Source organism: Zosterops lateralis, assembly GCF_965231275.1.
Source record: "Zosterops lateralis genome assembly, chromosome: 2".
Classification (NCBI taxonomy): domain Eukaryota; kingdom Metazoa; phylum Chordata; class Aves; order Passeriformes; family Zosteropidae; genus Zosterops; species Zosterops lateralis.
Window position 1 is genome coordinate 58,690,530 of NC_139763.1, and position 144,179 is coordinate 58,834,708.

Sequence of the window (144,179 nt, forward strand, 5' to 3'; positions counted from 1 at the left end):
CATCTTTGTCTTAATATCAAAACCAGTTGTCCTCAGGATACCCAGGTCCTAGAGTTGGAAGTTAGTGGTCCCATAATCCAGGAGCAAATGGCTAGTGCTAATCTGCTCTGCAAATTAGACAGCCATCCAACTATGGGTCTGAATGGGATGAAAAAAAGAGTAATGAAGGAACTGTCATTTATCAGCAGTCCTGGTTATCTGGAGAAGTTGTCCAGAGCTGGTTGAGTCTCTGGAAGTTTTCAAAGAGTGTGTTAATGCCATGCTTAGGGATATGGTGTAGGGGTGGTTATGGTGGTGTGAAAAGAAAAGGAAAGCAGGGGATGGAATTGCAGCATAACAGGGATATATTTTTCTAATGCAATCAAGAAATGGTCCTTCTATACTCCAGAATATACTGTTTTACATTTCTGATCAATTTATTTTTGAATCCACAAGCTACAAAGGAAACATTGCTGTTCTCACTCTCAGTGTGAATGACTAAATAATAGACCAGTTTAAGACCAAGTTACTACACAGCAGCTGGAGATTTAGCCATGAACCTAAAAACTATGATGATCTTAACATTTACTATAACCCCTTTCTAATGGTGCTAGGGAAAATTTTAATCCAAGTGGAAGAATTTATGGTTCTTCAATGCTGAAAAAAAGAATGTAAACGGTCTGTACATCTAGGTATTACAGTCCACTCAAAATACATTTTAAATTTTTCTACAGCAAGCTTGACGAATGTTACAATCATTACAAACACTCACAACTAATGTCAGATAAAGGCCAGAAATAAAATGTGTGGGTTTACATTTGCAAATAAGAAATAAGAGCCAGAATTAGAGTTACAATGGAACATTTTAAGTATGTCATGTCAGAAAGAGGAAGAATTTTATAACTTGAGGTTAACTGGTAAGTCAAGTCAAGGAAGTGATGCCTTTCATAAAAAATAAATATTCACCTTTCTAAGAGAGTTTGAAAGTGAGACATATTTCAGTTAAGGCAAATGGGTGGGCTGTCTCAGAGAAATGTAAGAAGAAAACTTGCTTTGGATAAAAATGTTAAATAAATGCAGGAAATGGAAGGATTCTGAATGGGAGACTTTCTCCCTCAGATTGCTGATTTCTCTGAGATGTAAGGCATATTAAAAAATATTTATGGATTAGTTTTTTCAGAAATTTTGCAAGCAAGAACTTCTTTATTAATCTAACTCTAGTAAAGTAACAGTGGTTTTCCTTCCTTTTCTCACGTATGTCTCTATTTTGCTACCATGATGTACTCCAAAACATTACCGTGTTTTTGTGAATAAATATGTTTGTTTATCTATTTTCTTATTTTCTTCAGCCTGGTCTGTATGAGGAATTACTAGATTCTTTACAAAATGTGTTGTCTAAGTACAAATTTCCCTATTACAAGATGGTGTATATTTCTATGCATTTTGAGAGAGATCGAACAAGTTCATACAGAAGAAATACACTGAGGATTACTGAAAACGTGAAAACAACTTTTTGGTCAAGGAGTTCTTGTGTTGCAAAGACTTGAACACTGGGAATATATCTCAAAGTATCATCCCAGGTTGCCTGGTACACTTTATTCATCTGCTTTTGATTGCAATGATGGACATGACAGTGGGTTTTTCATTCCCAGCGAAGAAGTCCTTTTTCTTAAGTGGTCCTTACCCAAGGGTTTGACAAATAATCAAACAAAGACGGATGAGCTTTTACAAATTTCCAGCTCCCTAGGACATATCTCAGGGTCTTGAAGTATACTGTCTACCTAGACTGTGAAGATCCCTCAGAATCTTCACAGTCCAGGGAGACAGTTGATAACCAAGGCATTAAAGAACTTTTTTCTAGTAGTCCATGTGATAAGTAAGTCATTACAGGCACACTGCCCAGACCATAGAAACCTCAAGAATTTGTTACTTATGAAAGTGGCTAGCTTGGATATTCATTCCCTGAATCACTCAGGAGCAATATGTTTTGGTGAAGATCTAGTGGTAATGTTGTGCTTATTCACTAGTTTCAAAATACCCTCTCTCCCTCAGTGCTTCAGAACGTGTTGCCAGTGGATTCATGGTGCTATGAGCTCTTAGCCCTGCTATGTCCTGGGAGTCTTGTGTTAAAAGGATATTTGAGGGTTATTCCAGCTGTATAGCGAAGTTTAAACACACATAAGTTTTTCTCAGTCTTTGCAACAAAGTAATATCTTTTTCAGGATAATTTCTACAGTAATCCTGTGAAACAGATGAGTTTTTTACCAGATGCTGTCTGAGCTGTATGCTCAATAGTGAAGTCTCACAGCTAGAAGGTATTTTCTGCTTGTGAAAAATGCTCATATCTGTAGAAATAATAATGTTGTTGAGTAAAAGGTATGAAAGTTTCAGTCATATATAGTGTTTATATGACCTTAAAAACCCCTAAAACCTTGATAGTTCTGATAGCTAACCCTGACAAGACCAAGTTGCTTGAGGAAGGACTCTCATAACCAAATTCTTTAGTATGAGTAGTTCAATTTCCTTCTCCTAGCTCCAAGGCTGTTTCCTTAACCAAGACTTTCATCAGACCTTTGGTTTTTTGTGGGCACAGGAGTCCAACTCAGTGAAATTTCTTGCAGAATGGAAACATGAAACTTAATTTATCTCAGGAGAATGGCACTTACATCATACAAGAATGAAGTGTCAGGCAGTCATGTAGCAGATTTTACTCAAAAGCTAACAGCTGTATGTCCCACAGAAGCATATACTTTTTTAAAAACTTGTTCAACTGGCATACTTTAGATAATGTTCTACAGTTTTGTATTCAAATCTTTAAGACAGCAAGAAAAAACTTGAGTGACAGAGAAAATAATGTTCAAATGCTCATTTGCAACATCATCCATTCCCAACAGCCTTCAAACTGAGTCAGTAGCTCAAATTTTAATACTTTTATAATAATTAGTAATATATAATATAAAAATACAATATAATAAAATTAACTTTTACTAGTGTCTAAATAGATAAGAATAGCATAAAAATTACAACTGGGATTAAGTATTATTTTGTAACTATGCCAGCAAATACTAGTCTTGTAAAGTTAATACAAATCATATGAAATGGAGCACATTAAAGTTTTTTTTTACTTCTTCTGAGGTCAACACTAGTAATATAAATGAGAATTTCAGGCTAGATGTTTATCATCCCATATTTGTTCCTTAGATTTTTTTGTCCTGTTCTCTCCTATGGTTTTGCTACTGTGCCTGCCTACAGGGCAACCATTCAGTTCTTTCTTCACATCTCTTGTTTCCATTTATACCCCAATTCCTGCTGTCTCTGAAGCCGCCTTCTGATGCATAATTTTTGCACACTTTTTTAGTAGTAAGGGACAGAGAATTTTGCAATTTTTTTTCCCTAAGACCACACACAAATGAACTCTCCTGATATTTATTCTGTCACTTTCCCACTGCTCATACATTGCTCATTAAGATACCAACATGCTTGTCTATCCCCACAAAAATGAAAAGAATTTATATATATATAAATATATAATATATATATAATATATATAAATATATATAAATATATATAATATATAATATATATAATAATATATAATATATAATAATATATAATATATTTATTATATATAATATATAATATATAATATATAATATATAATAATATATTATATATATTATAATATATATTATATATATAATATATATAAATATATTTATATATTAGTTATACCTTATCTAGTAAAAATTAAAAAAACTCCCACAATTAGTCAAAGACACCACAGACTTATACATTGTTAAATCACTGATGAATGGAAAAGAAAGCTCCTGAAAATTAATTTGCAGTTTACACATGTGGTATTGAATTGCATGTATGAAGAAACCTTTATATTAATCATACTATTGATAGATGCTTTTGACTATACCTTCTGTGCAACCAGTTCCTGAGAATTAGAAATTAAATGGATTTGGTACTTGAAAAATTAGCTAAAATTTCAACATCTCTCTGTTTCTTAGTTTCTCTGCAGCAAACTCAGGCTCTCAAAAAATACTTTAAAATGAGACTTACCAAGTACAACATAAGGAAGCATAGGCCATCTTATGTAAGATACATGGAACGCTGATAAAAATGCATTTTAACTTATAAAGCTCTGTGGGGTTCTATGAGTTTCACAGCCATGAATATTACTCTGGGATTGGATACTTAAAATAGTTTCTCTTCTAGACTGTGAGAGAAGAGAGCTACTGTTTCTTCTGTCTTTTCTGTTACCTCCTCTGCTCTCATAGTCTAGTAAACAAAGGTTTCAGAAATTATATTGTATACTCATATTGCAGTTCTTATTTTGTTTGAAAATTCTTAAACTCCATCTGCAAAAGCAAATCTTAATAGATATAATATTTAGAGAAGAATGTGAACGTAATCTTTTTGTGGTAAAAGCATGAGAAAAAAAAAAAACAAACAACAAAACTCGTCTACTTGGAATGAACAAAAGATATGGAAGAAAAAAATGTGAACTCTTCTAGAGTCCAATATGAAGAGTATTTTGTTTCAGGACTTTACATTTTTCAAACAATATATATGTCTTTCTTTACCTAAATAAATTCTGGGCACTGCAAAAGGAAAGTGATGCTACTTGTTTCCACTACGTTTTAAGTAAGACCAAGCAGTGATTATTACAAAACCAAATAATTTGTGAATCTCTTTGTGCAATGAACATGAGATAGCTACCTAGAATTGAATTTATAGAATTTTGAAAGAACAAAATCTTAATGAAATTCAGACTTTAGCACGCAAATAATTTTGAAGACATGGGCACTGGAGGACAGCATAATCAGGCCACCTTCGTAGATTGAAGAAGTTTGTACACCAGGGAGGTTTTACTTCAGAAATTAGAAAGAAATTAGGCACGTTGAGAGGTAAAACTCTTGCCCAAAACCCTATCTACAAAAAAAAAAAAAAAAAAAAAAAAAAAAAGTGTTTTTTTTTTCTCACATAATTTCTGAAGAGCTTCTCACTTCCTTTATGTTTATACTTTCCTCCTGAAATTAATTTTTGAAGTCCAGAGCAAAGAGCTGTGGACTTTCCCTCAGCTACGTGTTAGTAACCTGTGGAAGATACAGAGTGACCGAATGGTTAATTTGGTAGTTTGATACCTCACCAAGTGTAATCTAAGCCACAGTACACTCTGAGTCAGTTCCAATATTTCATGAAAGGCCAGTGTGAAGCCACTTTTTTTGTGCAGGCAGCCTCCTAGAACTGCAGTGACTTATTACTTTTGCTTCACCTTTCTCTCAGTCTCTTTGCATCATGTTCATTATCTTATCTTTCTTTTCTACATAGTCCTTATTTTCCATTTTCTTCCAAAGGGTTTTCATTTTGCCTTTTCTTTTTTCAATCCATATATTCATCTCATACTAGGAAAAGAAAAAAACTCAGTGTTTTTGCTGTTGTCACATTATATTATTTCTCCTAAGTTATATTTCCTCCTCCATCTATGTGCTCAGATTGGAAGCTCTTCAGAACCCATGACAACAAAAAAAATGTGTGTTTATATTTATTGTCTACTGAATAATTTCTGTATTTAATGGAATGGCTGCTACTTCTACTACTGAAATACTCAGACCCTTTCTACAAAATGCATTTTCTTATATTTTAAAGAATGTGCCAAGTTAAGAGTGTGCCATATAATGTCAATTAATAAGATATGTGATGTTTAATACCTGAAAATACATGAGTTTTAGCTGAAACAGATGGAAGAACAGCTTTAAGCAAAAGGAGAAAGCAACTGTAGCAAAAGGAAGTCTGAGAAATGCCAGGAATCTGAGCCCACTATATTCCAAGTACCAAGATGATACCTCTTATAATTGTATTAAAAAGTTAAGTAAGTTTAATGACCAAGAAAGCATTTATGTGGGCAATATGGATCACAAATGTGCCCATAACTGTGATAGTAGGAAACAATACACAATAACAATCAGCAAGATTTGACAAGAGTTAAAGAATTCACTTTGAACTGGCATAGCACAATTGCTAGTTAGCAGTTCATAATTATGAGAAAGCAAATTTGCAATACATCTGTAGAATCAGGGTGTAAGTGTTGCATCTGAAAATTTAAGCAGAAGATCTGGAAAAAATAATAGATTGTTCCTCGTAATTTATATTCTGATATTGTGCTGTTCAGTCTTTTGATTCTCTTCACAAATTAGCTTGTGAAATTTGCTGAGGAAATTTCCATAGAAGCTCGAAAAGTTGTCAGGCAAAGTCATAAGTGAAAGAGAAAGAAAAATTAGAATCTCATGTTTTGTGCAATTACATGAACATTTTGTAAGTATAACCTTCTGTGACTGTTAAAAAAGGAGAAGATTGTTTTCGGTCTTTTTCCCTGGAGACATTTTATTCATAGAGCAGATTGGTAGAAGCCGCTGCCTTACTAATGTTCTGGTCCACATTAAAAAGCAATGGATTAAAGACAGAAATGGCTCTTTGCCTAAACTGCTTAATAAAAGTGAGTCAAAGACCAACCTCTCTCCTTGAGGGCAAGTAGTTATCAACTAGTTTATATCCAGACTTGTCTAGCTGACGGCTTGGCCTTTAGAGGGAGGGAAACAATGTTACGGAAATTCACAACATTGCCATGAAATGAGATAACAGAAAGCAGTGTGTATGGTGAAGTGTCAAGGACTTCAGTTTCCTCTCCAGTTTTCTCCTGTCAGTTCTGAAGAGGTATGTCCTTAAGCAATATAACTTCTTAAGTCACTTTGTGACACCCGGCATGAGGAGCAGAGATAGATAGGTCCCTGGTTTTTTTATTTAGCAGTCTCAGACATCATCAATTCTGCCTCTGGTCGACTGAGCGAGACATAGCCAATTATTCCTTGCTTTGTGCTTGTCTTCCAGGTTCTATGTATAACAGAGATTTTAGCAGTCAAAGCTTCGAGGCACAGTCAGCTACCTCTCAGTAATTTCAAACTCGGCCTCTAATTTCAGTTAAAACATAATTACTGTTGAATTGAGCATTCAGACCCACAATTGACATAGGCACCTACTCTCTTGAGCATGAAAATACTGCGACTGAGGCATATATATATATATATATATATATATATATATATATGTCACTGAAGAGTAAAATTTTTTTGTAGCTGGGATCCATATGACATCTCTTATATGTCTACTGATCGGTTGGCCATCCTATCCTTGCAGTCAGATGATAAAAGCTAGAACTTCTAAGACACAGGCCTTAGTTCAGACACTTCTATTGATAAGATGAATTGTACCTTAAATTACTTACTGACAGTATTATGACTAGCTCACATGCAGATGTCTGCAATTTTATTATCTGAAGTAGTGCAATGAATCCCATCACACAGGATAACTAGTCCGAGATAAGTCATATGGTGTTAGCACTTGACAAAGCTGGCGTGGCTGATAGAGATCAGTACAATTTCTTTGAGGATATTGTGCTGAAAATCTAATAATGTGGTGAATCCTACCAAGCTGTAAGGGGTGAGATTCTGTTCCAGGCTGTAGAACCCCTATTTAGGTACCAAAATGTTATTTCTTCAAGGGATATCCAACTATATCATTCCTCAGGAGTGACAGTCAAGAGGCAATACTCCATTGCATTTTAAACAGCTTTAGATACTTTTCTGTGGCAACTGAATCAAACTTTATTTATCAGGTATTGGTTAATCATAATAGCACTCAGACACTAAACTCTATGTAGGTATTTTATTGCTCCCATGGTCTTTAGCTGAACCTACCATAACATATCATGCCTTGGAAAAGAAGCTGAGTCCTAAATACTTTTTAAGATCATGGTGATAAATAGCTTTAAAAATATGTTTCTGAATAATCATGTCAGATTCTCAGTTCATATCTCTGCTGAAGGATTAAAATAATGGATGAGGGAAGGGGAAAAACGTAATTTAGCATAGTGATTTCAGGTGTAGAAGTGTTAAATTGCAAACACCTCACTTGAGAACATTTGTTTTTGAGTATTTTATAGGATTTTATCTAGAATAATGATAATTCACTAAAAATATTGAATGTTGCTTTGTGTATCTGTCTCTCAGGCCAGTCCAGCGTTCGGTTGGACCACCCTGCTAGCTCTGATACGCCCAACAGTACCTTTGCGTGGGTCTTTGGCTCTACAGTACCTTCGCCTTGGCTGTCACGGCCGTGGTTCGAAAGAGGGGACACTCGAGGCTCAGGAAGAAGGTTTTATTCGGGAACACAGGGGCAGTCCCTGGTCCCAGGCCTGTGCCTCTGGAGAGTGACCCAGGGCCTGGTTTGCAGGGGGTTTTTGTTCACCACAAATCTCAGGGGTGGGCACAAGTTACAAGACCAATGAAACAAAGCCAGGTGGGTAAGGCCAAATGCAATACACAACGTCAACGAATCAGGTAAATTAGGATGGGGTCCTGGGAGATCCACCAATCACTGTCCGACACCTCTCCGAAGGTTTTGGGCCTGGGGGATGATGGGCAGGGGGGGGAGAATATACATTGTGATGGGGGAAAATACAATAGGATGACCGAAACTCTGGGCAGAGGATTAGGTTGCCTTGACAACTCTTATCAACTTCTGATAAGAACAATCCAAGACAAGAACTTTACCTGGCTAGGGTTAAAGTCCAAATCACATCAAACTTACAACTAAAAAACCTATGAAACGATTTCAGCACCCCCACAATTGAACACTTTTTCAGTTACTGGCATCTCAAGAGCTTTTAAATTTGTGTGTGTATACATATATCTTCATGTCCTTGTACCTATATGTATAGGGTTAGGATTAGGACTTCCAAAATTTTATAAATACCCCTTCTGGATTTTTCCTTTACTGCTGAAAAGGAGATTTTATGTTTTCCCTGGCTTGATTTGAAATGAAACGTCTACTACTCAGTTAATTTTTTCCAGAATAGTTTCAGTGTTGAAAAGGAATCATATTAAATTCCCTTGTAATATCACATATATTTTATTATGTTGAACTGCCATTCAAGGACAAGTGAAGAGTCTATTGAATGAGTTATAAATGACTAATTTGTTTAATTCAAAAATTTATATTTTTTCTTAAACTGACATAAGACTATTGCATTGGATATTAAGTTTCAAAAGGTTTCATATTTGGATTGTGTGCTTACAAACATCATACAATCAGATCACGACCTTGTGTCAGAAGAAATAAGTAAAAGGAGAAAAAAGCCAAGAAAAAGGAGAAGGAAATTGTGCAGATCAGTATTTGGTAAAGTTGCTCTTTTTTCTGGAATATTTTTTTTCTATGAATAAATATTATGATAGGAAAAAATAGAAATCATAAAGCCACCACACTGATATGTGACACTAAAGTAATAGAGAAATCCTTTAATCCAATCTTGGAAATCATAAAAAAATTCAGCTTCAAGTTTTTTATTTAGATGTGCAATGCATGCAGCTACATGTCTGTATGAATTATTCTCATATATGAACACTTTTACTTCACATAAATTTCTTTGGTTGGAAAACTGAGAATGAAGCATTCAAAAGACTATAGTCACAAGAGTATTTTAAATGTAGTATTAATCATATAACAATGTTCACAAAAGCTATAAAAAACTGCTTTGTGGACATGGTACTAATGAAGTGTTTGTTTTTGCTTTTTCTCTGATTTGTGACCTGTAAGCAGTGAGTGTTGCTCTATTTAGTGACTGAGTCATTTATAAATACATGCTCTCTGTGGTTTAATAGAAAGCTGTAGAACTCGTGATTTTCCTTTCTTTATCCATTGCGTACTTTAACAAAACTTGATTATATCTATGTGTTTTTTTCCTTATTGATTCAAATCTGCCAGTGAGCTCAAAAACATTTTTCAGAAATGACATACAGTGAGACAGACAGGCACATGTAAACACAAAAAGACAGATCACTGCATGAACTTGTACTCTAGGAAAATGCAGGTAAAAACAGTTCATCAGATGCATATCTCTGTTTGCAGTATCTTTGTTGAAAAAATGTGAACATATGTCATTTAGAATGTTTTCAATATCCTGTAATTTGTAAGTGACATAACACTGACATCGAGTGTTTTCAAATTATCTTTCATATTTAGGCTCTCTATATCCACTTGATAGACAGTGCTGTATTAAACAGTTTCTCAAAACAAAATTAGACTAAAAAATAGCAGTTTTCTGTCAATATGCATTCCTAGAAATGACAGTTCTAATCTTTTGGTGTCTGTGAATAGTGGATGTTCAAAGACTCTTTCATCATAAGTGACCTCTACAACTCTGTATTCTAAACAGAGAAAGACTTCAAAATAAAGAACAGTCCTCCAAGATGAAAAAAATAATGCAAATAGTGACCATTACATCAATCATCTTAAAGGAGAAAAAAAAAAAGGAAAAAGAAGGTATATACATATATATATATATACACACAAATATTTTTTCCCATTTGTTTTATTTAAGTATAATCTGTATGTGTCAGACTTAGCTCTGTCTTTCAAAGAAACTCATTTTATCATCAGGTAGACTTTTATTAGAGTCTTTATTTTTTTTTCTAAAGCAATATCCATTTTGTTAGCAATACACTTTTACAAAGCTTACAGATAAATGCAATGAGCCATAGATTAATGGGATCATTTTATCAATATTTATAATCAACCAAATATCCTGATGTAGTTTATGGTGAATTTCTAACTTCTTTTTTTTCAACAAAATTGATTTTATTCTTATTTTTGAGTAATTTTTTTTCCAAATATGTAGCTTAAAAATGGCAGGTTTTGTAAAATCTGAAATTATCAGTAATTTTTTATTAGTGGCTTTTACATGAAAATTCATCTGTTTAGATGTTGTCATTCTCTGGTTTCTGGTCTAAAAAATTGAATTTGTATATTAGGACAGGCAAATAGTACCTTCCGATTTATAAACTGTGCACAATTATAGTTTAAACAAATAATTATCAAACAATAATTTATGTAGGATATATGTGAACACTGAAGTAGCATGTCTTATATGATATTTGTTCATAACAGATAAAAAAAGATTTAAGATTTCTTTGCAAAAATTTAGTTTATGAACAGTTCTTGCCTTTACAGTGTTTTATTTGTAATTGGACTGACATTTCAGTGAAATTGTTTGTGATTCACACTAGAGTATTGAAAGCACAATTTGGACTCATGAATTTATGTGGGCCTTCTGGACAAAGAAAAGTGAGAGCAGTGCTACAGAATGTCTTTGTAACATGATTTATATAGGATAGAATAGATAGAAATTCTACTTGGTCAAATCATATAGGCATGGCACCTTATATCTCTAGGGTTTGAGAAAATCCAAACCCAAAAGATCGCTTGAGATGTTACTCCTTACATTTCCTTTGTAAGAATCATGATTGAAAAAGATTATCCCTCTGTCCTGGAACAAACATTGTTAGAATCTTCTCTTTTATGGATGATCCTTGGTCCTTTACTGTGATTGGCTCCAGTCATGAGATGTCATAGAAGGGAAAACAGAGTAGAAGTTTTCTGCATCAGCCGTGTGTGTCTGGAAAAAAACAAAACAACAACAACCCTACAAAAGGTGTTCCTTACCTCAGATTTTCCTCCTAGAATCTGGATGGCCACAAATTCAGGCTGAAAGGTGTTGACCTGCTAGAAAATGTGGGTATGTGCAACTCTTACAGTACAATATAGAGGTAGTGAAATGAGGCTTATAAAGTGAGAACACACCTGAAGGGAGCTGCACACATCCACGTGATCTGCTTGCTCAATAGGGTGCCTATGACTTTGCAGTCATATGCTATAGCAAAAGAAAATAATAAATAAATAAAATGCAGAGGATTAATATGCCACTTTAAAAAGTCAAACACCAGATAAACAGACACATTCTTTTTGAAATACCTGCACCCTCCAGAGTAAAGCTGTAATCTTGAAGTTGCTCTGGCAACAACGGGAACATTTCCATACCTGACAACTGAACTGGATGAGCAAGTCAGAATTTTTATTAACATAGCACATGTCTTCAACAAAGTCTCCAAGCTATAAAAATCAGGTCTAATATAAATAACATGCATCAACAACATTCATTATTAGTTTTATTGAAACCAAACAGTAGATGTTAAATAAAAATCAATAGTTATCATAAAATCAGATGAAAGGCATCATGTTAAAATAAATTTAGCTTGCAATCAATGCGCATCTTTAATTGAAAAACCTGAAGTGAAATTTCAAATAGCAGGAGGGCAATAGAACCAAAGAAATATCTATATAATGCACTTCAGAAGAGAATTACCCCATTTGTTGTCATTCTTATTTTAAAAAAGAATATTTGTAATCTAGACAAACAGATGCAATTTATTATATAATGGTAATAACATTAGTTGCTTAAAATGCAGATTTGAAAACTTGAATAACACTAGTTTTTCTTCCTCCACCCATTTTTCCATATCACTTGCAGCTCTGATTTTATTTTGATTCATACAAGCAGGCAAACACCACTAATGACTTTGACTCTTAGTGTTCTCTAAATATAGGTCATTGCAGTCTCTGTCATTCTGCAAAAGTCAACAGAGGGAAAATTAGCATTTTACTCCAATTCTGTTAGCCATATGCTACATTAAATGATAGCTATAGCTTTAGGGATGGAATTGTTTCTGGTATGCTACATTCTTTTTTATTGGTTTTAATGCCATTTACATTGTCATGATGCTAGGAGCCTCTGTGAGGCTCTGCTACCACTGGACAGATACGTGTGATGGGATATGACAAGGTGGATTTGTGAAGAGAAAAAAGAGAAAACATTTTTTTAGAAAACTATTTAAGCCAAATAATGAGTTTCTTATCCTATGAATTGCACTAGAAATTCTCATATTTGTAATTTCTTGATGACTGGGAGTAATGGGATTTCAACCTCGTAGAAGGATAGTTCTATATCAAGGAATATCATAGAACCATTGAATAGTTTAGGTTGCAAATGACCCTAAAGATCATCTAGTTCCAACACCTCTGTCATAGCAGGGACATGTTTCACTGGACGAGGTTACTCAAAGCCCTGTCCAATGCTTCCAGGGATGGAACTTCACTATATGCTCTTGTAAAAAGTCCCTCTCCACCTTTCTTCTAGCCCCCTTTAGGAATTAAAAGGTTGCTGCAATGTCTACGCAGAGCCTTTTCTTCTCCAGGCTGAACAATAGCAGCTATCTCAGTGCATCTTCATAGGAGAGGATCTTCAGGCCTCAGAGCACCTTCTTGACCTTCCTCTGGACTTGCTTTAGAAGGTTTATGTCCTTCTTATGTTTGGGACCTCAGAGCTGGATGGAATACCCAGGAGGAGTCCCAAAAAACAGGAGAAAGAGAGAATCACCTCCCTTTTCCTCCTGGCCATGCTGCTTTCGATGCAGCTGAGGATAAGTTTGTTGGTTTTTTTTTCTGGGCTGTGAGTCCATATTCACAGGTCACGTCAAAATCCTCTCTAAACAACACTCCCAAATCCTTCTCCTCAGGACTTTTCTCTCACTCCATTCTCTGCCCAACCTTTATATATAGTTGGAATTTCCCTGACCCAGGGGTAGGACCTTGCAATTGGCCTTGGAATTTCCCTGACCCAGGGGTAGGACCTTGCAATTGGCTTTGTTGAACTCCATGAGGTTCTCACAGCTCTCCTGTGCTCCTATTCCTTTCATAATTTTATCACACAGTACTCTGCCAAGCGGATCCCTGAAGACATCCAAAGTCTGGTTTGCTGAAATCCAGGGTAGGGAGGTTACAGTGTGCCCTCCTCTCCATCTCAAACGCCACCAGTTCATGGTCATTGCAGCCAGGACTGCCCTTGAGCTTCACATTCCCCCTAGTCTCTTCTTGTTGAGGAAAAAAAGGTCCAATATAGCGCCTGTCCTTGTTGGCCCCTTGGCCACTTGGAGAAGGAAATAAAATATACCTCTATCAGTATGTTCTGTGTATCTTGTGTCAGATACACAGAAGTGAAGTATATATGTATAAACATGTTTGCATGTAGGCAGATGTTCTGGTTGAAAAAGATCAGAATGAGCTCTGAGAATTAAGTCTTTGGATAAAGACTTCCAGAAGATTTTTAGGATTGATAGCATCTTGACGTCTTATGAGATTATTGCTATAATCTATTATCACTATTTCTACAACAAGAATCAGCCGTATCGAGAATAATATGCATGTGTGTGCATGTGTGTATGTATGAATTTTCACTTACACAAACATACTCACACACCTACTGTTATTCATATGAGAGAGGAATGTATGTGACAGATGGGAATATCTTGAATTTTGCCAAGTACTTCTTATTTTGCAAGGGACTCTGTTGAATCTGTTCTTGTGGTAGAGGGTATTTCTTGGCACCAGAATGGTGCTATATTTAATGACACATTCACAACCCCCCTTGTTCTATAGACCTTAAATTTTAAAATTATATAAAAATCAAAAAATGAACAAGAATAATCAGAGATTTTAACACAGACACACTGTGTAAAATTCATAGATGTTGTGGTTTAACCCTAGCCAGCTGCTCAACCCCACTTGAGCACCACTTGCTCACTCCCCTCTAGGGACATGAAGGGGAGAATCAGAAGAGCAAACACAAGAAATTTCTTGAGTTGAGATAAAGACAGTTTAATAGATAAAACAAAAACCACACACAACAAAAGACAGCCAGCACAGCTTCACCCAGGTCAAGTCCTGCCTGACCAGCTCACTGGCCTTCTACAGCCACTATCACAATGTGGAGATTTTTAATGCATTACTATAGAGGTGACTTTTAAGGAGGAATTTGAAGGTCCCAAGAGGAAGACATCTGTCCTGAGAAGTGACTACCCTTCAGTACCAGATCTACAGTCTGTAGTATAAGAAGGAACATGTACGCTGGAGACCACACTAGTGTGGACTGCAGCGCTAGGTCCTTAAAGAAGGAGTGCGAATGTCAGAAACTTTAGATAAGCATAGCGAGAGCTTTTCATTCCTGAGTAAGAATTGTCATAATTCATATCTGAAAGAAGGAGAGAGTTGCTTTCTGCATTTGTTAGGATAGAAATGAAATCAAAACTAAAGAAACAACTGCTCTGCTGCTAGATAACCTCAGAGGCATGATCCGAAAAAAAAGTTTTGTTTTCATGCAGTTCAGATATCCTTCCAGATAGAAATTTTTAATCGCCATGTTCCTGAGTTCCACTGTCCCATGAATAGAACTCTTGGACTTATTCCAAATCATAGATCACCTGCTGGTTTCTGTACAGTTATATCAGCCATTCCATGGAGCCTATTAGACTTCTGAAACACCCTCTGGGGTTTGCTCCCAGAGTCTGCTCACTGGAATGAGGAGATATGCTTAGGGAAGGTCTACTGGCTGTAAAACTGATCAGTTAAGCAGTCTATGGATGTTTGTTCATCTGTCTGTATCTTCACCATTCTAACAAGAAATAGGGACATTAATCTACTACTTGTGGCTTTCATTACTCTTACAGTAGCCTGTAGCAAAAATCTGTAAGTATAGCTGTAAATGCAATATATTTTCTGTTACTATATTTTTATTTTTAGTCAAGTTTCTGAAGTACTTAGTCTTATTAGGTCATTACTTCAGATATCAAACCAACTGAATAAAGAATTTAGGACTTGGCATCATCACAGCTTTATAATTATGGTAGTTTTAATGAAAGCCATTTTGTATGTCACAGTGGTTGAAAACCTGACATCACTTATGTCAATGAGGTTATTGCCATTGATTTCACTACAATCAGTATTTCACAAGTGTCTTTCATTTTGATGCTTAAGCTTTAACTATTGACAGGCTTAATAGAAGCCATAAGCTATATTCACTTAATTTGCTGCTGAAAATAGGCCATCTCAGTGGCAATAACTTCTTAACAGTATGTTGTTGTGCTTCACATGAATTACAGAATCACAAAAAAACAAAATCACAGAATCGCAGACTGATTAGAAGGCCCCTCTGGAACAGACCATCTCATCCAATCCTCCTGCTAAAGAAGGTTTACCTTACAGCAAGTTTTTCTGGGTCACATCCAAGCAGGTTTTGAATACCTCTGGACAAGGAGATTCCATGGTTTCTCTGGGCATCATGTTTGAGTGCTCTGTCACCCTCACAGTAATTTTTTTTTTCCCAGATTCAAATGGAATTTCCTGTGTTTTCATTTGATCCTGTTTCCCCTTGTACTGTCACTCATTGGACACCATTGAAAAGAATCTGGCCCCATCCTCTTGATCCTCCCTTAATATATTTGTTTGCATCGATAATTTTCCCTCTCAGATTTCTTCAGGATAACCCTGCTCTGCTCCTTTGACCTTCTCTCATTAGAGATATGCTCCCATCCATTAATCATCTTTGTGGCCCCCTTTGGAACATCTCCAGTAGTTCCTTGTTTTTTCTTTAACTGGGGATCCCAGAACAAGACACAGAACTCCAGATGAGGCCTCACAAGGAATGAGTAGAGGGACAGGATCACCTCCCTTGATCTGCTGGCAACGCTCTTCCTAATGCAGCCCAGAACACCATTGGGCTTCTTGGCTACAAGGACACATTGCTGGTTTATGGTTGACTTGTATTCCACCAGGAATCCCTGGTCCTTCTCTGGAGAAAGAGAAGCACTGTTCTTTATAAAGGAGTAAGGAATATGCTGTCCATTAATATTTCAGGAAAATAAAAAATAATAACAAAATAATAATATTAATTAAAAAAATACAACTTACTTCAAACCCTGTCTACCATTTGTGTGACAAGACAAGGTGATTATGCAGATCTGGTATTAAAAAGATAAGGCTGGTTACTGTTTTTACTGTATTGATTTTCATGGTTAGGGGTTAGCAGTCCTGTGTGTTACGGTAAAATAGCAGATGTGTAGTAGAGCGAAGAAATTATTTAACTAGGTATCGCATCATTATTTTGTAAAAATGTTAGTATACACCTTAGATAATGTTTTCAGAATGAAATACTAAAGATCAGACATTTTATGGCCACATTACACTACCGTATATTTGAGAAAATAGCTGAGTACCAAAGTGGTCCATCATTCTAGAGGATTTGAAGGTTAAAAATGATGGCCATGCTGTTTCGAGACTTGATGGTCCACATCAGATGGAATGCTGTGGCAATGGGAATCATTTTTATCACAATTATCAAGTTTATAAAATTTTCTTATTAGCTTCTGGAAGGAAATAGAGCAAAAGTCATTGTCATAAACAATGTGTGTGTTCGCATGGTGCAGATGTAAAGGAGACGTGTAGAATGTTATATTGTTTATGGAATTGAATTGAATGTTTTTCGACCATTTGTTGATAGTGAAACATAAGGAATTGGTAATTTGAGACTGAACATATATAATGATGGAGCTGAAATTGCACTTTGAAATGTGAACAGTCTGTAAGCCCACAATTTGCAGTATTATGGGCAGACTAAATAAGCAGACAGAAAACTAAGAAGTGTTTATATGAAATGTGCAAAAAGGTACATTGTGATTATTTGAAAGTCAACAGAGGTAAAAAATTGCAAATGATGGGCAGTATGAAAATTACAGGCAGGGAATTACAGAACCTGGAAGAGAACTGGAGTTGATACAAGTATTTTTGCAATACATTTAAGCAGTATTTAAAATTTAGGAACAAATAACAACAAGAAATACTTTTTATCTTAAATAGAACCAAAATAATACATGTATTTGATATATGTCAAATTTTGTAATCATGTTGCTCAATGATGTAGTTTTAATTACAGTGTGGCATAGTGCAATAAAAAAGTCCCGCCATTAATATTCCAGTACCACAGAAATTCCCCATGTGCTAACACTGCTCCCTTCTTCAGAACATATGAATTCCCCTCCAAAAAGGTTATTTGCTTACACTACTGATCAGAAAAATTCAGTACAAATTTCCTAGTCTAAGTGTACATATCTTTAGACATTTTGTATAAATACACTGTTTGCTGTATAATGATAAACTCTATGCTATAAAATGCTTTGCTGCAGCTCTGCATGACATGGTCCACTTGATATCTAGATTTATAAAATTTGTGCACACAATTTCACAGCTGTGCTATTTTCAGGGACAGAAAGAAGAAATTAGGAAGTCTCAATATTGCTGTCTATCTATTTCATTTCCCTGCATTTAATTAATAGACATGAAGTTATAGACCCAAACTTTTATCCACTCTTTTGGAAGTCAGATAAGTAAGATAGATCATGTCCATATATATCCAAGGCCACGATGTAGGGAACTCACTCATGCAGATGATAGATTTTTCCATAGCAAGGTTGGAATCTAAATGTGAAGTAGCTGTATATCAGTATAATTTCAGACATCATACCATAAATATGCATTAAATGTGTCTTTGCGGTCCTCCTAACATCAGTAACTGATTGTGCATATTTGTGTGTGCAAAAAACAAATTTACACACTCTTTTATAGTACTGAGGCTGTGAAACATTAAAGCATTCAGGAAACATGGTATTTAAAAACATCTCTTAAATATTTTATTTTATTGTAACTTAAATTTCTTCAGAAGAATCATAGTCAGACTTGGCAGCAGGCACCAAGCTGTGTGTGCATTACAGGATGCTTGCAGCATTTAGTTATATAAAGCAAGCCCCACCTATGTAAATAAACACTGCAGAAGGAACAATATCATCTGTTTATCATTTGTTTTGGAAATAAAACAATACACAGGCAGATGGTAGCTAGAAGGACATACAAAGACATCAAATAAATAGCTTTTTTTTACAATCATAGAAGAATTTTTAGATTACAGAAATCCTTTCCAATTGCTAAGAACAGAGTGTTCATATAAAGAAGAAAATTGTGTTAAAAATATAATTAAATTCTTCTAGCAGCCTTCTAGACAAGTGGAACGCAAAGGTGGTAATGGAACACAGCTCTAATAGCCTTCAACATCTGGGGTCTGTGTTGAAAAGCTCAGAGATTTCACCTAACTTAGTCTGAAACAGTTTTGATGGCAACTCACTTATGTAAAATAAAAGTTAAGGATTGGCATTTAAAAGGGAGGGAATTGAACTCAAGGACCTGAGGCTGCTACAGTCTCCAAGTATGACTTCTTTGTGTAATGGAAGAAGTATCTGACAGCCATATTAATCATCAAATTTCAGCTGTACATGGAGTTTTTTTCTGAATAATCATAGAATATTTTGAGTTGGAAGGGACATTAAAAGGCCACTTATTCCAACCTCCTGCAATAAAAAGGTATATCTTCAACTAGATCAGGTTACTCAGAATCCTGCCCCAACTGACCTTGAATATTTCCAGGGATGAGGCATCCACTACCTCTCTGTACAACTTATTTCAGCATTTCATCACCTTTAGTGTAAAAAATTTCTTCTTTATATCCAGGCTTAATTTACTCTCTTTTAGTTTAAAACAATTACTCCTTGTCCTTCTGAAACAGGCCCTACCAAAATGCCTGTTCCTCATCTTTAGTATCAGCCCTCTGGAAGTACTGAAAGGCCTCAAAGAGGTTTCCCCAGAGCCTTCTCTTCTCCAGGCTGAACAAATGCAATTGTCTGAACCTGTCTTCATAGGAGACGTGTTCCAGCCTTCTGATCATCTTGGTGGCTCTCCTCTGGACTTGCTCTAATAGGTTGATTTCCTTCCTGTTCTAAGGGTCCTAAAGCTAGATGCAACACTGCAGGTGGGGTCTCACCAGAGAGCAGCAGAGGGGCAGAATCCCCTCCCTGCCCCTTCTGGCCACATTTCTTTGGATGCAGCCCAGGACACACCTATCTTTCTGGGCTGCAAGCTCACAGTGCCAGGGCACATCCAGCCCCTCATCCAGCAGCACCCTTCTCAGCAGGGCTGCTCTCCATCTGTCCATCCCCCAGCCTGTGTGGGAACCAGGAATTGCTCCAACCCAGGTACAGCATCTTGCACTTGGTCTTGTTGAACCTCATGAGTTTCATGTAGGCCCACTTCCTGAGTTTGTTCAGGCCCCCTGGATGGCAGCCTGTCCTTTAGGTGTGTCATCTGCACAACCACAGGTTGGTGTCATCAGGAAACTTGCTGGGAGTGCAATTGATCCCACTGTCAATGTCCTTGATGAAGAAATCAAACTGTACTAGTCCCAGTACAGACCCCATAGAACATAACTGATCGTTGATGTCTATTGGGACATTGAGCCATTAACCACTACATTCTGGATGCAACCTTTCAACTAATCCCTTATCCACCAACCTGTCTATCCATTAAATTCCCGTCTCTCCAGTTTAGGTGTTGCAGAAAACCCTGCCAAAGGCCTTACAGACAGATGACACGTGTAGCTCTTCCCTCGTAAGCTAATACATTCACTCCACTCTAGAAGGTCACTAGGTTGGTCAGGCATATTTGACCTTAGGAAACCATGCGACTTGTCTTGAATCAATGAAATAAATTACTATAAAATATAATTAGCATAATTCCTAAATCACCTTATCCTAAACAAGGTCTGGAACCTCATACACAAGAAACTGCATATAACAATAGACATTTTTCTGCCATGAGAGTATGCAAACAAAGGAGGGAAAAGATGTAGTAATTTATCTGCTTTATAGATAGGTATTAAAAAAAATCGTGGAGATGATTGAGAAAAAAATACTTCTATATAACCTATATTTTTATAAATGCGATCTGGTTTCTTAACAATTGATGTTCAAGCATAAGTGTTTTGTCCTCTCTATCTATGTTTTCTAAGAGATCCATGTGTCATGACACAGTCTTCAGACAGTGTTGATGATCACAGCTTCCAATTGACTGTGACATTAAACTATGATTTAAATCAGGAATATATACAGAGCCTCAAATTCTGTAACAATGGATGTGCCAACAGCAGCACAGGTAGTTGCTCAGCTCTACCAGCACTACTCAGGGCACCCTGATCCACAGGTTGTCTTCTCACAGGCTGAGAATCACCTGTCAGGATCTGTAATACAAGTCAGCTGAATGAAGGCGTCTCTACCTTTGCCAGCAGGAGCATTGGGAATGTCACTTGCAAAAGTCCGTGATACTGGGTGTACACCTGCAGAAAGCTGCTTCTAAGCTAAGCCCCAATGGAAAGAAACTTGTTTTATCTTTTCTGCTTGTCTGTGGTGAACATTATAGCATTCTAAAGAAAACATTCAAAGCTGATAAAATTAAATTTGTACTGAAATGTTTAAGTTTGTTTGTTTGTTTTCTCGCAGCCCACAAAGGCAGTAATGAATACATCAGACTAAGATGGCATGAGTTTCCCACTGGGCCCCCACTGTCTTTCATTTTTCTCCAGGGATAAACTTAGCAGGTAAACCTAACTACATCAAATATGCACATTTTTTGACTCATAACTTACATGACATGGTATTTTTCTTACTGACTTGCCCTGGAATGCATGGAAAGACATTCTAGCACTACAGCAGCTGTGCTCCCAGTTCATCAAAATCCCTACCAGTGCAATGAGGACATGGCCAGTGTTTTTTCTCTATTGACATCAAAGGAAATTGCATTAACACCATATTATGTACAGTTTAATGAACTTGGTATAGTTCTGGGAAGGCAGGAGTGACATGTCTTTGAACATAATTCATAGTTCATAAACATATTCATGTTTGGAGGCTCAGTCAGAGTAATTTGTAGCTAACCAGTTCTAACACTGCTGCCAAGAAAATGATCAAAACAATAAAACTGGCATTGTTACAGAGATTTGGATTATATAGAATTAATGATGCAGAGGGAAATTTACTGCTTCGTAGGGAGGTCAGAAGCATTGAATGCCTAGATATTACCTATATCCTGCTTAAGCTACTGCCTTTAATCAGGCCTTTTCTTTACTGGCAGCAGGGCTTAAGTTTGAATTTTATCCTGAAACCTGATTGCAGGTTCAACAATTCCCACAGATTTCTGTAAGAAGTTTTAAAGCATTTTTATTAACAAGTAGAACAAGAATCACATTACTATTACATTACGGTTGACTACATACTCCGCAACCTAGGATCAAAGTCTCCTTTAGCCTTTTAGCCTTTCATATAGGTCTTGTGGGTTGTGGTGGTTGTTTTTTTTTTGTTGTTTTTTTTTTGTTGTTTTTTTTTTCCCAGGGGAGGGGGGAGTGGTATTTTTTGTGGGTTTGGTTTTTTTGTTTGTTGTTGGGTTTTTTTTTCTTATGCTTTTTTTCCTAAATAAAACTTCAATAACAGTATCCTGTGATCTGCGCTATATGAATTCTTTAAATATTTTTCCTAGTCATATGTATTGGGCTTGCATAGCAAGATTTTGGAAATATGGGGGGCTACAGAGGTGGCTTCTGTGAGAACTTGCCAGAAGCTCCTTCTTCCACAGGACCTATGCCAGCCAGTGCAAGACAGATCCACTGCTGGCTGAGGCTGAATCCATCAGAGACAGTTGCAGTGCCTCTGGATTGGAACATTTTTAAGGGGGGAAATGACTGCACAGCTGCAGCTAAAAAGAGGAATGAGAAATCACTCTGCAGACACCAGTATCGGGAGGTGCTGCAGGCACTGGAGCGCTTTCCTCTGCAGCTCCTGCAGGTCTGTGGTGGAGCAGAGATACATCTGCAGCTCATATATGACCTCACACTGGAACAGGGGGATGTGCCTCATGGAGGCTGTGCCTCACTGTAACCCTGTGTGAAGCCTATGCTGAAGCAGGCTCCTTGCAGGACCTGTGGACACATGAAGAGAGGAGCCCACACTGGGGCAGGTTTGTTGGCAGGATTTGTGACCCTGTGGATGATCTGCATGAAGAACTACAGCCTTTGTGAAGGAGAAGTTGTTGAGGACTGTCTCATGTAGGAGAGACCCCACACTGCAGCAGGAGAAGGGTGTGAGTCCTCTCCCTGAGGAAGAAGGAGCAGCAAAGACAACACATGATGGGTTAACCACAACCCCCATTCTCTGTGCCCCAGCACCACTGGGGAAGTGGAGAAAATTTGAAGTGAAGTTGATCCTGGGAGAAAGGGAGAATTGGAGGGAAGTTTGGGATTTTTCAAAATTTGTTTTTGTTTCTCATTATCTTACTCTGATTTGATTTGTAATAAATTAAACTGATATCCTCAAGCTTAGTCTGTCTTGCCCATGATGGTAATTCATCAGTGATCTCTCCCTATTCTTACCCTATGAGCCTCTTGGATTTTTTCTCACCTTTCAGGCTGAGGAGGGGACTGATGGAATGGCTCTGGTGGGCACCTGGCTTACAGCCAGGGTTAATCCACCATATCATGCCACTTCTTTATAAATGATCCATAAAGGCTGTAAATTTCTACACTGGTTAAACCCTGTTCCCTTTTGGAAAGTTTATAAAGAACAATATTTTAACGAGGTGAAAGTTTGCTTAATAAAAAGAATCACAGAATAATTACTTTAGTAATTATTTTACAGTGGCAAAAAAAAAATCAAAACAAAAACATAAATACAACAGAAACATTACTGGCTGCATATCTGAGAGCTAGGTCACACTAAACCAAATTACAGGCTCCCCTGTTACTGATTTGCTTATCAAGTAGAAATGTGAATACTCCAGTGAGAGTATTTGCTAAAAGTCTTGCTTTCAGCAAGGAAAAGACTAACTTCATGAGTGTTTCTGTGTATGTGGGTGGGAATTTTTAAACTAGGTTGCATGCCTGCATTACAAACCAGGGTGTGCCCACAGGGAAAGACTGCTATCTAGGGCAGCACCTGGCTGATCTGAGCTGGATCATCATGAAGTGCAGTACTCCAGGGGTGTAAACACTGATAGCACACTGATGTGAGGGACATCTTCCACACAGAAAGTAATTTCTAGAAAACTTGTAAAAACTTAAAGGAGAATGACACAAAGAATAACAATAAACAAAATTTTAAAAATGTTACCTTTTTGGTGTCATATGTCTGTATTTCCTACAAGAGAAGTTGCTAAGGAAAGATTGCTAGATTTAGGAATTCACTTGAAAACTCTCCACGTGAGATGTCTTGTTCAAGAAAATCTTAATGGCAGCCTCTGGGAGTAGTTATCATGCCTTTTTTCTCTCTAAACACCCAATTCATTATTAATAGTGTTCTGGTAGTACATTTGCTAAACATACCGCTAGAATTTACTTTTATGTCTAGGTACAAATATGGGAAAAAACTCACTTATAATACTTCTCTCTGGGGAGCAGAATTATTAAAAGAAATCCTATCATAAAAAGAGAAGTCTATAATATTGCTGTAAGTCATGAGTAGATGTAAGGAAAACAGAACATTCCATTGTTATGTTATATATATCATCCTCTCTTCCTCTCATTTCCCAGTCCTCCTTTATGAAGTAAAAGGAATAGAAAACAGCGAAGGAAGGAGATATTGGCAAAGGAGACATTGCTCTCACCACCATCAATTGCCAACACAGGAGAAGGAACTATTCACAAGTCTCTAGCCAGTAGAGAGAAAGGATTCTAAGGAGACAGTATTTGGGAAAGACCTAGAAAATTATTTGCTCTATGTGGGTAATAATTGACTAGCTTTAAACTTGAAATATGAATGTCAAGGTCACACAGTCTGAAATAACATTGGAGAGCTGCATCTATCCTGTACCCCAGACTCTAAATTCAGTGTTAAGAACATAGTAGTTACTGCACTGGGGGACTTTCCCCTTAGCATTATCATATTCCATGCTCATTTTTTTTAATTTTTGTCAGGAAAACACTTCAAAAAGGAATTACTATTTTTTGCCAAGATTATATTTCTATTATACAAGCAATGTGACTGTCTTTCTAATAGAGATTTTACAGATGATTGCAGGCTATCAGGTGCTGGGGATCACCTTCCTGTAAAGATTCTTGAATATACTGTTGTGATTTGAAAACAAAACGAGTGAGAGGCTCCAAGTCAGAGATATAATTTAATGAGAAGAAAGGTAAAAAGGTAAAGATAAAATAAAATAAATGCAATAACACAAAGAATCACTGACAAGGTCAGAATACAACCTGAGCAGGATGGTGGAAGCAGTCCAGGTGAAATGCTCTTCCTGAAGCAGTGATCTTGTAGAGAGGTCTGGGAGCTCTGGTCCTGTGGGAATCCAGTGGGTAAAGTGCCCCCTGCACTGTCCCAAATCCCAGCTTATATCCAGGTGAGAATGCTTGGCTCCTCCCCCTGGGCAGAGCACCTCACAATAGCATGAGAAGTGTGAAATGTGTCCTTGATGGCCCATTAACAGAGATAACCCCTGGAGGGAGTTACCTGTGACTCATGGGCCATTAGCAGGAGACACCCCAGAAGTCATTAGCAGAAAACACCCCAAAGGCGTTAATGGGCCATTAGCAGAAAAGGCAGGGGGCTTGGGAAAACACTAGCCCACCTGGTTTCAACAGTTCATGAAGATGGTGATAGAATAAATACTTTGTGTACATCCTACACTGCAACCCAGGACATATACCTATCTTGGGAACAAAAATTAAAATTGTACCTCTTCTGTATTTTACAAGTAGATCTCTGCAGAGCAAAAAAATAAACCTGTTGTTGTCAAAGATTTTATCTTGATAGTCTGTTTCTAAATGTTCCAAACACCATTCTCCTCCCCACCCCACTTGCTGTTTATTGTTGGTACCATCCTGCAAAACTATGATTTAATAAGATACCTGCAAAACTAAGATTCGATAAGATCATTTCTCAACATTCACTCCAAAGTATATACTTATCTTTCCTCTACATTCTCTGAATACTGCTTGATCATTGATATAGTTACAGAGTAGAAAAGGAGGACACTTTAGCTTTTAATAAAGCTACCTGAGGAACCAAAGCAAGAGATTACCACTTTGACAATGAACAGTTCCTCTGTACTCAACAGACTTTTTAACTGCTAGATATTATTTCCATACACTTAGAGATGCTATCTCTGAGAAGAAATATCAAGCACTATATATATCTTATATTAATAAAACATCCAAACTTAAAGGGAGAAACTGGATAACTGGTAGTTGATTATTCTTTCTCTTCTTACTCTAAGTATTTTTCTCTATACCAGGTTAAATTTCAAGGGAAAAAAATCATTTCTTTTCTAGACTTATTGCAAAAAGACATGATTTTTTTTAACTCTCAAGGATTTTTCTAAGCACCTGTTAATTTATTCAATATATCTGGCTATGGGAAAAAAATTAATTAAAAAACTCCAGGGAGCATAACCCTGGAATCAACAAAATCAAAATTTGAATGGACAGGTATTTTGGGATCAAATATTCTCTTTTTGTAGAGTGCTTAAAAAGTACTCTGTGTGCTATAACGTCTTTGTTTTATGAAAATCAAATATTAGACTGCTAAAAGTAAAAAATATTTTATACCTAGGTAATAAATAGCTAATTTAAACCTAGCTAGTGCAGCTGAGAAAGTGTGAAGAAAACAATATATAACACAATAAACTGCTCTTTTATTTCACTAGTTACAAGATGCAGCTGAAGGAAAGGGACTTGAATTACTTAGGCTTTCTTTTACTATAGTTTTCAGACATGCTGTACATTGGTTTTGGCCTGTACCTCAAAATCACAATCTGACCCTCAGTGAGTGAATTTATTAACTGAAGTTAATAAATTCAAACAGTACTGCAGGCATTGAGGATCAGGCTTTTTGGATGCAGTTGAAACTGATTTTCATAGTTCATGAACAAGCTCAACCAACAATTCCTCATCTCAGCTTCTGCCTCTGGGCCCTAACACTCTCTCATGCAGAAGGCTTCTCTGGAAAAAGACCCTAGAGTTTTATTCAGACTGTGATAACTACAGTGGAGATTTTGCCACTAAGTCAAACTGAAACTTTCAGAACATGGTGCTGAACCCTATTAAACCATTTTTCTTCTCCCTTTAACCACATTGTTGTCAACCCAGGCCTAGGAATTCCATGAGAACACAAATACTGTTCATCCACCCATTTGCATTTTACCTGGCAATCATTCTCCCCCAAAGCTAATTTATCCTCTGTATGGATACCAAATTCTTTCCTTTAGTTACATGGCTGCTTTGTGGCAGCTGACTTTGCAAAAGTCTCACTTTTGCTTACATAAAACTCTCATGATTTCATGAAAGAACATGGTATTGTGAGTCTTAGCCCCCAGTGAAGATGAGCTGCTATCTCTACTGCAGCTTTCAGAAGAGTTCTTCCCAGGGCCATTCTATTTTAAACTTAATTAGATGCTTCAGCTTAGTTTTTAAAAAAGAAGCAAGAAAACTGACTATTGGGAGACTGGCAGGTGTACTGTGCCTCAGTGTCAGGAGGCAATGAAGATTTCTGTGTTAAAGCAGGCATTTCAGTCCCTAATGACATTACTGCAGAGGATGAGTCAAGCAGTATTTTACCTTGTAATCCCTCTGACTTTGTCTTATTTAAATAGAAGTAATAGGTAACAACATAATAAAAAAAACAATAAAAAGGTATAAAATATAATAAACAGTGAAATCTTATAACTCTCCCCAAATTGTTGCCAGTCACAAGTGTTCCCTGACAGAAATATCTGTCTTGGGTGTACTAGTCTTTTGTATAAAGACAGTTCTGCAGAGAGGTGTAAATCTCAAGTGCTGCATTTGTAAAAACTAGGTCATACCAATTTTAATTTGTGACCACAAAGCTAGAAGGAATGATAACTTGGGCTTAGCAAGTATCTACTGAGAGTAGGGCCACAGTTTACAAAAGGACCCAGCAATTCTGAGTATCCAACAAGAGAAACTTTGAAGGATTTGATGTTCAGAACTAAAAGAATATTCAGAAAATTAAAGATAAGCCTAATGCCTTATCCCCAGCTAAACATGCAGATAACTAAAACATAGAGGTCACTTTTGAAAATCACGTCAAAGAGGTTTTGTTTTTAGAATTAGAATCAACAGCAAGACAAGGCAGTTTCTGCCATAGTCTCAGGTTAATTGTATTTAGTGTGGGTCTACTGGGATTATCTCATCCTAAGTAGTCAATTAAATTAACACAGTTTATAGAAAAATAACAAAAACATCAAAATGTGACCTCATAACTACCTAGAAATATTGTCGCCTCCCAGACACTCACAGAAAAAAAGCACAAGCTGAGTAACATGCTTAATTTGCCCACTGCCATTTGGCGCAGTAATAAGCTGTCATTTAGGCTGTTTCTGGCCAAAGAGTAAAAGTGGCAAGTTGCAATGGAAGGAATGGAGAATTCTCCTTCTGCAGGAATATCAAAGGAATCCTACAGTCATGACATTTCTTAGCTCAGCTGCATACATGAAGCATCAGAGGAGAGAATCCATAACAGACATATGGACCACAAAAGAGTGGCCTAAGTTATTAACTCCAGAAATACTGATGTGTATAATTCACATTCTGCTTTATTTTACTTCCACGTTAGTATTTTTTTTGTTTCACTTTGATTTATTCCTTCCTGTTTTCTTGTTGTTCCTCTTATTTCTAGAGGAGAGAAAGTGATCTTTCATTTTCCCTTCATTTTTTTAATCTTTTCTTTTGCCATAAGTTTTATACATCTTGGGCACTGAGATTAGATTTATAAGAATTGGTCAGCCTTTTTTCTCCTACATGCAGAAAAAACAGACAGGTTTTGGAAACAATGCACATATCTGCCAGGAGAAGAAGGCTGTTGTAGTATGTGTCTGCTTTGGTTTGGGTTTATGGCACAAAAGGTAAACTATCGTGGTAAGACATCTATTTGCAGTCTATGTTTATGTCAGGAAGCAAAGCAATACTTGAAGAGCTTATTAATCATTCATCTAGAAAACCCTAATCTGCTTTCACAACAACATCTGCACTTAGGGTTTGGGGTGGGTTTTTTTTTGGTTTTTTTTTTTTTTTTTTTTTTTTTTTTTTGGGAACAAGGCTCTTTCTTAGTCACTTTTAAAAACCTGTAGCATCTTTCTTCAGATTCAACTATTCTCATTTTTCTGTAAACACTTATTCTTCTTTCTAGCCTCTACTGTTCCTTCTCAGTCTGTCAATATCTGTCCCTGAACCTTAATTTTCTAACTACACCTGTGAATTGATGGCCTACTTTTTACAGTAAACTACCCCATCAATATACCTCAGTTGCAACTAGCACAGAAAAGCTTATGGCATTTCTGTTTTCTGTCAACTCAGAGTCTCAATTTATTTCTGGCTTTATGTAGTTCTAAACAAACTGTGTGAAAAATTAGTGCTCACCCAAAGTTCAGCTTCAAAATTTAATTTTCAAATATTCAGATTAAACAGGATAATTGTAGAAGTTAACAGGAATTACTAAGAAGGATTCAGGAGCTTTGTTACGACAATTTAGCTACAAAGACTTTCTTTGGCATCTTATTTACAGCAGACCATACATTCACATACAAGAACTGTTATTTCGCCAATATGTTCTAATAGCCATTTATATGCTTATTTACCTGAGACACTCATTGACTCATTGTGTGCTTTGGACCTCAAAACATATTAGTACAGCCACTGAAGTATAGTTACTTTCTTATTTTTTTTTTCTATAGAGAGAACAATACAAATTTCAGTCTACTGAAAAGTAATTTCCCCCTCCAAGTCAAGAGGCAAGTGAAAGTGTAAAATGAAGACTGAATAACAGTTAGAAAGATCACATTAGAAAGATTATCCATAGAAAGAGGAGAATTTGACTCTCTTAAAGCAAGACAAATTTAAGAACAAGTTCTACTTATTTGTAATGTGAAGTTTATAGCTTAGATTTCTTACTGAGAAGATGAAGAAAGTTCTGGAATACTCAGAAACTCACAGTGTAAGAAATGTATAAAGAAAATTATTCAATGAAAGACATGCAAAAGAGTTTTGTAAAATTTAAGTTTGATCTAAGCAGAACTTAATCATTAAATTGTCTGGCTGTACACCCAGGATATTGTCTATACAAAATTAGAGCTTGACTATCAAGCTATACTTTAATTGTCTCTCAATGAGTAACGTATAATGCAGTATTTTATTTTGAAAGGTATATTTATCTCCCCTTTGGGGATACTCCTTTTTCTTCACCTTAGTTCTCCTTTTTTTTTTTTTTCCCAATTTTCCCTCCCAATTCTGCTCTTTGTTTATGTCAGAGAAAACAAGTCCAAAAAATGTGCCCTTTATTGAAACCCATGAGGATTCTCAGCTCATACCAGTTTTTACCACACTGTGAAGAACTTTGCTTCCTGCACAGATGATTTTGTTCCAGTCATGAATGTTATTGCCATGTCAGAAAAAGGACAACCATCAACTGTTGCAGCAGCCTTCTTGTTAGAGAGTAGAATTGAGCCATGACACAGACTTCTTGTTTATCACAGCAGGAAAAGGGTACTGGTTTATTCCTCTTTGCAGCTCAGCCATCCTGACTCCAACTATTCACTAGTACTGGCTGCAGCAAGCTCCTACTGTATGTTTCCCTTTCAGCCTCTGACTGCTGGTTATATCCTGCTAAACTGTGACTGCATATATTAGTTTGCAGACTGTGACTGCAGATTCCAACAACGGGCTTTAACTGCAGACCCAGACTGACCTCACAGCAATGCTTCTTGTTCCCCAGGATCCTTCTTCTTCTTCTTCATGAGCCTCTTATTCCCACCTCCTCAAGGCTCCTCCTCCTTCATTATTCCCCGGCACCAGCTAACCCACTCCCTTTTATCACATCTATCTTTATTGGATATAGCTGTGACTCATCAGGGGTGAGCCCGAGTCAGGTAATTAATACAGCTGTTACTTATCAGGGGCAAGGTCACTTGTATTCCCTTCTCCTAAAACCAACAAGTTGTTTCATTCTGGTTCCTCATTGCATGTCATATGTTTTATTTATTTAAGTATTCTTTATTCTGCCATCAATGTTTGGTAGATAAGAAATCCATTTTAACTTTATTAAAATTTGCTTGAACAGCAGAGAGAGCTAGAGGCCGGCCTTATATTATAGTGGCATATGATGACACTGACATGTATTGCTGTGGGAATAGGGCTGCAGCCTGTGGCTTGGGGACTGGAGTTTGGGGAGTAATTTTTTCCTTTTCTATTCAGGAAGTTTTGCCTTTTCCCTTCCAGCAAAACAGAAGGTATCTTCTTTCTTCCTTGTTTTCCTCATTGCAGATGTATAGTCCTCTCTACAGATGCCACTATACTTCCCATGCCTGCAGCTTTTAAAGTGATTATTGAAACAACTGGGCAAAGATGTTTCTTTCCAAGATCTCTCATTAGTGGCACGCTGGGGGAAGGCAAGGAGAATGCTTGAGGAGACTTTCATGCTTCTGTATAAAATCTCCTGGGCTGAAGGAAGCTGGGCCAGTCTCACCTACCATTTCTTATGTCCTTAGGATCACTTCAAAGCATCAGATGAAACTGAGCAGGACTCTAAATAAAGAGTGGCAGTAAAGATGTGTTATTTCAGAGTGTAATGCTTTTCAGATGAAGAGGTGCCAGAATACCTACTTTTCACACAAAATCAATAGAGTTTATTATTTATAGGCTGTCTTTGAGGTGTGCGTAAACCTTTGAAGAACTTCAGAAAATGTACTTTCGCTTCCCTCATTCAAGTTGCTCTGGATATTCTTACACAATTGTTATCAACAACTGCTGCTAACTTCTTGTCTCAATAGTTGTCAACAGCAACTTAATTTTTAACCAGGTTTACATTGAACTGAAGGCTATTATCCAACCAACAGGTGCAGAAAACTGGAGAAAAGGGAGAAAAAAATTCCATGTAGGTCATTGATACAGAAATTATATTATTAACCATTCAACTTATAAGGCCTTTGGTGAATAAGGCAAACTTAATTGATGATTTTCATTTACTTCATAAGAGACAAGCTACACATCCCATAACAATCATCTAGGTAGGAAACGAATAGAACTGGATTAATATAGGCTTTGCAATGCAATTGTCTTAAAAGTAAAACCAAGGCACTATTTAAGCAACATGAAAAACCTTATTCTATTTCCAGGGTTGTGGATAATTTATGTCTTTTTTTTACATGCAATAGTGTCAGTGTGTGCTCAGTTATAAATACTTACATGGCTTGAAGAAAAAAATGGAACAAAAAGAGGTTTAGGGATTCATAACAAGATACAGTGAAAGTAAGTATATTGTGGAGGTTGGAAACGGGTTTATAAAATAACATCAAGTAAGAAAGCGAATCTTTTGTATTCAGTTGGGATATTCCATTTTAGGTCAGGCGCGCTGAATTACTCTCTTCTTTCCTGCTGAAATTGATAACCTTCTCCAGAAACACCCATGGAATTGAAAAAAAGAGGTCAAAAGTAGCACAGCATACATCAAAGGGATTTGGAATGATAAGAAGACTGTTAATCAGCCCCTGGTTGTTTACTGACAGCAGGAGATCTGAACTAGCCATTTAGCAGGTTAGGAGGTAATCATGCACAGATAATTGCTGCTCCTAGAATACCACCTTTTAAAGATGTGGATTTCTGCTGAGTGACTGTGCCCTGTTTCAGACACTTCAAATCTGAGTTGCAGGAGTCTGGCTGCTGTAACTATAGTTTTCATGAGTTAACAGCAAATCACCAAAACAAAAGGAAAAATGCAGTCCTTAAAAGCTAAATACATCAATAGCAAATAAAGAGATAATCCAATCTTGAGATATAGAAAAAGTCCTAAAGATCAAAATGTGTGTTCCAATTACATGCTGCCTGCAGGTGCTCAACAAGAGATGAGAACAATAAAGACGTCAAAGCGTTGGATCATCTAGCAAATCCAATGTCACTTCAACAAATACTACTATTAAAAAAATCACATCTCAAAACCAAGCTCCTGAATGGACAGAAAGCAAAGAATTTAAACTCATAGGTTTCACTTCCACTCTAATCATGTCAGAAAGCTCAAAAATTACCTAATTTCTTCCTGCTCATAATGTTAAGTTACTTCATGCACATGGTATCAATAAGTTGTATGATCTTCGAAATTTTCACTGGTATAAAATAGGATATGTTATCTGACAACAAAAACGTGGCTAAATAAGTATGTTTCTTGCTCAAAAATTAGAAGTAGCAACAATAAAGACAAAGTCTGAATTACAGACACTTTTTTATGCAGCTGTTTAGTTAGCTAGCCAGCTCACCCTTATATATCAAACAGTCACCTGGTCAGTTCAGGAGACTGTTTTCAACTAGTCTTAAGGAGGGGAATTAGTTACTTTCAGAGATCAGGCATAATCAATTACACTTTGTAATTTTCATGGGTATGAATTCTGTATATATGGTTCTGTGAGAGCTTTTCTGTGGAGGTCCTGAGCTGACAGAAATGAAATGAAATAAAACCGTGTAAGAATTATTTGGAGAATTTAAAGTATACGAGACCTTGAAAAGAGTTGTATAAAAATGTTTTACAGGAAACATAAAACTATCAAAATGTACTAGTTTCCTTTTACTGATACTGTTATTATTCCTTTCTTGCTAAGATGAAATGTTTAGATATTGTCTAGATAACTTCATAGAAAATAATTTACTCTGAAAAAAAAATTATAAAAAAATACATCACAGAATCGGATTGTACTAAATGACAAAGTTTAATTTCTCAGCACCACAAACCTATATTTGTGAACTGAATCAATACTCATCAGCTCTCCTACTCAAGGGAAAAACTTGACAGAGAGAAGCTTGGTCTGCTTATAAAAATACTGAGAAAGAAAGCAAGACAGCAGTTTCAAAGGACATTCTTCTCATTACAGCTACTTCTGACTATTTGGTTTGCTTTTTTTTTTTTTTTTTTTTTTTTTTTTTTTTTTTTTCATTTTACTTGGGTTTTTTTTTGTTCTTCCCCTGACAAAAATACCAAAATTACTGAGGAATATTGACTATTGAAATTTTCATTCCAAAATCAAAATATACTCTCCTTGTCTGGAATATATCAGTTGGCAAAAGAAAACTTAAAACTGAGAACTCAGCTTAGTGCTTTCACAACTTGTGGTGAAATGAGTGGAAATAAAACACTTTAAGGTGTACAGAAAAAAACAGTTTAAAACATGGTTTTCCTTTTAAATTTAAGTTAAACAGATTTTTTTAAACTAATTTTTATTAGCTTCTATGAAGTCCATGCAATATCATGAATGTTAGCTCTGTTTTTTATGCTTTCTATCAGATCATTCATGTCTTTGAATGTGCATCCTTTTAAATGTATTTACTCTTTCAAACTTGTCATTTCAAATCAGTCCTTTGTTTTTGCCTTATTTTGTAGAGCTCTCTTGCATGATTTACTGTGATCTCTCACAAAGTGAGAAAGCATTTCCATATTGATAATTTTTGTCTGAATTAAATGTTTGGCCTCTGCAAATACTCATGACTTTTAACTTAATTTTCTGTGAACATTTGTTCCAATAAAATCTGTTTGTTCAAATGATCATGGAGAGCAAATAACAAAGAACAGAGATCATGGCCAAAGCAAGTACATTAAATAATGCAAATAAATATTTGTCTATGTTTTTCTTTATTCTCTGTGCTTTTCTATCAATACTACATTACGTGGATGATTTATGTTGCTTTTATGGTCAGTGAAATGAGGCATTCATCCTGTTCAGTTGAGTTCACCTGTCTGAGAGGTCATACCAGAAAAAAACCTAGAGAATCAGTCTCTCAATGGTGAAAATAATCTTCAAAAACCAATTATTATGATTATGCTTATAATAACAACAAAAAACTTAAACCAAAGAAAGTATAATTAGATGTAAATTCATCTCCTTCACTGATAGGCACCAAACCTATAGAATAAGTTTGGTGCATACCAGTGAAGGAGATACATAGACTCCTGATTTTGCATCACTAAGGGATATTTCAGGAACAGGGATGAAGATGCAACCTCAACAGGTTTTCAGTGGAGGCAGTTATTCAGCCATGCACAGCTCTTGGCATATGTCCAGGGTTTGTCTCACGCAGGCACATGCTCTGTGTAGATCTAATGGGGCTCACTCCAGCTCCACCTGTGCCACTGCACGCAGATTTTTCCTTGGTGTGTGCTGAATGTCTGTTGTTCATACAAGTCTCATTCCACCATGCTAGCAAAATGAAGCCAGGGTGTGTCCAGACCAGAGATATGGAAAATGCTCAAGCGCCACAACAGGAAAGTAGCAATGGAGGCTCGCATATTTCTTCAGTACTTCACGTTAATGTTAGAATGTTCAGGTTTTGTTTCTTGTATTGTAAGACTGTGTAAAAAAGGGCTCTGTACAATAAATAATAATAATAATAATAATAGTAATAGTAACAAGCAACAGCAACAAAACAAATAAAATTTAATGGTGAATTACTGCTACACTGAAGTCAAAGGCAAATCTCCTATTCCTCTCTTCCTTGTGTTTCTAATTTAGATCAAAATCAATGCCTTAATTATGCTTGTAGTAGAACGTGCCTGGCACTGAGAACATAATTTTCATTTATTCATTTAGAAGAAAAGTAAATTGTTGCGCCTGCATCACTCTGCATTCTCGTTACCAGACTGACTTGCCTTTTCTTGGAATTGCTCCACAATTGAGATTGCAATTTAGTTTTTGATTGAATGTTTTGCACATTGAATTTCACTTTAGATTTTCTCTAGCTGTTTTAAACTGAAGCATGAGTTCAGTTTACTAACTACTTGAATAACATTGTATGCAGAGCATCTTCTTGGACAACAGAAGCTTAAGGAGGGTAGAGTTACTGAGAACTCTTGTAGCTGGCCTCACTTACATTTGCATGACTACAGCCAGTGGTCCTGTTATAGAGAGGTATACAGCCTAGGGGATGGTAATTGAAACTGCTGCCTTCCCAGGCCTTAGGGGAGGCTAACTGCAGGACAGAAGATGATCCCTCTTGGCAGTCCATCTCAGGATGAAAAGCACAGGTGAAAATTTAAGGAGAGCTCTGTGCAGTTGCTCTGTGCAACACTTATAGTCAGATCACAGATATACAGCCATTTTTAAATGCAATAAATTCACTTCTAGTGTCCAAAATGATGGTCACACTTCTTGTCCCCAGCTACACATTCCTATATGTTAACACTAGTATTCATGAAGCAATGCAAATTGATCTATATGACATATAAATCAAGAAAACAAACAAGCAGTTTTTTACCAGATCAGCGACATAATCTGTTTCTTTGGCCATCTGGTTGGAAAAAGGCTTTTACTCTGTGCAGATATGGGAATCAAATTGCTTATTTTGGCTGCAGGGCAGATTTATGGTGAATTAGGGTGATAGAGTAGTCATAGAGTCAGCATCCTATTAGCTTATCAGTCACTCAGCCATTGGAGGGAACCACTTCTACGGGTCTTATATTAGCCAGACTGAGAGGATCTCACTTAACAAAGACTCCCTCTTTAGTTTCTCACAGAAGATACAAGAATCCTTGGACTCCTGGACCTAGACCCTGAGGAAAAATTAAACACAAAAAGTCAAAATTTCAAGTTTCAACATACTTATTTGGATTAATAACATATTAATTAAAAAATGTTTCTAAATAACAAATGAATCCTGTTACTCCTTGTAGGAGTTCCACCAAGGTCATATAAGTTCATGGCAGGAATTTCATCACTTCTTTTTTTGTTAAAGCACTAGAGACTTGCAGACCTTTGAAAGTAATGAAAGTGCTACATTGTCTCAAATTTTTTTTCATCTTTTTCTGATGTGAAAGCCTTCTCTGAAGACTGAGGTGTTGTCTGTTTAGGTGTAATCTGTCTCCAGCATGAAAGGTCATAAGTAAGAACTTGGGAATACAAGGCACTACACAGCAAAAAGAGGAGTGTTTTGAGGAAATTGCTTCCTCTAAACCTCTTTATGAAATTGAAAAAGACATCCATGTGTTTTTAACTATGCAAAAATGTCAAGGAAAATAAAAGCCCTTGAAACTAAGGCATTGCCTATTCTAACCCTGAAGGGGAATGTAAAGGAGCTGGATCAATTAGGAAGATGAATCTGGTCATATATTCATGAGCACAGTCATATACAGGCTTGAACAAAACAGTGGCAATTTTGCAAAACTGACTTCCCTTAATTCTCTGTTAACAGGTTCTGAGAAGAAATTATTTCAATACACCTCAAGAATTCAGGGTAACCATAGACCCTGAAAAGCTATGAACTTAGAACCTTAATTCAAAGGCATTTTTGGACTGTTTCTTTTGCAATTCCTATATCCAGGACAAAGAGAAAAGAACTTTCTGTAGAATGCTTTGCCATTCATGTTAGTGAAATTCAGTCATCCAGAAAAGATTATGCTATGCTCTCTCTTAAAAATGTGCTGTGTGGCTCAGCCCTTTTCTGACTTCTTCTTCTAAGTTTTGTTCTTCCCCTTATCTCTGGCCACTTCACTTTAGTCCGCTGTAATATTGAGAGGTTTCTTTGAGAGAAAGCAACTTAAAAAAAAAAATACCTCATTTCCTTTTTCTTGATTAATCTTGCATCCCACAGTACCTATTTGCCTTGATGGATCAGAAAATCATTTCCCAGGAAATGAATGAATTTAAACAGCACTTATCCTAAGGAGACAGTAGTGGAATTGTTGCAGCATTTTTCAGGGGTACAGGGTTTGTAGGCAGATTGTGTGTCCATTTTAGTGATTCAACACTGTGTTTTAAATCTTTAGAAAATGTGTGCCCTCATAAGTTTAAAACAAGAAAAATAGCCTGGTTTTTTGTTTGTTTGTTTTGTGTTGTTGTTGTTGTTTTTGTGTTTTGGTTATTTTTTTTTTTTTTCCTGACTCATGAAGCTTAAGGCAGTTAAATATCCACCCTACATTTTTTTCCAGACTGACAAGCACAGGATGTCCTAGTATACTCCCAATTTTGTTTAGGAAAAGAAAGATAGAATTCAAATAACCACTAGAGAAATTACAAATCAAAAGGACAGAAGGATTTTCTTGTTTTATCAAAAAGCAGAGTCTTATGCAGCAACCAGCAAAAATTAAGAAGGAGTCAAGAGAATTACTTCAAGCTTAGGCAGAGATAATAGGTGATAATAATTAATTGTTAGGAAAGGAAGAAAGAATTAGGTTTGTAACATCCCGAAGAACTGAGACAGGTACTCAGGAGAGATTACAGTCTGAGAGGCAGAAATTAAATGAAAGCACATAGAATGAGGAAAAAAGAAAGTGAGAGAAAAATATTGACCAATAGGAAAATTTAGTTATTGGATAACATCAACTCTTGCTTACAGATTTTTACTGTGTAACTCAATACTCTGCATGCATAGTATTTGTAAATGGGTCGTATGTAGAGTAGTGAGTACAAAAAGTAGTTGTCTTTTGCATAGTCCTGTAAGAGCGTAATCCAAATGGTTTTTCAAGAAGCTAGATAAATGTGTGAAAAACATTTTAAGACAAATACCTCTAGAAAAATCTTTCATCTCTAGGAGTCAAATTGCATAATTTCATTTCATTTTGTGTTCATACAGAAAATCTCCAATAGCATTCAACATTAGAAGAAGAGCATAAGCATGCAGGAAGAAATGGCATAAGTAGAGTAGGTTCTTCTTCGACAATGGTTGAACAGTGTCAAGTTATACAGTGTTGAACAGTGGCTTCAAAGAAATGAATGGCAAAGGGAGTTTTGGAGCTGAAAGAACTGGGAGCAGAAAGAATAATTTTGACAAGCAAGTGGTCATGCTGATATTGAAAACTGTTGCAATCTCCTATTTTTAGGAAATATAATTAGGCAACAAGTAAATCAATTCACATCACACAATAGTGAATGTCTGTTTCTTTATTAAATGGTTCTGTTTTCCTCAGGTAGTATGCGTGCCAAATGATGTAATTGTTACCATGGGAACTATCCTTTTATAATAAGAAATTTAGAATAAACTCTGAGAGCTTCTAAAACCACACCTGGCATGCATGTATTATTTTTTTCTCCTTTAGAAAGTATAAATAAACAGTAAAAAATAAATAATACTCTTCCTCTTGTATCCTTAATGAGCACTTAATTCTTAAAATAAACCTGAGGATAGTGGTTTCACTGTTTCTGGAATAGGTGTTACCTAGTGTGAGCTCCAGACATCTGATAATTTATTTAAAACTGAATAAAAAGGAAAATGATGAGGTAACAATACAAATTGGACAACTACTTTAGAAAAATGAATTTTATAATGGGCTGGTTTAGAGACAAAGAGAATTTCTAAAATATTAGAGTTTAAATAAACTGCTTTTCTAGTCACAATAATAAAAAAACTGTTGTATTTATATATTAGAATCAGAAAAGTGTATCCAATACTCCTCCTTCTAGTCTATTAATCTGACAATCTTTCCTCTGAATGCTGGAAGAGGAGAGGAAAACATTTGCTGCAAAAGCGCTTGAAATACTCTTCTGGGAATCTTAATGTTTCACCAAGATTAATATTTTGCAAATGTTGTAATTTTGTGGCAAAATAACACATTTTATTTTTTATCCGGGGGGAATGCTTGACCGTGGTCTTTTTACTTTTCATTTTACACCAGCATACACATAAATCACATTTCCATAACTGGTTCTGAGAACCAGAAGTAAAACAGTAGTGTCTGACATTTCCTTTTTCTTTGTGTTTTATAGCTAAGTGGAATCAGATGTGATTGAGTCCTTAGAATATTCCTTAGATATATTCCTTAGATGTGATATCCTTAGAATATCTCTTACCCCAAAAAATAATTTTTTTAAATCATACATTAAATGGAAGTATTTAAAATATTTTTGAGAACTCTTATAGCACTGCTCATTATTTGAAATCTTCTGTGAGTCAAAAATCGGTGTCTTTCCACATGGTGCACAGTAGATTCCAATCTAAAAAGATTGACTGCAAGGTCACCTCCAGGCAGCCCTAAGCCATCAGTTAACATTTTTTAGCACTTGTTTTATTTTGCTTAATATATGGAATACTAATTTTCGGTATAAACACAATTCATGCGATAAAGAAACCTTTCTCAAGTTTCTTAAGTTCTGGAAACACTGATCTTTTACAAACTCCATGACTAACTTGTGGAAATGAATCTGACGTTTTAATTAGAATGTGCCTTACTCCCACAACATCTTTCATTGTGAGCACTTTACCGACATTTATTAATTAGTGGTCCGATCTGGCAACCCTTACTCACCCGCATAATTTTTACTTGTAATTGCAATCATTCAGACTTTTTACATGACTAAGATTTACGGAGTCTGTAGTAAATGTTCAGTAGTAAATGAAGCTCAAAAACATATAACTGAGTAGGGCTTCAGGAAACCAATTGAAAATTGGGTTGATGAGGGCAGCCATGGGTAAATAAGGCAGTTATGTGTCCTAGGATGTACCTGGTTGTGGCAAAAGAGGCTCAGATATCCTTCTTTTTAGTGTCAGAGCTCTGATGAACCAGGGTGCCTCCTAATGATGTGTTCAGAACAGCATTTTAACCGAGGATGAGGTCTCCCTGAGAAGGGAAAGGGACAAAGGAAAAAAGAAAACAAGGACTAATTATGTGACTATGAGACAAAATAGTAGAAAATGAGGAACTGTATGTGTGTCACAGAAGCTAATGTATAAAAATTCCCGTGGATGTTCTGTGCTGGGATTTGACACCAACCAGGAAGGGAAAAATGCCCCATGGTCTCTCTGACCCCCCACCTTACACAGAATCCTCTAATCAAGAATCCCCTCCTTGGTGGGATGAACCAGCTTGGAAGGCATCAGGGAAAGGGGTGAGGAGATCCTGCAACTCAAAGAGCACTTAGAATAATATGAGAGTGTAAATAAAAAGGTGAGGAAAACTGTACCTACCACCTGGAACAGGATCCTGGGACACTTGGAAGACCCTTGTTCCTGACTTGCCCTCTTGTTGCAAGGGGAAGTAGTTGGAGAGCTTAACAGAAAACAAAAACATGGTATGAAGGCACTCATACTCACCTCTTTGTTACGTCATTTCCAGCTGATGTGTGTCCAGTGGATCAGGGAATCAAATTTCAACATTACCTCACTCGCTGGTTTCTTACCTTTTTTTCAGGGCATAAAAGGTATTTGTACACTGGATGAGGACAGGACATGACCCTGATGACATGGAGCTGGTTAAGTATGAGCTTGCAAAAGCCTTTTCATGGAGATTTCCTGGCCTGGCTGGAACTGGCAACTTATGACTGGAACTTATGCAGCTGGCTCAGGCATGTGGAAGGACTGCACAGAGAGGCTGGACACAAAGAGGCCTGGAAAGAAATAGTGGAGGGTAAGCGTGATATGTCCTCCTTCAGGACATGCACAAAATAGGAGAGGATTCCTGCATTTGAAGTGTTCTTTACTTCCTTTAGCAAATTTTATGGAAATGCAGCAATCAGACCATCCTGTGGACTCTTCTTGTTGCACAAAACCAACCTCCTTCTGCCTCTCATGACTTTTCTTGGTACACTGAGGAGGACTCAACCCCATTTGCCTGGAAGGATTCTCCTTTCCTCAGTGTAGAGGACTTGATCTCTTCCAAGCACTTCTCAACCCCAAGGAGCTCCTAGCAGGAAACAAGCAGTTCAGCAATATTCAGAGAAGATATCTCAGGCTGATGGCCAAAAGCTGCTAAAGCCTTTACTGCCATAAATGATGCTATGTTTTGTGGTTTGTGATTACTTATCAAGACCATGTTATGGCTTCCCTCAGCACAGCTGACAGCAACCTTCCCATCTCCACAGCAGTAATAAGACTGCAAATTCAATTTTCCAATGTCCTTAATTCTGCTCTGGGACAGGAGTTTTTGTTCTTAGATTTGTGTCACAGGTTGTCTCCAGCCCTTTACCCTTCTGATTCCCATGTCTATATATCTGAGAGACCTTGAGGCAGCTATGTACTTCACAAAATGTTAGCAACAGCATTGGATCCCGAGTCCAGAGCAAGCGGAGTGAGTTATAGCCTTTTAAAAAGCGGTTTGAATACATTCCTGTAACACTTTTTACTTATGTAAATGGTCTGCATGATTTTAGCAGAACTACTTAGGAGTAAAAATTGTGAGTAAGAGTTTGAGTGTTAATCATTTATCAGTAAATGCTGGGTAAATACTTGTTTTTTCAATAAGAAATTATTGTCAGTAAGAACCTGAGTTCATCCTAGGAAGTACAGAATTTTTCTTACTAAATTACCTAGTTGGGCTTGTTAGACAAAGCTTCCTCTAGGGAGAGAGGGTTAGGAAAGGAGAGGATGGCATCTACAGATATTTATTTAGGCCATTAAGGTCTAATTCTCTGCCTGGAGAAGCTTCTCTGTCTCTCCTGACAGGAGGGAAGCTTCCAGTAATTAGGCACCTAACTTACACACTGCTGCAAAGTGGGCTGAAGCCAAATCACTGTGCAATCAATTCTACTCCATGTGTCCAGGCCAGCCATGGAAATTGAGCTATGGTAAAATCTTTTCTTACTGTAACCTCTGCTGTAACCTCCTCTGATTCTTCTGGGCCTGGTTGTCTGTATTACCCTGTCCCAGCTCTGATGTTGCTCAGCAGCAGAACTTTGGTCCAGACTTTTGAAGAAATCTTTAAGTGATGAGAAGGTCCAGAGAGTGGGGCTAAGTAGGATAAGAGGAAAAATTATAGGCAGAGGCACAATTACAGATACTGAGTCTGTGAGTATCATAAAGATTCAGGAAGAAAACTGCCAACTTAGTTATCATTAAAGAAAGAAAGAAGAAAAATAATAATAAAAAAAACAGTCCAAGGAGTTACTTGGTGTCATTAATGTCAGCCTATTGTATACCAGTGGTCCCCATAGGGTGGCAGTTTAAAGAGGAATAATACCTTGAGGCTAGGAACCAAGGGTTCAGCACCTCAGCAAAACTTAGCAACATTTTAGGGACATGCTGAGGCTGATGCTTCTCTTTACTAATGCCTATCTGGGCAGTAAACACTTTTCCACACCTTCATGAGGATGTTGAACACAATAATGTCTATCTCAGGACATTATATCTAGCTGCATATTTCACGTATTAGCCAATAAATTTTTGCTTTATGCCTGTATGTGTCCTGCTTGCAGGCCCCTCTTTGAGAATAGTTAAATATTCCCAAATAAAGTGATCCAAAGAAGGGCAGCAACAACTGATGTAAAAAGCTGGTAACTTTGCAACAGCTAATCATGGAGAGTCACATTAGACTGTTAAGAATCTTGCACAGTAAGAGTCAGACTGACCGTGAAACTGTCTTGATTCTTTAAGTGTCATGGTTTCCTGTGTTCTTCTGTAACTTTCAAAAAGTTTTTCTCCTTCTCAGTATTAATCTTTTGCAAATGTTGTGAAAGGTCATAAGTAGCATTGTATTTAGAAGTCAGAAGAGAGATTGGTCATAAGAGACATTTTCTTAAAAATATATACTGCAAGATATGAGGGAAAAACTGTTTTATAGCATCTTGTTTTCTTGCATGATAACACTTGCATTTATTTTCATGATTTCCTTCAGTCTCATCAGAGATTCTATAAAATTTACCATTGCCTTTTCCTCATTTCTTTTTTTTAATATTTTTTAGTATCCTATCAGGTTCTGAAATCTTTTGTTATATTTTCCAGCCCTAATTTCTAGCTGTTGTCCTAATTTACAGTATTCATGCACATTGCTTTTTTTCTTCTTTTTCTGAGACTAAAATGAAAAGGTGGATTCAAAATGGTCAATGACTATTTTGTTTTTTATTATGAAATAAAATCATACTTCACTGCTCACAGAGAAAAATAGATTGTTTAACTCAATACTTTGTTAACTGAAAATATTTCAAGAAGCTCCGTCAAAGAATTGTCACGTTAAAAAATTATTTAAGAATATCTGTCATTCTCTTTCACTTGCCTTCATATATTTTTTAAGACTGTCCTCAGTGAGTTATAATTAATAACTGAAATATGTCAAAACTCATTAGCTTTTCTACCCTAGGTGCTTTAATTTTTCCATATTACACTGACCCATTGCATTTTCTTAGTATAGTATTGAAAAATACAGAATTCTCCTGATTTGTTTTTTACTGTAAACTGAAACCTCCCAATTTTTGTGGCAGACAGAAAATGCACCTAAACAATAAGGCTTGTTAATAGTCTTGACTTCTGTAAATGTCATTATCTTTATGACTATAAACTAATAATTTTTCCTGTATTAAAATCTCAGTTGGAAACATGACTTGCCTAACCAGTTTAAACTGGTTAAACAAACAGCAAAAATATGTTTTTTGTTTTATGTTAATGTAAAGACAATCAGATTATTTAGAATTTCCAACTTTGCCAGAGGAGTGGGGAGAAGAAAGTGATCTTTCTTCCTTTCTTCCTTTCACTTGCTTTAAAGTAACTATACAAATTTCCAGAGCCTTCTACTCTCTAAAAAATATTTTTAACAACCTTTGAAGTGAAACTACCTATCTTCTTCAAATAGTAAATATCCAGAAAAATCTTGTCACTCTCATTAATTTTCCATCATAAGAACAAGTAGACTCTGAATGGAGAAAATTCTAGCCTCTCAGGTGAAACTAAGCAAAAAAGCCTTGAAAATTACTGTCTACTATGTTATTGTAAGAAATACTTTCTTTTGCATGGTTTATTAGTCCAGTGATTTCTAGAGAGAAAAAAAAAAAAATCTTTTCTCCGTCATCGGTCAGGCTTGGCTGTGGGTTTGATCCAAGCTTCATGAGATGCCTCCTGCTGCTAATATCTTATGTTTTCAGGGGACTTTCAAAGCCAGTGTCACTTTAGTGCTGCCAAAAGTTTTTCCTCTTCCTCCATCTTGTCCTCTTATGCTCTGGCATCACAAACTAGTCTAATATTAACTGCTTTTTTGCACTCAGAATAGTTTCCAGTCCCCTCCAGCCAACACCTCTGTCTCAGGTAGCATCAAGCCACACTCAGCACACCCAGCCTCAGCTGAGTTCAGATTAACACAGCTGAGGAGTTAGTGAGTCTGAAGGCATGGTGCAGGATCTTGTGCTGAGTGGATTTTTCTCTATTTTCTCTGAACTGCATCCCCAAACCATCCCTCTGGTGAACAGAGGTGTTCCAGAGGAAACAGCTGAGTAGTCTTTCTTCCTTGACATAAGATCCTGCCTTGCCCAGTACAAAGCATGTAGTACCCACAGATCAAAAGGTAAACAAGCACCATATACCACTGGCAAATTTTATTAATATTTAAACAAGTATAATACATGATATTTAAAAATATTTTTATAGGAACCTTTTTAAATAAAATGGAAAATCCCATTCACGACATCTTCTTTCTTATTTTAATTTTCTTCTCCTTTTACAGAAAGCAGACAGAGGAATTTAGGCTCTTTTCATCAGCAAGTGCCTACAGATTGGTTATATTTTCAAGAAAATGGTTTTTACGGGTAAAGTATTGTTTTCATTGTGTATATTTTTAATAAAGAATTTGAATAAATTCTGTTAATTTCCTTGCAATTAACTTTCGTACATCAGACAAAGAACATATACTTAGCTCTATATATTTGAACCAATGTTCTACTGAAACTTTAAGAGTAATCAGAGATGTTGTTGCATTCTTTCTCAAGAAAATACAAGTAACATAAATTGAGAATGATTCAATGCGATTTCTTCATCTATAGTCTTACCACTCCCCTTTAATTTCTTTTCCAGAAAGATGAAAGGGCTTTGAGATTAAAATTTGTAATGTTTAGGAGAAAACTATAGTTTTCTGTATGGGATCTTACAAAATACTATTAAATACTTGTCCTGTCCAAAACATGTATTGGTAACTGTGGCAGTGAATGGGACAGTTGGAGCTGACAGAGAAAATTATTTCATTTTCGTAAATCAGAATCCTCACTGTTTGCTGTTCTGTAAAGAAATTGCAAGCCATGACTTATTTTTTCTTTCATTTTGGATTCACTTCCTGTCAGAATCATTGCAGATGTTTATGAGCATTTTTTTTTTTATTTAGAAGGAGAAATAGACAGAAGAGTAAGATTAAAGAAATTAAACTGAGATATAAAATAAAGTAAGCTAAATTACTTTTCAGGGAAAGAGATAAAGAAAGAAGACACAATTATCACCCTAAAAAATCCAATGGTCATTGACTGATAAAGGAGAAGAATTTCCTAAGTGTCAGTACCCTGAACCCAGAGGGACCAGGCCCAACACTTCTGACAGCACAGTTTTAAAATATATATGTGATACAGTGTGCATATTTGGTGAGTTCTTCTCCCAGAGGAGAAAGCTGCATCTGTACCTTTGGCATAGAAGTTTGCTGTCCTGAACATATACTGAAGTTGTTTGTTCTATACAGTCACCTCCTATAACCCTGGAAGCTACTCTAAGCTGAAGTAGACTAATACATTGCCAATGAAATCAACAGATCTCTGCCAATTTACATTGACTGAGGTTCCAAAGTTGCTGGAGGGGAAAGAAATGACCCAGGTGTCCCAGAAAACAGAAAGAAAAATAAGAAAATGCAAATCACTTGCGGGTACATCCAAAACACACAACTAACTCAACTTGCTTCACACCAGATTGAAGTGCTTTACATCAACTGCAGTACATCCATGAAAGATTGAGTTCTTAGAGTTGGCCAATTAATATAAAACAACTGAATGAGTTCCTATAAATGTACATTCATTTACTTGTGCCTTGCTGCCAGACACAATTCAAAGCATCTGTAAACAAAATAATAGAAAATGAGATGACCATACTTTAGGATGAATTCTTACCATACTCTCTGTGTAACCTCATTGTTCTCAGCAACAACCAGTTGTTTCCACAACAAACACAGTTCTCCTAGATAAGCAATTAACTCTTTGCTTTTATATCTTATTGTAAATCATTCCTTCACCTCCTTTCCAAACACTGTTCCTATATCTATGTGGAGAGAATTGTTCACAAAAAAAGCTAATATAAGCTTTAATATATAATACCTATAATATATAATGAAGCTTGAGCATATAATTGGCTTTACAGCTTGGACTGAATTGTGCTGCCTTATAATTATGTCAACTTTTTAGGGAATTATTGTATGATGTTGTGATACAACTAGTCAACTGAACATCTTACTATGGAAAAATTCAGCTGGTGTCCTGGTCATAATTTCTAAAGTTTTTTTTTCAGATTGCACTGTAAGTGTATCACTCAGCCTCAAGCTAGATCAATAGGCTGCAGATCATTTGTTGCTTCTGTGCTGTATCTGCTAACTCTGCCCTGAAGTTTCCTTTACCCCATGGAATGCAGAATGGCAGTGGATGCCTGCAGATTGGCAACTCCATTATGTCCCATATCTCCATCAATTATAATCAGAACATATGCATTCAGCTCACATGCAGACAGGTGCATTGAAAACAAATTAGTTTATGCTTTTGCATCTTGAGTTGATGCCCAAACACAAGTTAAACACAACATTGAATGGAATTTAAACAATAGCATAAAAGTGCCTTCCCACAGAGCAGTTTGGGCCAAACCCATATGCCTGCTAGTTTAAAGCAAGTTAAGTGACTTGTGATTAATTTAACCCATGGCTGAGAGTGACTAATGAATCTACTAATATAATTAAGAACAGAAAGATGCAGCCAGAAGAGTCATAAAATGAGACTCAGTTAATGGCCAGGGCAACGATAACTGAGATCTTCATAAGCCTATAAAAAAGTGGATTCAGCTCATCCAATTTCAGGCATTGAGTAGACCTCTGTGTCTGAGTTACACACTAAGGTTTTTTATATACAACACAGAGAAATATGAACGTGTAGGCCAAAGTTCATCTTTCCTAGTTTATTAGTCTACATTAGGTAGAAATAAATGTCTTCCTAACAGTATCTATTTCTCTTCACTGGCAATAAAAAGAACCTAGGGTAACTAGTTTAAATTCAGGCATCTACATTGGATCAGAGGACTCCCACCTGGGTGTCTGTAGATAATAATGTGTCTTATATCAGAGAGAAGCTCTGCACCATCTGCTCCAGACAGCCTTGTCTAAAGCTCCAACCCCACCAGAGGTAGCCTTTATCGACATGCCAATTAGAGGAACAGCTGCATTAGTCCTTAAATTTGCCCTGCAGCTAGAGATGTCTAATCCCACCCAGTTATCTCATTATGACAAATATTTTAAAATTGTGGCATGCATAAGAAGAGAAAGTGCAAAGAGATTGAAGAAAAAAACCATAAAAATTAGTAATTTGTTCTCTTCAGCCATCCCACCAATACTTATCATTGTAAAAAAGACCATGTGTGGAAACAAGTACTATCATGAGGGAATTTGAGAAAATATTATATATCCAAAATCAGAGACTTAAAGGAGGACTTAGAATTCAGATTAATTACAGCTAATGTTATCAACAAGCATAACAAAAAGCAAATGGGAAAGAGCATCAAAAGTAGTGAAAATATATGCAAAATATTATCTTGTTTTGCTATCAGGAAAGCATTTAGCAAAAGGTATTTGTTCTGCTGTCATTGCAGTCAGTCTCTAAGCAGCCTGAAAGTTTAAATGTGCTAGAAGGTACCCAGCCTGTTGTTTGGCAACACAAGTTGCCAAGGCAACAGAAGCTAGTGACACTTTCTTTCTTCCTGGTGGATTCTGCCACTAAAATACGGAAATCGAGGTCCTGAACTGAAATTATGTCTCTTTGGAAGACATTTTATGATGCCGTGAAATCCCTATCTCATAATAAAGGACAGAGGTATTCTGAAACATTAAATGTGTTCTTTATTTTGCCAGCACTTATTGATGTGTCACAGGGCATTTCATTTATTGTGATGCTACATGGATGGATGTTTGGAATTTCGACATACTGGTCAAAAGAACACTGAACAGGGTACTGCTATTCTTGCATTAGAGCCCTTTACATGGATAAAACCAGGTAAGAGATATAGACAACAGAGATTAAAATATCTCTATAGTTAACAATTTAAAATCTATTTATAAGATTTTGCACAACTAGTCGTGCATATGGAAAACCAGCAACATTCTCTGTTGTGCAAAAAAATTTTTTTGGCAATGTTTAAATAACAGCTTCAAGAGACAATGCTTTTAATTATGGTTTGATACAAACAAAAAAACCTTCACTGAACCATGGAAAATATTTTAAGGGAATAATCTTAACTATCTCAATGTGAAAGAGAAAAATGTAAACTAGGATCCTTCCTCCCAGTGTAATGAAACTCTTGACTGGTTTCCCAACTCTCACTCCGTGCTCTTCTCTCCTAGCTGTAACTTTGCACACATACTGCCTTGTTTAAACCCCACAAGATTTTCCTTTGTGAGTCATTACTCAGTTCGATGTAGAAATTCTTTTGAATGTTGCTTAAAGCTATTCTTCCATTGATCTGCACAATGACATGGTTCCCACAGCAGGTGGACTTGCTTTCCTCTTAATAAATATCCCAAATATTTCCATATTCTTTTCAGCATTGATTTACAGGGAACAAAACTGTTTAATTCATTTGATTTTGTACTTTAAAAAGATCTATTATTTCTATTAAGGTATTAACTTTGAAAATATTCTGATATCTTTGTATACTGAGGGAAATAAGACTTTTATATCTTTCTATTAATACACAAATAATGCTTAGTTTGAACAATTTTGTCTTTAGGTTTTAAAATTTTCTCTTGTCTCACTTAAGATAATAATTGCTTTTTCTGCATTGTCAGCTCATAATGTTACACATTTCTGAGAAAAAATACATTACCAAATGCATGAATACAGCCCACATTCCTGACATAAGGTGAGTCACTCTATGTGTGAGCCTAGCATACGGATGAAAATTAGTTTACAATTATGTGATAAAAGTAAACCTGTATGAAACACTATACCAAATTAGTTATTCCAAATGGAACTACAGGCAGTATGTAACCCCTTGGCAGGTCACAAAAGCTGAACATGCTGTTTCCTTTAAAGCTGAGACTTCATCAATAGCAGTTACTTGACTCTAGTTCCCTAAACAAACACAGGGTCTTCATGGAATAAGGTGACAGTAAACCTTCAAGTGAAGTGTTGTCAGTAAAAAGGAATGATGCACAGTTAATGTCACAAGTGTCTTTCACATTTTCTTTCTAATGTCTTTCAAATTAGAAAGTAAAATATAATACAATGATCCCTGAGTTCAGAGCAGAATTGCAGAACGGAATGCTTAGAAAATTAATTTAAGTTATTGACAGCAACAAAGAACAGTAATTCAGAAGTCTAAATGACAAAGTAGAACTTGGAAGTCTCTTATAATGATTAAAATAGTTTAAACTTGTAGATATGTTTAAATATATCTGATATTTTTCTATGTCAGATCTCCATAAAAATAACCACATATTTATTAAGTATCAGTAATACTATCATTTGTACTTGCCTAAAATTCACATATAATTTTATAAGTGTAGCTGCTAAAGTCTTAAGTAGTTGAACATCATTTTTGACCCAAGTAGAGTACTGTAAAAAATCAAAGAGTGCGTTTTTGTTTGTTATAGAGTTTTTGTGTTTCAAAACTGCTTTTCACTCACTGTTTGCCGTAGAAAAGATGTCCAGAAAGCATCATGTGTTCTGTGCCCTCCAACAGAATGAATCAATAATTCAAGTTCAAACAATATCAATCTCTGAAGTATACATTTATCTGCTTACCCCTGATGGAACACTGAGGTTTTCTTTTCAACTTACTGATCCTTCTAAACTATTTTTTTCTTGGGAAAAAGATGTACCTCCCTATATATCATATTTGTATCTCCCCAAAATAATAACAATGGAAATGGCAGTTTCAGGCTTCCAAACTATATGGCTGAAAACCTTTCAGGAAAAAAACTGAAAGTAGAAGCTAACTTTAATAAGGAATATTTGACTAGTAGTCAGTCTAAGCTACCATTAACCAACAATAATGACGAATTTTTGAAAAACATACAATAATAATAAAAATAATAAAGCATGGGTGATGTGACAAGAAGAGAGAAATAAATGTTAGCAGTGTGGAGAACTGAAACAGCTGCTTGTATATGAAAAATTGCTGCCCTATCAAGAGTAGATGTTCTGTACAGAACAATGAGTGTAGAAAACTGAAAATGAAATCAGAATGTGGGTTCTGACAGTATCATTAAATGAGGGATGGACACAGATTCTCCTGAAATAGTTTTTAAAATCTGATCAATATAATTTGACTATAACCTGTGCATTTCCCATGTGATACATTTATTCCATCCTGTAGTGCAGTGAAAATGTTCTACCCTTGTTGACACATGACTTGTGTTCACTTTAGGTCCTCACACTAAACCAGAATGCCTATTCACTCTTACTCTGAGGGTGTATTTTCTTACCTCCTCTACACACCAGTGTATAAACAGACTGCAACTGCCCCTTCAGTCTCTTATTGTTTACATCTCTTTTAAATCTAGCTTATTCTAGATCTTGACTATCATTCCATTTATGACTGTGGATACTGCATTTATATCTTTAGCCACTACAACCCAGGACTTTGCTCAGACACAGTTTATCATTTATTTTTTTAGCTTAATACAGCTATTTAGTTTAGATTCTAATCTCTGTCTTCATGCACTAGATTTGCTTGAAGAACAGGATAACTGGAGACCTAGAAATTAGAAGAAAACTATAAACTAATAAGGAGAAATTTTTACGAGAAAATTTAATATTTTTTTCCTCTGGTTATATGAAATAAATAGTGATTTAATCATCTAAAAAAAGAGTTTTTAATTATCCAGAGTAATTTTATTTCTTTCTTACACATTGGTTTTCTCCAAGTAGTTTTAGTAGCCTTACTAAAATGGAAAAAAATTATTTATATACATTTTTCTCTTTATATTTGTTTATGTAAACACCTATTTAAAATCACTTGCCTTATCAGACTATTTCTTCCAATATTATTTAAAATTTAAAATAAATTAAAGAAAAATTCTTATAATATATTTGCTGGTAGTAGAATTATATTAATCTTTCTACTATTCGACACAGACATATTTGAAAACTCAAAGAACCTTTTGAAGTTTTAAGCAAGAAAACTATTACAGGTAGATAAACTAGAAAATTATGCTCAAGTATATGAATATTTAAATATAGACTAATTTTTATTTAGAAATAGAAATAGACATTTTGTTACTAGTCTAAGTAGTTTTCACCATTATTTATTTATTATTATTATTTACAGGATAACAGAAATAGCACATGATATTCAAGTACAGAAAGAGATTGATTTCATTAACATAAGGTTGAACTCTAAACATGAAAGTACTTATTTGGAATTATTCCAGATCCTTTAGATATGAAAAGTTAAGATTTTAGTAGAACAAAGGACTAACACTTTAAATTGATCTCACCTAGCTAATAATTCTGCATCTGTATTGACTTATAGGCATAACTAAGATCAACTAGTAAATAGTTTGTTTCTAGAGAATGACTATGAACCTTGGTTGTTGGCTGAGTTTTATTTGTATTGTTGGTTAAGAAAAATTCATAACTTTAAAATGCTGATTTTTATTGTAAACCACTATTTTAAATCTTTAAATTTAATGACATTAGAACACGCTTTCTAAAAGCCTTTTACAATTGCTTAAGTATAATTGTGGTTATTAAATACGAACTGATACATATGTCCGTATTTTCACAAGTTAGCCATAATTTAAGCATGTCCTAAATTTAATACTGACTTCAAGTTTTTTGATCAGTGGTTATACTAAACTCAGTGTGCTTTAGCACTGTAGGGACCAGTTCTTACATGGAACTTCTACAGCAGCTAAAATTTTCACTCCTTGCAAAGATCTAGACATCCATAAAGAAAATAAAATACAATTAGCAGACACTGATGGCTTAATGCAAAAAATTCTAATAGTATGCTGTCTGGAAAAAGTTGAAATTGGACTCACCCAGCAGTCATTTAGACCGGAAGGCAACTTTTTTCAGTTTAATTGCAAATATGTTTCTGAGTGTAGATTTTTCTGTTCATGAAGACATGGTAAAGTTTCACACTATTAAGACACAAAGAAAAGTTTAATTTTGTAAAGGAGCTTGATTGGTTTATCTCTTCAATAGCATATAGTTTATATGCCTATAAATGTCTGTTACAAACTTAAAGAAAATGTAGTCTTTGGATTGCCTGTGCTCTGTGATACAGTTCATATATCAGAGAAAGATGAAGAGGATATCATACCATCTAAATCTATACTTACAAGTGAAGCATTTGTAATCCAGTCTCTGACTGTCTCTCCCCTGGGCTATTCCAATGGAACATCTGTTGAGGGGCTTACTCTGATAATGCAATGCTCTTAGGGCTCTGCATATATTAACTCTACTACTACTAAAACATTGTGTAATGTTCAATTATAACTCTGAAATATCCCTCTTCAAAATTAGTTTAAAAACTTTTACAGCAGAACATAATATAATTCCTTCAGCACCACCAGAAATATTTACAGAAAGTAAACAGGTTTGGGATGAACACTTAGAAAAGTCAGGATCGTGTTACTTATTAACATAAGAAATTAAGTGTCTGTGCCAGAGAGTTGAGGTTAATGGCTCTATGCCCAGGTGGAGGTCAGTGACAAGTAATAGCTCTCAGGGTTCCGTCTTGGCACTGGAATATTGGTGCCCTTCGAGATCTTTGTCAATAACAGAGACAGCTTTGATCAAGTGCACCCTCAGCAGGTTTGCATTTGACATGAAGCTCAGCAGTGTGGTTAACTCAACAGAAGGTTGGGATGCCATCCACAGGGACCTGGACAAACTTGAGAAGTGAGCCCATAAGAAGTTCTTGGGGTTCAGCAACTGCAAGTACAGGTGCTGCACCTCTGTTGGGGCAATCTCAGACATGAGTACAGACTGGGGGATGAACAGATCAACAGAGGCCTGGACAGAAGGACTGGGGGGTTCTAGTGGATGAAAAGCTCTGCATGGGTCAACAGTGTGCACTACAGCTCAGAAGGCAAACCACATGGTAGACTGCATCCAAAGGGAAGCGGCCAGCCCCTCTACTCTGCCTCTGTGAAACCCTGCCTGGAGTACAGCATCCAGATCTGAAGTACTCAGGCAAAGAAAGAGATGTATCTGTTTGAGCAGGTCCAGATGAGGACTATGAAAATGATCTAATGGCCAGAGAACCTCTCCTATCAAGACAGGCCAAGTTAGACTTGTTCGTCCTGGAGAAGAAGCGGGTCCAGGGAGAGTCCTTTGCAGTCTTTTAATACATAGAGGGAGTTAATAAGAAACCGCGAGTGGGAATTTTACATGCAGGTAGTGATAGAGTAAGGAGGAAGAGTTTTAAACTAACAGTGAAGATACAAGGAAGACATTCTTTACAGTGAGGATGGCAAGGCACTGAAACAGATCGCCCAGAGAAGCTCTGGATGTCCCATCCCTGGAAAGGCTCAAGGCCAGGTTGGACAGAGTCCTCAACAACCTGATCTAATGGAAAGTGTCTCTGCCCATGGCAGGGAGCCTGGAACCAGATAATCTTAAGGTCCCTTCGAACACAAGCTGTGATTATATTATTCTTTGTGCTCATGGAAAAAGAAAAAAAAAAAAAGGTGGAGGGAATAAAGGCAAAAGAGTGCTAATTTAGAAGCAGTACAAAATCTGTGTTATATTATCCTAGGTTGAAAGCACACTTGGAATTATTAGGGCTGTGGTAATCACATTTAGCTGGAGTTTTCTTTCAACATTATTTACGACAATAAACATTCTAATTCACTTGAGTACAGCTGATCTATGTATTATCTGAGCTACACTAAAACAGTTATTGGAATTTAATTTTAGAAAGCAACCTACAAATAAGGAAATGATTATTACTCCATTTTATTTTCCTGTTTGGTGTATAATAGTATTTTGTGTGAGTGGATTGCCCATTAATAGTCTCAACATGCTAGTTTTGTAAACAAGATAGACTCTTAATTATATTTTATCTAACTGTACTGAATGTAGCACAAATTAATGTGCTACATTTAACAAATGGTGTTTAAAAAAAGTGAAAAAAGGATTTGATGCTGTCAAGAATGAAATGTTACTCTTTCTAAATATTTTGAAAACTGCAATTTTTTGCAAGTGTGTTTTGAGTGAGACCTTGACCAAAAACAAGTCTGAAATAAATTTATTAGGTGTTTCTAAATATATACATAGAATTTTCTTAGGTTTTTTTTTTTGAAGGTTTAATTTTTTTCTCTTTATTTTTCTTTTTTTTTAATATATGTATATATTTTATATTTTTCTCCTTGCTCCCCTGAACGATATAAAATTTATATAAGAGTTATATGTGTTAGTAAATTTTTTTGTGAATTATTCAATTTTTTGAGAAATGTTTAGTATAAATAATCCTGTTGTGTGATCCTTCCTTTTACAGAGAAAATTTTTGCTTCACACTTGATCTCATCTACTTCCTCATCAATGAGAAATATTTCTCTTTGTGACTGTTTGTGACCTTTTTCAAGAGGCAAATACTCTTTATCTCCCCAGAGAGCAGGATGCTGTCATTATTACTTATATATGGGGCAGATAATTGGTGCAAAAATTTTGGATGTGCTTAGGTGTAGAATTTCCTAATTAGAATTTCCAAAAACTGTAAAACTATCTCCAAAACATAGAAGGACAGAGGTAAGAACAGAATTCTGTGAAATAATTAACATTATAAGGAAATTTCTGTTGCTTGTCGATATAAGTTTCTGGCACCAAATACTTACTTTATTATTCCATTTTACATCTAATTTGAGATACTGTGGTTCTTCTGAAGATGATGCTAAGGCTGTGAAATTAACTCAGACATCCTTAAGTACCTTAAATTGCACTAGTTGTTTTAAAATTCTTTAAGCCAAGCTCAGAAAAGGTGCTGGAGAACAGGGTTTATTTTCTGAAGGATAAGTGGCTTGAGCCATTTGGAATGCTCTTAGGGATTTGAGATAGGGACTCAGATCAGATATATACAATATTTGTCTTGAAAGCATACGTACCAATGACATTGTTACACACATAAGTTACATTCATTTTATAGAATAATCATTAATTCATTTAGAAATCACTTCATGGTCTCTCATTACTGTTTGGTCATGGCTCTACCATAACCCTGTAAGAAAAAAATGAGAAACAAGTTGTGATTCAATCCTGTTTAATCTCTGATTTTCTCCCTCTTTTGTGAAGGACTTATGCTGTTGAAATTAGCACTGCAGTTTGTGCAGTATGGTGCTTGCTTGCTCATATCCCAGTGAAATGCTACAAGCAAAGCCCTGCTCACTACTTTATCTCTCCTCATTTCTTCATCCCTCCTCATTTCTTCCTGCATCAACCAAGCAATTGAAAATAGCCATGCTTTAAATGTTACAACCTTCCCCCGGGTGCTCCCCCCCAACACTTGAATCCTCTTAACATCTACAGTTATAGTTGAATTCCTGCTTTGATTAAGCTGCTCAGAGTCCTAAGACTGTATTAAAATTTCCCATACATAACTAGCTAGTTTATGTGAAAATATATCAATCTGAACTCTTTGGAAATCATAAAAGGAAAAAAACAGAAATATTTTCTGCAAAGTGGAAGGAATTTTCCAAAGGGTTGCAAAACTACAGAAACACAAATCCTTCAATCCACTTTTGGAATTTAATTTTAGTCCTAGCAAATTTTATAAGTGATTTAGTTCAGAAATTAAAAATAATACTTGTTTCTAGTATTTTCACAGTTACTTCAATGACAGGGATCAGACTGAATAAGAATCTGCAAAAAATTACTATTTTTGATCCATTTCCTCTTTGTTTCATAAGGCTGCTTTGCCTGCTCTAAGTAAATTGTTTGCTTTTCTCTCAGTAAATCAGTTCTCACTTGTGATAAATTAATGTCTGGCTAACTACTAGATTGTGTGGTAGGTGACCCATCTATCACCTTTTAAAGCCTAAATTTTACATAATTTAAAAATAGAAGATGGAGCACAATGCATAAAATATGTTGTACTGGGATTTCCTGTCTGTCATTCTGCTTTTCCAACAAGAATCTCTATTTTGGGGAAACCAAGCTAAATCTCTATATATCTCATTTGTAAACAGATAGTATTTGCTCTCAAACAATGAAATGCAGATTGCCAGAAGCAGGCATCAGGATGTTATTGAAAAATTCCCAGCAGAGTTAAGTTTTACTCAGAGGCTTGCTACTCCAAGCAGTCTCAACAATTCCAGAAATAGATCTGCTTGTGGCAAGATAAATAAAATTAAATTATTTCTGAAGTCCCATTTAAAATATAAGCAAAACATGAAAAGGGAAAAGAAAAAAAAATCAGACAAGCAAAACAACTACAAAATTAAAAATTGTCAAGAAATGTCCCTACTAGCTCTTTAAGTACAATTTTAAAATTATATAAAATTATATAAAGTAGAACAAACTGAAAGAAATCACTGTTTTCTAACTCTGATTTAATTCCTGTCAAATAATTTAAAATAGTTACAAACTGTATTCTTTCAGCATAGAAACTTGGACACCTTAATATCGTCAATTAGCTTAAAAAATATCAAGTCAGATCTTGTAGTCTTTTTAATTTTTTCAGCAGGTAAATGAAAAGATGAAAGAAAGACCTCAAAAGTGTAAAACTCTGGCTGAAGCAATTACTACTGTAATTCTTTATGATGAAAGTAATTCTTAAAATGAAATAAAGTTCTGCTCAGGATCAGTTGCTGACTTATCTTGAGAAAGTTTGGCTTGTTTTGGATGTATTTGATTTTAAGTTTTAACTCACATGCAGATCAGAGCCTTAGGAAAGAGATTAGTAACCCTGTCAGTAAGAGTGGATGAAGAACTCTTGTCAAGAAATACCTAGAAGCCAACTGAATTTTAGAAAAGCAGAACTTCAAGTCCCTTGAACATCAGCCAAATCTAAGACCTTTAACTTGTGTAGGGTTATCCATTCTCTTATAAAATATACACTTTCCTTATTTACGGTTTGAAATCCTGAATCTCAAAAGAAAGGTTCATAGATAAATGCCGTATATAGATAAAGCCTTATAAAATAAGGGCCTTGTTACCCTTGTAAAATCATGGCTCAGGTCTCTACTTTGACTAAGCAGAGGAGAACTACGGGAAAGTGACTCACCTGAATTAGAGGTAGAAAACCAAGTTATATAACCATTATATATTCACCTTGTGATGTATCGTGGTTGGTTGCATTATGTTTGTTATGATTTAAAACTATGTAGCTGATAACAGGCTAACTGCTTAAAAAGGCCTGCTTTTTGCAATAACGTGGCTTTCCTTTGCACCTGCCTGGGGACTCTGTGTCACTTTGCTTTGACAAAAGAAAAGACAATCGTTTGACTTGGAAGCGACTTTTAAAGGTCATCTAATCCAACCTCCCAGCAATGAGCAGGGACAGCTTCAACTAGATCAATTTGCACTTTCTCCCACATTTTCTCTTCCCTTAGCATTTGTAAAATCATAGAACTGTACAATGACAGAGCTGCTGAGGGTAGAAGTGATATCTGGAGAGCACCGGCAGAAGTTTGGTATAAGATTGCATTTCCAGTTAAGGGAGAGATATTCCCATTTTTCCATATCTATGTATTCCCATTAGGGGATCTCTAACCTATAGGAAAAACTGATTAGAGGGTTTAATATTGATTAGTTCTTCCTAAGTACATACATTTCCCAGGCTATGGAGATACATTTCTGTGCATATAGAATTTATGACTGCCTTTTGCAGATACAAAAAACTTTGTAGCAGATGAGAAAGGAAAGTCTTTTGGTGGGCCCAGGAAGAATCCAGGCCCCACTATCTCATCACTTTCAGGCATCCTACTGTAATAACATACACTACAAGCTATAGGGCTTTCTGCTTGGGTCTTGCTTATTGACTCTCTGAAGATGGTTCCATTTTGATAAAATAATTATTCAATCAGCAAGAGGAAATGAACAAACATGATTCTGCAGCATGGCAGGCATTACAGGACTAGCAAAATCTAGTTCCATTAAATTCACAAACATTTTAGACTAAGAAATAATGGACAGCATGAATGAAATCTAATCTCTTCCTTCAGACAGTATAATATAAATTAATGCCACAAATTTCAATTAGTTATGACAGATGTGATGTCTCTGAAACAAGGGAGCCTCTGCTTTTAAACTTGATAATATCAGTAAGAATATAGTACACCAGTATTTTGTTCATGCACTTGAGTGTATGATTCTTCCTATACAAATGTCTTCATAAATTTTTGGATTGAACCCACACACATACCCCTCCATGAAAAAGTTATACTTTTACATTATTTTTCTCCTAACTACCTATCACTGTATTTAATTTTAAAATATCACCTGCCACTTCAGACAAAGCAAGTTTTTTGGGACAATAAATTTCAGGATAACCCCACATAACAGCTAGCACTATTGTACTGTGATTTGCAGCCTATAAATACAACATTTCAAGAGCTAGGAGAAACTAGGCATATAACACTTTTAAAATTCTTATTTTCATGGGTCCCTTGAACACCTCAGATCTAGATTTTAAGGCAATTCAAACAAATGTGAGTCATTGTAGTACTCTGGTTAAATTATTTCCTTACCTCAAAATAGAAACTTGTTACTGAAATTCTATTATGGAATAAATTTTAGACTCAGTCTGTTCTCCTTAATGATATCCCTTATTGCTTTACTTGTTTTATTATCATCCAAATTAATAAAAAACACAAAAGAATCTTACTTGATCCCATTTTTGAGTGCTACATAACTAACAAGAACAGTTTATTATCTTACTTTCTTGAGGGATTCATGGAAACAGCATCAAAAAATCATAAATATGGATTCCTCTTCAAAGTAGTCCCTGTGATTTTGACCCTATAAGACTTTCCATGGCGTTAAAAACCTGTCATTACATACCATTTATATTTTTTTTGCAGCTTGTGATTCTGTAGTAAGCTCAAAGGGCAATATACTGCTACAGCCTTAACCAGTATAACTGAGTCTGGTGTTCTGGATTCTGTATTATTTGAAGCTGCACACTTCAGCTGCAGTAAACAGATTTTCCATGCATTTTTTTAACATATGGAAATGCCTCAGTGGTTTTCTTTTCTTCTTGAATTTCAGGCACACATACATGGCACAATTTTTTATATTCCTTCAATACATATTGTCTCTCACATAGCACTAACAGGAAGGAACTTCACAAGTTATCTATAGTCTTTGAAAGTTTATTTGTTGTTGGTTGTTTTTTGTTTTTTTTTTTTTTTCTTTTGTTCAGTTCCACAAAGGACAAAAAATAATATTGAAGGGTTTTTTTGCATTGTTTTGCGAAACAAGAAATGCCTATTATTCTGAATTCTTCCCAAAATACAAAATCAGAATTACTTTTTTTCCAAAAAACCAAAATATACATATATATACATTTAAGGTGACTGTGGTCCTCTGGTAGATCAATGATGAACCAAGAGTCACAATTAATTTTGTACGGTTTTACCCTTAATGTGGTTTTCAGTTCACCAAGTTCTTGTTGCATAAAGGCTCATTGTTCCCATATGTTCCTCTTCCAGGTCCTCTTTAAGCTCAAAATTTAATATACTTAAAAAAAAAAAAAAAAAAAAAAAAAAAAAAAAAAAAAAATTAATCTTAGCTACAGAAGGACATTGACCCTTCAACCCTTCTTAAAAATACTATCTGTTTTACTTGTTTGGGGCAGAGTCAGCAGTCAGATCATGAACTAAGCTGGCTGTTTTCACAGTAAACGTGCTATGCAGAAACTGTTGTTAGAGGTGGAAAGCCGCTTGGGCATTCAGAGAAACACAGACCAGCTCACCTGGAATCAGTCAGTCACAGTCTGCAGTTGCTAAAAAGTCTGAAATAAGCATGGAGTGTGGCTAGGTATATGGAATTGAAGTTAGAATACTGCTATATGTATCAAATGGAGGGTTCTCTTTGCAACTATAGTTGTGATGCTCTGGGTTATGAGGAGTAAATAAATGTATGTGTGTTCTCAGTGCTCAGTCACAAGTTTCCTGGTGGGCCAGCAATCATCTCAGTGCCCTCTGAGAAGCAATGAGGGAGAATCAGATCCAGAGACACATACTGTGCAGGTTCTGTGTCTGAGTCTAGGTAATGGAGGGATCCACATTGTATCTAAATATCTATTTATTCATTTGCTTCTATAGATAGATACAGTTAGATGATTCATACATACAGACATACATACATATGCCTACAATGATATTCTTATCAGTGTCAACTGATAAGGAAACAGCAAGAAGCTGCTTTGTAAGTTCAGGCTGGACATTAAGAAAAAGTTCTTCACACAGAAGATTGTCACAGCCAGGCTTCCCAGGGAAGTGGTCATGGCATCAAGACTGTCAGAGCTTAAGGAACATCTGAACAACTCATTTAGTCATGTGGCTTAATTTTACATAGTCCTATGAAGAGCAGGGAGTTCAACTCAGTCTTTATTGGTCTCTTCCAGCTTAAAATATTCCATGATTTTATGATTCTATGATATGTATAATCTTTATATATATATGAAAATGTTTCCCACTAGCAGATCATCAATCCTGATCAGCCATGAAAAGAAGCAAAATGAGACCATTGATGCTTTTTGTTCTTGTCTGACTATGGAGTGCAGCACTCTGTCTCTCTTAATTTCTGTGGCCATTAGCACGTACATATGTATATTGTTCTATGTACATTGTATGGATTTTTTTTCCTGTGCCTGCTGGGAGCATGTGCTCAGTCTTGTTCCTCGTTGGACTTGGGGGCATGGAGATACAGGATCCTTACCAGCAATGGACTGCTAGACAAGACCCAACAACAGAGGGCCATGGGCTAGGTGGGCCATGAGAAAAGAGAAGGAGAGCACTTCAACAAGTCTCACCAGTTGCAGCTGAGGTTGCATCAGAAACTGTCATTATCATCCAGAGAAAAACCGGACACCATCTTTGAATGGTTTCCTTCTAAACAGGACAAATGCAAAAACATGCCAGTAAATACTGCTCCTCCTGACTGTCCAGTGAAGGCAATGCTGCACTGTGGCATCTGCATACTTAGAAGAAATAATTCTTCTCTAATTTTTTATAATTTTTTTACTAAGCTGAAGTTGGCGGAGAGGATAAAGATGAATAATTTTAAGAGAGAAAGAAAATACATGTTTTTTTCTTTTGAATTCTAAGTCCAAAAAAAGTCCCTTCTCTTCATTTGGACTAATACTTGAAATTTATATATGAATATATAAGTCACAAAGTCCAAAAAGAAACTTGCTATGAAGTTTCTCTGAAAGAGTAACTAATGTTTGGCATTTTTCTAGGTAACTTTTTTCATGCTGTGTCAAACTGCTTAGGGTGAATGTCATTACCAAGGTATGTCACTACTCATGCATTTCAAAACAAAATTGTCTCTGCTGCTTAAAAGAAAATGGTGTTTTTAACCTTTGTACATATAAGACATTGAATTTTTTGAGAATCAAGTATTTCTTTATTTTTTCATGCTAAAAACTCATTTATGAAGCTGAAGGATCCAGATTGTGTTGTCACCTCTTTATTTTTCTACCAATTTCATACCCTCTTCCTTTGCAAAGCCTATAATAAATGCATTATTATAGCAGAATTGGTGCAGAAATTTTCACTGGATCTTGTAGCTGAATTCTCTGCATATTTGTTTTATGGACTTGGCTTTTTGTCTAGCTCTTTCTCTCTAGGGAACTTAGAATTTTATTTTTTCCTGAAACTCTTTTCAGAGAGATCTCTTTATGAAGTAGAAATACAAACCTCTCCCCTGTAAGAAACCAAAAAATCCACAGAAATATGCAGCTGGCAGAACACAAAGAAATAGTTACATAAAACAAACAAGCCAAAAGAAAGATATGATGTAATTTGAAATGCAGTTTCCTTTTGTATAAATCCTCACAGAAGAACATAATGAAGTTTTTGATGCCTTTTCTGTTTCAAAAGAAGCTGAAGATTGAATTTTATTATCATCACACACTTAGTTTTTAAAATTAAGTTCTTACCAACATAATTGTAAATTTTTTGACAGTACTTCAGTCCCTAAGTTTCATGGTTTGCACACGTGAAGGACAGGATGCCATCCAGAGGGACTTGGACCAGCTCAAGCTGTGGGTGCATGGGAATCTCGTGAGGTTTAACAAGACCAAGTGCAAGATGCTGAACCTGGGTCGAGGCAATCCCTGGCATCAACACAGGCTGGGGAATGATGGAGAGCAGCCCTGCTGAGAAGGACTTGGGAGTGCTGGTGGATGAGGGGCTGAACATGACTCAGCCATGTGTCTTCAGCTCAGAAAGCCAAACGTGTCCTGGGGCTGCATCCACAGCAGTGTGGGCAGCAGGGCCAGGGAGGGGATTCTGCTCCTCTGCTCCCCTCTGGTGAGACCCCACCTGCAGGGCTGCACCAAACTCTGGGGTCCTCAGTGCAGAAGGACATGGACCTGTGGGAGTGAGTCCAAAGGAGGGACCACAAGATGATTTGAAGGCTGGAGCATCTCTCCTACGAGGAAACTGTGAGAATTTTGTTTGTTCAGCCTGGAACTTCTGTGTGATTTGTTTATGCCCTTCCAGTACCTGAAGGGAGCATATAAGAAAGATGGTGAGAGAATATTTATGATGGGATGAAGTGATAGAACAAGGGGGAAAGGTTTTACTGAGAGAGAAAGTAGTTTTGATTAGACATTAGAAAGAAATTCTTTACTGTGAGGGTGGTGAGGCATTGGAACAGGTTGCCCACAGGTGTTGTGATTGCCCCATCCCTGGCAATGTTCAAAGCCAGCATAGATGGAGCCCTGAGCAACCCGATCTAGTAAAAGGTGTCCCTGTCCATGGCAGGGGGAGTTGGAACTAAATGATGTGTAGGGTCCCTTCCAACTCAAAGCATTCTATGATTCTGTGATTCTAAGTTTTGTTGTTAGTTACACATTCTGTTGTGAAAACTTTTACACAACCTTATGAGAGTCATACTCTAAATAATTAATATCCTGTATTAAAGCTCTTCTTGCATTGTAAAGCAGAACATAAGTTTAAAAAAAAAACCCAAAACAACAAAATTACAGGTAAACCCACAAAAATAGATAAAAAGTATAAACACTTCTACCTTGCTTGACTAAGAGAGTTACTTTGAACTAGAAAGTTTAAACCATATATCGAAATAGCCTATCTATGCATTTTTTTGGTTTTTCTTAATATAAGAAGATCTACTTTTTATCCAAACATAAACCTACTGAAGTTTTGAAGTTTTTTTCTTCACTGTAGTTGAACAGATGTGCAGACACACAAATCTCTCTTTTGGCAAAAACATAAGGGATGGCTAGAGATGGAAGAGTGAAGGAGAGAGAATTTTTCCTATTACTTTGAATATCACATTATAAATGTACTGTATTTTGAAAAGACTGCAGGGTAAATACAAATTCTCTAGTCTTGCATTATAAGAAGCTTGCTTGATTTTTATTGATCTCTTTTCTTGCTATGAAAATTACTAAAATTGAAGATTCAATTTAATTTATATAGTCAATTAAATTCTGACATTTTGTATGAATCTTCAAAATACCTGTAAGCTATCAGATGAGAGTTATACATTTGGAAAGGCGACTGTATCTCCTCCGCCACAGCCAATTGTGTTCAAATAACTAGAAACATTTGTTTAACTTCCTTCCCATTAAAGCTGATCTCTTCCCATGTTTAATCTGTATCATGAATACTGCGGTGCTACCTTTTGTTTAGTATAATATAAATGTTAAATGCAGTTTGAATCAATAATCTTGCTATAGAGATTGATATAAGTACTAAAAGTATTTTATTTTATGAGTTCTCATTGGGGTCTATTGAATTCCACACAACACAGTAAGGAAAATAACTGACCAGTGTAAACTTTTATAAGGTTGCCACCTATTTTTTTTTTTTTCCCCAAGAATATCTGTAGTAAATTTTGCCTATTTTTTCCAACGTAGCTTCCAGGCCTGTATATTAAAGTGTGGTAGTTGGCACATACAGCCATGACTTAGAAAATGATCAGACATCAGTGGAAAACACAACAGAGACTGATGATGAAATCTTTATCAAAGTATGCAATAATCCCTGGCAAACAAAAAAGATTTAAGTTTGGGGCAGTACAAGACAGCTGCAAGTGCAGATAGCTGTAAGAAAAGTCCCTCAATTCTTTACTTGTCTTGGTCATTTATTTGTTGTGTGACTTTAAGCAATTGTGTTTTCCTCAGTATATTTTGGTGTGTTTTTCACATCTTTGGGGCAGGGATCATTTCAGAAAGCAAGTCACTCTCTTCAGCTCTAATCATATCACAGAAGCTTTGGAGACCCTAAAAGGGGGTTAAAAAGGTGGATTTTTGTTTATTTGTTTGGGATTTTTTTTTTGTTTGTTTGAAGAAGTTTTTTTGTTTTAAGAAGTTATAATAGAAAAAATGATACTTAGCTCTTTATTTGCTACAAGGTGTTACTAACAGAATTAACATTACAATAGCTATTTAATTGAAAACAAAAAATGCAGAGCATGGGGAAGGCTTTTTGAAGCTTCCATAGCTAGTTGAAATTGAGCATGTGACTACCGTGATCTAGTTTTCATTCCATGGTAAATTTCAAGCAATGGTTATTGCTTTACATAAGGATATACAATAAAATCTGAAATATCCTAAGACCGCAATTCAGAAAATCAATTCATTTGTTTAAGTCACGAAAAGATTCGGACATTCAAATATAAATGTACAATTCAGCACTGAAGTGAATTGGTGTCTGATTAGTACAGATGGTTTTTAACCAAAAACTGTGAATATGGTAGGAAAATAAAGATATTGCTTGTGAAGAAACAGTTTTTCTGAGAAGTGTTTCCTTAAAATCAGCTATGTAGAAGTCCTACAGAACAGAAAAGGCAAACCAAACCAAAACACTGTTTTCACTTGCATTTCTTCATTTCGCTTTCTGAAAGAGAAAATTAATATTACATATGAGTAAGAACTAATTAAATTAAGCAACTGTGACATTTGTGATAATGATACCAATTAACCAAAAGCAAAAAGGATATGTTCAGTGAAATTCAGAGCTAACATCTGAAATGTCATTAATATCAGACTTCTTAGTGGTGTCCTTTATTTAGAGCTGTGCTGTTTATGCAGAAGTGAGTGTTTCAAGGGTAAATTTAGCGCAGGACAGGAGGAAGTTTATTGAAAGCTGTTCCTATTAATAGGAGAATTCTGATCTGAGTATGCCTAACATTCATTTGTCATCACTGCTGAGGTCTACTTTCATGTACCTTTATCTATTCTTTCAACAGTAGGAAGTCCTGGCTGAGTACAAATTTGTTCACACACAATAGAATCTCAGACACTGCCTATTGCCAAGTAAACACAAATAAACAAATATAGCAAATCACTATCAAATCATACATTCCCATCACTAAATTTAATGGGAATCTATACTGAAATCACAACATACAGTGGATTATGAATGAACTGCAAACCACTTCCCATAACAGTGTGAACCATCAGTAATTTGCAGACCAATTAGACTGTAATAACCCAGTGAAAACTGTCTTGTTTTGTGTTATATGGAGACAAACCAAAAATAAACTCTGAAGACCTATTTTCCCAAGTGGCAAAGGGCAAAAAACAAGGTAGAATAAAAAATCTAGACTCATAAACTGTTTCTAAAGAGTGAAGGCTTAGAATATATTTTTCAGTTTTTAAATTCCTCTATTATAAACTTTTTCATCATTTAAATTTCAAGTCAGGTAGAAGTTGCAGAACATGAATATTTATTCAAAGATTCATATGAGTATTTAGGCAGTCCTGAATGTGTAGGCACTTGTTTGAGTAACTGGTAAAAATTTTTAATCATAGAGTGATTTCACATATATTTGCTGTGATAAATAAAAAATTGTTTGCCAGAAGTCTTTGAGATGTCAGAGAAAATAAAACAGGATATTTGGGGTATTTTTGTGAAATTTAATTTCTCAGGTTCTACTTTTCAATTGTTTTAGAACCAAAAATGTAGTATATTGATAAACTTTAGGTGGTCTTTGGATCATTGAAGTCTATGATTAAAACCATATCTTTTATTTCTCTTTTGTTTCTGGTTTGGTTTTAGTATGCATATCTAAGAGACCATAATGTGCCATTTGAAGCCATAGTAATACACTACATTGTACAAATAGCAAGCATGCTAAAGAAAGCACTATAAAAATATCCACTTATATGCAGTTTTTTTAAAGAGACATCTGAAGACTTCTAAAGAAAAAGCAAATATTTACATAGATGTGAATTTAAAATGTGATTACATCAAAATAGTTATTTGCAATACCTACTATGGTCATGTCAATGAAGATTGATATGTGATAGCCAAAATCAGAATTAGGACCCTACTGGGATTTCACAGATGAATTCTGGTAACTTGGAAAACTGTAAAGCACAGCTCCTTTAGGTGTTAGCTAAGATCAACATTGTCAGTTGCTGCAGTCTGTTGCTCTTTGAATTGTAGCAATCTGATCACATTTCTGAGACTGAAATAACTTTTAATAGTATTGTTTGGAGCACTTATTTTATTAAGGTATTGTGTTTTTTTCTCAATAAAGAAAAGGTGGGTATCTTGTTTATTAGACTTACTGAAGCACTATCCAAATGAAAGCTGCTATCAAATTTGCATACAAAAAATGCTACATCTCTTTTAAATATGTATTCCCTTAATATATATCTATTTACATTTTTATATATAAATTTGACACAAGACTCCAAGATAGTTCTCAAATTGGATTTTTTTTAATATATTTTCCATTATACTTTTACTTCTACTAAAGGTAGATAATACAATTAATAGTTTTAATAACATGATCCCTGGAGTGAACATAAGAATACATATAATTGAGCAGGAGAAAATAAATAGAGCTGTAGCTTGTGACATTAAATTGGATGCTAACAAACATCTAGGCTGTAATCTTTCACACAAAAACAACATTTACTTTTGATATCATCATGATAATATGAATAAGTAACCATTAATGAAAATATAATTATATCTTTCATGAAAAAAGAAAGAAACAGACATGACTGAATGTGTATGCTAATTTCAGTTTGTGGCTCAGACCTTGTAGAACTGTCTATCAAAATTCTTTGGTTTTTGTGGAAATTCGCATACCTTTATTTGGACTCACGTTGAATTTGGTATTTTTATGCAAAATCCAGCAACTACTATGACACACATCCTAGGGTGAAAAAAAGAGGAAAGAAAAGAGGAAATAATGATGACTGTAAAAATAACAGAAACATGTTCATAAAAAAAATGAACCAAAGATGGACTTATTTTTCTGTTTCTGTTTTAAAATTGTGTTTAAACATAAACCTTCTTAAAAATGTTTGTTACCTGACCAGGAAATGAGAGATGATATTGATTGACCACGAATCGTTAGAATGAAGAGTCAGAAAAAGTGCTTGGTTTCATATTAGACTGTGACCTTGATGTCATCAGTGAATGCTGAGGGACAGCTATAACTCCCACGAGGAATCATTTTTCTGCTAAACAGATTTCTTCTGAGCAAATCATGCTGATGTATGCACTGTGCGATTTGTGAGAAGCTGCATGGCAGCAGGGGAGGTGAAAGCCTCTCCATGTGCCCTCTGGAGAGAGTGTCCACAGAAGATGGTGACATCTCAAAAGATCAGTATAATTTATCTCATTTTTGTCCTTTCATCCAATCTTTTTAGGCTTATGAGACATATTCTATTATTAGAAGAGATTATAGAGATCAATGATTCCTACTACAGTATAAGAATTCAGGATATGCTTTTAATGAATAGCCATAACCTTATTGTTTGGAGGAATAATTGTAACACTATTAATGCATTGTTTTTAGGTATGTTAATTGTGGTAAACATTTTAGATCAGTTCCATTGCATTTTTAAAAATAATTAATAGTAATTATTACTCCTGGAACAGTGGCTTTTATTATTCTAGTTATATCTTGCCTCGGATGTTGCTAGACTGTTGCTTGAATAAAAAGCAATAAACTTTGTTGGAGTCCAGGGCATCCCTCTGGGCACCCTGGAAAGTCACAGACCTTGGCAGAGAGGCCTGGGAGCTGAGGAAGAGGGTCTGGGGTCTTTGCAGGGGGATTTGCCTGGCACAGAGTGCAGGAAGACACAATCTTTGATTCTAGTCCATGAGAAAAACTTCATACACAGAGATGGTAGAATTAGGATGGAACCCTGAGTTTTTCTTCTTCTCCCTTGGCATCCATCTTCTGCAGTGATGTGGGCACAAAGTAGTTTCAGTGGATTGGGTCAAAATAGAAATGACCCTTCTTTTATCGGTGTTAAGCATTGGCACAGAATTGTAAATAATAAGTACGTAGTTATCTGTATAAAGGCAGAGTGACCTCCCATCACGGGGGGAATCACATCATGTCCGAGCTGCTGTGAATACCTTGGCCAGACACTGAGAATTGTAAGATAAGAATTAATAAACAATGCGAGAAACCAAGACAGGAAAACCAAGAACTTGAGACTCCACAACATTCTCGCACCGAGCACAGACTCAGACCTAAAACCTTCAGAGGTCGGAGAGGGAAAAACACTCCCTCGAGCCCACCAGAACCACCAGCCTTGGAATCTCGGAAAAGAAACATAAACCTGAGAAAACTTCTTGGTTGGATACTCCACTTTCTTTAGATTGCCCATAGAGTCTTATGAATAGACCTAAAGAAGTGTAGTCTGGCTGGCATCAGCCTTAACAAACTCAAACTGGTATCTCATGGATTCTTGTGGTTCTCCTTATTTGATAGGCTGTATTTTGTGACCCCGGGATGCATAACAACAAGACTTTCACATATAATTATTTCCGCAACAGGTCTTAATTGCCTTGGTACTGAGTACTAGAATGTTTTATTTTTAGGTGACTGTAATCAGCAGAACCATAGACAAAGACCATCATTCCCAGCAGAATGTGGCAGAAACACTACAATACCTGTTAATTCTATACAAGCAAATAGCTACATATTGTTTTTCAAACAGTAAATAAAAAATACTCCATGTGTATTATCACTCCACTTTTTTTTGCCAGCTAAACTTACATGTTTATGTTAATGTGATGCAAATACAGATAGCCTGTAAAAAAAATGACCACATAATTTTGTTAGCAAACAGCAAACCTTGCTTACTATTGGTAAAACAATGATGACAGAGACAGGGATTGCTTATACTGCAGTTCAGACATTTAGTACCGTAAATATTTTAGTAGTGGAACAGGCTGCCCAGGGAGGTCACGGAATCTCCCCGTCTGGAGGCATTCAGAATCCACATGGACGGGTTCCTGTGTAACCTGCTCTAGGTGACCCTACCTTGGCAGGGGAGTTGGATGAAATGATCTTCAGAGATCCCTTTCAAATTGAATGGTTCGGTGATTATGTGAAATAAACTTGTATTTCTACTGAAAAAGGAAGCCAAAGAAACCTTTATTATGGTAGCATTGTAAGTAACGCCTCAGTCAGGTGTGGAATGGAGCTCTTTTCATTGCCATCACTGAGTGGCTATTTCTCATCTCTAGCTCTCATAGTTCATTCCCAGGTGTCCTTTAAATACTGGTGAATCTAGTAGGAATGCTCATAGGAAGATGTGGTTGCTTAGGGATTCTCCAAATATGAAGTTACATATTCTTAAAGATAAAAAATCAGATTGGTAAATTTTGTGAATCATGGTTCTCCACCAACCACTGAACATCACTACCTGATGGTGCATTTAGACACACACCTTAATCTTTTTCTGCTAGCATTTCTGGTGCCTGTGTGATTGTACAAAGAAAAAGAGCTCTATCTTTACAAACCTAGCAGTCAGGATCTGCTTCCTGTTGGGATACCTTTCAAATCTTATAGCCTTTTCATGTCATTTTGACTGATGAAAAATATTACTTTACTTGGAAAGCATTTTTATTAAAAGCAGAAAGACTACTTGTTTGTTTAAAAATGCATTTGATTCTTAGCTTACAAATTGTTATGAACTGCTCAGCAAGAAACATCATAGGAACTTTCATTACCCAACCACTCTTATAAAGGCCATTTTTGCATATTATACCAAATGGAATCTATGTCAGCTGTAAAATCAAAGAAACATTTGGATTGGAATGTGTCTCTAATAACAATAATTATATTTAGCACTTACTTTGCAATTTTCAGCTGCAAAGCACTTACTAACAGCATTAGATACTTAATTCTCACAGAACCTCAGCAAGGTAGGCAGCTATTAAACCTCCCTGTAAAGGGATGCATTATTGGTTGGCAAATGATCATTCACTGAATAGAATGGAAAATAAAAGAATAAGCCATTTCAGCTAATCCAGAAGTTTTAAGAAAAAACCTTTGAATTCTAATAGTTTTAGGAACAAGATAAGGTGCAGGCAAATAGTTCTGTTCCTTAAAACACACAAAAAGCTTAGCTTAATCAACAGTGACTTACCATACAGTCCTGTGAAATATTGTCACAATGCAAAAAGGTTTATTTGTCAACCTACAATTTGGATTAAATTGTGTACACACAATCTTGTGTCATGTGCTCTGGGTTGACCCTGCTTGAGCAGGGAGGTTTCACCAGATTGTAGTTTTTTCCAACTGTATCCATTCTGTGATTCTGTGAATATGGAAATTGAATGGAAAACTCTATCTTCAGAAGGAGTTTTGCCAAATCACTATTTTTCTAAGTACAAGGACCATGAGAAAATTTCCTTTAATCTTATAGTCTTTTAGTTTCTGCAAGTTCTCCAGTATATCATTGTTACCTCAGTGTGGCTTGTCTCTGAAGAGTACTATCCAAAATACACTCCTCTGCTTCTTACACTCTTGGCAGTTAAGAGGCTGTCATCTGCTCTCCAGAGTAAACAAAAGGAGATAAAATCTGCCCAGATATTAATTAAAGTATTCAATTTTTTTCAGTGTATCTATTTTATACAACTGCACTGGCCCTGCCTGTCATTTATGTAATAGCAAGAGAACAACTTGTTGTGAAAAATATTGTATGATTTGAATAATGTTTTATTAACAAGTGTTATTTCCAATAGCAGTCCATAGAGATTGGGGGGGTCAATCAAATAAGTGAAATAAAAAACTATGAACTTATATCTAAGATAATAATATTATTATTATTATTAATAATAATAATAATAATAGTCAGCTTTAACAACTAGCTAGGATAGTTTAAAAATAACCTCTCTTGAAAGAAGTAAAATACAGAAAAAGGTTCTTAGTTGGTAGGCCTATTTTTCTTCAGGATATTTTTTGTATTGAAAAATATTGGTCCATTAGTGCTAGAACTTTACACCAATGAATTTTTATAACATGTTTTTTCTAGGGCTTTATGGTAGTAACACCTTGAAAGCATTAAAATTCTATATTGCAATTATATTTTTAATATAATCAGCCCTATGAAGACAATGTAATGTAAATATCTTATAATTCCTTCTGTCTCTGCCTTTTCCTGCCAGAGCTATTTGTGTACCATTTAATATTTGTTACATTCCATGATCTCCCATATACTGCTCTGATCTATGCGTGCCTGCATTTCCTCACAGTTTTCTGTGCATTGCTCTTCATCTTGCTCTTTATTTTCAGCTTACATGTTCTTTTCTTATTTTTTTGCCCACTTTACCCCATTTTGTCTCCCTTAAAGTTTCTGTTTCAGTCCCAGCTGCATGTCATTTATTTGCTTGCTTGTTGGGAAAGACGATTCCTCAAGTCTGCCACCAATAGATATTCTTCAACACTTTAAAGTTTTCATTCTGCTTCCACTAGTTTTCTTTTCCTTTCATTTCATATATCAGTATGTTTGACTCCTGGTCCCTTGATGTGACTTTATAACCCACACTATAAAAATTAAAATCTAATTTTGTTCACTCTATATATTCACCTTTCTGCTGATGCACTGAAACTTCCATTGTAGTACCCAAGCAAGGCTAAGAAGAATTTTCTGAAGAAAATTTATCAAATAGTTAGATTACATCTCTATATCTACTATGACTATTGTTTATTATTACTTTTTCACACAATTGATCATGATTAGTTATAAGCACACAATAATGCACAAATAATCTTTATTTCAAATAGTGAGGGGAAGTATACATCAATGCTCTTTCCATACAAATTTGGAATGTTCTTCTTAGAAAGACAAGAATTCTTTAAGATATAAGGATTAAGTCAGCATATACAGCATGTTTTTCTGTAACCATTGTGACACAACTGATTTTGAGAAAGTATATTCTATTCTCAACAGACATAAGAGAATCAAATAATGCAAGAGAAAAACAATATATTAAATAAATTGTGCCTATATTTGTGCAAAAAAGCAGATGATGAATACAATTTAAATTAGAGTGTTCAGGCACAAAGTCATTAATGGAGATGGTTGAAGGATGAAGGAATTAAGAGAGGCAAATGAAGACAAGATTTTCTTTTTAATTTGATTTCATGTGAGACAAAGTATAGATAGGGTGGAATTACACCCTTCCACCAAATGTTCATAATATTAAGGATTCTATAAATGAACGCCAAGTGGCAAAAAATTTAGAACATATAGGTAAATAGAGTGTATAAGCAAGCATATAAACATACAAGTAAATATAAGAGTGGTTACAAAGGCCACATCTGTTAAATAACAAAGCTGGACAAACTATTGAAAGTCAACAATTTATTCAACAAATATTTTTTATTTCTTTTCTACTTGGGAATTTTAGGAGATTGGAATTTCATTTCAGTCACTGCTCTAAAACACTGTCTGATAATATTAAACTTTCAAAGTCACAAAGACAGCTAAATTTGGGTTTGCAATTTCTTAAGTCTATGATAATTTACCCTTAAATAAAGCAAGATTTCATTTACTCTGTAATTTAAAAATATCATCACCACCCATTTTTTCCTTTCTTTTGAATGTTTTGAATGAGTAATCTTTTGAATATTCTGAATGAGTAATCTAAAATCACTAAAATTAGTCCCTGTCCATAAATAGCATGTTGTATTTGTCTCTGATCCCATTAATCATTTCTTCTTCTGCCAGATTTTTAAGAATTACTTTTCTCTGATTTTAAGGCCATATAATTTCCTTTATAAATGTTTTTACTAAGGAAAATAATAGCCTCAACTCTTGTTGCCTTCTGGAGTTTAGAAACAGACTCTTGTTTCACGTTTAATTTACAATAATTTTTACCTCTCTCTCCTAAACTATTAACTCTACAGTGAAGAAAAATGCACAAAACAGACATTTCTCTCCCTCCTCAAATAAGCTCAAAGAGTTTGCTTGTTACATGAAAACATCATCTCTGAAACTGAAAGGCTTTTAAATATTCAGAAGTTTTCTTGTTCTATCAAAATGTACTTTTCAAGGGATGCCATACTCAAAGAAATTTTTAAAGTAATTTAAATCAAATATTTGATAGATTTTAAACATCAGAAAAAATTAAAATATAATCTGTGATTGATGTAGATGTTAATTGTTATGGATTGGTGTCAGTGATTCAATACATATATAAACACATAATTTGTTATATAAAAATATTATCAGTGTTTCCATTATCAGAAATGAAAGAATATGTTTCTAAAGTCGTATAAATTGGAAGAGACCAAGCACAATTTTCTGATAAATTTTTTTCTTTTGACTTGTTTCAATCTGTTTTCCCTTTCTATCTCAACTCATTTTATTATAGGTCAGAAATATTCCTAGAATTTTTTTATTGCATTTATTATTTGGGAATTTTTTTCTTAGTTTCTGTTATTGTTGCTGTTTTGTATGTTTGTTGCTGTTGTATGTTTGTTTGATTTTTTGTTGTCATTGTTATTGCTTGAGCATTGCTTGAGAGATGTAGATCATCTTTTTGCAAAAGCTGCCTTTACCAACTCTGTTCATAGGATGTCAGCAAACATTTTTAATCAAATGTTCCATGATGTGACTTGGTATTAACTTTAAAATAACATTCCTCTGTGACTTACATAAATGTAAATTTTAACTCTTTCAGTGTCAGACAGTTGAAGTGATCATGGTGACTATCTTTATCATATTTTCAATGTTTCTGAATGTATTTGTAGAAATTGAGAATAAAGGTCAGTCTTCTTTTCTAGATTCTTGCTTCTTGTTTCTATGCTTCACTTGTCAATGCTGAAAATTTCAGCACCTGGTCTTCTGATCTCAGGAGTCTCTTAGACACTATTAGTCAAACATTCTTTTTGACACCAGATTTTAGGTCAAAAAAAAGGATTATTTTCTTATGAGGAGATCTTTTTGCTTGTTTGTTTTGAGTCTTTGCTTCTTCCTTTGAGAACTACAACCTTCTCCTCAGGATTATCTGGACATCTTTACTCAAGCTCTCTGCTATGGGAATTAATGTCTCAGAACACTGTCAATGCCCAATAGAATGTGTGAGCTCATTTCTAACTGCAAAACTTCTTCAGTTGTTGTTCTAAAGGTCTTAAGTTCATACATTCTTGCATGAGACTTGTGCTCTATGCTAAATAAGAAAATTTTTGAAAGAAATTGAGTTAATGCTGTATAGAGCTTTCAATGGTAAATTTTAGAGGTTCATTTCACCTAACATTTATGTGTTAGACATCTGAGTCTGAGCAGTTCACCTCAGGCTTCATTTATGGTTGTTGAAGATAAATATGCACTTCCAGAGGGTGACTGCTTTGATCTAATTTGCTTCCCTTTCATAGGGTGAGCTTAATCTCTCTCTGGAGATGCCTGCTTCTTTTCATTGATGATAACACAGGACCAAGATGACTAGTACAGCACTAACTGTTGAATTTTAAAGCACTGATGTTCAGGCAAACCAGTTCTCCCTGACATTTCTTTTATGACTGTCTTCACTTTGATATAATAACTAGTCCTTACAATTCAGTAAGAGTAGGGGATGTTAAATGTCTTTGAAGTCTAACTCTTTTGATTGCTGTAGATTTGTCATTTTAGAAATAAATAAAAATTTTAAACGTGCAGAAATATAGTTGCAATCATGGTATCATGACTTGCACAACTGGAGTGCCACAATGAATGCCTAGAAAATTTTCAGAAGTGGTAGACAAGGAAAGAGAGGTGGTGGGGTAATCATGTATGTTGTGGAGTGTTTTGATAGACAGTGGTGATGGTAGGATTGAGCCTTTGTGCGTGAGAATCAGGGGAAAGGCTAACAAAGGAAGATATCCTGGTAGGAGTCTGCTATAGACCACCCAACCCAGATGAAAAGGCAGATGAAATATTTTGTAATTATAATATATAAAATAAAAGGAAGTCTCACAAAGGCTAGCCCTCATTCACATGGGGGGCTTCAATTTATCAGATTTCTGCTGGAAAAACAACACAGTGGAGAGGAAAGAGTCTAGGAGGTTCTTGCAGTGTGTGGAAGGTTACTTCCAGAGACAGCTGGTGAGGAAGACAGCTATGGAAGATGTCCAGCTGGACTGGTTGTCTGTGAATGAAAGTTTTGCCAGGGGAGATATAGATTGGGTATTGGGAAAATTTTCTTCCCTGGAATAGTTATCAACCATTGACATAGGCTGTCCAGTAAAGTGTCTGAATCACCAGGCCTGGAGACATTTAAAATATGTGCAGGTGTGATGCTTAGGGACATGGCTTAATGGTGCGCTTGACAGTTTTATGGTTGGACTCAATGACCTTAAAGCTAAATTATTCTGTGATTGTATACAGGGTTCTTTATCAACTTTCCTATTCTTGCTGTGCTTTACAAACAGTGTTTTTAAAAAACAAAACTAAAAATCTCACACACCCCCACATACTCATAAAAGAGATACTTTTCCTACTCCAAATATTGGCTTGGGAACTTTTCAGAGGACTGACAGCACTTCTAAACTTTTATTGAATTCCTTCCTTTAATATTCAAATTATTTTAAAAAAATGTTTATTTTTTCTTTTATTTATTTTAGATGATAAGATTTCTTGAGCATGACATTCCTTAAATATAAGGTTGTTTCTATTGTCTAGCTAGCCATCTGATATGTACTGTCTTAGCAAATATTGCCTCTAGACAATTAACAGTTCCAATTTGCAAACATTTTTGAGATCATGAAAGGAAAGATGTTCTTTAAGTAATATTATGAAAAAAAATATCCATATACAACTATTTTCATGTAGCTTCTACTTTTAAGGATATTTCTTAGGATAGCCATAAATATTTTCAGCAAAAACTTTCTTAAGCTGAAGAATAGTATTAATGTGGCACTTCATACACTGTATTACTAACAGTTGTGGAAGAGAAGACTTGAAAAAAAGTAATTTAAGCCAAGTGTTTTTTCAATTAATAGGAATTTTAACCTGGAAAATTAGCAGAAAAGTTTATTTCAAAATCTCCAGTATTATATTGGAATGTTGTGTTTATTGCTGTATGGGAAGTTTATGAATATGACACAAAGCTATTGAAATGCCACAGTTTCTTCTAATAAATATATAACAGCAAAGCCACTGTTAAGCTCAATGAATTACATCTTCCTATATCATGCTTCTAGGTGGGATTGCAATGAAAAAGGAGAAGAAAAATCCCTCTTCATTATCAGGGTAATTAGTTCTATAAATTCCTTTATGTCTTCAGTGAAGAAATGGGGTAATTACATTGTGAAATTTCATTTTCCTAAGGGGACACATTAATTTATGGGCACATGTAATACTTGTTCCAGCACAAGGTTTCCACATTCTGTACATGTACTTCATTATGTACAAAAGAAATATTTAAAGCACACAAGATTCTATGTATAGTACAAAGTGTGTGGGTTTTTTTATTTAGGCAATGTATTTTTAGCAAATCTCTATGATTCCAACCTTCATTAAGTAGATGGTAAGGCTTAAAACAGAAAAATAAATTATTTTGTTTTATTCCTTGAGAGAAGAAAATGCTCAATTTCTACATAGATATTAAAGTTCATAAAATATCATTAAAAGCAGTAAGTGTGGTGGCAATTTAATTATTACAAAACACTGTGAGTATGATCAGGGCCCATGTTTTATTAAATTTTATTTCATGGGAAATATACTGTGGTAATTACTAATACAGCTTATCTATCTTTCTATTATTCAAAGAGTAATATCACCTCTGTTAAAGGTTAATAACATTATTATTACTTAATTCACTAGAATATATTGAATAATTTGAGCACTCTGAAGTAGATACTAGTCAATCTGAACAAAATGTTTCCTTATGTCTTGTTATGTTCAAAATCTTGTGAATGGGCAAAAAAAGGAAAGACATTACTAATAAATCTGTTGATGTCATTGAAATCTTAACTGCAACTCAAAATCATTGTTAGGCTAGATCTGATTATTACAGAGAGAAAAATTAATTACAGTGTAGTTAAAATGCTTGTGTACACATTCTTTACATTCCACTCCTTTTTCTGGTTTCAGGCTCACCCTCTTCCTGCTGCTTGGTGGTTTTATAATGGCAGAAGTGGTGTGGAAGCTCTGATGAGTCATCAGTAGCTGGAGTCCTTTGCTGTGAGGAATGTGATGTTCCTGTCAATGGCTTCTTCCTCACTCTAGGATCCACTTGTGGTCTTTTTATGTATTTACTGACACACTTTTACACTTTTTCTGTTTCTTCAAGAACTTAATAGTTTCATCTTGTATCAAAATTACTATAGATTACTATATATGTTGCTCTTTACATCTGTCATATAAGTATTTATTTTCTTTTTCTTGAAAAAATCAGTTTTGCTCCAGGTCTGTGTTTCTTTAAATGTCCACCACTGGTAAGGCTGATCCATCAGAATTGGTGCACAGGGGCAGCTGGCTGCTGTTTTCAATCTGGACACATGGACCCTAAAAGTTATGTAGGTTTCAGTGGTCTCTGGGGCAAAGAGTGGTCAGGCTCTGACCACTAATGGTCTTCCCTCGCAACAGACTCAAAATTCTGTTTAGATTATGTCCTTATTGAGTAACATGATGGTTTTCAAAAGAGTCTGAGTACTAACCCAGCAGCAGTTGTAAGAACTAATAGGACAATCTCCTCATCATTAAGTGCACACAAGTAAAACAGATGGGCAGTAGACCCAGAGACTTAAGACTCATCAGATTATTAGATTTTTCATCCCGTTAAGGAGTCAGTGGTGCACACATTTCTATCTGTGTTCTTGCTTCCTAACCCTTATTCTTATAGCTCTGTTCCCACACTACCTTGCTCAGGAGAAGACACCTTAGCAATGTACCTTCTTAGACAGTTTATTACATAAGGGTTAAGAGACTTATAAGGGCAGCACCATCTGCTGTTTTTGCAGCAACGTATTTTATTGCAATAGATTATAATGCAAATGGCTTTAGGACTTTGTTCAGGTAAGTAGGCACAATTCACAATTTATGTTGGAAGGGAAATCTTCTCTCAGGAGCTAGCTGTTGTAGTCATTGTTGGCCAGGACTACATTGCTGGCCATATTAAATAGCTACAGGTACAGCTGATTCCAGAAAAACCTCTTACTGAGAGCTAACTTGGGTACCGATGTAGAGTACACTGAATAGCACTGCATGGTTATAGCCTACAGGCTTCTGTGTGCATCTGCCCTGCAGAACCACTGTATAACCAATATATATTGAGATTATATCTAATGTTATGCATACTCATAACTGTCCTGCTAAGTCTTTTGCTGTCAATTTACACAGAGAAGAACCAAGGGTCAAGGTCAGTGACTTCCAAATTGTTGTCATGTTGAAGTGGGAAATTGATATTTAACTTCTCCACAAAGACCAGAGATGTAGATGCAGAGTTTGAATGTTTAATATTTTCATCAAGTGTGACTTTTAGAGTATGGTAAGTAGAGGAACAAATCACAATATAACAGTTGAATGGAATCAAAAAATGGTGAAGGATATTGTTGTGTAAGACACCATATGTAAAATGTAAGCAGTACGGTTACAAAATTAGTACAAAATTAGTAAATTAGTACATTTTATCATGATAGGACTGAATATGTATGTTTTTATAACAGTATATCCCTCTGGACTTTCAGAGGGCCAAATGATCACCCTGCTCAGTTTCCATATGTTGCACAGGTCCTGACAGGAGCAGAGCTTCATACAGAACAGTTTATCATTCCAGTCTCTAAAGTTTGTGACTATTTATTCAGCAATTCAGCAATTAGTCATTTACTCATGAAGTATCCTCAAGAATTGAAAGTCTGAAGAAATTACACCAGAATGGAGTTATCCAAGAATATTATTACAGAGATTCTCGTCTCTAGTTAGAATATATTTTTATTCTTGTTCCTAGATGTCTTCATCTTCCAAATTTTCAATCATCAATGAGTAATCAGAATCATAATCACATGATCAGGGATCTTATTTTGCTTCTCCCATTTCAGATATAATATCTAATGTGTTATTAACTCTGTAATGATAAAATAGTTTGCCTTTAACATTCTATATATATGAAACTTAGGAAGCATCCACCAAAAAAAATATAGAAATTTTTTATGAGTCCCATAAATGTAATCACCAAGATCTTCAGAATCTCATTTTTAGACCTTATTTACTTGAATTTTTTGTAATCAACAGAAATAGCTCTGCTTATCTCATTTCTGTCTTAGAAGTATTCTTTGAGAAACAATGCAAATGTCAACTGCAACCGTGTGACTCAGAAGCGTGGGAGGCATCATCTCAGAAATGGCCTGTAGCTATGAATCCTCCTCCTGTAACAGAATAACTTCAGACATTACTATCATCCACCTTAAGTCTGGAACACTTTGTTATGGCTTGGGAGCACAATGGTACAGGTAGTCTTATTTTTAATTTGTTTGGGTTTTTTTCATGGTGAAAGGGAAACGTATTGTGGCAAAAGAGCAAAAGTCAGGTCTACAACTATGTTCAAGCTAAGAAGATTGTTTGATTCTTCAAAAGGTTCAAAATAAATCTCATTTCAGTGTGTCTCACTCAGGCATCATCTTGGGGAAAATGCTATAAATGCATACCTTTTTCCACCTTTCCTTCACTTCTCATTTGCTCCTCATTTCTCCTTTGACAAATGGAAGGCAGAATAATTTTATAGGTTTATACAAACAATGTCTCTCTTAAAATATTCAAAATGGATTCTATAATAAAAGTAATTCATATTTCATAATCATTTTAGTTTGGAGCATCAAGAATGTTAGAAGTTGAAACTGCTTCCAGGAAAGTCCTGATTAGATATGATAGTCAAAATAGTCTTACAGACTAGTAGGGGTAGCTCTTCTAAACTTCTGCTAGTATTCTTTAGAAACTCTGAGTATGATAGGCCTGAAATTATCATGAATAATGAGGAGCCTGAGTCTAGGTAACTAATTTCAACCGCTGTCCTGAAAAATGTTGAAATCACTGACTTCCCGACTCATGTTGCGAATCAGAATATAACTGGATTAGCCATCACCACTGTGTGTACATTTACTATTATCAAAAACAATATGCATTGCAGAGAGAGAAATTTTTTTAGAGTTACTCCCCACCACCCAATTCCATTTGCAGAAGCAATTATATATAATATTTGTATACAAAGCAATCTATATTTTTGGCTTGAACAGCATGTTTTGTATTCTGTATCAGATTGGTCAAAATCACTTTACAGGTGCTCTAAACAAATTGCTCAGTTGCATTCTGGATCTGCTGGATTTGCTGCTGGCAGTGATCTTTTCCACTGCTCCAGAAGCATTTGAGTTTTGTAACATTCTGATTCCTAACTCAGGAATTACAGTTAAACAAGTGGCTGATATTGTTAACACTGACTCTGGGAAAAAGGCACAGAAGAAGAAATGTTTTTTTCATGTACTGGGTCATCAGTTTGAAATCCAGTCTTGCAATTCTTTCAAGACCTGGCTGCTCCCAGTTCCTACAGCTAATGGGAAGTGGTGCATTATAACTTTTAGTACTCCTAAGACAATCAGTCCCATGACAACTTTTGATTTAATGATCTAGTTATGACAATCTACATTTTGCCAATTGGCAATCTCCAGGGCTGTACACTTATCATGAAGAAGGTGTAGCACTGGAATGACTTTCTTTATATGTATGGAATCTTAATCCACTTTAAGCAGCTAAGAACAGTCTCACCTTTACAACTTCATGGGCTGGCTAGCATAGTTGCTCAGTCTCAATGATCTAGGTTACTAAGAGATATGACAAAGTTAAAAAAACCCAAAAACAAACAGTAAACATTGCTGGGTCATATACCTTAACACTGTGCTTCCTCACAGAGCTCACACACTGGAGGTCAGGAATGACAGCTAGAGAAAGCTAAAAATAAATATGTTAAAGCATAAATAATTTATGCTACCATAGCAAGAACATAATTAAGGTGACATTATGTTTCTCCCAGCCAGGAGGCATATTTGTGAAAAGATAAACAGAAAGTCAGGTGAATTTACCCACGGAAAAAGCTAACATGATCACTTATACATATTTTCAAAAGGGTTCCCAAGATTGCTTATTGTGCTGTTATGCTGATAGTCATATGAAGAAATTGCTGACAATATTGCAACAAAAAGATTTCATGAGCTTTACAGATCAGAGACTTACTTGTCCATGGATATGAAGACCATTTTACATTATGCTTTGATTCTTTCTACAAAATGTTTTGTTCATGTTGTGTGTTTGATGAGATCTGTTTTATTAAAAATATTGCATTTGAAATTGTTATTGAATATAAAGTTACTGTAATGAAATGCCCATCTTGTACTGAATTATGAAAAATAGTTTAGTGAGTGGAAATAAGTGGATTTTTTAATACCCTCTCTCCAGCAATTTTGCTATTAAAACAAAATAGTTATTCTTAGAATTGATATTATAGTTATAATGTTCCATAAAGTTATTCGAGAAGTGAAACTCAATAACCAAAAGCAAAACCACAAGTCAATATGGTTGTCCTGATTATGTTGCTCATGAAGATCTTAGTAACAGATTGAGGGTCAAACTGGAATAAAATAAAAAAGATTGACTATACAAACAAGTTTTGTTTTGGTTTGGTTTGTTTTTTTCTGTATTAGAACTACTTATCTGTATTATAAATGCTTTCTGTGTTACAACTACTTTTTCTAAGAAAGAATTTTCTCCTCATGGGAATAAATTATTTATGATGAGTGTGGTGAGACACTTCAGAGCACAGAACTAGACCCAGTACTCCCATGATATTTCAGCAGTATAGAACATGGAGGAAGAGGCTGGTTAGACCACACAATGCCAAGATTGTGGGTTCTTTCCCCATAGGGGTTGTTCACTTAAGAGCTAGAATTTTTCTTCTTGCTTCTCCAATTGCCTCTGCCAGGAAGCTGTCATCAATACACTCCATGAAACTCTCTTGGTTGCTTCTGCTCTGTGATGTTTCTCTCACAGTGGATATTAGGATGGTTATGGTCTATCATGAGGAGCAGATTCTGCAAATATAATGCTTCCTTCATTAGTCGGGAGACATTTACTCTGATAATGCCCACATCAATCTGATCTCTACTACCAACCCATTATCTCTCAGCTTGCTCATCACTTGTTCTTAGGCAGAGCTTCCTGCACTCACACTCTTGTTACAAAGGGCAGTTTCCTTTCCCCACTGTCTTGCTCTTCATAGTTGAAGTTACACAGGAATTATTTTATTGATTATATGTCATCAGAAAGTCATCCCACTTATTATTTAAATAATACTATCAAACAGTCCATAAACAGGAAAGCGTGTTACTTACCTGAAGAAGAGTCATGCTGCATCAAAGAGCAAGGCTAACTCTTATTTTACAAGTTTTTGAAAGAATTCCATGAGATTCTTTTGGTTCTTGAGATCTTACTTGATTGCAAGTAAAAGGAGATTTATGCCTACAAGGGATAATCAGGTAATCACTTCAGTTTTATATGCTCCTGAAAGCCCAAGTGTTCCTTTTGTGGATTTCAATGAAGTTCTGTCATTCTGAATAAGAGATGTTAGGTGATATCTGTCAGAAATACACTTCAATTTGAGTTGTTGTCATGTAGAAGAGAATTAAAAAGAAGAAAAATTGCTGCATTTTAACTCTGAGGAGAATTTGAGAATTATTTTTAAAAATACCTTTAAAGAAAATATTTAATAGATTATAATTTTTTTTTATCTCTTGACTTCAGATTACAATGTAGAATAAATATTTACTAATCAAAAAGAATATAGAAAAATGTATTATTTCAATGAAAAATACATTAAGCAGAAACAAAGGAAATAAATATTGATGCATGTTCACAGCTTTGCCTAATCACTTCTGGTCTGTTATATGGGGAGATAGTTGTTGGTGCTGTTTAAAATGAATCTTTAAGGCACGTCTAATACCCTTTATTAAAAAAATGAGATGAAGGTAATAACTAAGAAGGTTATTTTCATTTAAATTTCCATGGAACAAACAGATGAAAGAAGGATTGGCTTATTGTGGGAGAAAAAGCTGTAAGTTTCTATGGTTGCTGCTTTGTAGATTTTTAAGAAACTCAGAATTGTTAAAGGAACAGAAGTTACTGATGGTTGAAAGCATCCTTTTTATAGTAGCTAAATTCCATTAGGATGGGTTATGTGCTTTGATTCTTGCTTCTTAAAAACAGCATGATATTTAAGTTCCCAATACATGGCATTAGTCCCAGACTTTCAGATGGAAGTGAAATCCATTCAAAATCAATTCTGTGTTTGCCTGTGATCTGCCCCTTAGAAATGGCTGTCATTTTAACTTCTTTCTTAGTAAAGACGGAGTATAAAATCAACTAATATCCAGGTGCTTTGTTACATTGATATCTGAACATTTCCTTGTTTTCTATTTTCCCAAGATGTGAGGGAGGATTTATCTACAGCGAAATACGTCAGGTGGTCACAGGGAAAATGCTGGGGTTCCCAAGACTGTCCTATATTGCTTGATCTATTCAGTTATTGGGGTTATTTAAGCAAAGAATTATTGTTTATTTAAAACAATTAAATATCCAATTAAGACACTGGATACCTTGTTTCCTATATAACAAAACAAAGTAAAAATGCTACACTGCATTCAGAAGTTTAGTTCTTGAGGCCCATGTAGACATTTTGAGTGTAACTGAAGTTGGATAAAAAATACCTGAGACCAGATTTTTTTTGTATAATGTCAGGTAACAATTATTCAGGAGAATAGTTTCCATAGTATCCTAAATTCCCTTAATCAAAGGGGTGAAATTTCTTAAACGTTTTATATGAAAACAAATTTTAAAGAGGCACACTATAATTTCCAAACAAAAAAAAAAGATCCATCTACTGACCAACAGCTAACAGGTTCCATGTAGCGTCAGAGAAAAATACTGTATTGTCAGGTGAGGTCTGCAGATTACCCTGCTCAAGGTACATCAATAACCTTATTGGTTCTGGTTATATATACATACATATTTTTAAATCTCTCTCTATTTTTCTTTCTTTATCTCTCTTGCTATATATATGTATATTTAAATCTCTACAAAAGAGTCTTTTGACATTGCTTCAAATTTTAGTATTGCTTCAAATTCAGACAATTTATCCTCTAAAGGTGTTCCTTTCCCAAAATAAGATACACAATAACTACAGACATAACTAGAGAGCTTGCCCAAGTAAAATAGTAAATTTTAAAGGAAGAGATATTACCTTCTCACACTCATCTTTCAAAACAAATTTTTTTAAATCCCTATACTATCCTGAAGCAAATAATTATGTACTTAAAAAAAATCATCTGGAGGAACTTTATCTCAATCATAATAGGTAGCAAATTCTTTTCATAAGTGGTAGTTTTTCTTCCTCAATGTATTTAAATAGCAATGGGCACAGTGATATATGATGCACAACACCCTCACTTCACACACAATACTTTGACTATTTACATGGCTGTAAATAGTTGAAATGTTGTAAATAATATTTACATAGTTGTTTTGCTTTTCTTTTTCATAGAATATATTGTTAAAACAGCAAAAAAAATGTACCTGACTAGTGAGCATCAAATTAAGTCTATGAAGACTTGTTACAATCTGCACAGAAAATTGGCAATACATCACATGAATTTTATTATATTTTTGTTTGGGTTTTTTAAAGTTATACTTTGACATATGTTTTGTGCTAATTAAATACCAATTTGATACTGGATAGTATTTTATTAGCATGCAAAAGAATGCTTAATATTTAAATTGTCGGAATTTTATAATCAAGAGATATTATATAGTTTGCTTAGTTACCAAAAAATAAAAGGAAGAGAAAAAGGACATATTACTCAGACTAATTTTTGTGTCCACCTTTACCATGTGCTGTCTCTAAGTACTGAATATTAGATAGCATACAGCATGCTAACTGAAACAGTACTAAATTTTAGTCTGATATCCTTTAATTTCTAAGGAATTTCATACTGTCCTCTGTAGCTTGTCCCAGTACTAATGCATTATTCTTTTAATGGTAGTCAGTATCTGCACATCAAGACTGCAGTGAAAGATGCAAGTTAATAAAAAATGCCAGATTGTATCATCCTGAATAATGCAGTGGCATCTCATTACCTTATTGCCCCATCATGTTGAGGGGCTGCTACTGTTGGAGCAGCCTGGAAAAGATTTGAGTCCTATGATAATATGTAGGGAAAACACATCCTAAAGTCTCTTTTCTAAAAAGATCCTGTGAGCTGATTTTTATAGCAGAGAATATTCTGTAAAGGAAACAACCTCAGTTATCCAATAAGAAATGGCATAGTGGAAACGTGCCCCACATAAGAGTCCACTCATCACTGAGCTACAGAATATTTTTGGGGTTTTTTCCTAATACATTCAGGTTTGAACAAGGTACATACAATTCTACTTACGCAAGTTCATATGCACAAGATAGTGCTTACATATTCAGGTATCTCAGGATTTTGACAAGTTTATAAATGTAATGTTCTAAGTGGGTTCTGTGGTGACAACAGATTGGCATACAAACTTGCAGACTTCTGAGACGTTAGCTGACTGCTCACTAGATTGCTCAGTTTGTATTTCAGACCTCAGCTGAGTTATACAGAAGCCTTGTTAGCTCTTTGGATTTCATCCTGAGCTACTAAAAAGAAACTCTTTGAGGAACAGCTTTTTTACTACCAGCCTATCAATGTAAATGGCATCCCTACTTTAAGAACATTAAACATAATCTGTGACTCTAAGTCTAGAGACTTAAATTATGACTGAGTTTTTTTGTAGTGTTAATCATTAGCTGGAGGATTCTGCCTCCCTCTTGACTATACAGGGACTGTAACTTTCTACTCTAAAGTTTAATTCCTAATTTAGGAGTGCCTAAAGACAGGCAGCATGTTTCTGGTGTTCTCTCTGGTGATGTGCTAGCAGTTGAAATTATTTTAACCTCTTTGGAGATTAAAGAAAAAAAAGGAAATGCTGCTTTTAGGAACAACCAGAAGCCTAATTTCCTTTGCCTCTATCCCTACTTCCAATCAGATAGCATTATATTGAGTTGGAGTCTGGAGCCTTAACAAAGAGGTTTCAGTTGGGCACAAATAGAATATTGCTATTGTATCTTACATACTCCATTTGCAAAACTGTTCAATTCTGGAGTCATTTATGTCTGATGTCTCTTTTCATATCTATAAAACTGAACAGATTTCATAAGAAACAAAATATACTTTGTAAGTAATCTTTCAAATATTTCTGTGCACATTCTTGAGGAAATGAATTATAAAACAAGAGGTGGTTATAAACTTGGGGCCATTACCATATATTTTCTTTTTACTAGGAAACAGATTGTGCCTTTTGCGTTGGGAGAGACATTTTGGTGTCAATAACATCTCATCTTCTTTTCTCCCATATGATTCTACCGACTTAAAAGCTCAAGAAGTAAATGTGGAAAAAAAAAAAAAAACAAAAAAAACAAAATTGCAGACTTCTCTCAAGAAAACCTGAGTTTGAAAGTGAGAATAAATATGAGAAAATTTTCTGAAAAAGAAAGTGTGTTATACTCTGTTAACTTTAAACATAAATGTTCAATATTGATAGTTATAAGGCTTTTACTACTTGGAATATGCATTAGAAATGAGGATAAGTACAAATATACTCTAGATATTATAATCAATTTTTATATCATTCTATGGAAAAGAAAGAGTGATAAAGAGCCTCAGGATAACCCCTGAAATTCCTGAAGTTCCACAGTTTATTTATGAATTTAACAGATACTCAAGGGAGAAAAAAAATTGTTTTGTCTTATCATTGTAAATATGTGTATACTAATTATTTTTAATGGAAACGGTAGAAGGTGGAGGTAAATTATGTCATTTTTTTCAGATAAAAAGAACACACAAAGTCTGTGTAATATAATTGTGATTTTGGATGTAGGTTTCAACAAAACTTTGAGTTATACAGAGTTAGGATTTTACTTCAAATAACTTCATGATGAAACCCTCATTCCTGACTCTAACAATACTAATACTAATATAAATACAAATTCAGAATGCAAAGCATTAGAAGAGCATGCTGCAAAAGAAAGTGATGTGCAACTGAATGAAGGAAGAAAAACTGTTGCTTGTGTAAATGCTGCAAGACTGACCGTATGAAATTGTCCTCAAATTATTTCATTCTTGGAATATATTTTCCACTTTCAAACCACCTCTTTTTTTTTCTTCCCCCCCCCCCCTTATTTTTTTCATTTTTCTCTTTTCTTTTCTTTTCTTTTCTTTTCTTTTCTTTTCTTTTCTTTTCTTTTCTTTTCTTTTCTTTTCTTTTCCTTTTAGAAATAAAGGTTAAGAAGAAAAATTCTTTTGTACTTGACATTTACACAGATCTTGGAGTCCTGAAATTTTGTGACATTCATAATAATACTCCAGGGTATCCCCAGCTTGCTCTCTATGGTTATACTGAATATTGGTTTATGGACTGGAATTAGATTTGGAAACAAGGAGTTCCTCTGAAAGTATTTCTTTTTAGAGTGGGGTGCAGTTCATAATCAGGGTACTATTTCTCTGGGCACTTGTGAAGAATTTAATTTTATTTTTTTTTAAGGTTGGTGTCTAGCTAAAAATCAACACTACTGATCAAGAACTAATTGTATTATTCCTACCAAGGCTTAGGGGGATGTTTGACATCCTTTACAAAATACCTAATTCTCAATGAATTTGATAAAAAATAAATGCCCTAGCATTTCTATAAGTACCTATAGACATTGGTCTATATAATTAAATATTTACATATTTTGGAGGACTGTGACAAATGGGATAAATAATAACTAGTCAAGGTAAATAGGCATGAGGTCTGAAGAAGAACATACTGTTTAGAAACTCCCATTAATTAAAATTTGAAAGCTCATTTCTGTTTGACATAAACTTAAATAATAAAAAGGTTGAGAGATGGAGGCTTCTATTAGTAGGCACTACAAGATGTGTAGCAGAGCTGTGTGAGTATATGGATGTGTACCTTCACAACATGCACCTAAATCTGTCTGAATCACTTTTTTTTCCACAAAAATCTCTATAAAGTTCATAAATAGCGATAGTTTGTTGCTAAGCTGTAGAGATCTGTTATCCTGCTAGGTGTCTAAACATAGTCAGACATAATTTCTCTCTAGTTGTCCATCTATTCCAAAAACTTATGTACTAATCTGGTGACCTCTAAATCACCTAAGGAATTAATACCAGAATCATTCCTGGCCACCAGATACAGATTGACTTGCAAGTAGAGCAAATTCCTTCTAGACTGACTATACATGCAATATACAGGACATGCTCCAGCTCTTTTTGGTATTCCTATGTCTCCAACAATTAATCAATATTTAGGTATTTGTGGGGTTTGTGTTGCTTGGATTTATTTCTATTTGCCATTCCTAAGTCAAAGTGAGCTGTTTCATAGTTCACCAGGGTAATTTCTGTGGTATAAATCAAAAGCAAAGTCAGTCAGAGCAGCATTACAGAAAAATTCTAAATGAGTAAATGTGATAAAGGAACAACTTGCTGTGCACCCAAATTAATAACAACTTTCTGAATAGTTTACTTTCTTTAAGGTCTCTGAGCCTTGGAAAAGAGACACCTATTGTTTAAATGTGAGCTTTCACCCTAGCTTTCACTTATAATCAACCCCAAAATCATGAATTTCAAAGACACAGCATATCTTAATTTAATGCCAAAGTATGAAACAGAATCTAGTTTTTCTTCTGTAGAAAGGTCTATTTCTTGTCTTTTCTAATTCAAAAAGGAACTTATGGAGAGCAATTCAGTCAAATATATCTGTGTGGTAGGTCTCTAAGTCTGAATGAGAAGAATTCTACACTATTTTTTTCTTCTGAAATGTAGGCATTCACATTCTTCTTCAGGACTGGATCACAATGCTCTGCACAACCTGTTCCACTTTTCAACGACCTTTCTAGTAAAAAAAAAAAGGCATTTTATTGTTCGCAGTAGTCTCTGAGTACTGTAAGTTATTGTACATTTTTATTTCTGTGTCTAGAAAATAAAGGCATGTCTAAGGTAACAAAATAGAGGCAAAGAAAATAAATTCATGTAGCCAAAGGAATAAACTGAAATTCTCCTGATTGCATATTGCAATGTAAAAAATGAAATGTTGAATTTAATTTTTGATAGTTGTTGTTGCAAAGCTGATAAATCTCAGTGTCTTTGAAATCTCACTCAGACTGAAAATTCTAATCAATACTAAAAATAAAAAAAAACCAAGAATGCGTTAGAACTTGACCACCAAATACAGTTAGTTAAAACTAAAAGAAGGGGAAAAAAATTCAACAGATAGTAAATTTCCATTAAAATATCCAGTGAAATTTATTATATATGGACCATTAAAACCTTGCTTGGACAAAAACACTGTAGTTCAGTAAATTAGTTGAATTTGTCTGCTTAGTTTTGTAGTTTGAATTTAAAGACACACAGAGCAACAGATAACATGGGCAACTGAATGAGATGTTAGAATAACCGGGGACTTGAAAGAAAGACAGCGAGGCAAGAGTTTAATGTGTTGTAAGTATATATCAGAAAAGTAGACTTGAAAATTGCATTTACTAAATCTATGCTTTTGTGCACTTATGGCTTAAGATTCATAATTCTGAAAGCTCTTTTTTTGAAAAAAAAATTGTCTTTTAATTGAAGTGCAAACCATATAAAAGGTAGCATTAGATTTTTATATCTTTATGAATATCATATCATCTTCTTTATGTGAAAATGAAATACATATATATATAAAATTAAATCCCTTTGTGTGACTCTCAAAATATATACTCTTTTGAAAATCAAAGTTTTGATCAAAATAGTAAAGAAAGTTTGATCAAAATAGTAAAGAAAAACAACTACAGTAACCTTATCCTCAGAACTTTAAGAAATTATTTATTAAGCAGCACACAAATGTTTTCCTAGTGGAAAGAAAAATTTGCTTAGGGAGAATTAACTATGTGAATATTGACTAGAGCTTTGAAATTATGAGAAGGGTTTTGACAAAATACCAGAGAATTAATCATTAGTCACACTTTTATCTTGGGATTTACAATACAATTTTGTTTAATTACTTCTGATGTTTCAGTATCATTCTAAGAACTACAAGAGACAAAGAACTGGAGTGTAAATGCTCTTTTCAGACTTGTTCTCAAATGGAAAATAATAACTATTAGAACTCATAAACAAAAGTTGATATTCTTGGCATTTGTACACAAAGGAGATCAAGGATTGAGCTGGCATAGAAAAGCCTTGCAAAAGTGGCCCTGCCAGTTTAACATTAAAAGACTTTGTGAAATGACTTGCATTGTTACAGTTCAGTGAACCACAAGTCATGTACGAATAATATGAACAGGATTCTGGCTTAGTTTCATCTCAAAATTTGCAGGATATTCTCATGCATAACTAACTTTTCTCAAAATATAATGTGTACAGAAGACAATAGAGTTGTTCTGTTGTATAGCAAGATTTATCAAACACACTCTTCAAGAATATTTTACTATTATTTTTTTACATTATGAAAGAATTTAATAATGTGATTTTCTTCAAGGAAAAGTTTAAATTCAATAAAATTCCTTAGATAGAAAGGAGATTTCATTTTTCAGTTTTTATCCAGTCTGAAATGGCATGTTTTATAATATTAATTATATATCATTATGGTCATTCCATGTAAAATGCATGTGGACAATTTAAAGAGAGAAATTAATTTGTTCACAACGTTTTTTGCTGGTTTTGCTTACTTGTATGGAGTACTCCTTTTGTCATCTGAGGAAAAAAAAGAGTATTCAATTTTAATTTATACATAGATAAGAAAATTCTTCTCATTCCAGTCTATTAACCATAATCAAATATGTAAATGTAGAATATAAAAATGAAAAAAAAAAGTTTGTTGGTGGAAACCAAACTTCATTTTATCCTGATTTGCTTGTTTTCAGATTTATTATTATTATTTTTAAAAAGATTGCTGCATTTATCTAAAATTTATCTAAAATTGCCAGTGTCCTTGAAATTCATTTTACTAGTTTGAGAAGAAAAGACCAGTGATAAAGGTTTGAAAACAGGATAATTTTTTGACAGGAACTGTGGGAAGATAAGGAGTTCTTCATAGGAAAACAAAAATTATATACATAAGGAGCAATAATTCCATAATTAGTGAAGCAACAACAGAAAAAGATGAAGTGGCATGATCAGCAACATGATCGTTATGTGAAGTTTCTAATAACATTTTGAATGAACTTTAAGGAACTGTGTATGTTTCATATTTCTTTTTATATACACCAAAATGGTACAAATTCATCTGGGAATCTCAGTAAGATATGTACAGACATGCAAGAGTAGTTAATGATTTATTATGTGAAACCCACAATTGGTAGGAAAATTACGTAAATCTTACATCTCTTCTGATGCTCCTGTAGCATATGACAAGCCCCTACTCACTGACCTCACACATGGTGTGAAGATGAAATTTTCACTAGTCTTCATATTTATAGAGTATTCTTTCAAGTGAGCAAGTCTTTTACCTGTTCAATACTAACCTTTCAAAAGTGACACAAATTCAGTGAGAATGATACTTTCTTACCCACGTCCATAGAAGTGAGCACTTACAAGTGGTTCACAGGTCCAAGAAGAAATCGACAAAAATGATCAGAGAGTGGGAGCACCTCTCCTGTATTGAAAGGTTGAGCAAGTTGGGGCTGTTCAGTAGAGAAGGCTCCAGGGAAATGTTATAGCACCTTCCAGTCTATTTTAAGTAAAAAATAGACTGTCTTTTTTAAGTAAAAAAGGGCTAATGAGAAAGATGGGGACAAACTTTTTGATAGAGCCTGTTGCCATACAACAAGGGGTAATGATTTTAACCAAAAAGAGAATCGGTTTAGATTAGACATAAGAAATAAGTTTTTACAATGATGTTGATGAAAGACCAGAACAGGTTGTTTGGAGAAGCAGTGGATTCCACATGCCTGCAAACACAGAGAGTCAGGTTGGACAGGGCTCTGAGCAACTTGATCTAGTTGAAGATGTCCCTGCTCATTTAAGTGTGGTTGGACTATATGACATTTAAAAGTCCCTTCTGACCAGAACTCTTGCATGATTCCATGAAATAGAGGTGATATTGTTAAAGACAACCATTTTACATCCTTGGGTTAAACAGCAGACACTCCTGTTATTTTACAGGTCTCTACAAATGAAACCTCCTCTTAAACTCTACTGAAATTCTGCCTGAAATTACTGTCTCATCATTATGGTCTGCTGCACTGGCTCAGTACAAGTTCAGATCACATTTCACTAAGCAAAGAGATAATCCTCTGAATGCTGCACACATGAATAATTATATTAAAATAATTTTCACCTTGACTTAACCAAAGTTATTCAGGACTGAGGGTGAAGTACAATTCTGTTTTAAATCTTGGCATTTTGGGTCTTCCAGTTATCACAGGAGTTCAGAAGATTCATTAATGAGGCTAGCTGTTTCTCAGAAGATTGGGAAAGAAAAGCTGTAGGAGAAATGCTATTGTATGTATAATTCAAGCATAAATTATACGTCTCAGCTGGGTAAAATTCTATGAGGTTATAGCACAGGTCAGACAAGATGATCTGATGATCCATTCTGGCCTTGTATTTCTGAGTTTCTGAATAATGTACAATGAATTTTATATATTCAAGTCAAGCTGCGTGGCCAGAAAACTAAAACTATTTACCACTTGTCTAGATTTATGATGGAAGGGAAAGGACCAGACAGAACTCATTAAAAATAAATTTCTCAATCTCCTTAACACCTACATTCCATTTCTTTGTTTTCTTTCTGTGTCATGGTGAAAAACTATGGAATCGTCTTTTGACCTAAATCAATAAGCTCTGAGTTTTTTAACTCTTTATTGTTTCATACAGCTTCTGTGTAGTGATTTTATATGGTTTATCACATCTTCATCTGCCACTCGTCCATATTCCTGTCTCCTCTTTGCATCTCCGGAGTTGAAATATTTGTTAATATTCTGAAATTACCCCACTTATGTGGCAATATTGACTATTTATGAAACTGACTCTATTTTTTTTGTAGTCTCACTGACTTCTCAGACTAAAAGTGCAAGTTTTTGTAAGTATTTAAGTTCTATTCTTTAGCAAATAGTTCTGAATTTTTTTTTCTTAAGTGTAATTTTTTATTATATTTTTTTAGAAATTTTACATACAAGTGAAAACAACACATTTTCAGAGGGTACACAAAAATTCATATGGGCAAAAAATTGAAAGTAACTCAGGTACAGCTTGTATGATTAGCACCATTACTTCTAAATGGATAAATACACCTAGACTGTCGCCAATGGTAAAAGTCCATATTTTGGCAAATATTCACTAATAAGTCATATATTTTAAATATTCGGTGAAACAGTTAAGTGACAAGTAAAAACTATGTTTTCTGTAATAAATATCGGTTTTCACAGTGGATATTTTTGTCAACTATATCTGTGGAAGCCTTTTTCAAGAGGATGGTTCATTAACAATTTGCACTAATAACACACTCAAAATATCAGTCATCTTCCACTCACGAATCAGAGAAAAGTCAAAAGCAATGACCCAGGCATTAGTGTTAAAGGGATAGTTCCCAGATCAGTCCTGAGCAGGCCCTTTAGTTCTGCAGTGACTGGCACAGCAGACAATGACAAAGATTGCATTTTATCTCAGCTGGATGGAGCGCAATGCTGGCAACACCAAGGTTGTAGATTCAATCTGTATATGAGCCATTCTCTTATAAATTAGACTGGATGATCCTTGAAGGTCTTTTCCAACTCAGATTATTCTGTGACTCTTAGATTAAGCTTAGAGTTTAATACCTAGGAAGCTGGTTTTTTGAAAGTGCAATTATTTTGGTTAATTTTCCATTAAAATTCTTTTCTTCCCATGTTCTCCTTTCAGGCTATCCTTGATGTAGCAGTGTGTTACTATTCAATGACTGTTCTGTGATCTGAGAGTAAAAGCACAAACTTTCCTCCCATGTCAATCAGCAGGATTACAGACTCGGTAGAGCTGTAAGGGTTCATCAGTGTCTGTAACTAACTAAAGAAGACTAAACTACAGTAAAAGATATGGTGCAAATGTGCCAGGAAGCAAAGTAAAAATATTCAGTGTATGGAGAGGGTGTCTGTATTTCACATAATGTTATCAGATATGTATAGTCACCCATACATAACCTCATTAGAGACATCATGGGTGTATCATCTGACATCCAGCTGATTGTCCAGAGAACAGATACAGTGTGGAGCCATACTGTTTCCCATGCAGGATTCTCTTGGTGAATCTGCACAGCATTACATACCCCTGCTTAATGCAGCTAAATTAAACCCTCACTGTGAGGGTCTCAATCAGACATTGCCATGAGAGTGTAGGTTGTTAAGAACTTTCTTTATAATCAGAAGAATCTGTGGTGCAGGATTCATCTGATCTATTTCGCACAAGTACTCTATGGTGGGATAAGTGGTGAGCTAGAAATGTCAATTTTCCTGCACTGATTTTCCCATGACTGAGATGTAGATGTAAACACATTTCTGTACCTGTTCAGAAGAACAGCCACCTAAGATGCTGAAAGTATTCTCCCCAGAAAACTGTAGTGTTCTGCCACTCCAACAATTTATCTATATTTATGTGACAAAAGTTCAGCAGTCAAGCACAGACAGAATTCAAAACTAATTTTTGGGGCACAATCACTTTTATTGAACCTCTAATTCCTCCACTCTGTGATAAAAAGATTATGGGAACTGGGTCAGAATTGGTCCCTCATTTTTAGCAATTAATATGAAATTTGTCTCTGAGATACAATATAATTAGACAATTTATGTACTAAAACAACACTCTATAAATTAGATTCATTTCTTTATCAAGAGGATTTTTCTTCCTAACTTCCTAAAAGCTTTACTCATCTTTGCCCTATAACTCAATTACTTACACCCACTTGTGAAGCTCTTGACCTTAAAGGAATAGACTAAGCCACTCCCTTGAGATCTCTTTCTAGCAGTTTAAGTAATGAGGAGTCAGCAAGTGTAATCATGAAAGGAAAATTATTTTCATCAAGAAAATGTGTGTTTATGCTTGTCAAAATGATGACTGTAAGAAGTATGGAGATGTGCAAAAAGATGATCATAATTAAAAAATAAGACTGGATTTTTTTTTTCCAGAACACACAAATTCTGTCATCAGAAAACTCATATAGATTTTTTAAAAATTTATTTAATACACTTTTCCAGTTTCTAGGTAACCTCATTTGAATCTTTTGGCTTTCTTCAGTATTCCCAAAGGAAATTAGCTAATTAGCTCACTGAGCCACCTTTAACAAGTATTCTGAAAAGTCATGGACATTTGGATGGGGGGTTGGGGGGCAGGAGAGGCTAAAAATATCCAGGTATGGCTTTAGACTTTTGAAGATGACAAATAAATAATTCCAGAAATTCCTACCAAAAAACCCACTGATCCTCATTGCCTTGGGGAGAAAAAACACATTAATCATGAAATAAATACTAACACCAAAGAGAAATCCTCAAAGACTTCATATTGTTTAAACATAAGCTTTAATTAGTATGCCTTTGTAAATAGAACTGATCATCCAGATTTTTGTGCTTTAGAAACTGATAGGGAAATTTGCACTGGTTCAAAAAAGAGAGGAAAATGCACACCTTACCTGTTTCCAAATGCAGACTTAAGCTCACTGGAAGACATTTATAATTCTTATTCAAAAGCAAGGGCAGCTCTTGCCTTAGGGGTGCTAGGATCCATTCCCAGCAGAATTTTATAACTCTCAGTACAAATCTTTGTGAGCTTTTCTTCCCTCCAGTGCCAAGCACAGACAGTGCACATGAAAGCACAAGCCAAACACTGTCACACATGAGACAGGGATATGCACACGGATGGAAAGGATGCTACGCCTTTGCCTGTGCAGAATGGAGGATCCCTGCAACCTGTAAAGCATTCCAGGTTTTATTTTTGTAAGGAAAAGGAGATCAAGGTGGAATGTTGTCTGTTTAGTCAGTGACAGAATCAATAGCAGAGAAATGTTAAAAATCAGTACAGATATCCTGCTTACTCTGAAGTTATGCAGACCAGTCAGCCCATGTTATACTACAGTAGCTAATGCAATAAACAGCATGGTGTTTGACCTTGACCTGGGTGTAGAAACATAAATGTGAGTGAAGAAAATGGATTACAGTCACTTGCTTTCTAAAACAAGTAGATTTCTAATTTGGTTTTATTTTTTCCCTGATAGTATGTGACAAAAAAAGACGTGAGATTATTTAAGCTACATTTAATGTTAAAAAAAAAAAAAAAAAAAAAAAAAAAAAAAAAAAAAAAAAAAAAAAATTATTTGAATAATTTAAAATTTATTGTGTGAATTTTGATGATAGTCAAAATTTGACCTGGTTTGGAAGAGACCTTACAGACCATCAAACAGTAAGAATTAGTTTTAATATAGTGGAAAAGCTGAAGTCTCCCAACAGCTTTCTGTCCTTACACTATGAAAAAAATAAATTGTATAATTTTTCCTTTTTTTCTTTGGCCTGTGGCTGTTCACAAGATTATTTACACATTTAAGTGACTGGACTACATTTTTTGGGAGCATAAGCTAAGGAATTTGAGCCTGTTCACCTGAAAAGAGACACAGGGGGACCTCATCAATGTCTGTAGCTATCTGAAAGGAGGCTGTCCAGAGGATGGAGCCAGGATCTTCTTGGTGGTGCCACCAAGCAATAGGACAAGAGACAATGGGCAGAAACTGATGCACAGAAAGTTCCACCTAAATATGAGGAAGAACTTTATTGTGCAGGTGACCATACACTGGAACACATTGCCCAGAGAGATTGTGGGGTCTCCCTCACTGGAGATATTCAAGAACCATATGGACCCAGTCCTGTGCCGTGTGCTCTGGGATGACCCTGCTTAAGCAGGGAGATTGGACCAGATGATCCACTGTGCTCCCTTCCAACCTTAACAATTCTGTGATTCTGTACCCTTTTATGGACCATAGATTTGATATCAATACTGATCAGCACTCTAATAAAAGATCAGAGCAAGGAATCTGTAATATGAATCTTTGTGTGCTTGGAAGTATACATCAAAGAGGTAAAAAATATTCTTAGGTTAAGACACAAAAGAAAAAAAATCAAAATAATTCACTATTTAGGCTAACAGTTTCATCTTATGCATTATGAACAGTAGTAACAGAGATGCACAAAAATATTTACACTTAGAGGCTTAGATGCACTTGCACACATCTTGGCTTTCTCCATGTGGTCACTACAGCAGAGAAAATTGTGCAGATTAGCAGAGGCCACAGTGATTGTTTAAAAGGTTTTCCTGAATTACTACAGGTGACTAGTTAAGTAAACTAAGTTTGCTCTATTACCAGTAATATAAAAGCCATTAGCTAAGTATCCTTCACTAGCAAATACATGAACTTGAGTGAAAGCCAGAAGAAAATGCCTGTTGCCTTTTATGAGTTTAGATCAAGCACTTTATGTCTAGCATATTTTTTCCTTTTAGCCTGATATAGAATTCCTATCTCACTTCTGGTTTGTATGAAAGTAACAGACTAAAACCATATTGTTTCTCCACAATCTCTTAAAAGGAATTTTTAAAAAGATGTATGCATCAATATATCTCCTTTAAACCTTTTTATTTTTTGAATAACTGTTTGGGAAATCAGCATCTTAAAGTCAAAGTCCATAAAAAATATTGTATATTTCCATACTCTTTAGTAGAATTACCCCACAAAAACAGTGGGAGGAAGAGAACTTGTCTCGTGACTGGATGTGAGCTTGCTTTGAACTGCATGTGCACCCCTGATGCTTGATTTATGAAGTTGTTATTAAAGCTCACAAGCAGGACTAGCCAAGTGCATGAAGAGGCTTAAACAAGGCATTTTATGGGCAGCAGTACAAGCCCTATATACAGAGCAAGTGGATGGTATATAATTAGAGCAACCCAAAGTCTGTTACTCTTTCTACAGGAAGAGAGCAATTCATCCTGCCAAACCTTAAGGTATTGTGTAACACACCATAACACACCAGAGTACTCCTGAATGACAGAAAGCTAGCTACCAGCCAAATATTTAGAGTAATTTGCCAACAAAAAATCCTCTTTGTCTTCATTCATCTCCCTGTTACACTCTTACCATGTCTTTCCCAGCCTACTGCTGAAATATTGCTAGCTTTGACTCAAACGATTTGCTCATCATTTTCCGCCCACTTTTCTCCTGTAATATTTTGTAGATACTGCCTTCAAATTATGTTCTCCCGATGGATCAGCTTCTTTCTTTTACTGACAATACCAGGTTTTGTACCAGGGAATCAACATAATTAGAGAAGGAAGGATAAATGCATTATCTGTATTTTATGAAAGCAATATATCATAAATTCATGCTTTGGAACTTAATTTGTTATGGCTTTATTTTAAGAACTAAATCTCTGAATGGAAATCAGATATAAAAATAATATTCAAAACTCCACAACAATTGTTTAACTGCTACTGAAAATTCAACAGTATTTACTTACCTCTAAACATTAAAATCCTCATCCATGGATGTATCAACTCACCATGATTCCCTGGCAGCATCTCGTGCAATAAGGACAGCTGAATAAGTCAGCACTTCAGGGATTCAAGCCATATTACCATCAGAACTGGAAAGGTTTTAAACAGCTCACTGAGTCAAAGACAATCTTTTATTCCTGATTGAGATGTTTTTAAAGACAAGAGGAATTCTTAAAAATAGAGTAAACAATTAATCAAAGCCCCTCAAAAATCTCAAAATGTCTAATTTAATATCTCAAAACATTTTAGAAGTGGAAATATGAATGAAGAGTTTGCAGTATGCAAAAAACCGCATAGCAATATAATATTGATATGATAGAATTGTAGTATGTTGACAACTAAACAAGTACAAAGGCAATAAGAGGACAAAAATCACTGCAAAAGCAGAATACAATTTAAAAAGGGAAATAAATTATTCTCCAGTGGATCCTTTAGATTTTTAAGGAAATTCTCAAATGAAGCTATGGATGAAAGTAATTAATTCCTTTCATAATATATTTCTATTCTATTATTATTTATGCATTATTCCTGAGGTTTTTATACAACTCACTATGCTGGTTTGGTCCAGGGTAGAGCTAAATTTCATTAGAATATCTGGGATGAGACTAGGTTTTGAATTTGTTCTGGAAACATAGTAGACAACATGGAGATATTTTTGTTATTGCTGAGCAGTGCTGACACAGCAAGATATTTTCTGCCTCTCATGCCACCCCATTAGAAAGGAGGAGAGGACCGCATAAGGTGCTGTTGGGTGGGTGTTCAGCCAGGACAGCTGACCCCAGCTGAGCAAAGGGGTATCCCAGACCATATGGTGTCAGGGTCAGCATACAAACCTAGGTGGAAGAAAGTGAGAACATTAAGTGTGGTAGTGCTTGTTTTCCCAAGTCACAGTTACCTGTGTCAGGACCTGCTTTCCGGGACTTGGCCACCTATAGGAAGTGGTGAACTAATTCTTTGTCTCTCTTTTCTTGCATGTGCAGTGTTTACTTTACCTTTTAACTCTCTCTATGTCAACCCATGTGTTTGCTCACTTTTACCCATCCAGTTCTCTCCTATATCCCACTTGGGAGAGAGTGAGCAAGCCACTGTGTGGGTCTTAGTCACCATCTATGGTTAAGCCACAACACTTCCAAAGAGCATTTTAAAGTAAGAGGAAGGCAAGAAAAAGACAAGAAAGAAGGCTGGTTGTTTTTTGTTGGTTTTTTTGGGGGGGGTTTTTTTTGGTTTTTTGTTTGTTTGTTTGTTTGTTTGTTTGTTTGTTTTTACTTCTGGAAATCCAAACTACATAAGAAATTATTTGCATGCTTACTTAGTGAAAGCCAGAGCTCTTTGTATTGTGCTCAAAACACTCTTTGTCTTTATACTGAAATCTTTTCTCTGGTGGTTTACATTAAAAGTTAGCCAAAGCTGGTGGACATCATGCTTCACAGGGTTCAGTCAAACATTCTGAGATATGAAAGGTCTTTCACCTAGCACGTGATTTCTACTATCTCAGTTTTACTAGAGGAAAAATATTCCAATAACTATGTGAAATTGTAGCATCTGACAGTGATGGGAGGTTTTTTCACATATTTTTGTTTGTTAAGTGACGGGAAAGACATTTTCCACTCCCTTTATGATACACACCCTGCCAAATAGTGGCACCCTTAGGCACTATTGCAGTTACCAGCTAGTTAGGCGATCACCCCCCTGAAGATGGACAAACAAGTAATTTACCTCCTTTGCCTGTGCCAGAGCCCTAGAAAGTCAAGCCTATTGCTGCTACCAAAGATGTGGTGGGGAGAAGGTGGCGGATGCTCTGTGGTTGAGAGCAACATTTGTTGACTTTATCCCTCCATGGCAATGAAGACAGTATGACAGCATTTTTGCACTCCTTACTGTCTCTTCTTCTTCATTTCTATTTCTTTTACATCTTCCACCCTTTTCTTTTGCCCCTCCGTCTTCCATAGAAAGGATCATTTTAATTATGGCTGGTCTTCAGCTTGGCAAGTCAGGGTGATGCATTTTACTGTTTTAATAAAAAACCTTGGAAAAAAATCTTGCTTTGCAGTACACCAATAAAAGCCTAAATTTGCTGGAAAGTAAAATTATAGGGTCCCTGGGGTTGAATTTTTGTTGAGCTCTTCATTTTTGGACAAAACTTTTGTTACAGTGTTACTTATCTTCTTTCTTTTTTAAGTAAGTCACACTCATGGTACAACCCCATTGTCACTTAAGTTTAGCTTTTAGATTCTGCTAGTGAGCCTAAGGTACTAACTTAAATCTTTCCTCTTGGTAATGCCATGCGCTAGCAGGGTCTAACTAAAGCTTTGGAAACGTATGCTGTGAAAATTGACACCAAACAAGTGTGTTTAGAGTTCAGTAATTTCTTTGCCACAATCACTGTTGGTAAAAAGAAAAAAAAAATTATCATCATGGTGTTTTGAAATATCCTGAGATATCTTTTTACTCTGAGCTAACACAAAGCTCCTCTAGAAAACATAGGGAATTGACTTTTTAAAAAAAAAATATTAAAAGATGATAAAAAGGCATAAGGTCTAAATTCTTTTTAATATTGCAGATAAACCAGCAATATGGTTCAAATTTCATAAGTATTGTAGAAAAAAAGTAATTTAAAACTCCTTGCTTGACACTAATTACCTAGTTTGGGCTATCAGCTTACAGCACATAAACTCAGTCAGAAAGGAAAATAAACTTGCTCTAGTGGATGCACAGTGCACATTGCTCTCTATGGCTGATGTCCCAGAAGATAAAGATGTACTATTTCTTTGCTTTACATTATGATTTCTCCTGAATGTTTTATCAACCATGCATTATATTTTAGACATGCAAATAAATAGTATGGAAAAGCTTTACCCTTCCTTTATGTAGTGGAACACAGACTTTGTCTTCCCTCAAAGCTTCATGTTATGTAGCTAAGACGCCTGCTTTTTGAGGGATTTTTTTGGTACCCTTTTCTTTCTGAATATAAAATAGGCATTAAAACTGAGTTCATATATTAATTGTTGGAGTTACCCATCCCATTACAACTGTAATTAATGCATAACTTCTTGTCATTTCACAGGGGCACCATTTCATGATGCAGTGATCTATTTTGATAGATCCATTCTCTGTCCTGCCATCTGTAAAGCAGAGTTTGAAGTAGTGTGCTTAGAATACTCTGCACATAGCTGTATATGCATTAGAGAGAAGAAGGAGGTAGTAAAAACTTTAGACTCTTCCTTAGTCCATTCTCTGACCTTGAAATGGTCATAAAAATGTATGATTTTCCATTATTGCTCTAGTATTTATATATATTTTACATTATCTTTTCCACTACCATTGGGGACAATTTTCTTGGGTCTAAAAGACAGCCCTAATATCCTAGCACAGCAGAAAAATTGAAATGCAAGATTACTCACCACATATCTCTTCTCAGAGACTAATTTGATTATTCATCAATTATCTTACTCCTCTCTTTAGAGTCTGATATTTTTCCTCAAACTCATGACCCTTCTCTCAGCTCACTATGTTAAGTAAAGTTTATCATTTATTCACTCTTATCTCAGTATACTAAAACATTAATTATAGTATTTAAGGGGCTACACTTAGGTTTCTCCATCTTATTCTTCTGTGCAGTATCTGTCTTTACTCACATGCAGCCCAAAATCGTCTAATTCACATAGTGAGAAAGAAGAATCCAAGAAGAGGCTGAGATTCCAATTGTTTGCTGAGATATGAAGACTAGTACTTTTAACTGTCAGAAATGTGTCATTAATGACTCATAATAATAGGATACAATAACTTCCAATTCTTTTATTGTATGCAAAACAGTCCCCTGAGAACAGTGTTATATGAAAGTCACATGAAATGGTTCTGCTGGTGATGCTCAGGGGCAGCATCCCAGTTCAGAGATCTCACTAGCAATATCTGGCAAATCTAGATCTGCGGGGTGGGGGGAAAAGACAAAAGCAATGTTTTGTTTTACTATATTTCTTTTTCAAAATTTTAATTTATGTATTAAATAAGTCTATTTATACAACAAAATGTAAAGGGTTGAAGTAAGATGAAATGATACCTAAAATTTCTGTGCATAAGAAACTCGATCCCAACTGGAAGAGCTAATCCATACACTTAATGGAGTCAAAGTAGTTTTACATCTTTCCCCAAGTAGGCAACTGATTAGAAAAATTGCCCTCCTGACATCAATGTCTATACTGCTTAAAGTATTAAATAGCTACCTTTCATACAGATATGTGTGTGTAAGACACCTAATTTTTGTTACATAGGTCTAGAAAGTAATCCCTCTGCTGATATTTCCAAGATTTCAAAGACGAAAAGATATATTTTCTATATTATTTTGATGATTAATGAAAAATTCTGTTTCATTTGAAAATCATATCTACACTATATTTAGTTATATGTGAGTCCCTGATAGGGTATATTCTGGGGAGGAAAAAAAAAAAAAAAAAAAAAAAAAAAAAAAAAAAAAAAAGAAGAGGAAAAAAAAGAAAGGTGTTCCAATTTTCCAGAATTTCTTTAAATGCTTCTATAAGAACACACATTTGTTTAGTTCTTTGGTCTTTGGAACTGCCTCTTTTAATCTGCACTTTGGGTGAGTAAATAACCCTTTTTTTTTCAATTTTTTTTTCCCAATCTCAAATACATATTTCATGAAAAGCCCCTCTAGAAGTAGTTGAATTTGCAGAGGAACAAATTGTTTCCATATGCAAGGAAGCACCACAAAATTATGTGTTGTATTCTCAGTACTCCATTCAAAATGTTTAGATAGATAATATTCACAAAACCTGACAGGCACCAAATGAACAGCTTGAATTTATCCTCAGTTCTCTTTTATAGACAAGTATTTAAATGCAACATTGAATGGCAAGCAAATACCAACATATACTACATACATTTCAAGTATCAAATCATTTTGTATGAATTAAAACCTACAACTAGATTTTAAAATGAGTTTTGGAAAATTGGAGCTGTTACAATTCTTCTATAATTAAGGACATGATTATAGGGCCTTTTTCTTTTCATTGTGTTATTGCGTTTTTCTCAGACATTGCATTTTATTGTTATTGTACTGATATAAAGATGATAAGTTTATTTATTTGTCATATTGCAAGGCTGTTTTCAAATCACTATTTTTCTAATAAATGTTGATTTCTTATTACTTTATATGCATTTTAATGAAATCATAAAACTTCATTTCCATGGTATAATGAATTACAAATTGAGCAACATGTCATCATCCCATATTGTAAAAGTATTCCTTTGTTGATTTGCTATTGTATCATTAAAAAATATAATTGTATTCATGGCTCGATGCAGAAAGAATTTTCTTTTCAAAGCCACAAAATCTATCCAAATATTTGGAATATTCTAAAGCTTTGAAAAATTCTGCAAATCTGCCTAGATAAGCACATTTCTTGTAATTTAAAATAATTTGTATGAAACAAATTGAAGTAGCTATAAAATTTTGATGTGAAAGGAATCTTGAAACAAACAAAAAATATATAAGATGACATATAGATATAAAATAACCATAGTCTTAGTGTAAATGAGAATTTAAATATTAATAAAATGGACACAGGGACAAGAACTATGTCTAGGAAAGGATAGATGATAAGAAGTTCATTAGGAGTGTTGAAAGCTTTCAGTTTTCTGGATGTGCAGATTGTCTCTCTTTCAGCCCTGACCAAAACTATGACAGACCAAATTTGCTTCTACTCCCTTCTTCCTCCAAAGAAAGAACTAACTTCTGCTCTAGCCTACCTCACAGTTGCTACCGTTTCCTAATTAACTCCAGCATGCAGGATTATGATAAAAACTATAGAACCTGATCTCTTCTCATTGCTCTGCTCTTTTTCTCTGTGTACTCAATATAAGTTAATAGGATGAATATAATTGATTTAAATTGACATATTTAGATCAAGAAATGTTGTCCTTTGGGATACTTAAAGAAAAGAGTATACTTACTGTGTCTTTATTCCCACTACATTTGTGCTGTCCAAGTCAAAAATTAATTTAAAATTGAGATTGGAACTTTAGACCTCTGCTGTATTGATATACCCAATTGCAGATTTTCCTCTTGAATTTCACTGGAATAATTCCAAGGTTTATACCAATACCAGGCTAGTACCAGACTTGGTCTTACTACTCCATGGACCAGTGATTAGACATAACTCCCTTTTTTCCTCCCATTTTATGTTTAATTCCATAATGTTCTAACCAGAGTAGATGAAAATAGTCCAGATTCACATCAAAACAATTGGTAGAATTTGACCCTATTTTCTGCATGTTGTTTAAGCACTTTCTTCTTAACATTAGTATTTCAAAGTCTGAGCAAACTTACTTTATGTCTTGAATATGGTGTGGTCCTCCCCTATCCCTACTGGTAGGCTACACATTTCTGTTCATAAAACAACTGTTATTAAATTGTCACTTAATAGACAGAAAATAACATTATTTTAAAAATATTTTCTGTAGCTTTGCTTTGAAATCATCATAAGATGTGTCAATAAATAAATCTATTTTTATGACCTTTAACCAGTCATCTTCTATGCAGAAGCTCCAGTACTTTTATGTGATCATATGGTATCCTGTGAGGATTCATGATCAGAGAACTTCTCTTGCCTTTGAAGTCTTTCATGTTGAGCTGACATTAGTCACTCATCACACATTAGTGTTGAGAGCTGCATCTACATTTGCACTAGAACTAATACAAATTCTCATATTTACCTTTAAGTTTAGCTCTGCTACGTTCTCATTCCTCAGGTTTGCTTACTTGTTAGTATAATACTCCCAGCTGCACCAAAAATATATTCTGAATAATCACTGGAAAGGGAATACCTTAAATTCTTAACAGCAGTTTTATTCAAGAAGAGCTATATATAGACTGGATCTCATCTCTTTACTTTCCTAAGTGAAACTGTGATTCTTAGAGCTGCAAACTTGCTGGAGAAGAGAATTTTTCTCCTAACTTTTTTTTCGGCCTGTTTTGGGGTTTTGTTACCTATCAAGAAATAGCATGAAATACAGAGTTTTTCTCTATAGCTCTGTTTTATTCCTCCTTGCAAAGCTCTGATTGAACTGTATAGTGTTTGAACACTATGATGATGATAAAAAATCAAAGCTAAATTTAGACAAAGGTAAATATTTTTTATTAATGTCAGGGACTACTCAGGTGGTATGACTAAGAATAGAAATATTATGTACTTTCCATTCCATTTACTAAAGAGATAATCAAAGGGAACTATGAAAAAGATTTCTTTAATTATATTTTTCCCTGCTGGTTACTTTCACTGTCCTTCAGAGAGTGGCTCTCTCCTTGAATATTACTGATATGACATGCTTTTTTTTCCTGCATAATTGCTGCTAAGTCTTTCTTGTGTTACAGGAATCATTCTTCATGTCCAAAGAACCATATGAAGTTAGACGGTTGAAGACATGTCTATGGAGAGAAAATTTAAATTTTCCAAAGTGAAAATTTAACACAGCCTCCAGGATTCATTGGCTAGTTCTACATTAGCAGGTAATAACCTCTTAATGGTACAAAAGGAGTGAATAAACAAAAGCTCTGTCCTTACAACACAGTCTGTGTAGTCTTGGGTTTTACTTCAGGATGGTTTAGTTCTGTCTCGTAGTTAATATTTCCATCTTACATGTGATACAAAGCCATAAAAAGTGAAGGTATGCCTCAGCCCTGACCACACTACCAACTGTCATACTGACCTTTTTCTGTGTCAGGCAAATGTAGGAGCATATCATAGCCCACACCAGCCTGGCTCAAATAAAAATCTCATGAATGGAAACAGAGTTAGTTTCTGCTCCTACATATGTTTTTGCCTATTTCTATTCCTGTTCATCTCTAATTAACCCACCAGCATGCAATTGTCTTATGAAAATGGAATAAACAGCATCAATGAGTGCAATACCCTTTCTGCAGTTGTAGGTCTTCTTGTTTGAGTTCATGGCACTGTGAGCTACTAGTACTACATTATCAAAGCTTAACATTTCAAAAAATCACACTATGTTAAAAACGAAGTGCCTTCTCTCCCTTCCTTTTGTGAAGTCCTGCATCACTGAACTATTAGAGATCAGTGGCTTGACAAATTTATGGTCACCAAATCTGCTACCTTGGGAAAAAAAATGGTCAAAACTTTAGATGTCATTCTCCAAAACTTCTTGTTTGGATAACCTGGATAACACCAAGAAAAATTTACAGGCTTTTACTTGCAGGCTTTTAAACTATATGGTACCTATATATTGAACTATCTGCTGATAAATTTATGGATAATATCAATGTGGTTAAATACAATTCTTATCTCAATTTTTTGGGGATTTTAGTACTTTCTCTAAAAGGATCATCACAATAATTCACCATATTTGATTCTGGCTGGTCCACTGGGAAATGTTACCTACTCACATCACTTAACAGAATTTATACCTGAACAAGGAGGAGATAAACCTAAATAGAGTGGGATGTATCTTTGGTTGAGTAAATCTAAGGTAGTTGGGTCTATATTATAAATTTAGTGATAAAGTTAGGAGCAAGGGTGGTGTTATGAGAGTGGAACAGGATACTCCAAGTGCATTCAAGAATTTAGTGCTTTCTATAAAAACGTGTAATTCCAACACTAATGGTAATCTCTTAATTCTTGTTTGGTTTCCTCCATAAGAGTACATACAAATAAATGTTAATATATATATATATATATATATATATATATATATAAGGTAAAGAAATAAAAATCTCTTGATCTCTTGTTCTTGGTTAGCAGGGTAATCTTGCCTGTATTTTCTATGACTCTACTCCTTTCACTGCACTTGCCTGTGATGTATGTCATGAAGACCGTGCAAAACACCATAATGCTGGTTTGTCAGAGTCAACAGCCTGGAATTCTTCCTGAAAATAGGGTTTACTGTTGCTGATTTCAAACCAAGTGAAAATAGAGCATTCAGTGAAACCATGTACCATTAGAAATGCTAGCATGTCCACAAATATGGCAAAACATGCCTTCCTTGTCTTCCTTGCCTGATCACAAAGAATTTCACGACTCACAGCTGAGCCTTTACCTGCAGACTGTCTACTAAAACTAGAGATGAAAACCTGCACCTGCTGTCTGTCCTTTAGCCACCTGAGCCTGAAGTGGCTGCTTAAAACCTCATGAAGTGAAATCCATGACCCAGTCAAGCCCCAGGAGTAGGTTTTCTCTGCCACTGCTTACTCTCAATAGCCCACCAAGGGCTGGAGCATCCTGTGATTGATGAAAAAAGAGCGAGGGATGGGGAAGGGGAGCATTACAAGGAGCAAACAGTAACTCTACCACTTTCTGCTCTGTACCCTGAATGGAAATACCTTCTCTCTTACTTGTCATTCTAGTTTGTAGGCTGAGAATCCAAAGGCCATATGACAGAAAAGCACCCCATTAGTAGCCCTTTGATCATATTATCAGCTCATAACCCACTGTTTTTGAAAAAGACATGGAACCTTGTGCATAAATCTTTAGAGGACTCTAGTGAGTGCATCTCTATGGCTTGCTTAGTACTGGGGATGAATTAGATTCACAGACGGCATGGGCTGGGCAGGTGTTTTTTGACATACCTAAATTCCCTCCCAGCTCAGAGCCTCAGAACAGCTTATAAAGACAAAACAGCCTTTATGATTCAGTGCTATGTTTCATCTCTCTGCAACTCTGATGCCAGGGCTGTCATTCCTCCCTCCCACTGCACATGTAACAATGACAGCTACAGAAGAACGCCACGATTTCTTTTCAGGCTGAAAACTAGAGTTCTCACACAGGGGGTTCCTGATACAATCTGCAGCAGGGAGCAAGCAGGAAAGGTATCTGTAGATGTGCTTTTGTCCTCAATGAAAAATGAGAACAATAAAGCATGCTAGATTGGTTCCTAAACTTCCCTCTATGGAGATCCCAAGGTCTCAGGGACAAGATAGTTGCCAGACTGTGAGCATGCAGTGAGGCAGCAGTGCTGGGTGGTACCCTCCACCATGAAGGTCAGTTCAAGAACTTGTAATCAATGAGTATCTTCTGCATTGCATCAAAAGTGTGCTCCTCTTATTAAGCCTTCATAAACAGGGTCTTCATCTTCTGAGATGAACTGAGGCATTTTTTGCCTACCCACTGGCAGTTAGATACTTGCACAAAGTTATACTAATGCATAAATTTTGATGCTGTCATTTCCTTAGGAATGAGCTCTGTCACTTCCTCAGGAACTCATCTGGGATCATATTGAAGCTTTGTAAAGACACCACTAATAAAGGGGTAATAATAAAAGAGAGTGAGACAAAATCTTCACGATATCACTAAGCTACAAATGCATGAAAAGACAGAAATTAATCTAAGTGAAAGGAAGTGTGAATAAATTAATAAGGTTCATTAGCTAAAGGTTGAGAGGTTGTAGGCAATAGCCATGTGACAGTACTTATACTTCTAATAGGACATGTGTGTGTTGAAGAAACTCTTGATAGTGTGGAGCAGGTAGTCCAGATCCTTATATGTCTCTGTACATTTGGTGACTGACTGGAATGGAGAACCCAGTTTACTTTCCTCCAGAAGGACTCTTGGTTGCACCCACTAAGAATATTCTCAGTGTGTTTCAAACAAATATGCTCTTTGTGGTACAAATTTGGAACGCACTTCAGAAGTGCTATGATGATCCGAAAGAAAGTGTTGATGCTATTTTGTTTAAATCCACTAAAAATCCTTTATAGAAATCAGTAGGCAGTGAAGTGGCATTTTCAGTAGTTAAAATAGAGGAGGAAGCCCAGAGAATTGCAGGTATTTATGGGGAGGTAAGATGGAAAGGACAGTTTTCCCATTTATTGAAGAGTGAACCAAAAGCTCACATCTAAAATATCTGATATGAACTAAATTTCACTGATAGTGCTGCTGAGATGGTGGTATGACATTGAAAGATACACTGTCATATGAAAATTTCTTTGAAACATTTTACTTTTAGTGTCATTAAGACATATGGCATGCCTAATTTTAATACATCTTTGTGTCAGATGATAATATTATCCTCGTTTTTCAATTTTAATTTTTTGTAATTTTATTCTGAGCTAAAAATTTAGAATTGCCTTTTCTAGACTATATCCAGACTAGGTTCCAAATATCATAAGCATGTAATAGCATCATGTCCTTTAATGCTGCTACATCTAACAGTACAATGGTTTTATTATTGCTCTGTGCCCAAATACAACTTGTTTCTTTTGCAGCTCTCAGGCAGACAAAACAAAACAAAAGGAAAGAAAAGCATACTTAAAAGGAAATGTACCCATTTGTCTCAGCACAACACTCTAAAAAGCCATAGGGTAAGAAAACAATAAGAAATACATAAACTGGAGAGAAGCAAATAAAATCATGAGTAATACTATTTGGATGCTTTTCCTGACATAATAGGTTCCATTGTTGAAAGAAACAATGTATCTGCAAGAATGTGCCACAAATGATTCACCAGCTAATAAAGTCTGCATTGAGAGCTCAATGTTCACTGTGAATCATTTAGTTAAGACCTGCTTCTCCCATATTCTTTTTTCAGCTCTTTAAAAAAACACACTGTCATCCCCCCATTACTTCTTCAAATCCTTTTTTCATTTCATTTGGATATCCAAAGAATTATTCTCTTCTACCACAGTTACGGTGAGCATAAATACTTTTTACCCATGTATTTGCCCTAATTCTGTCTTTTAGAAATGCTTTAGAAATGGAGATGTAAGCATTACTTTCCCATTTCTCCTGCTCTCCTTTCTTTCCTTTATTTCCAAGATAGAGGCAGCTGCAGTCCAAGCAGCGTATTCACAAAAGAGGACTCAAAATAACTGGCCTTCATCTTTGTGTTTGTCTATATATTGAGAAGATAATGGAATGTGAGATTGAATTTAAATTGGCAAAACTAACTCTGTTATTTTGTTGGTAAAATTATTCAAATAAGCTGACAACACTCAGTTCTTTGGGATCACAGGCAACAACTTTCTTCCAAAAAATGCAGAATGTGAATTGTTGGGTGCCTCTTATCTTTATTACAGCTTTTTACCTTTTCCCTTAACAGGGTGTTTTTACAGCTTTCAAATCACAAATGACTTCAGAGGGATCTAGTGTGATCATTAAGGACTGTATTCAGCAAATGTCAGCCTTACACAGCTTTATCTGTAGGGCCTCTGCAGGCTCCCACAACATGACAGCTTTAAAGCTCAAAAGTCTCAGTGCCCCATCCTGAAACTCATGCACCATCTTCCCTTCTGACTAAATTGAAACACACAGGCCCTCCTGAGGTACATTTAATTCTGGAAAACTTCCTTCTCAGGAATAAGGCCACTGAAGGGAGTCTCATTGTGTTTTCTGCTACGTAGTAACATAACTCTACATTCTCTATCAGACACACAAGGCCTAATCTTCAGGTACCATCACTTATATATAAATTCAGCAGTAAGGTGGTGTGATAGGTGGGTGGTATTTGATCCCCAATCCTCCAAGAGAGTGATTAAGTAGGGCTTATTGGCCAAAGCAGCACTCTGAGGTTCAACATTCAACTAAGAAATCTTGATTCTCATTGTTCTTCAATTGTAATTTACTTGTTACAGTAAAACATTCTTCCATGCATTGGTGTGTGTCTATTTACAATGGTAACAGTAAAAACAAACAAACAAAAAAAATAAAACAAACCAAACCAAAACAAAAACAACAACAAAAACAACCCACCAAACCATAATGACGTGTCTTGACATAAGAAGGAACTTTTTACATCTACTGCATGAAGAATCTCTAGCCCTTTCTCCTCTGTACATAAAGTGTAGTGAAGTTAAGCAAGCTATATTGAAAAATTTTGCTCTTCAGACAACTTCATTCAACTTTTGTAGGCATGTTTTTATAGCCTTTGTTAGCCAGTGAAATATACTCCTTCTTGCTGCAGATAGTTCCGAATATAAAAACAATCATATGTTCAGGACTCATCTTTGTTCTGTACCAGCCTCAGAGGATGAAGAATCCTGAAAGAAGATAAGGTCCTTTCTGGCTTTAGAGAGCAATTCAGATTATAAAGTTCTTAACAGCTTGAATGCAGCAATGGCAAATTGTTTATTTTTTGTCTTGAGCAAAGCTCAAGTTCTTGCAAATCCTTTTTTTAACAAAAAGATTGTGTGGCTGTGCAGATTGTCCAGACAACAGAAATGGATATTAAATAATTATTCTGACAACTTAGAAATACTTTGCTCTTTAAGACTCTGGCAGCTATAATACACACATTAATTACTTTAATATTTTTATTTTTAAAAATATATTTTTACTGGATGAAAGTAATAGACATTATGTAATTGCCTAAATGATTCCTTTATGGTTTAAAAATTATTTCTGCTTGGTTTGTATTTTTTATCTATACCTGAGAGGTATAAATATGTAGGAGTGTACATCTATTTGTATCTGTGAATGTTCTCTTAGAACACTATGGCATGGATGACACTGAATCACAGTAACACTACACAGACTCATGTCTGTGTTTTGTCTATAGGGAACAGTGAGACATCTGCAATATATCACAGAGCTGGAAAGTTGGTCTGTACTTCTATCAGTCTGTGTGAACTAACTTTTAAGGAAAGACAAGGCTCCAGCAGTAATCTTGTTAGGCTATTCAATCAGTGGTGAAGCAGATGCGTCTTCATTAGGAAAGGTCCCATCTTCTCTCATGTCCTATATGCTATATGGAAAAGAAGTAATCTGCTTTGTCTTCTGGCTTGTTTCTGGTTTCCTGCTTGTTTTAATCACCTTTCTAGAACACAAGAAACAAATAATGAAACCAGATGGCAGTTTTGAGGAGAAAAATGGAGTCACCTCAATAACTTTCAGATATGTTTGAATGGCAGGCCTGTAGTATTGCTGCTAGCCTTCTTCAGCAGGATGGAGAAAAATCTTTTGGAATATCAGAAAATCTCTAATAGGTAGGTTATCTCACACTATAATGTTGACAGATATTGCCTATTCCATCCATCTTCTGGCTTATTAAAACTGAAGGACCTCAGTTGAGAAGAGTTAAGTAGATATAGTCCTTCCTTCAGCCAAAAGTAAACTTTTTGTTTAGCAATGACTTGTGTCTTTGCTCAGGTTTAAAAATAGTGACAGAAGGTAGACATATATAATTACAGAAAGTAAGTACTTAGCCCCAGGCAAGTAGAAGACATTCAACCTAGTGAAGGTTACAGGTACACTGGATCAGTCCAGAAAAAGTTCCTTGTACTGGAATTAATACAGATATACTTTTGCAGGCTAATGTGCCTCAAGCTGTCATATGAATGCCCTCACTGTGGCCTATACCACTGGCTAGGTTTTGATCAATATTTTGTATGATCCTATTGAGGATGACACTTGAATCTCTCTAAATTCTGTCAGATTTTGCTTTTCATCTTCATTCCTACATAACTTAAGCTCTTAAATTACAATTTAGAGGTACCAAGATTTTTGGAACAAACAAGGTACAATAAAGAAAATTTTAGGTCTCTGAGTCATAAACTGGCTTCTTTGTTACTAGACAATTGTTTCTTATTCAGGACTTGATAACTAAACAGTTTGTCCTTTTTAAAAATATTGCATTTATTCTCTCCTCAGAATCCCTAAAACATACAAACATGAGAATTATTTAATTCTTGACTTTTCATTTTCTTTAAATAATCTCTTACAAATAGTTTGTACTTATTTGAGTGGCTGCCTGTTGTCTTTAAATGATTGAATGAGGTGCATTCTCTGTGCCATGCTTCTTTGTACATATTCTCATTAATAGACACATACCTCTAGTAACAATTGTGCCTGTCTTCAGCTTCCAGTGCAATTAGTTTCCTCTGTGTTTGTTTTGTAAAAGGTATTCAAATGTTCTGACCTCTTAATCTTACTTATCCCTATGCAAAGAACAGTATCTCTTTTCAAAACTATTTACTATAACACTATTTTTAAAATTTCCATAGTCCATTGCTCCCAACTTTCATTTTATTCTTCTCAGATATCCTATGATTTTCTCTTTGTTTGAAGAACTAAGTTTATTTCAACTGCAGTCCTTTTTTGGAAATGCTCTTTTGAAGTCATGCTATAGTGCATAAAATTAACAGTGGTTTACTGGAGCAAGTAATAGAACTCAGGATTCAGAAGACAGTGTCCTGGTCACCAGATAAGAGTCTTGCTATTTTCACAGTGACATGATAAAATTTTTCATTAATTGACAAAACTTCAGATGAGTCCTGGCATGAGGCAAGTAAGAAGCTGATTTAGACTACAAACCTCACAACCAAGTCTTTAGACACTTGGCCACTACATTTCTTTAGCTGTCAAAAAAATTCACTTTTCTGCACATCTAATTCTTCCTTTTTCTTAGACTTGATCTCAGATAAGACCAAGCGTGCATGAACTAGTGTAAGATTCCAGATAAATATCTGAATATAGGAAGATGCCAAAGTCTGACACAGTAAGTTGGCCTTCATATTTCACAAAAAGTGGATTAAACAGTCTCCTACTGAAAATCCTGGGGTTTTTTTAAAGCCAGTTTTTATGTGCATTGCATAAAGAACTTTGAACTCTGACTTGGGGCTGCAGATTCCACTATTTAGCAGGAAGGCTAAAAATTAGGTTTTCCACAATAGTCAGCATTGTGATACTTAAGTCTCTATATGGATCCAGACTCCCAAACACCTATGATTAAATTGGTAGGTGAAAAACTCGATGCTGACTCTACTAGAAACTGAGAATGACTTTTGAATTTCAACAGCTACATGACTGCAAAAGACCTGACCCAATAACTATAAGCAGATCAAACGTGAACCCTCAAGCTCTCCAGATCCATTGACTACCAGATCATTTATTAACATGTAAACTAAAAAATTGACACTATTTTTTTTTACCACCTTCACCTCCTACTAATCTCTACCAAGCAGAAAAAAAAAAAAAAAAAAAAAAAAGGTAATTACTGAATATACTTTTATTTGATGAACCCAGTGCACCCAACATAGTAAAAGCATTATTTAAGTCTGTCAGAAAATTAAAATAAAATAAAATAGAATTTAAACTGGAGTAGATATTGAAAAAGTGCATGTACACCATACTTGTAAGGAACACTGTGCTAGCTTCAGAGAATGGACCTCAGTTTCTCTTACTTCAATAAATTCTTTTACCACTAACATAATAAAATTTCTCCATTGATTATAGCCACATTATTCTTAGAGCTAATTTTGTTTAAAAAATGAAACACTAGAAAACCAGAATAAGAAGATTCAGAAAATGCACTTTCTGCTTACTCTGTGCTGGGGTCACTGGAGGTGAGGTATATCTGCAAGTCTTGAGCAGGCAGGTTGGCTTTACAGGTGCAGCTTTGGGCCTTGGCCTGCTTCCCTGGCCTGGGATACCATCTGGATGAATTTGGCAGGTGTCTTTCTCTTCCTGGTTTTCTTGAATTTGGTCAAGGGTGGATAAACTGTTTCGTCTCAGTGTGTCTGTGCCATATGCTGCAGGAAACAATTGATTTCAGTCTTAGGTCAGAAGCCAAGAGAGAAAGAGAATGGAAAAAAAAATTAAAAAATGGAAAGAGGCACCTAGGGAAATAAACAGAGGGAAACAACCTCAGAAATGCTAAAGAGAACTTCTTACTACAATAGCCATGACATAAGATTTTTCAAAACCTGCTGGCATTGAGCCATCTCTGAAATAACTAAAGTGCAAAGATACTGTCTAAATATTTGCAGTGTCAGGGAAGCTCTTCATACTTTTTAAGGTTACTTCTCTGAAGACCTTGTCATTGATCATCAATGTCTCATGTTAAAAATTATGAAAGAAAGGACCCATGAGGTGTTATGATTAAAAGTAGAATATTAAACACCCCCTAACACTTATAGCCTGTTCACTTTTTTCATCACTTCACTCCCGTTGTTTATAATTTTAAGTTTTCTCAAGGTAGTAGGGTCATCGTAATTACCTAGATACATCCAGACTAATATTTTCACTTTCACAAACTTTCTTCTCTTTTTCCTTGGCCTTGAATTACTAGAAATTACTGGAGTTTTTTTTCCCTACCAAAATCTTTCATTTGCTCACTCATAAAGACACTGTTTAAAAAAAACTACACTCATTCTGTTTCAGTTGAAACAAGAAATTTCCTCTTTTTTCCATTAAAAAAACCCCTAACTTCCTATACAGAACTACTTCAACCCATTTACCTTTGCAACCAAAAAACCTGTGAGGTAAGACTAGAGCGAACATTTTATTAGCAGTCACAACCCCCAGTCACAGCCACCCTGTAGGCAGCCTTAAAGCATGCTGCCTCATATAAGGTCTCCCAGGAAGAACAAAGTGTGCTGCAAGGCAAGGACTGTAGCCATGAAAGAACAGAGGAGACAAATCATAGCACAGACTACCACATTCCCCTGCTCACTTTAGCTTACACAGCTTGTTAGCATGGGGGGAAAAAAAAGAGCCTACATTCCATTTCCCTGTGAAAGTAATAAATCAAGCTAGAAAAAAAAAAAAGGTAAGGCACTATTATATAATATACAATTGTTTCTCATCATACCTGAATCTGATGAGACCAGCTACCCAAGAGTGTTAGGTTTTATAAAAAGAAACAGGATCCTTGAACACCATGCCCACAACACGGGCATGTAAAAATACTGACAATAATAACACTGAAACAACCTTGTGATTGGTGTTGTCAATTGCTCCTTAAAGATTTGAATAGTTCATTAGAAAATAACTTCCATTACTTATAATCTAGAGACACTCATATACTTTAAAATGCTGTTTTCAGCAATAAGCATTCTCTTTCAAAAAACTTCTGTTGTGTTTATATTTGATCTCTTTACCTCTCTGTTTTTTAATACTGGTGATTTTCTCAGCAGGGGACAGTCACAATATTGATTCTATTGATGTAGATGATACACATATACATGTATAACCCTCTGAATATAAACACACCTTTCCTCTTGTTTACCATCCTATGACTGCTAAAAGCAAGAGATGGGTAACTACTGTACCTGCATGTGGCAAAAAAAAAAAAAAAAAAATCACTTATTTTGCCCCACATTGACATTTAAATCTTTACTGCAGGAAAAAAATTCTGACTCCAAAATATTCTTACAATTTTCATTGTTGGAATATTTAAGTTCTCTATAATCAGTAAATATTTCTGACTTCTGTGTGTCATTTATGCCATTTCAGGTAATTGTAGCGAAGTTACAAGGCCAACAAGGAACAGAATAATTCATATGAGAACTATAATTTTTTTACCTGAAAACATGAGTAAATCCCACTGTGGGATGGCTCTACCATCTATTTATTTTCTGAAAAAGAGATCATCATGTATATTGTCTTGTGAGACATCCATTTAGAGTAGTAAGTTTAGGTCTGTAATCACCAGAATACTATGCTACACAGGCCATGTAGAAGCTGCTTTTAACAGATAATTGAATATAGATTGAAAAGAGCTATTATGGTCCAGTCAACTGATATTTTCTATAAGAAGGCAAACCATTTGATTCAGATTAGGCCTCTCATTCTCTCTCCCTTTAAAAGTCAAAACTATATTTGGGAATGTACTACAGAACTGCTTATGCTCCATTAGATTATTTCTAAGAACATTATTCTCAAAAAATAATTACCATTAAAAACTTTAGGTACAGTCTAACAGTACTATTTTTCTGATAGCAATTCCCGCTGAAAACATATCTTAGCCTTTTCCTATTGATTCAATCCCCCTTCTGTTTATCCCAGTATAACAGCTTATGGTGCCAGACTCAGGGGACAAAAAATTAAAAAATAAAATATTTATCTTCTTGAGAGGAATAGGATTGGCTTATTCAGATAGTCCATGGAATCAGACTAGGAAAAAATTAATGTTGTAAAAAATATTTAGATTAATTATTAGTCAGAGGTAACATTTCAAAATTTTTTTTTTTTTTTTTTTTTTTTTTTTTTTTTTTTTTTTTTTTTTTAGAAAATTATGCTTATCCACAAAGTCAGAACTTCAAAAGCAATACATTTAGGTTTACTGGTAAATTTTAACATCCAATTACAGGTCAGAGACTTATGAAAATATTATATATAATTTTTTATGATTCTTTTGATAGTCATACTGGAGATAACTCTTCTTCAGCATTTATAAGTTGCAATAATGAACCATAAGGAAAAATATTGGCAAAATATTCTCAGAAGACACAGAATAGATGCATCCTTCTCAATTTATTAGGACAGAGAAAACTCATATTTAGAGCGGGATATGGTGATTAACCCATATTCAGGTATAATGTGTACCTCTGTAGATCCAAAAGCAGATCTAAGTCTCTAAGCAGAGCCAATAATCAGAACCTATTCTTCAGTTTCTCTGTTCTTCAGGAGTAGAAAGTATGTCCTATATCAATATTAATTCCTACATCCTCGAATAAAGATAAAGCTGTCTCATGCTTTACTGTTTCTGTGCTAACCCCAGACAGAAAATAAAAGTATCCTTTGGATACCTTTTGGGACTGATTGCTGGAGCAGTGAAGTGTTGCCCACAAAGGTAATTGCTGCAGCACAAGTATAGAAGCATTAATGCTTTCAGATTTGTGACAAAATATCTCCCCCTCAAATTTCTTCTGGTTAATGTCTTCATGATGCAATAGGATTGATATGGAAACTGGAGACCAGGAGCATTTGCTGCTAGATGTGTCCACAGTTGATTCCTGCATGTACTGCAGGAGTCGTCCTGAACTATCAGAATATATAAACAAAATAAGATTCAAATGGAATTAAAATTATCTGTTTGAAATATATCTGATTCTCTTACCTCTCTCTCTTTTTTGTTTTATTTTTAATACCCTCAAAGCTGAGATAATGGAGACTAACAGCAGACTATTCAGAAAGATTATTCTAAACTGCTTACTGAGTGAGCTCTCATTGATCTCAAATACAAAATGTAAGGGAAATATTGACTGGTTTTATCGGTGTGAGGGAAAGGTTATTCATGACAGAGTATGCCATCAAATAAATCATTGTAAAAAGTAGCATCTATGATTTCTAGGTGTTTGGTATATATTCTGATCAAAGCATCAAATTAATAATCTATTCTAAAAATAATATGTTTATTGTCCAAAAGTATTATCTGTTTCCATTTTATCATGTCTGCTACTTCAGAGCTGATTTTAAAGAAATTCTACTAAGCAGCTACTTATTTGTGAAAGAAGCTTTCCACTTCCAATCCCTTTAATTTGTCTTTGTGAGCTGGGATCTTTCTCTACTTCTGCTCTTTCTAAAGGGACCACCTAGCTCACCAGATGGCTTGTGATTTAATGTGGATTGATCTGTGCTAAACCTTGGAAAACTGTTCAGTTTTCTTTAGAAACATGTGGCTTTGATTTGTCACATACTATGTGTGAGTGTGCAGATGAAGAACCACTGAAGATAGTTATCATCCACCTCTTTATCCTATTAAATATTTAATTTGCATGTACACATCATCACTGAGTGCTTTATTCATTTGTCTACTGCATATTAGGAGGAAACACCTCCAGCTAGTCCTAGAACAATTAAATGCTCAGGTCACCTGAGTGCTCATAAAAAGTGAGACAAAAATTTCCTCTAGAGTAGGACTTAATACTTGCTGTCTTCTTAACATAATCTGTTGACTACCTAGTTCCAATCTTTTACACCTTTTTCACAGTGAACTGATTCTATAACTTCAGGTTATAAATTCCATGGCTATTTCATTTTAGTGTCTCATTGTCCTGCCTGTAAAATCCAAGCCTCTTAGGATTTCCATCTTTTAAGAATTATAACAAAAATAAAAATAATAAAAAATCCCAGAGTTTAATTGACCCAGGTATCTGATATAATTAGTTAACTAATTTTTTTAAATAATGTTTATTTGGTGATGGTCTAAATTCTATGCATCTCATTACCTGCATCTTGTGTAAGCTGCTGAGAAATGACATCCTAGCTTTTGTGTAAAGCATTTGGTAATTCTAATTTTTCTGCATACTCCATTGTAAGATCTACTTCACTTTTCTAACACCAAAAGTCTCAGAAGATAATCTGGAAATCCAAGCACAGCTCTTGTCCAGTTTCAGATCTCTCATGTCTAATTAATACCTCTTCATTTTAACAATGAAGCATCCAATTAAATACATTAATAGAGTTATGAACCAAGTTTCCATAAGACTCCTTGGTAATTCTCTGAAAGTATTAATTATGCTTCATAAATATCAGTATTAGAGCATAGTAATTTATTTCCAGCAAATGTTAAGATTAAAATGTCTTTTTAATTTTTATTTTCTTCATTGGTTTATGAAACATAGGATGTTTTTATATTGCTAGAAGAAGATAAAAAAGACAAGTAGCAGTATATTTTGGGCTTTGGGGTGGCTTTTATTTTTCTGGTGTTGGAGGAGGGGGGAATTGCTTGATTTAATTTTTGTTTTTCAGTAAGTAGAGCAGGGGAATGGATGATAACTCATGACATTTTCAGCTTTAATGTCAACTTTCAATCTTTTTTTAAGCCTTTTCTAATTGAGAATTTGGTTCTTTGAGGCATGTGGGATTTCAGGACATTTAAAATAAGAGCCTAAATTTCAATGTTGTTTTTGTTGCTCCTGTTGTTATTATTATTATTATTATTATTATTATTATTATTATCCTGCATACTGCATAGGTAGTCATTAATAATTCAGGAATAATTAATTTTTTTAGCTTGAATTCTTGTTTTGGGTGGTAATATTTGAACTTGTAACCATGGTAATTGTTCAATACCTCTCTCCTGTTTCAAGGAACTTGATAAATATGAAAGATCATACTGGCCATTCCTATGCCAGTCATTCGGCCTTGTAGGAGCTAGACACATTCATAAAACACTTGTAAACTCATAAGAAGCAGGGACATTTTGAAGTGAGTAACATTTTAGAGTTAGATATAGTGATAACTAAACCATGTGTTGTGGTTTAAGCCCAGCTGGAAATAAAGCAGCCCTGAGCTGCTCCCGCAAGCCACTCTCACCAGTGGAATTTTGTAGTGATGTGTGATGAGACAATGTGGAGGAAACTCAAAGAAAAACTTGTAGATTAAGATAAGAACAGATTAATTATTGAAAATAAAGTAAAATACAATAATGATTATTAATTATAGTAACAACAATATTAAAAAGGGAAAAAGGAGTGATTTACAATAAACTTGCTCACCACGCCATTTGAGCCATGTCAAACCTCTCTTCCTGAACCCAGATCAGCTTATTTTCTGGGTAAGTCCCCCCAGTTTATATACCAGGCAGGACATTCTTAGGTGTGAAATCCCTTTGGTCAGTTCAGGTCACCTGTCCCAGCTGTGCTCCCTCTCAGTTTCTATTTCATCCCTCCTCGTCGGCAGGACATGGGACTAAAAAGTCCTTGACTTAGGATAAACGTGGCAGCCAAAAGCCAAAACATCAGTGTGTTATCAACACCATTCTCATTCTGAATCTGAAACACAGCGCTGTAATACCAACTGAGAAGAAATTACCCTAGCTGAAACCATGATACCATGTTTTCTCATCTATTGATGAAATTGAAGCTGAAGTTTCTTGATTTAGGTTGTAATTCTGGTTTTGAATTATGAGCAGATGTGGGAGTTATGCAGTATATCTCCAGAGCACTATGGAGATATGTGGGGATATTTTCTTTAAATATAGCAGAACATCCAGTCATTGTATTAAATGACAAAAAATATTTTCACAGGTGTTATATTATAAAAAAATATTAACTGAAGTTCTCTGTAGAAAATAATAAATGGACTAGTTGAATAAGGAAATTAATTTTAGTACATTTTAGCTTTTTAGTAATTCATTCCTAGATCTGGAATTTTTTCTACTAGATAGAGCAATAAAGCAAATATTAGGTTTATTAAAAATTTCTATAAGTAGCATACTACCTGGAAGAATTAGATTGTAAAATTTGCTCTTACACGTGGTGAATAAAGGAGGAGTGAAGGAAATAAAGTGGAAAGGACAAGTAAAACTGAACCCATCAAAGCACAATTTTTATGCTTTTATATGTTTTTCTTTCAGTTCATTTAAATCTGTAAGGAAATGGTCCTAACCTAAAAGTCTGCGTAAAACAGCAAAACTCTGAAAACTGAGTATGTAAAAGGAAGGACAGAAATAAAAACAAGTATTGAAGCCTTGAACTCAGTTCAAGTGTTTCTACTATACAGTCAAAATATGTCTCCTGAGATTTCCTCTGCCAGTATGTTTATGCAGTTTCTCTTTTCAAAAGACTCCTAAAACCCCACAAATAACAAAAGAACCCATAAGCCTCACCCTAGGAATGACGTAGACTACCGGAACTATAAGTTTTTTACCATTTTTACTGTTCTTGTTTTCACTTGCTTAATTTTAACTTTCTAGTTTTACAATGCATACTCCAAAACCCCTCTTTACGTTCGCATTCAAAGTGGATGAATGGGGTTTTCCTTTGAGCCTGCACCTCGTCCCTGGTAGCAGAAATTATTGTTGAGCAATTCATTCTTATAAGTAATACATGAACTTTTCAATAACAGATATTACACCATGACATTGGATACTGTGGAAAATGGTAGAATAAAATCACCTTGCCCAATGTTTCCTTAACATTTTTTTTTGTAAATGCTGTGTGGGTAGTGATATTATCTCTTTCCAATCAGTAGGATATCCCAGAACTGGAAAGCTGCCCTTGCTTCAGTTTCCTTGCCTGCACATTAATGCTAAAATTATTTTCCTAGCACCTGAAGAAGCTGAGACTGTAATTATTCAATGTTTGTATATACTTTAAATGTCGAGTATGGCTAAGGACTATTAACTATCAAAAATTCAAAAGTTTGATTAACAAATCTCTAAAGGTCCTATTAATTTGTCTGTTTCAGTGTTACTGAATCATAAAACTGTCTTAACCATGCATCAAAAAGTGTGCTTAGAGAGTAGATTCCCAAACTGAATAGACCGTTTATCATACAGAGAAATTAGGGAAATTTGCATTTAATGCCTGGAAGTTGTCCAAATCTTCAAAAACCTAGTTAGCCAGATTTAGCTAATCTAGGTATATAATAGAAAGAATCTGATTAAATGCCCCAAGTGGATTATAGTGTAGGAAAGAATCTATTTGCTGATGCAAGGTCCTATTTCAAGCATTTTATTCTAGTTTATTCCCCATTGAATATTATCCCTCTGCAAAGATCTTTGCTGGCCGCCAATGCTCACTGCAGTCATTCACGGCCCATCATCAATCTCTGCTAAAACAGCAATCAGTGAAAACAAGAGACAGCAAGGATTTGAAAGCAGCATTGATAAGAGTATGAAAACAGTATTTATCAGGTGTATAGAGTAAATGGTAATTGCTTACAGTGGCTTTGCTATAGGTCCATGATTTCTGTTAGGAGACTCATACCACATTGCTACAAGATGCAGTTTAGGACTCAAAGTATCTATCACCTCCTTCAGCAGTTTGGTGTATAATCTAGATCAGTTGCTGTAGTGTAAACACACTTTATAACGACACAAAAAAAAATTAATAATATTTTTAAGTCACTTTGCAAAATGCCTGAAAAATGAGGAAAATACTTGAGTGCAGTAATTTGATCTAGGTTGAAAGGTCTAAAGAAATGAGAAGATGAGATGAAATTAAATGAAATGAAAAGAAAATGAAATGAAACTAAAAGAGAGAAAAGAAAACAATTGTAAGTGGACAGACATTGCATTTCATGGATATGGAAAAGAGAGAAAAGGTCCAGTGAGAATCTTCAGTGTTCCTCTTTGATAATCAATCTAACTTTCCACAGAGTTGTGAAGATTACCACAATTTTAAGGGACACACGAATTAAGAGGTTATTTTTTTGTTGTTATTGTTGTGGTATTTGTTTCTTGAAAACCAAAAGAAATACTGCAATAAATTAAAGGACAAAAGGGCATTAATATCCTCTCAGGAGGATAAGGTCTAGAAGCTTAGTCTATCATTCATAAGCAATTAACCTAGGGGCTTAATAATAATGGTAGGAAGCATTTATGTTATTTTCAATTTTGAAATAACTGTATGATGACACTATCAAATTGCATTTGTGATTATTTTTACTGCAGTTATAAGTTTGGAGATAAGAGTTTTATATGGGCAAGTCTTTTTTGGACACGTATTATGGCATACTAGCACTGAAAACATATCTGTTCATTATTTGAGGCTTTAATGACATAAAATATTTGCATAATTTACATTGCTGGAGCACTTAGAATTCTCAACAAATATTTTTTTCTCCTTTTGAGCTAGACTCCTTTGTAAGAAAGGAGTCCTTGTGCTTAAAAGATGACATTCAGTGAAGACTGAGAAAGGGTACAGAGAAAGATATTTCATTGCATTCTTTGTGCATGGAATAAATGGGAAAACTGAGATTGTTCAGACTTTAAAATTTGCTCCTTTAAATGTTTCTAAAAGTTTACAACAAGCACCAATATCAGATAGTAGAAACATTTATTTTAGCTTACTGTGATCCTGGTATCTAAAGAATCAATATCTGGCAGCATAGATTGCTCCCCATCAAATCATTGTGGAAATGCATAGGGCTGTTGTTTGCAGTTTTGTTGTTTGGGGGTTTTTTGTAATTTTGTGGGGGTTTTTTCAGGATTTTTTTTTCATGGTTTTGTTTGGTTTCATGTGTTGTGAGTTTTTTTCCTAAAGAATCCTTTCTGATTTTGTCCAGCCCACAGATCCCAAAACTAGGGACCATGACCATGTACATGATCCCAGTAGTTAGAAGCAGACCACAAGCCTGGAAGAAATCTAACTGTTCGCTGTGGTATGCATGTTCTTTACAATTTAGATTCAGGCACCAAATCATCTGTACTCCCAGACAAAGAAAAGTTATAGGTGATTGTATTTTTTTGTTTTGGAGTAATCAGAGTGGTCAGATAGCATTATTTAGGAGGAAATATCATTATTTTAATTAACATTGTATTTTAATCTGCATTAATGCCAAGCAGAGAAAAAGCATAAGTTACATTGGTATTAAAATGTTGAGAGATGTGACTGCATGTATAATAGGTAGTCTTCTCTGAAAGTGTTCAAAACCACCTGATGGCAAACTTGTGCAACTTGCTCTGGTTGAACCTGCTTCAGTAGGGGAGCTGGACTAGATGATCTCCAGAGGTCCCTTCAAACCCCATGTATTCTATGAGTCCATGATTCCCTTAATTAAGTACAATTACTGAAAAATAAATCTAGCAAATACTAAGCTTTATGTGTTTTATATTTAGGAGAGTATAAAGAGTAGACAAGGTAATATTTTTAAAAGGTGCCTACATCAAATCACCACATGAATCCTTCAAATTTCTGTTATGTGTCTTTATATATTAGGGCAGCCACTTATCCCACTATGGCTGAACTAAATATAAATTTAATTCTTCTATAAACAGTGGCTAAACACCTGTAAGTTTATGAGTCTTCCTATGAAACAACATCTGCATTTCTGTGCTAAGACTTCCCAAAATCAGGTAAACAAATCAATGACACAGCCACGGAATTAGAGTGAAATTAAAGTGAAATAGGGAAAAAAAAAAAAAAAAAATTCCAGTATTTTATCTCAATATGCAATTTTTCTTCTGACTACCCTTGAAAGAAAGTATGTCAAGAAACACCCTGAAGACAATGACAATAACAAAAGTAGTTGCATTAATTTATGAGGATGAGGACAATGAAATATTTCATGAATTGCTTTAGCTTTCGTTTTCCAAATAATGTTTCAGCTGGGGATTGATAGTTGACAGCTGTGTTCACTGATAGGTAACCTTGTTGCAAGTTTCTGAAAAAAGATGTTCTTCTTCACTGGACTTGTCTCCGCTTTATCTTTTTTTTCTCTCTCCTTAGAGCCAACACAGCTATTATTACATTTTAAAATATTTCTATCATGTATTTCTTCTTTGAAATAATTAATTTTTTCTTTTCACTACTTGGCTGATAACATGTCATAATGTAGGCTGCCAAGTGCCAAATGACTCTCAGATTCATTCAAGCATTCAAAGCAAGAAAAACCATTCATCTAGATAAGATCTTATCTGACAAGTCAAGCTCAAGAAATCTCAGTATAATTATATGGTGTTAATGAAGGCCATGTATACAGGCAGTTCTCAATATTAACCTCTGTGTTAGTCTATCAACAGTAATGTGAAACAGTCATTTAAAGTTAAAACATGTAGTAGAATTTTTTTAAGCAACTCAACAACTTTCTCCCACAGAAACACTTTATATGAGAAACTTTCATCTTTTGCAAAGGATCACTAAGCCTTGCTTTCCACAGAGATATTGTTATTATACTACTCTTAGCCCAATTTTCTTGACAGATACTTGTTTAAAAGCTAACAAACAGGTATTTTTTAAAATACAAGAACTACTGCTAATTACAGAGTAATAATATAGAATCTGTTGTCATTTCTGTTTTTCAAAAATCTAAATTTAGAAGAAGCTTGCTTTCTAACAATTGCTGTCATTAACAGTCATATGTTGGGAAATATTTTTAATGGTGAGTTCAGCACTGGGATTATTCTGTATGATTATAATGGCTATTGTTTGATCTCAAATTTATGTATTTGCTTACTTATACTTCATGGGTCATTACTCATATTTTTAATAAAATCCTAAAACTAGTAAAAAAAAATCAGTCAAGCAATGCTGTTTTGCTTGTTTTGGAAAATATTGAACTATGAAAAATGAAACATTTTAAAATAATTTTTGCATTGCAACAATTTCAGATAAAAGGTTTTACATATGTAGACTGCAACTTGCTGAAAGACAGACTTTTTCCCCAGAATGTACAATTATATATAATTTAAAAATTTCAAATAAGATCCAATAGAACTGAGTTCAAATCTGTATAAGACATTGAATATTACAATATATGAATTTCCTGTTGACAAACTTGTGGTTACAGTTACCAAAGTAATTGTGTTTTTCTCCAACTGTTTTTGTGTTTGTCCCCAGAGTTCACAGTTTTGCTCAAAAAATCCCAACCATTTTCCCCCAACAAAATTATCAGTTCTAGTGCTTTTATCTGTTGGGTTGTTTCCTCTCCTTTTTTAATTATTTACTGAAGTCTTATTTAAAAATTGTATATGGTTATCTTTCTGGTGAGAGTAAGAGTCTTTGTCATTAAACTCCATTAGAACATAGAAGAGTCTGGGTGAAACCATATGACAAAAAGCATTAAAGTTGTAGAACTTCACTAAATGTCATCAAGAAATACTGCACTTGAGAATAACCAATTAACTTTTACCAGAACCAAATATAACAACAGAAAACATAAATAAAGAGCATTTACCAATAAGGCAAGGGTTTATAGACCTTGGCCATGACAATGGTTTGGCCCCAGCCATCTACAGAAAGCATCCCAATGTTTATACAAAGTAGTACAAAGATTAATCCTCTGTCATAAGCAGACGAGCAGGGCATAGGTCTTTTTTTACCCTCCAAGGTATCCTGTGATAATTTTTTTTCTGTGTGTGGAGAAAGAGCTGAGGGGGACAGCAAAGCAGGCAGAGACAGTGGGCCCATGAAGGGGTTTATCCCAGTGATCCTGAACTGGCTGCTCAGAAAAGTTGCCAATAACCAGTTTCAGTAAGCTCATACTGATGAACAAGCCTTGGTTTAAGCAGGGCAACCAAGGCAGCCAGTCAAGTTAGCAGGTCAGTGCTAGCAAGACATGTAGCCAATCATAGATACACCTGCAATATAGATCAGGCAAGGGCAAGGCTGTGAACTTAAATCCAATTCTGAAATGAATGAAATCCCCATGAAGGATGGGGGAAAGCAATTAATGCTTCTCACACAGCTCTTTTCCCTAGCAGTCTGACCTAGGGTTACAGAAGCACCATACTGGAGCTGATCTGGAGTACAGACTGCCAAAATTCTAGGCAGTGAACGAGGTTACAAAGTCTATTGGTGTCCTGAAGGCATGAAAAGTGAATATAAAGTCATTTTCTTAAAAAGAAAACAAATCAAAACTTTTTTTTTCCTCCCCTCACTGTGTAGTGGGTTATTTTAACTTAAAAGTTCAAAAACTTTTTTTAGTCTTACTTTTAAAAAAACACATCTTTAGCCTCTAGGGCTTTCATTCTTTAACAGATGCATATAATAATTCCATCTATCTTCTCCTTTTTCTTATTGAAGGATCCTAGTTTGTTCAATCCTTCTTCACCTGTAAGCTCTTCTGTAATTATGAACGTCTTGTGTTTTGTGCCTGCACTATTTTTGTTCTTCTGTATTCTTTTTTTAAGACAGGAAAGCCTTTATTATAATTGCTAGAAAAATTCACAGTGAGATAATTTTGACTTCTGCTTTGTTCCTTAACTAATGATTCTAATTATATTTTTAATCCTTGCTCAGCTTCAAACAGATATATTTTGGGTTGAGGGAATTTTTACCTTTTTTGTTTGTTTGTTTGTTTGTTTTGTTTTGTTTTGTTTTGTTGTTTTGATTTTGTTTTGGTTTTGTTGTTGTTGTGTTTTGTTTTTTGTTTTGTTGATTTTGTTTTGTTTTGTTTTGTTTTTTTAATGGAGTGATATACAATAACTGCAAATAATTGTAGACATGAAATTTCTGGTGTTTTTCAGGTGTACTTTTCTCACCTCAGCACCAAATTTTGCCTTCCATTATGATTAGCAGACACCTAGCAGTGCAAGATCCTTCTGCACTCTCTCAGTAATCACACGTTATCATCATTAAGTAAGCTTCATCACTTAACTATTCAGCAGCTGAATACATTGACCAGCAGAAGTCTTCGAGTAAATGACTCTGAAATTTCATTGTTCATTCTCCTTGAATTCAGCAGACTAGATGGTATAACTAGGGTTATATCATCCTTTCCTGCCTTTATTTTTTGTGGTTATTAATCCATCTGTGCAACTTCCTTTTGTTACTGTGAAACACCGTAGTGACTTTTTAGAGAATCTTTCCAGAAAGCTTCCTGGAATTCTATGTAGAGAAAATAATGTGATAACAAAAAGCCATAAGCTATTTGACTACATTAAGAAAATTTAATAGATATTACAGCCATTACTTACCTGCAAAAGTATTTCCCCCCAGTATTTCATATTTAAATATTCCAAGATGTTGATAGTACAGCCTTAATGCTATACGCCTCTATTTGGGCACAAGATTTTGCTACAAATAAATGTTCCTTGGCATGTTTATTTTGCTCTGTTTATTTTTGTATTTCAATCTAATCTTTCTTTTAACATACAGTGTCACTCTTCCACACAAACAGCTTCTGCCATTCCTAGTGTAAATTGTCAGCTAACATTCAAGGTACGGTGCTGCTCTGCTTGTCTGACTTCCATCATATTCTTCAATCCCTAGTATCAAAATACTCTTATTTAAAGTCAGGGCTTTGATCTTGGCTACCAAATTCTTTACATTTCTATCACTGTGTATTCGGCGCCATTTTGTTTTTTGTTTTTTTTTTTTTTTAATGTGTTTTGTTTCAATAGAGTTTTTTAGTAGAGATCACTTATATCTTACCGTTTCTTAACATTATTGACTTCTGTCAGGGTTTGTAATACTGCAGAGATTTTATTACTTCACCTTGAACACCTGTTGGATTTTCTGAAGTCTCAAGTTTAAAACCTCTTCATAAACTTTATTTTCTGTTTGAATTTTGTTTTCTTTAGATAGAACTCACTTCTCCCTTTTCTGTTATTTCAAATGTTTCCCCACTTCCTAGTAGTTTGATAGTTTGTTGCAAATGTGGCATAAAAAAATAAATTCCAACAGCAGTGCAAATTTGCCTTGCCCTTTAGAAACATTTTTCACATTTTTCTCCCTGTATTGTTCATCTGCCCAAGTACGATTTGCTTCCCAGGACTTATTTTGTCTTGTAGTATTTGGTGCTCACCAGCATTTAAAATGGCATCCTCACTGGCATCACTAGCTGAGCACACCTAATGGTAGACAATTTAATAACTTAATTATTGGGATACCTTTTCTTTTCTAGATATCAGCTAGAATCCTGTTTTCCAGAAGCATCTATCCAACATATGTTGCAGTTTTTTCAGCTGAGGAAAAAAAAGTATTTCAGCAATTGGATTGCTTTCCAAATAGGTACTAGGGAATAAGTAAAACTTGTTATTGGTTGCAAACATAATGAGGAATAGGAAATTAGTTGCTACAATTCTACTAGTCTTTGGTTTTATTAATAGGCTGTTGTTCTGTTGTGAACATGAGTGTCGTGAGGAAGCACCAAAGAATAAATAAAGTATATATCTGTATGTAGAGTCACAGCTTTGTTTGTACATCTATGTGAAATCTGTAAATCTGCTACAAACATTTTCAAAATGGTAAATTATTGAAAACATAATAGGTGGACTTCTTTTTTAAACAGCATTTTTAAGAATGTTCATCTATATATTAAGTAACATACTGAAAGGGTGTATGCTCACTCTCTCTCCCCAGGTCAGAAAGGCGACATATCTATAAGAGACATATACATTCAAGACATGTTGCCATATTATCCATCAATATGGTCTCAATTTTAGGACTTCTCTTGAAATCTGAAGTTTTAGAGTGATATTTGTATCAAATTAAGATAATAGGTACCTACAGAGAAAATTAATTTTCTAGTAGTAATTGACTGTCCTAGGCCGTCACAGACTTAATCAGTCAAAATAGCTGTCAGAGTTGACATCAAAAATACAGAAGGCTTAAGTCCCAGTGCATCAGCTGGACACTGGGTAGGATGTCACAGGTCACCTGAAATAGCACTGCATGCCTTTGTTAAGAGGACACAATCAAGTCTTCAGAACTAATTTGTTGCACAAATTAAATCTCCATTAGCTACAATGGCACTTAGGCTAATTTTATGACTGAAAATGTTCATGCTGGAGATGTGAATACCATTAATGCAGTCACATGAGTATAATAATGCTTTAAGTTTTCTCTTTTTTATTCTCTTCAGAAATCATGTTTAGAGAGAAATAGCCAGATCTGAGCATGACTTAATGTTGACTGATTTCTGAGATAGTTTGAAAATCATTCTCATAAAATTCTTCCTTTTTCCTATTTACATGATGCAAATTTCTTGTTTTCCTTATTAGCAAAGATAATATACATCTTTATAACTTGGATTTTTTACACTGTATTTAATGCTGAATAATATCAATATAAATCAGAAAAATTAGAAAGAGGAATTTTGCCTTATGTCTTCTATGCTGATGTGAAAGTTTTCCCTTGATTTGAGGGATTGGTTAGCCTAATTCATGGACCTTACCAATCATGACATAAAATTAATTGCAATTTTTGTAGAACATATATTTTGTCAGCAGAATTTCTTCCCCCTGCTTTATATAGATTTGCTCAAATGACTGTAAGAATGACAATCATAAAGATGTATTATAGAACTTTTCCAGAGAAAAAGACCCACAATTTTATACATTTGATTTTGCTCATGGTAATTTCTTTTTTGAATTTGATAATTCACGTAACTGCTTCAAACATAAAAAACCCCAACACAATAGTGAGGTTTTTAGTAAATTCTTAAAAAATTATTATATAAGGTAGAATATCTTCAGGACATGCAAATAATATCTTTTGGAGTAAATTCTGTATGTTGTTCAAGAAATAAAGGATGATATCTGAATTAAGGATGATATATATCACAAAAGCCCAATTAATTAATTTTATTATTAAAGCATTATGAAGCTTAAAAATTTTTTATCAAAAATAGATTATGGAATGAGAAGAACATGTACATAACAAATGTTACATGTTTTAAGTTTAAAATGGATGTAGTAGGGGACAAATGCTGTAGATGAATGCAAATTTAGTGACATTCATGTAAATTTGTCAGTCATTGTGATTACCTCAAGCTTACTTTGATTTTAAGGATTTCTGCCAAAGGTATGTTGTTAGGGTTTTTTCTCTCTCTCTTTTTTTTTTTTGTTTTGTTTTGTTTTGTTTTGTTTTGTTGTTTTTGTTTTTGTTTGTTTTTTTTTTTTATCATCATCAAGATATATAACATGAGATGTCAACACTTACTGGAGTAAAACTCCTCTTTTCCTAAAAGAAATGAAAAAATTGTCATCTCTCCCACTGCGAAATACACAAATGCAAAATCGAATAAAACCATAAAGGAACATAGGAACAATCAATGATATCTTGTAATATGTTTCTTTTAGTATTTTCTCTAAATTCCAGTTAATATTTCAACTGAATCACAGCTTATCCTATCTCTTTCCATGTCCTTCTGAGACCTTTCAGAGATGCTAAAAAACCCTATATACATAAATAAATAAACAAATATAAAACGCTCCTTCTTTGTTGTATCCATTTATTCTGTGATTTTTTGCTTCCTCTTTCCCTGGGTAATTATGTGGTTCATTTAGTGTTTTCATGTTTTTAAAGCTCAATTTCCTTGAAGGCTGCTTGTAACTGTTCCCTTTCTTTCCTGTGCTTACAACCAAGCTCCTTTTATCTCTCATCCAGCAAGCTGCAGTCACTGTTTTGCAATTCATTGATTGCTGCTAGGTGGATCTCAAATCCCAGCTATGCCATTTGGCAAAGGAAAAAGTGGGTAACCATGTACAAGAACTACACTCTGCTACCTCATGTGACAAAGCAACTTGTGGCTTAGACCACAGAAAGTGTTCATCACCTCGAACTCCAGCCACAGCTTTGGCCTTTTAGCTTGAAGCAGCTGAGGAGTACTGAAATCAGAGACAAGTGCTCAAAGTCTTAGAGAGGTGAGATGTAGCTGCAAAGTTTACATGTGTACAGAGATGAACAGACATGTAAGATCAAGAAGGCATTGCAACACAACATCTGTTTCCCCTTTTCTAACACTATTGGATACAGAGAAAGCAATTTTTATTAAAGGGAATTAATTATAAAATTCCACTCTACAGCATCATTTATTTTTTCATGTTTTTGGTAATATATCATTTGCTTGAAAAGTTTCAGAAAAGCAACACAACCCCTCTCGCCCCAAAAAGCTTCAAATTGATTTTTTTTTTCCCCAGAAAACTATTAACTTTTTACTATATTTGAGGAAGATTTAGAAGGGTTTTGTTTGTTTTGTTCTATTTTACCTCAGTCAAAACAACACAAAAGTGCCTTTCACTTTTGACTGGGAAAAGATCTGGCTTCCCCATACCATGCCATAATGAATGCATTTCAGTTTGTATATTACATGCAATATGAATGCATATTATTTTATTTATTATTGTTTCCTTATTAAATGAGCACTCAGATACTCTGGTCATAGGCTCTTAGTGTAATTAATACTTATCCAGAGAACTTCTTTTTCCCCATTTAATTTCCTTATCAATATTTTATTTGCTTCTTAAAAGAAGAATTTCTTTACTAAGAATTTCTTTAGTATGAATTTCTTTACTAATTGCTTTCTTTACTTATTTTAGTTAAGTTCATGCATTTATTGCTTATTAGGAATATTTTTTCCATGACAAATTAGAAATATTGTCTGTATGAATGAACAATAACTCAGGAATTTCAAATATAGTTGTTGCAATAGCTAATTTTTATGCTGTGAAAAACAACATTGAAAGTGAGACGTGTGACAAGTGAGCAGACGTAAGTTAGTTTTCATCCAAAACTTCTTTAACCATGAAGGTGCTTCTCTAAATGAAACCTAATAAATCATGCTGAAAGGCAGCAATGTGAGCCACTATTCTGGTGTTATTTCAGAAAGGGATGTCGTTTTAAGATGTCACTGCCTACCAGCTACTTATTGCCACTTCTCAGCTGGATGTTATCACCTCACATAACAGCCAGCTGGTTTCAGTATAATGTTCTACAGTTTCATGTAAAGCCTCTGAACAGACTTTAAGAGGATCAATCTGCCATTTTGTTCATTGAAATAAAGGCTGTAGGAAGTGACATTGTAAAGAAGATAGTCTGAGTCTTGAGAAAGGAAAAAGTAAAAAGTATTTCAGTAAAACTAAAAAATCTTTACCTTTTTAATTTTTTGTTAGTTGCGAAAGGAAATAAAGTGTACAATGAATCTGGTCCAGGAACTCAATACTGAGAAAGAAAATGATTTTTACCTCCTTCAAATTTTGATATAAGTAAGCTTATATATGATTTATATAAACTTTGCCGTACATGTTTGCTCTTACACCACAGAAACTGAAAACAAATGTGTATACAATATAATACAAATGCTCAAGAAAAATGATTTTTCACTCGCAGATGGAAATTCAAAATATCATCTTTCAGACATGCTATCCTTTTGAAAATCCATGTGACAAGAAAGTTGTATTAATCTAAGAAGGACTAAGCAGGAGAAATAATGTTTTGACCCCTTTTATGGATTTTTCATAGCTATGGTATGGTTTTAGATTCTGATCCTGTAACTTTGTGTTTTTACTAACATTTTAATCAAGAGCAGAATGGAATGATTATTTATTTAAGATCAATATCCAGCACAATCCAGAGAATTTATGGCATGACTCACAGAGCTCTGGGTCCTCTTCTGCCTTTTATTAATATTGCACCTGCTAGTTTGTTGTGACTGACACTAACTGATCTGCCAGGTACTGGATCACTCTTGTTCACCAAAGCCTCATGTCTAGTTTTTTTGTTTTGCTTTTCACTTTGTTTTGTTTTAAAGATAGACACTAACCTTTCTAATGAGAATTTTGTTTTATCTCTTTTGTTCATTAGTTACAGACACAGTGTCAACCAGTGAAGTTTTGTTTTGGCATGGCAAAGAGTATGGGAACCTCTCTGGTTTCAGAATGGAGAAGCAGAACTCTTTTCTTCCCCTTTTTTTTTTTCTCTCCTTTCAGGAGTCATTTAGTTAGAAGAGGAGAGGTGGAAAAGACAAATGAAGAATCAGACATTCTCCACCTTTTCTTTTGTACAAAATATTAGTCTGAGAACATTCAGGGCTCTGAATAGTGTCCTCTATGTGAGGACATAGTGTCCTCTATGAGAAGTTTATTCCCACTTTACCTTGTATTAATTTGAATGACCAGACCTATATTTGAAAACAGAAGTAGATTTCTACTGGTAGAAGACACCAAAAATGTTAAATGGTAAATAGGGACAGTGCTAGGACTGCTGGCCCAAACCAACTAGACCGATACTCTGTACTTACGACACCATGTTCAGCAATAAAGAGTACAAAGAAAAAAGAAGAGGGTACATTTCACTTCCAAGTGATCATTAGGAATTATGCGGCGAATTATGAGGCCCTGCTTTCCAGGAACTGGCTGGACACGTCTCCTCTTGGGAAGCAGTGAATTAATTCCTCTAGTTTTGTTTGCACATAAATCTTTTGCCTTCCTTGTTAAATTTTCATTATCTCAGTCTACAAGTCTTTTCATCTTCCTTTTATTTTCTCCCCATCTTGTGGGAGAGGAGAGTGAGAGATGAAAGGGTAGAAGTTCAGCTGCTAGCTGTATTCAACCCACTATCCCAGCTCTCATCCATACTTGCTCCAGTTACTGCATTCACAGGACCATGTGACCTAAGGTCCTACTCCAGCTGCTGACACTCAGAACTCATCCACACATGCACATCAGAGAGTCTCTCCCTCAGGAAATAATTTAGAAATTGAGTTTAGTAAGAAAATAGGGCAGACTGCACTGATCCTTTGCAGAAAAATATGCTGACCTGCAAACTATTTGAATATGACAAAACATTTTTTTCCCTTCATCGTTCTCTTTTCCAATGCTCATTGCTCCTTATATTAACTAGATCCACCCCTTTTCTGCCTTTGTCTTCTTCTCTAAACATCCTATAAGAAGTCAGATGCCATCCCAAAATGCTCTTCCCTTGTATCCCAGAATGTGTCCCATACTTATCGGTAACTCCTCTCAGTCAAAAAGGTGCCCTGTTCACATATCTTGATGTACTTCATCTCTAGGCATTGAGCTTAAGACTCTCCTGAGGTAGCCCTGAGAAAAGACCAGACACACTCTCTGTTCTTCTGGGTCTTTAATATGGATTTCCCACATCTGCTGTTGAACCCTTGGGATCCTATGTAGAAATGTGGGATTTTTGATAGGCTGATGGCTTCTGTGATGGACCTGGGAGTAACCCAGAAAGGTATTTTTTAAGTCTCCACTTGCTATTGTCTCTCTCAGTGGATGTACAGATGAGCTTTTATCACATAGTCTAACACATTCCAATTGTAGCAAATGAATTCAGTCTTTTGGGGTTGGTTCATTGTTATTGTCCCTAGGGCACTCTTTCTATTATAATACAATTAAGGAAGATGAGTTTCAGGGGCCTTTATCAACATCAAAGCTGAAAAAGAGCTATTAGATTAAGTAACACAGACCCTGCCCAAAGCAGCACCTGAGTGAATTACAAACTACTGCCAATCCTCTTAACTAAATATGATCAATTGGAAAGGGAGTGTTCCACTGCCTCCTCTGGAATACATTTCCTCCTGGATTACTATTCAATTAATTAATCTGCCAGATACTACTTATCCCTTGGGCTATAAAAACTGTGTGTATTTTATTATTATTTTGCATTGAAATGGATATATGCATACAGTATAATACATAGGATCTATAAAAGATCATCATGTCAAGGATTACATTATCCAGGTATTACAGCTTCCAGCATATGTACAAATGCAGGAACTAAGATTTTAAAATAATATCCCAGCTTTTTCAAGAAGTTCCAGATTATGTTGGCTAAAGATGTAGGAAAGCATTTTTTCTGAGCTGTTTTGATGTATTTTTCTTACACCACTGTGACATCAACTTAAGGAATTATATGAAAGGCAGATTTAGGTTGAACACTCATGAACAGAAATCTCTCCAGCAGTAAGAATAGAAAAGCAGTCAAATAGATCATCTAGAGTCAGTGTCTGATCCACATCACTGCAAGTTTTGTGAACGGTTTGATAAAAGCAACTGTCCAGAACAACATTGGCACTTTTGCTACTGCCTTTGGACAGAAACAAGGCAGTCAAACTGTCAAGATCTATTCCCATCTTTTTGTCAGAAAATGGTATCTCTGATCCTTGCTGTTGTACCATCATTTCCCCAAATAGTGGTCGTGGGAAGGTATTGGAAACTGACACTTTAAATTCTTGTAAGATGAGCAACACTGGAGTTCAGATAGATCTTGAGATTTATTTCCACATGAAATGGCAAACAAGTTAGGCTGGTCCTACCAGTAATTAATTTGCCTTTGAAATCTCAATCCATCAACTGAGTGTCCCCAAATGGAATTCAGATTCAGTGACTGAATTCAGTCAATCAGGAAATATAGATAATACTATTGTGTTGATACATTTTCCTTCTTGTAGGATGCCTCTCTAAAGAACTGAGTTCATAACTTCCACACCATCATAATCTCATAATGTTTACCACCTGGCAATTATAAGAGGAGAACCAAAAAATAACTTAAAAGACAATGCTTCTACTCCCATGTTGAACTTTTCTGTTAGAATATTCTTTTGTGTTTAATACTGTTTTTCTCAGGTTATAGACTGTAAGTATGTGGAAATGTCTCAGTTTGTTGTTGGGTCATCATTTATTATCTACTCAGGTGGATATTGCTGACATTAATGTCAAATCTGAAGGCTTGGAAGATGATGTGTATATATAGTGCTATTTATTAGTATCAGTTAAAAAGAGCTTTCACAAATGTTATATAGTTACAATAAAATATTGCTGTCTAAAAGTTAATAAATATATGGATGAATACTGATGTGCTGGTTTTTTCCCTAAAAATAGTAGAAACACAATTACATTTACTAGACTAAACAGAATTTCACTCAGGGAGGCTTAGTATAACAAGGACTGCAGCTGGGTATGGAGCTGTCATGCATAGTGTGAAATCACTTCTTCTCTGTTGGTATTTTATCACCTACCTACAAGAGAACAGCAACACCCCAGAAGAACCTCTGTTTCTTTGTGGCTGAACTGTTCCTGGAAACCAAGCTGGCGTTGTGTCTTATGCAGATACCTTTATGTAAGATCTGTTTCTGAGTCCTGAGTATAGAAAGAGAGGTTTTGGTAATAAAGCATGTAATATCTACAAAGGAAGGGGCTCCAATCCTGTTGGGAATATTTGGACTCATCTTTTGTTCTGAAAGGAGCTCCTTAGGCACTGGGTGTGGAACACGGATGTTCACTTTAATGTTGGAGATTGCATTTCAAAAGGCAGTTGTGGTCTTTTCCTCTAGTTCAACAACATCAGGAGTCTTCACTGAACTTAGGCCTCTGCAAGAGAACAAAAGGTAAAGCAGGGGGAATTTTACACAGTAGAAATAGACATAACATATAGTATGCAACATACAATATACAGTATACATGGCATAGTGTATAATGTGTAATATATGTTATGTAAGGTTTCTTATGTAATATACAATATATATGGAAATGAAGTATAATAGGAGAAAACTGGATTCACATCAACTAATAACAGCATCATTTTCTTCTCCCTTGTCTGTTCTGTGGCTCCTTTTCATGTCTTTGAAAATTAGGGCCATAATTCTCCTACATTTCTGCAGAACATATCAACTGATTAAGACAAAAAAAGTACAGCTTTGGGATTTGTGCTTTGTGTGCATGGTAAATCCATAAATGAGGTGCTTCAGGCAGTGTTTGATTTTATGTGCTTGCAAAAAGGTATTTAGTCACTTGTGTTTGGCCAGTAGGGACTAGATGCATTGTGTGCAAAGTATCCTTATATACACAGATAAATGTGTGTGTATAGCAGGCCTTTATTCCTCCAGTGATTGTTTGACTTGTTTGAAGGCATGTACGTCATTCCTCTTACTTCTCTCTCTGGCTTTCAAAAGATGAATGTTTTAAAAAATACAACCCCCCAAAAACCAGTACATTTAAATCAGTCTATCATTAAAAAAACATGGACTCTAATTAATTATTAATTATTGAGAGGAAAGACAACATGCAGTAGCCTCAGGCTTGACAAGCTGTCAAGAATGCCTGCCAAGACTGCCAGGCTCACCAAGCTCCTGGGTCATCGCCACATTAAACACAGAAACTTAAATTACTTTTCCTGGGATCTGGAGAATAGCAATTGGATATAAAAGTATCTTTTTCATTTTTTTAACACTGGTATTCTTGATTGTTTCATATTCTTAACAAAAGATAGAAAACAATGGAAAAATTGTCAAGCAGACACCACTATATAAGTGGTGGAGCAGCTAATAAATTCCTACAACAGCAAATGGAGAAAAGAGTTCGTAAAGCAAGTCACCACAAAGGGGTAAACTCTTTCCTCATAAATATGTTTTGTATAAATATAAAAGATAAAGTGACTGGAGCCAAATAAGAACAGAAATCACAGGGTGCAGAACAGAGCACAGAAGTGCCATCAATTCAGTTTACAGTGCCACCTAATTTTAGCTGTATATTTATCATGCTAGTAGTCTTTACCTGAGCAAGGGAGAGGGGCTGTATCAAGGAAATCTTTGACCTGTTGTAGTGTCTCATGCACCTTGTCAAAATGGCCATAAAACACTATGAATGGCTAGGGAGAGACCTTTCCTTTTAAATCATAATAAAAGCAATCAGTTTGAAGAAAAATACATGTTCTATGAATATCTTTGAAAGAAAAAGCATACTAAAGGAGAAGTAAAACCATGATACCTCTCATGTGTAAACACCCTTATCAAAGAGATTTAATAAACTTTCCAAAAATGCATTGATCTTGGGACAATGTTACTAATCATGGAAAGAATATTACTGTAGAATTAAACAAATCTTGAATTATCAGTAAGCAATATGTGAATTTTACAAGATTGTTTTTTACTTAAAAACACATATTAAAATGATCTTTAAGGCAACATGTTTTAAGAAGTTAATAATAAAGCATACAGATATTTTGAAAAATTGGAATAATACTTAAAGCTCTTGAAATCAGAGCAGGTAAAAGTATTTTCTTAAAACAGCATTTAGAGAATCCTAGAATTTCTCTGCCAGAGATCTCAGCCTTGCGAGCTCTTTCCTGAGTGAAAGAGAAGAAAGGCTTGGGGTTTTTTTACTTTCTTTCTGTGTTTGTGTTTTTCCTCACAAGAGCTTTAAAACTTGTTTTAAAAACACAATGCCCATGTAAAATGTTTTATTTGAAATTATGCTTATTGATGGATTATTGCAGGAAAAAAGTGTCCTTATACCAGGATGTAACATAAATGAAATATTTGGTTTTAATTTCCTGAATTCTGAGAAAAAGGAAAAAGGGTAATATTGTAGAAGAAGTCAATATTTCTCAGATTCATTGGTCTAGAAATTTCTACCTGCACCAAGGATGTAAAATGGAAAATATTCTAACCTATACAACACAAGATGTTATATTTTTTTCTTTGGTGCACTCAAAAAATATTATCATAGAAAAAAATTCCAACCTACCAATAAAAACAAAACAAAAGAACATAATTAAATCTGGCAATAAGTATACTATATATTTATTCTATGTGCAATTTTATAAAAAAAGATAAACCAGTAAAAACAATTGCATACATCTGAAACTAATTTTCTGTTCAGCATACATAATAATAATAAATAATAGATAAAGGTATACAAAAGAATGTGCCATAAAAGCCCTAGAAAAACCACAGTGGATTTATATTCATCAGAGTATTTCAAGAGTAAAGAACACATTTTAATAGAATCTATGCTAGGATTGAAATACCAGGACCAAAAATTCAAACCAACATGGCCTGTATTTTATTTTTGTTTGGTGTTTTCCTTGTCGGGGACAGTATGAATCATTATTAGATATTTTTTCTATGTAGCACAATGTTTATGCACAGAATAGTCAATAGGAGACCAGATTCAGCAGTGCAAGTAATTGTTGCCTAGTAAGCTTTTGCCATTCACAGTACTGGTATTCCCCCTAACCGTGTAAATATAAATAAATATAAATATAAATATAAATATAAATATAAATATAAATATATTATTGTATTACAGTGTCCTCCTGAAAGAGCACTGTTTCGCTATTATCACCCAAATATCTGTAAGTTAACAATGAATTTGAGTGGATTTGTATTTTGCCACAAAAGATTTAATATGGGGTGCACATGATTTTTCCCAGTCTGTCTTTTTGCTTTTCTGTCTTTCTTGATTTCCTGTTGAGTGAGGCTGTGAATTTTCTATTCCTTAGGAAATTCCTCTATTTCAAAGACAACCCTGAGCCTTCAGCTCTGCTTTTTTAACCTCTCCCAGAGCCATTCAGGTTGTGTCCATGAAACATGTGCAGGACTACTTTCTGGCGCTGTGGACAATTGGCTTGAGAGATCCTATGTCCCCACTAATGAACTCTTACACAACAGAACAAGGTGCATGTATCCGAGCTACATACTGGGAATTATTCCACTTCCATGCAAACCAGTGAACCACAGCCAAGAATCCTTTGGCACAAGATAAAGTCATGCTGGCAACTGCCTTAAAATTTTAACTGTATAAACTCTTTCCTTACCTAGGAATGCTGCCTGTTATTGTTCAATTCTCTAGGATGGTTATAACTTCAGAGATTTCACAGGATAAAATTAGACAAGGCTAGATTCTCAAAGGTATTTGTGCACCTAGCTTCCATTTGTTTGAATAAATTTAGGCCCCCAAACTGCCTTTAGGAGGTGGGCCAAAGTGCACAGTATAAGTACATACACCTCTGCAAATTGAAGTAGATCCAAGTCCAATTTTGTGCCGAAGCAGCTTTCTGAAATACTGAACACATGCACAACATTGACTTCTGTGAATCAGCTATCTGTTACTTCTCACTCATTTTGCTTTGCTTTTTATACAGTCAAATGTAAGACAAATGAAAATATTTCTGTGAGAACATCTACCCTCTCATTCTTGGAAATTCATGTCTGACGAATGGTGATAACTTATGTCACTAACTCGATTGTTAGATTTATTTACCAATTTGAAAATGTTTAAAAGCACAGTCCTTTCACCCAATTTTAAATGTATAAAAATGGCTGGCTACTATTTAGACAGAACAACAAATGATATGAGGGCAAACTGTTTCTGCCATGCACAGGCATTTGAGAATAGCAGGAAGGTAGAAGGCTGTGCTATGAACTGCGTAATGTGTACCCTGGTTTGTGTGTGGACAGCGGTGTCCTGGAAATCTCTCTCAACAAATTCCCACACTATCACTCTGTTGTGGCTGGCTGGACCTGCCAACTGAGATTACTTCTCATGCTCTGTCTTTGTCTCACCTTCTGGCTGTTGTTCCTCTCCCTAGGCATTTCTGGTTTGATTCTTTGTTTTGTAAGAAGCTTTAGCAGAAGCTAGCACATTAAGCTACAAAAAAAACACCCTAACCTAAACAAAACAACCCTGTATGCAGCACACACTAGTGGTTTGAATAAAACCCACAAAAGGAGACTCAGATCCACAACCAGGCTTCAGTGTATGCCAATCCGAAATTACTTCCAAGATGGCAATTAATATTATGCATGCATAATATTTATTACTCTACAGCATTCATACACAGCCACAGATGTATTCTTAGACACATACATAGCAGGCCACTCCTGGTATTTCTAATGTAGAGGAGGCACTTGCTGAACAGATCATCTGAACTCCAGCGTGTTTCTCTCAGTGGATTTACTTTTACTGAGAGGTCACTGACATCATTGATGGTATTGCTGCCTCTGGACAAGTCATAAAGCTCTCAGTCTGAAGAGTTTAGCGAAGCTGACGACAATTTTACCTCTTGAAAAGCATTTTGACATCTGTGGATGAAAATTATGGTACTTTAAAACAGTTTGTCCCATTTAAAAACTTAGGGGTTATTCAGATAAAATAGGTCTCAATGTGAACAAAAATGTGAGATGCAAATTACACTACATTTCTACCAGAGCATATTTATTTTTTATTAGTCTTTTACTAAATGTGAGAAAGGCTAATAAACTAAATAAGCCTAAAATATGTGCAGAAAACATGATAACTCATCTAATAAGCTAAGCATTACTATGAGAGACAGAAGGCTTATATCCTGTCACTTTCCTGCTTTTAAAGCTTGGGATAGAAGTTTTCTGTCTCTAAAGACACTTATTTAGGTCCCTCCTCCAACAGATGTTTCTGTTCATAAAACCAGTAGGAACTTCAAGTCTATACTTGTAATTAAAAAAAGCTTCTGGGAATAAGTTCTAGTATTGGATCACTGATTAGTTAAATATTAGCTCTCCCAAGGCTCTGGTTTGCATTGCTCCAGCTAGATCTCCCTGCTGTACAGATATGCTCTTGATAAGGTTCATTATTAACACTGTATATATGAGTCAGGGACAATTCATCTTGCACCACAGAATTGAATTCTACATTTTGAAATTTATTTGGTTAGCTACATAAATAAAAGAGAAAACCATTGTCAGATTTTCCCTAAATTGATAATCCAATTAGAAACTTTGCTACAGATAACTTGCAGGCAAATATAGAAATATGCAAATATAGAAATACATGCATTTAAACATCTAGACAATCTTCCTTTACCACCATTAAATTCTGCAAGCTGAACAAAAGATGATTTCTGAATGAGCTATATTGTTAGCAACAATGCTGCTGTCACATATAAAATATCTTAAGTTCATGGGAGAAATGGAATTTCCATCCTTCCCTCTCCCACCCCACTTCCCAAAGAAAGGTAAGAAGAAAGCTTT